The sequence below is a fragment of the Corticium candelabrum genome, chromosome 8, assembly GCF_963422355.1.
Source record: "Corticium candelabrum chromosome 8, ooCorCand1.1, whole genome shotgun sequence".
Taxonomy (NCBI): Eukaryota; Metazoa; Porifera; class Homoscleromorpha; order Homosclerophorida; family Plakinidae; genus Corticium; species Corticium candelabrum.
In genome coordinates this window covers 5069708-5174795 of record NC_085092.1, presented here as the reverse complement: position 1 = coordinate 5174795, position 105088 = coordinate 5069708, and the positions used below count along the sequence as shown (strand labels likewise).

Sequence of the window (105088 nt, the reverse complement as noted above, 5' to 3'; positions counted from 1 at the left end):
TTAGCGAAGCCATTGGAAAGCCTGGCGATCCGTATACGTACTACAAACCGGCGTCCATACAGATAGTGGCGTAAATGCTTTAAGAAATATACTAAGGCGAGCATACGCGTCACGGAATACCGTTTCTCGGATTTAGTCAATTAATGTGCGACTTCCGAACGCAATAACGTGTTCGCCATCCGCACCATCTTGCGACAAGACGCTGCCAATTATGGCGCGCCATGTGTGTCAAAAGTCGTTTCGTCGGCTCATTGATGTCGACGTCGGCTCATTGATGTCGATTCGTCGGCTCATTGATGTCGACGTCTAGGGCGCGCCATGTGTGTCAAAAGTCGTTTCGTCGGCTCATTGATGTCGATTCGTCGGCTCATTGATGTCGTTTCGTCGGCTCATTGACGTCGATTCGTCGGCTCGTTGATGTCGTTTCGTCGGCTCATTGATGTCGATTCGTCGGCTCGTTGATGTCGATTCGTCGGCTGGTTGATGTCGTTTCGTCGGCTGGTTGATGTCGTTTCGTCGGCTCATTGATGTCAGCGGGTGGCCTCAGGGTGCGTGACCATTTCGTCCATTCCATTTTCAACAATTGAATAAATATTGAATTAGAAATTGAAAATAGCCTAGAAGTTGCTTGTAATCTCAATATTCAATTCTATTAAAAATTAAAATTGACTGATTGACAAACTATAATTATCTGCGGATTATAATAAATATTGAAAACATACTTAATTTCTAAACAATTTTCTATTTCAATTCAATGCAATATTGAAATTGCAAGCACGTTAGTTTAATTTTCAATGTTAAATTCAATAATCAATTTAAATTTAATTTAATTTAAAATTTTATTTTTATTTTAAATTTAAATTTTAAAAATTAAATTTTGAATTTTGAATTTGCATGGCCAATTGGTCCATTCCATTTTTAATTTTTGAGACAAATTAAAAATTGAATGTCAAATTAAAAATTGACTGGCGTTGTTTGCTTTTACCTGCGAATTTTCAACACTTGCTGTGTCCACTGTGGACGCGGGCCCGCCACACGCGGGGAAGTCCCTAGAGGCACTAACCTTAGTGGATACAACAGATCAACAATTCACAGGTAAACACTTTGTGTTATGATAAGGTTCTTACAGGCCTGTACAGGCACCTCTACACGTTGTTGTAAACATTGTTGTCTAGAGATGTACGCATTTTAATTAACACGTCGTAGCTTGTTGTATCCACTAGGGGGCCTGTTATAAGAAAGACTTTATACAGCCTCTAGGGACTTCCCCGCGTGTGGCGGGCCCGAGTCCACAGCAAGTGTTGAAAATTCGCAGGTAAGAGCAAACAACGCCAGTCAATTTTTAATTTGACATTCAATTTTTAATTTGTCTCAAAAATTAAAAATGGAATGGACCAATTGGCCATGCAAATTCAAAATTCAAAATTTAATTTTTAAAATTTAAATTTAAAATAAAAATAAAATTTAAAATTACAGTAAATTTAAATTGATTATTGAATTTAACATTGAAAATTAAACTAACGTGCTTGCAATTTCAATATTGCATTGCATTGAAATAGAAATTGGTTAGATATTAAGTATGTTTTCAATATTTATTATAATCCGCAGATAATTATAGTTTGTCAATCAGTCAATTTTAATTTTTAATAGAATTGAATATTGAGATTACAAGCAACTTCTAGGCTATTTTCAATTTCTAATTCAATATTTATTCAATTGTTGAAAATGGGATGGACGAAATGGTCACGCACCCTGAGGCCACCCGCTGACATCAATGAGCCGACGAAACGACATCAACCAGCCGACGAAACGACATCAACCAGCCGACGAAACGACATCAACCAGCCGACGAAAGACGAAACGACATCAACCAGCCGACGAAACGACATGAACTAGCCGACAAATCGACATCAATGAGCCGACGAAACGACTTTTGACACACATGGCGCGCCATAGCCAATGGTGGATTCACTAGCGTCTGTGTCCAGAATAAAGAGTCGGTCAAATTTAGGGTAAGCCAGGATAAGGGCAGACGTGAGCTTCCGCTTGAACGTTCTAAAGGCATTGCCACAGATCTTGTCTCATAAAAATTTGACATTCTTTTCTGTCAAGCGCTATAGTAGCGCGCACAGCTAAGAAAATCTTCTGATAAACTTTCGATAGTAAGTCGTCAACCCATAATGCTACGCAACTGTTCCAAAAAACCGGGACTGGCCAAGTTTTGAGACACTCTACTTTTGTCGGATCTGTTTCGATTCCATCTTGACTGATGACGTGACCTAAATACGAAAGACTGGGTTGTAGTATATGGCACTCGGAAAGCTTGAGCTTTAGTCCAGCCTCCCGAAACCGTTGGAACACTTTCTCTCAGTCATTTCAAGGGTTCTTCGAAAGTGTGGCTAATCGCAATGGTATCATCAAGGTATATAAGGCAGACTGACCAATGTAAGCTAGCCAACGTTGACTCCATCAATCTCTGAACGGTCGCGGGGCCGTTACACAGCACGAAAGGCATGACTTTAGATTCAAATAAACTTAATTTGTCTCGTGGTGAATGCCGTCTTGTGTCGGTCGGCGGGATCTACTTCCATCTGCCAGTACCCACTAGCTAAATCCAAAGTAGAAAGGTATCGTGAGCCCGCGAGTGCATCTAGACTGTCGTTAATGCGCGGGAGTGGGTACGCGTCCTTCTGTGTTACCGTATTCAGTCAACGGTAATCGACGCAAAATTGGGTAGATCCATTCCGTTTACTTGCGAGAACTACCTGTGCAGCCCACGCGCTGTTAGAAGGTTGAATAATGTCGCATTCTAACATTTCCTGTAGGTGTTTTCTCACCTCTTGCTGTCTAAAGCTGGATTTACAATATGCAAACGCATGAGCGTCGCGTCGCGTCACATCGCGTAGTACAAATTCAAATTGCAAACGGTCTACGCGACTCGACGTTCGACGGACGCGACGCTCGCGACACTTCCAAATAGAACCAAGTTCTATTTGAGCGTCGAAACGGAAGCTGTAATCGTTGCTTCGGAAGTAGCACCTTGATTTCGACCAATCACAGCCACCTATAAATGCACGTGTGGCTTCCGTGAGCAATGATTATTGATTTCGGCGCTGCACTCGACGTTGAGCGATCTATACATTGTGTAGGGAGCCGTCCTTGCTTGTGGATGATCAACTGCAAGACCTACCAAGACCTGCGTGCATGGGAGAACGCCTAGAAATTGATTTTGAGCAAGCTGGGGGTTCCGGCAGAGTTCTGCTAGTAGAAAATCGAAGCGCGAGTGGTCAGTTCAATAATTCAGGCTGCGACGTCTACGTCGCGCTGAATCCTATTGTGAATGGTACGACGCGTGTGACGCGATGCGTGCCACTCCCACGCAAGACAACGTGATACGACGCACGCGACGCTACGCTCAAGCGTTTCCATATTGTAAATCCAGCTTATGAATTGGCAAGCGCCGTGGTGGCTGGCGAACGGGAGTCGCGTCGTTTGTTTCTATTCCGTGATATACTCGTAAAGTTCGGCCGATGTCGCTTGGGTTAGTTGAAAAAATATCCCGGTGTCATAGGGAATTTGGCATCCCCGGGAATTTGGTATCCCCGAGCCATATTTACTAGGGAATTTGGTATCCCTTTGGGACATTTTGCATCCCCGAACTGTATATCCTAGAGAATTTGGAATTCCAGGAAATTTGGCATCCCCCGAGTCGCATTTCCTAGGGAATTTGGCATGCCCGAGCGGTATTTTCTAGAGAATTTGACATCTCAAGCCATATTTCCTAGGGAATTTAGCATCCCCGAGCCATATTTCCTAGGGAATTTGGCATCCCCCGAACAGTATTTCCTAGGGAATTTGGCATCTCTCGAGCCGTATTTTTTAGAAAATTTGACATTCCTGCGCCGTACTTATTATGAGAATTTCGCACATCTAAAAATGTGACATTCTAAACTCTATTTTACAGTCTGCGTTTTTGTGCTAAATTTCTAACAAATTGACATGTTACAAATTGAGTGTTTGTTGTCTAATTAAATTTGCGACTGAAAACATCTATTTTAGTTGACTTCGTTAAAGCAATTGACTCTATATCGTCTACTGTAGTCACAGCGTTCTTACAAACAGTTGTCACAGCGCCATTTGTCACTTCGTTGTGGTAGATCATGTTGAAGACAACCAACGTGAAACCAGTCCTCACAATTTTGACACCGCACGGTATCATCGCATTCTTTTGGCATCAAACAGTTGCGGCAAATTTCTATGTAGGTACGGCGAAGTCTAGGAGTGCGTCTAGCAGTCGTTTGGGCGCATTGCGGAAAACCTGTCATTTTCTTCTGATGCAAGCATTTGTACAGATGCTCTCTCATTCGTGGTTGGTCGAATTTCAGGCTTGCTACATCATCTCCTAGAGCTAAATGTAGAGCAAATTTAATAGCAAACACACCACAGTCAACGCCTCCTCGCTGCTGTTGAACATAACATCGTGTGTTCAGAGCTACAATTGATTAGCCGTCCAGGGCTATGCATGGCTATAAATATGCGTTGGGTCGTAATGCATCATGTAGCTAAACGATCAGTCGACTGACGAGCTACCGTGAACTTCCAATGAGTCATAGCGAGGCGACGATATATGGTCATGTGCCAGTGCAACAGAGTCCACTACCTCATGGTGATGTCATTCTAATACCAGACACCATCTAACCTAGATGATGACGCAAAGATCAACAACAGCCTACGCACAGCCGGCAGACGTCACTTCTTCCACCTAGACTTGCTACAGTTCAGACCGTGTAATATGCTTCTCTCGGTTTCTGCAACACTTCTTAGAATGGTAGAACTAATTGAAAATGATGAGAGACAATCCAGACGTAGACACAGCTAGACGGCACTGGATTTATCATGTACGAGAACTTGTGCATGGCATGGGCTAGTCGGTGTTTCGTACTAAAAACAATGACATCACCGAAAGTTCGGAAACTCAGCAGCATAGTGGCACATGATCGTCTAGCATCATCGCACAATTACTTCTTGGAAGTGCACCGGTAGTTCGTCGGCCGACTGATCATTTACCTACATGATGGATAGAGGATACCAAATTCCCCAAGAGATGCCAAGAGGGGTGCCTCAGACCCTCAGAGAATATGGCTCGGGGATACCAAATTCTCTATTAAATACGGCTCGGGGGTGCAACAAACAGGGGATGTCAAATTCCCTATGACACCGGTATTCGCATAATAGGGGCTCTAGTTGATTGCGTTGTTCGCTTGTTAAATGCTCGATGTAAAACAGGTCACATATAGGCCTCTCACTGTCTAATTTCGGGTGAGTTTCTATTTCACAAGAGTTGACTGATGTTCGGTAGTCTCTCTCCTCATCTTGGATGGGAACAAAGTGGCCGACGTGCGTGTTTCTGTAGATGGTCTGAGGGTCAGCCGTATAATTGGCGAGTCGAACGGAAATATTCTTGGCAGCTGCAATAACAAGCGTCCTGGCTACGGTCAACAAATTCCTGGCGAGGCTCTACCATCCCGCAGCACATGTTAGGTCGATGACCGAGTTGTGGTATACTATCGCGGCATGCAGGCACCACAATCTCGTGAAATGCTGGTATGACCGCGGTCTCCCGTCCTGCAACTCGGCAAGGCTGTGGCGTCGAAGCAGCTACCAACAGAGGTACCCGCGCCGGTTCCAAATTACAATCCAGAGTGTGTGTTGAAAATTTGACGTCGAAATCATGTTTGTTGAGAAAGTCAACGCCAATGATAAAATTATGGGTGACGTGTCTGCATACTATGGCACGGCAGGCCTGGATCCAGATGGGGGTTCAGGGGGTTGCAACCCCCTCTATTCCAATAGGCGTGGTTCAATAATTTTATATAATTTTATTAGAAAAGAGAAAATTAGTAATGCTATAAATAACTGCTACCAGGTCAACCCCCTCTTCCAAAAATCCTGGATCCGGGCGTGCACGGTGGTGAAATTTCGTGGTTGCTATAGTCCTATAGAGACGGTAACCGAAAACGATCCAAGAGCAACTACCGCGTGGCCAGTCGCTGATATGATGTTCTACTGCACAGGCTCAAGTTTGCGTCCGAGTTGTTCTTGGAGCGCTAGGCTCATTACCGTTATTGCAGACCCCGTGTCAACTTGCAGTTGCGTCGGGATGTCGTTTATAGCACCCAATACTCGAATTACCGTTGGTGTTTTAGCTGTCCGCGATTCGTCTCTGCTTTCCTTAGCATGCTGCTCGGGCGTCATATTAGAACAAGCGTATTGCTGCCGACAAGTATTCGTACACACTGCCTGCACGTGACCGGGTTGGCTACATTTCCAACAGATCGCTTCACTAAGTCTAGAGCCGCGTCCACTTTGTGCACTAAATCTGTTATTTCCTCTACGGCTAGAGTAACTAGTAGAGTCTGTTTGCCATGCATGCTGCCGTCATGTCGTGAAGAGCACCTATGACTTCTTTCATAGCAGCAATATTGGCCTCCAAGACGACGGTAAGGTTGAGCGAATGACTGGCTGTCCTGAGAGCGTTCGTTTCTGCGGTGGACATTGCAGCGTCTCTGCTGGCGATTTTGAATTCCAGGGCCGCGCGAACAGCGTCGTCAAGGCTTTTAGGATGTGCGAGAACAATATTACGACGGGTATCTTGATCTGCCAGTCCGTCGCGGTTGAGACGGATACGCCAGACGTGCCAAGTTCCGGATGGAATGCACTAACTCAGCTATGGATTGCCTGTGCTGTTGGCGTCGAGCACGAAACTCCGTTCTGTACTTGTTACCTGGCTCTCCGGATTTAAGCTGGTAGCCAACGCCTTCGTTAGCAGCAGGTAGTCGGCACGAGTGACATCATCGAGGCTGTCGTCAACTTCCCGCGCTAATCCACGGAGACGAACGACTAGGAAATTTTGTCGGACATCTGAACTCCAACCATTCAATTCGGCGCATAATTCAAAGTTAATAAAGTAAAACCAGTCGTGGAAACGAGACTCTGTGCCACTGTACAGCTCCTGCATGACGACAGGCCGAATGAGTGGCAGCTCCGCAGTCTGGTCTGGCGGTGAGTGATCGGCAAGATCCTCATTCGTAGGCTCGGCCATTAAGACATTCCTGTCACCAGTGTAACGGTATAATACAGTATGTACGGTACAACCACGAGGTCGTCTAAAAACAACTCCACTCGCTACGCATGCGTATCTCTGCATCAGTAATTAGTACATTGTAATTTCGCTACACAGCGTATAGGCAAGAAGACAACAGAAGGGAATAAGCGACAGTTCTACGTCAGGTTGGACCAACGTCATATAGCGTGCGAACAGAAGAAGGAGTGTTCATTCAAAATAGGAGACAACTAGGACTTCCCCAAGGGAAGATGGAAGAACAAGAACTATGTTATGAACAGGAACCTCTAGAAAATACACAGCAGCAGGAAGGAAGATGTGAAGAAGGCCAGCAACTCTTACCTGAAGACTAACCGAAAGATTCGAATAAACAGATGTAGAAAGTCAAGAAAGAGGAAACGGTACGGTGACAGTCAATCAAACAAGACAAGAGGACAACAGCAATCTAGATATACACGTAGTGATAGACAAGTGAAGGCGCCTACATACTTGAGGGACTATGTGCATTGATAAATGAATGACGTTGCGGAGCGAATAGGTAGTTAGAATTATTGATCGAGTTCGAGGTCGTTGGTCCCTCAAGCTTGTGGCGAGCCACTGGAACACCAAGCTCGCTACATATCTCTAGCGCTTTTGCCAAGTTTCCGGCGCATTCGCCTGACCCAGGCGCCCCGCAGAAAAGTAAGTCGTCTAGGTAGTGAATGCCCGACGTTACACCATTCTTGTACATTATCTATAACAGAGCGTCGGCGACTGCCGAAATTATTTTTGGCACCGAGTGTTAGACAGAATGTGAGAGCAGCATCTAAGCAAACCGCACCTGCCATCTCATACCGAGAAGACTACGATTGTCTGGATGCACTGGAATGATGCGATACGCACTCCGAATGTCTAGTTTTGTCAGCAGCGCTTCGAACCCGCGAGACAAAACTCTTTTTACCCCGTCATCTAAGCGTGCATATGAAAGAGAGCACGGTTGTGGATCTATGCCATCATGACGCTGCTACCTCGTGGCCAAGAAAAGTCCAAAATATTAGTTGCTATTTTCCCGGTTGGTGTGGCTTAGGAATTTTGCCGAAAACATTCAGATTAGTCCTCTTGGCCCTTCTCCTGTTGCCGAAAACATTCAGATTAGTCCTCTTGGCGTCAGGAGAAGGGTCGCCCACGCGACGTCGTGCCCTTTCCCCAAAACTACGAGCAACGGTGTGACGTAGAGACATGTGACATGTACGTCGGTGATTGTGGTTGGCCATTGGACCGGTATTGTGTTTGACCGAGCTAGGGTAGTATAAGAAGCGGTATTGATTCTGATTGAGTTAGATTTGACTGGGTAGCGATAGCGAGTGGAAGTTGATTAAGATTGCGTTTACAATATACGGCACGTTTGACCGATAAAGGCCGTCTACGCGTCCTCTCTCGTAAGGTGCTGCGTCCGTCTTCGGGAACTCTGCAACAAACGGTTTCTTTCTGTTCTTTTGCGGACCACATGTTTCTCTTTGCTGCACGACACTGGTCCCTGCTGTAGTCAGACCCGATTCGAAACCATGATCGAAACCACAGACGACCCAAGCAGCAAACTGGGCGTCCGGGTGGGACAACAACCGTTTTTGCCACTTGTTGACGTTAACAGTTACGGAGATCGTCATGAACCCCGCGCAAACATCCGGACGGCACTGGTCCAAAGCAAGCAAGTCCCCTATATAGCGATACCGAGCGCCAGCCACATTGCACGCTGATAGTGCATTGTCTGGTAAGGATGACTCACCTGCAACAAAAACACATGCAACACAAGAGACCAAGCGACCGACACGGTGACTTCAGCGGACTTACACGTATATTGTTTACCTAGATATATTCGACAACGTCGCGGCTACCAACCCGCATCTTGGCGTCATGCACTGCGTGCCACCACGCATGCTAAAAAACCGCACATCAGTCCAACACAATAACCCAACAGCCAAATCTACTTGGAGCTGCCCGACCAGAGACTGAGAACTCGTGGCAACTCCGTGTTCTATAACAAAAAACTCAATACTGGAACACAAAGAACGAACAACCAAAAAACACAACGATCAGCGTGAGCGTCCGGCTGTTGCCTTGCTGTAGCAGCGTCCAGGAAACGCGTGACCTGCGCACGTTCCTTTTCTCCAACCGACGGGTGGACCTCTCGACACACGCCGACCTTGTGAGACCGCTTGCCACACTGTAAGCAAGCATGGCGGAACGTGCACCTCGGGTAACCCTTGCACTCGATTGGATTGAAGTTTCACCGCCTGCAAATCGCCCGATTTGCAAATCCTGGCCCGAAACCACGAGCATCCGCTTTATATCGAGAGACTCGGCCAGAAGAGGCATCCTTCCGACCAGCTTGCACCATCCGTAAATCTCAACAGACGTAATTAATACTCACACATGACACACTTCTCTTTCTCTCATGATGCGTTCGAATTTGGTAGTTTTATTGGTTGTTGTGTTATTGTTATAGAGTGAGTTGTTGGTAAATGTTGTGTGCTTGTTTGTGTGCATGTCGTGCAGTTTGTTTGCTGTCATTTGTGTACAGTTTTTGATCTTGTCTTGAGTGCAACAATGGAGACAGGCAGACAGACAGATGGATAGATGGTCGGGCGGACACACAGACAGATACACAGACAAACAAGCCAGATAGACGAATAGAAAGACAGACAGACACATAAACAGACAGATGCACAAATTGATGCTTCTACTGACCTCACACATTAGGGGACTGATTTTGTCTAAGCAGTGGACTCGGCCAGGTACCCTTATAGTTTGACCATTTATTAAATTCAACGATTTTTTCACTTTTATGTGATTCAAATTAGATTCTTAATAACTTTTTTCCAGACTCCAGATGGAGCTGATTATGTTTTGGTATACGCGGACTCTAGAGGCCCATAAACCTATAGATTCGACATTTGATCTGTCTTGAAAGCATGCAGACTCTTGTATTACCTAGTTTGTTGTGAGTTAGAATCTCGCTCTCACGACGCCGCAATGCATCTAGCTAGCCTACGAAATGGTGACTGCGATCGACATGCATGCCTCTAGGCCGACAAACAAGTACAGTGTATCTAACTAAAAGTGTGTGGACGGTGTAACTAATGTTTGTTGTCAACTCGATTTTGCAGCGAAAGCGTTACTTTGGACGACATGCCGTTGGAATGAACATGATGACTGTAGTTGCATCTATCTCAATTAACATGTCACATCACGCTGTAAATTTAACGTGTGTGACATTGCAGATGCTCGATCTGCACATGATTGTGCGCGCGCGCGCGCGCGCGCGCGCGTGTGTGTGTGTGTGCGTGTGTGCGTGTGTGTTTGTGTTTATACTTACGTGTGTACACTACCTATATGTCTAGCTAGTGGCCAAGCGTAGTAATAATAGCATGTACCTGTCTATATAGCAACAGCCAGTGTAAGTAAAGCTGCTAGTACAATATCGGTAGAGAAGAAAAAGAGAAAGAGGGCAATCGAAATGGTCTCACACAATGAGAGGAGACTCACAATACGTGATGGCTTACAAACAGTTTGGAGCAGGTCAGTACATGCTGCATTGTCTAGGCTATAGACGTGTACAATATTTCTATATCGCAAATTTATGAATGTTTGCTAATATATAGAGCCATGTGCAGGAAGAACAACAAGTAACAGGAAAGCAGTAGGAACGCTCCATGGTAAGATTGTTGTTGTTGCCATATATGCCAGAATTATTACACAAATTGCTGTTAATTGGTATTAGATAGCAGCTTTGGAGAAGGCAGCTCTATGTGAAAGCAAACATAGAAGAGTTGAGACATAAAATGGTAACGTGCATGCAATGTTATAGAAATTTTCAAACATTTACTGACCAGTGTCATGTATAAGTTAGAATCAGAAGGCTGGTACACTGAAAGTGTTCAGAACCAAAAAGGTAATGCATATTACAATAATTGCAATTAATTAAATACATACTGCATGATGATATAAATTCTCTCTACGTATACGTAGCTGTAAACACAGTCAACAGAATGAAGACATTAGACATTGATTGATGTGTTAGTAAAGGCTTTCTATAGCCATACATAGACGTGTGTGTTGTTAATATTAACAATGAGAAAGCTTGCTATACTATAATACGTAATTGTCTGCTTAAAACACAAATTTTAGAATGTTAATTGTCTTTAAAACAAATGATGATGACTGTCATTGTTCTATTTATATTTTTAAATCTGGTTTACTTAATTAATTAATTTAAGTTGAATTGTTGTTTGCGCATACAGTTTGGCAGCTGTATGTTGAACATTACTTGTAATTTAGGAATAATAAAGAGAATGTACCGACTTATAAAAATATTCATATACAATTAGTTTTTATAAATTACACAGTGTGACCTGTAAAGTTATATATCCAGTAGGTTTTAGCCTTGCAATAGATAATATGTAGAAAATTTAGAAATTGTAATTAATATTAACAAAATAATTATACTACCGTTGATTAATGCTCTTATACACTCTATAGATACGGATACCGTTGTAAATGAAATGAAACAAGACATTGTCTATATCAAACAAACAGTTGTAAAGATCCTTCAGAGATTGGAAGGAATCGGTGAAATCGGGCAATCATATCACCTTGCAACGATATGGCAGTGAAAGTCGGCCATCAAGTCACTGGATTGGTTTCAAGGATGACGATGTAGCAGTCAAAGCAGTGATGGAAAGTCAGAATGAAGCAACAGTTGCAAAATTTGGCTGCATGGTATGTGTCCTTCCACAAAATATTTTTCAACAATTATAATATCTCTAACCAGTGAAACACAGATATGTATATGTTAGGTTGGCAATCTTTGTTGTTTTTATGTTTGTCTGTTTGTCGTAGGTATTTTATTCAATAGAACAAAGTACGTACAGATGGAGGCTAAATCCTCTACAACACAATGTCCTCATCAGTCCAATTAACTACACACGTGCTTGCTCCTTTACTAAAAAAAAAGTAAAGGCCAAATGGCCTTGGAAAAACACAAATTAACTAGCATCATCTAAAAGTCTCTCCACTTTCCTGTAGATGACTCGAGCATTGGCTTTTTGTAGCTGAATGGACATGCGCTCCCTCCAATGTGTCTTGAATGAGGAGGCATTTGTTGTTCCATAGGCATCCGTTGATCTACTTGACAAATGCTGTAGGTACATTTCTGCTTGTTGTCCCCATCGACCAAAATGTTCCAAGACTAGTGGGACTGCTGTCACTGTTTCCTTACCAAGAAGTCGTTCTCTGCTATATTTTTCCGTTTTCTTCTGCTCTCTCCTGGATGCTGCAGCACCTTCCGTAGATGCTGATGCTGAAATTACTTCACTGCTCCAGGGATGTGCTAGCGAAATGTCTAAATCTGTGTTGGACCCTGATCCAACATCGAAAACTGTTATGTCAGGGCGGTTGTCAGATGTAATGTATCGATGACGTGGCTCTCTGTGATGGTGCATTTGTAAGCTGCGCAGACAGTCTGACCATACATTGGCAATACACTCATGGGTCCAGACTGGACCACCGCCCCACTTACATGTTAGGAGATGGTATCCACAACTGTCCAGAAAAGAACCACAGTCACACTGACGAATACAGCCATCGAAGGGCATGGCTAACCCCAATCTCAAGCAAGCCGCCAAACGAAAATCGCGGGAAACTAGTGCGAGCTTATTTGAGGTGGGCATAGCATTCAGCCAGGCTCCAGCGCCCTTGCCTTGAATCGATCTTAGCCTAGCTGCATCTCGCTGGGAGGGGGCCTTCTCGATCATTGCTGACGTCTTTTCTTTAGCGTGTTGCCGTGTCAGCCTCTGTTGTAGTTTAGTTGGAACTTGAATCATTTCAGTAATATCTGTCCCATCACTGCCAGCCTGCATCAGCGAAAATGCTATCGATTCCTCGACACCATTTGAGTTGACTAGAAGATCAAGTGCGGATTTGAGGTCTGGATAACGAATAGGCAGATGAACCAGAGTGTGAACCCAGGACGAAAGAAAAGCAAATCGAGAAGTGCTGAGGCATGGTGACATGCTGAAACCACCAAACCTGACCGGCAGTGTAGCTTGCATCCAGGAAGAGTCAGTGAGGTGACTATATCCCAATAAGTGAGTGAAGGTCTCACGAGAAATCTTATCATGGACCTCGGCAGCTGCCTGAAGTCTGTCAGGGCAAACTAAACGTGCTAAATGGTTCATGCGAGGAACATGGCAGAATCGTAAAAGAAGCATTGCAGTTTGTCTGTCTGTCTGTCTGTCTGTCCGCCTGTCGGTCTGTTCGTCTGTTTGTCTGTCTGTTTGTCTCTGTTCATTTGCTTATTAATTATTTGGCATTTAGATTGTTGTTGTGTCTGTTGCTCAATTTAAGGTCGTTTTAGGATGTGGCAGACAAAAGTTGGCAGAGGATCTTATCAGAAAACAGTGACATTTACTGGTAGCAAAATTGGATGCAGATGATGTTGCCGATCATTTATACCAACGAGAGATAATATCATCTGGTGAGATGGGAAATATTAATAACACTGATGATCTTGGGAAATACAGGACAAGTTTACTGAAATTGATTAGGAAACGTCAGTGGGTTGAAGGAGTATAATTTGCAAAGATATTTTCAGTTAGTGAAGTCAATTGTGAAGTCGGGTGGATGGGTTAAATTGCTTGTTTGTCCATGAATTTAATTTGTAGCATGTTTGTCTATTGGCTTCTTTATCTTTCTTCACAGCCTCTCATGTGCACAAGACGAGCGGAGAGTGATGATATTGTATCTCTTTGCTCTTTTTGTGCAAAGTGGAGGGCTGTGAAAAAGTAGGGCTTGCATATTGTTAGTTGAGCGTTTGCATTTGTAGGGTAGGAAATGGTTGGAAGTCCAGAATATGTTGATGACTCGTTACTACTGTCTGACCTGCACAGTGTGGTTCAGTCAACTGTCGGCAGTAACAACAATTCAAACCGATAGTGGACATGATTAGGGAGATACTTGATTGTTTGAGCGACAAGCATGAGTCTTAGCATGGTTATTGATATCAATTAGTGTTGGAAAATGTTAGATTGACAATGTCTTTGTTGTTACAGAATAGGAAATTTTATAGATTAGTGCAAACACTGTGGCTTGTTTGCAGTCACTGGTAACTGATTTTTATTGTTTTTATAGACAAGTCGATCTCATTTATTTGTATGTTTTAGAATTTGTCGTGCAGATTTGTTATTATGTGTGCATGAGTTAGTCATCAGCGTCATGTCTTCTTATGATGAAAGATAAGCAGACGATATTCACATGGAGAGCAACTGCATGTGGCAGTGCAGCAACAGCAACAGCAAATAAATGGACAGACAAACATACATACAGACGAGTAGACAGACAGAAAGACAGATTGACAAACAAACAGACAGACAGACAGACGGGTGGTGGCTGGACAGACAGGCAAACAGACATGTTTGTAAAAACATATTTACACGATCAACAGAACGAATGGACCTGGTATGTCATTGCAACAGAGACATCATATCATGGACAGTGACAATCGACGAAAATTGTGGGAACTTTGTGTGTCCCTTTCAGTAGTAGGCACCAGCAGCTACAATTGTAATAGTTAAACCTCACCCAATAAATTAAATATATTACGGTATAAAATGCATCTAAAAATAAAATTAGTTGATATCAACTTTTTGCGTTAAGTCACGCGACATGATGACACAGTTACTAAATTTAGCACTCATTGCATTTGTCCACACTTGCGTCTGAGCTTAACGGTCTAGATGGCGAAAAGCCAAAGTTCAAGAGCGATTGACGATGCTCTTCTCGATGCTGTTGTGCAAAAGGACGTAGAAAAGGCCTCCGAAGCAATCGCGAAGAGCGCTGACGTCAATGTTGTAGCAAGAGATTTGGTAAGAATTTGAGTGAGTGATGGGAAATATAGAGCGCAGCGTGTTCGACGTTATAAATCGCAGAATTTGTGATCGAGCCGCGAGTATGTTTGTAGTGAAGACGTCGTGTGTATGTTAAGCTTCTCAACGTAAGAGTCGAGGTGACGTTGCTTTTACCGTCTGACTTTGTACCGACCAGATTATTGAATGAATCGTTTCCTCTATCTCATACGCGCTTGCTTAGCCGACACAAATGACGCTCGCTATATGGTCACGTACACACACACTCCCATGTTATGGACGGTTTACAACTGACTTTACTTTAGACGACTCCATATTTTGTAGGGAAGGTATGGTACTCGATTGGGTGGTTATCCATCTGCTCTTCAAGTAGCGTGTGGTGTGGGATCAACCGATATGGTTGATGTACTTATAAGAAAAGAAGCCGATGTGAAGTATCAAGAGAAGGGGGTGAGAATGCAGTGTAATATGTGAAGTGTGTGTGACTATGTGCAACTTGTTAGTTTATTGTGATTGTCAGATTAGTGTTGAGTTGATAAATTGGTTAGCAATTTGAGTGCAGTTTGTTGTGTTTCAATGATTGATTTAATGAGTAATGTTAATGGCATCTCTGGTGTGCTTACAATGAATAATCAATGAATAGGTTGTCACAGCTGGCAAGTTGGACCAACATTGTGTTGTAAGATATAGACACAGAACAGAGAAGGAACATGCTAGATTGGCATTGTTATCTTACCTTGCACTATTTCATTCCTACTCGTATATATTTATTCAAGTGTGGGCTTGAAAATGAATGAAGGAGAGTGGAAAGTAGAGAAAGGTTTTAACATAGATACTTCTAGTTATTGTGTTTGTTGTGTATATTTCTTTACTAAAATAGATATTGTATGTGCTATTGCTAAAAGTAAGCGACATGTAGCAGGTTGTCACCTCAGATGTAGGCTTGAGGTGAAATTGAGTGTTTGCAAGACTTAAATGCTTCGAGACAAGCAGACACGTCAATGGAGTCCAAATGATATGAATTGTTAAACGTTTGGTGGTGTAATGAGGTTATGATGTATTATGTGGAATTGGGTTTAGTGAGAAGAAATGGTGAATTGGATGTGTTATATTTTATAGTCAGTGTTTCTAGATGTAAATGTATTAGTATTGTATTCACTGCTAACAACATCATGATCTTATGTCTGTTATCTGGGTAGGGGGGATTAACAGCTCTACACTATGCAAGTGATGGTGGTCATGTGTCTATTATGAAGAGATTAGTAGCTGCTGATTGCAACAAACAAGTAAAAAGCAATGTGAGTGTATTAGTATGTGACAGTATTTGTGATTTGATTTTGCCAATTGAGAAATGATGTAAATGAGTGTTACATTAGCAACACTGTGTTGATTAACATAAACTGTTTTGTGGTGTATTGGAATTGGTGTAGTTTTGAGGTTTGGGTAATTGTCACTTTGTTGATGGAGTTGAGTAAAAATAGTTTGAAGAAAAGGCGTGTCAACTGGAAGGACATTGTGTATAGATACAATGAATGATGTGCATACAGTTTGATGCTCATGATTGAAACATCACATGGAGAAACAATGTTCAATGATTAGTCTTGCGGTTTTAGTTAAACTTTTGTGGTAGACTTTAGTTTTCATTCATAAAACTGTGCATGCAACGTCCATGTTTTTGCATATGCAAACATGCAACTTAGATGGTGTCCTGGTGAAATGTTTGGCATGATAGATAATGAAAGCAAAACATCCATTACAAAGCACAGTCCCTTGTCAATTGAAGTGACACTGTTAACCACACATTGATGCCTCTTGAGTCGTTTTTAAATATGTAAGCAACACGTATGTGGCCTGATTTCATTTCATACAAAGAAGCTGTCCACACTGTGTGTCAGACGTTGTCCTAAATCTGTAGTAGCTGCACTCCAGAAAGGTTGCTATTGCTTATACAGTGTAGACACATTGTGCAGTATGTCCAGCTTTCATTGTCAAGTGTGTGAAGATCATAAGTCACAAGAAAAGAAGAGTGCTTTGCAGATGTGTGAATCAATGCGTAGATTCTTATTCTGCAAAACAGTTTAGGGACTGTTATGTCTGGTGTGACAGTGGAGAGTCATGAGGGGAAAGGAGGTGACATAGCAGTGACTTGACTGGATATGTATGTACTCCTGGATATGTATGTACAGTACTGGATGCTTTTTGGTGTCCAAAGTGACCACAGACAGTGTAGAGTGGCAGATATATTTGTAAGATCCTGCAACTGACGTCATCGAAAACAAGATGATGTGTGCATACTGATATGGTCTTTAGTGAACGTCTAACAAACCAAATTTGGTATTTAAATCACACATTATCTGTAAAACAGCAATACACTGACACTTCACCAGACCCTTTCTTGCCTGGAAGTTTGATCTGATGGGAGAGGGTTGGGCTACCTAAGACTATTGATTGATGACGTATTTTTCTAGCCCTGAATTGTGTCTGTTGTATATGTGTGTTTCATGCAGTGCAGTTAGTATTGTACTGATAAATGTTCTTCTAACATTGTGTGTCAACTACAGGATGGATGGACAGCTCTACACGTTGCTGGTAATGTTGATGTTGTTGATTATCTGTTGAGTATTGGTCTCAACCTTGAAGATTGTGATGCGGTTTTACTGTTAACATTACTTTTGCTGACTTGTAGTTATTGTTTCAAATTGTTTAGGCTGGCTACACACCATTTCTCAGGGCATGTCGTTATGGTCGTTTACCTGCAGTTCAACGTCTCATCAAATCAAAGTGCAACAAAGCAGCAACAAGTAATGTAAGTTTGTTTGTATGTAACATATTTTGTGATGACATTCGAACTGTTGTTTGTACTTGGGAGGATTGGCAAGGTCCTGTGATGGTAGGAAGTGTGTGTGTAACATGATTGCACTGCAGATTTGGTTCTCTATGGTGTGCAGTGCTTTTCGCACATGATGTAGCAGGAGAGCACGTGAGAGGGCTGGGAGAGAGAGAGAGAGAGAGAGAGAGAGAGAGAGAGAGAGAGAGAGAGAGTGGTTATTGGGTCTTTGCTATTTTATTTGAGTTCGGAATTAGGCGTGAAGACTTGCTTTGTTATTACTCTAGCAGAGTCTCACAGTCATTACCTCTAACTATCTACTTACAATGATTTGAGAAGCATGCAGTTCATGTAATGCTTGGCGATTGCAAACACGTGTCCTTCGATCAAACACATGTATTGTACGGCAAGCAGTCTGCTTACACTTATAAAGTCTCTGTCTTCATACAAGTGCAGAATTTGATGCAGCAATTCTAAACCAAGATGCGACAAACACAGCTGAACAGAAACTGCACTTGAAGCTTCATTATCGGTCGTGCTATTGTGGAAACTAACGGCCTCCTGCATTTCATATTATGCATTTCTTTATGGCAATCTCTTGACTTTGGCCACTTGTCTGAAGCAACAAAGACTGAAATCACTGAAATGTATGCAAAGAAGTTGCCTTAATTGCAACTAATTCTCCCTCTCGACGTGTTGCAAGGTACCAGTGGGCTTAATCGGGGGACAGCTTCCGGTTATTGAGGCTGATCTATGCTTAGCGCCACCCAACACTGGGCACGCAGGACCTCAGCCTGCCACTGTCGCCTGACTGCACAAAGGACCCGCTGCCGCCTGGCAGCTGACACCATACCTAACAATAGCTTCGTTCCCAGAATACCACTGGTTGTCAATTGACGCCTGTACTCTGACGGCATGCCGCTTGCTCTGCGGCCCCAGTGGGGCTGCCCCCCAAATACCCTCCCAAGCAAGTGTCAGCATGCGTTGGTCCGTTGCGGCACCACGCAAGATAGAGACATGAACCAAATGCAACACAAAACAACTGCCAATTTATTTCTATCTACTATTTTCGCTCACTCATGCGACACACCGCAGACTGCAACACTTGAATATTCGATCTCACATACGTCTTGAAGCACTCAGAGGTCCAACGGCCCATCCTTTGGATCAAATGCTCTGGTAATCCAGGTGCCGCTGCACTAGAAGCTGCTGCAATTCGAAAACTGTGCGAGGTGTATGAGCTCGAATCCATACCCACGTTATCCAGTAAAGATCGCAGTTGAAAAGAAAGTCTGTCTCTCGACAGAAATGCTTCTGACTGGAAGCAGAAGAGCAGTAAGCCAACGTCCATCCACAGGACTGCCAAATACCGTTTAATGGCACGTACAGGGCACACGGGACCCCCGTGGGAGCCAGTACTACATTGCAGCCGTGATGAAAAGGGTCTGACTTGGACATTCGTAAGTGGAGCACTACCATGTCCTCCCTAAACTGAACATCTTTTCCGCGTAGTGTCCGCTTGTTGAAGGACGTGTCGCTTGCTGCTGTAAATTCTGAGACCCGCATGAAACTAAAGAAAGCCGTGATGAATGCTGCTCAATACGTTAACTTATCTCTCCGGCACAGCTGAGGCCATGGGCGCACGGACGTCTTCAAACTCCTTAAGAACTGTCAATGTGATCGGGTGTCGAAGTGGTCTCTTGTGAGAAGTCTTTTGTGATCTCCGTATGCCGCAGAGAACCAACTGCAAACGAGGTGTTGTTTGGAGTGGGTCGATGTACCCTGTCTGGATGTGACTTCTCCACCTGTTCGTGAGACAATGCATCAGCCAATGTATTATTCACGCCGTGAATATGCGAGACTGAGACAGTAAAGTTTCCTCTAGCTGCTATAAAGTAGAGCGAACGTACGAGCTGCATGATGTGTTTGTCTTTAGTGGTCTTTTGCCGCCAAATATCAAGTACCACATGGTTGTCACAGTGGAAAAGCAAACGTTTTTCGGTCCATTTAGACCCCCAGATAGCTGCCGCGATAACAATAGCGTACAGCTCTTTCCACACGATCAAAAACGACTTCTGCTGGTGTTGCTCCAGCCAGTGCCCGCACAGCAACTGTCCGTTCCAGCAGGCCCCAAAACCATGTGATCCTGCCGCGTCAGTAAACAGCTGTATCTCTGGAGACAGCTGCCACAAAGTAGTAAGGAAGTACGACTTCCCTGGCCACGACGGAAGTACGTGTTGCCACCACTCGATGTCTGCGCGAGTGTCCTGTGACAAGTTTACCCGATGACTAAGTGTTCTCGCAGTTGTTGCTAAATCGATTAATCTTGTAATAAATATTCGCCCTGTCGGTAGGACCTTCCCAGCAAACGAGAGCTTGCCGATCAGCGAGGTAACTGGCGTTTTGTGCACTTCTTACGTAAGTACCACTGCTGCAGATCGGCTTCGAGATCTTCCTATTTGGACTGCGGAAGGCATAGTACCTTACTGTGTGAGTCAATCTCTATACCTAAAAAAGTCAAAATTTTTGCTGGTCCTTTCACCTTCTCGGGTGCCCACTCTATACCCAGACGCTGGAGCGTCGCCACGGTGGTGTCTAAGATTTCTTGGCCTTTGTCTCTCGTGGAAGCTAATATGAGAAAATCATCCAGGTAATGAATCCACTCTACTGCATCTGCCATTTGGTTAAACAACCACGGGGACGATCGAAACCAAACGGCAACCTCCTGTGGTAGTAATAGCTGCCCTGCCACGCCCAACAGATGCCAATCGTCTGGATGGACATGACAATGACGAAACGCGTTCTTGAAGTCGATTTTGATCATGTACAGGGATGATTGAAACGTCTCAATCATAGCAATGGCCGTGTCCACGGATGGGTATTTCATGGTAACATCGGATTTGTCGATTGCATCGTTCACACTTTTGCCCATGGGTGCCGACAGATGACAGATAAGTCGTCAAGACCTGTCTTTCTTGGGCACCACACCCAAGCCAGACGAAACGAAATTAGCTAGTGGGGGATGGTCGTGTGGCCCGGAGAGAAAACCTTTATCACACTCTGCTGCCAATGCTGTCGAGACCACGTCTGGATGCTGAAGTGCCGACTGAAGGTTACATGCTGAGTAATGTAGCGTGTCGTCCTTACAATCTATTCTGAACCCTTGCTCTAAGCACTCTAATAACCAGTGGGCACATCTGACTGCAAGCAAGCTCTGAAGCAAGTTGACTGATGTACAACACTGATTAGAAGAGCTTGCACCCTACCATCTCACAAGCTATAAATACATTCACGTAGCTCATTAATTATTGACTCTTACATCTGCAGTTGCAATAACATTGTTTTACTGGGTTTGTATTAGCATTCTCATCACTGATTAACCATTTTTGTCAGACCGGGTGTTTTGATTGAGTGGTTGGAATTGAGTGAAGAATGGACCTCCTTTGCTGAACTAGCGCAACAGTGCCCAGATTGCTTATTTTCCTTGTCCTTTCATTCCCCCACCACCTCACGTGAAAAATACAACTAATCACTGCATTGATCTTGACATCACTCTATAAGACATGTTTAATCCTGATTTCAGACAAGCCAATGTATGTTACCAAAGTTTCGATCAAAGACCATCAAGACTTGACAGAGTTGAAACTTTTACGACACAGTACTACTATCAGCTGCAATAGATCCATGCCCATCTCTGATGTTTGGAGTAGATGAACTCTAATTTACATGAACTGCAGTCTGTTATGTAGAACTGACACAAACAAAGCGATAGGATTCCAGAACATGAATATAGATAAGCAGGGTTGGAGTAATGTGTTTGAATCTGGTCGCCAGTTGGCCACATAGAGGAACGGTTGATTGCCAAACTTTCACTAGTTTCTAGTTCAGACAAGTCATTAATATCACTGTTGAGACCCTTTCCCAGATTATCATGTTTGACATTAAATGAAGACGTAACTAGGAATTTGCAGTAACGTTGGATGAACATTGTAGATAGCAAGTAAACACATCAATCTACAGTATTATGCTTGGGATTCTTTCTATGTAATACTATGAGTATTCTTATTTATCCTAACTTTCAACTAATTGTATAGCTACAACCAAACAAAAATGTGGTTTGTCATCACCTCGACATCCTGTCAATGCATCCAATAAGACATGAGCATTCTTTGGTTGAGTAGATAAGAGCGTTTCTTCTCTTATGACTCAGTGCCACTATTGTTGTTGAGAACAGTGCATCCGGCTACTGCATGTAACCCCACCAGTCGTATGGCTAGCTGTGCTAATCTCTGGAACACAAGTGATAAACTTTTGTTATTGTAGTGCTTCAATAGCGCGTGGCATCATTCAACATCTAGATTTCAGAACTGGACATGCAGAAACTTTTGTCTGAACGGACTTTCGTAGTAGCACTAGGAGATGTACGAGCTCGTGGACGTACCTGGTAGTTCTTCTGATAGAAAGACACTCATGCAGCTTGATGTGGAAAAAGCTGTTTGTTTTGCCACTTCTGACGCCTGCCGTTAGCAAATATCTACATAACAGTTTTCATTTGTCTCAATTCAAGATGGTCAGAGTCTTCGTTTCCTTTGAACAGCGTAGAAAAGGATCTAAATAGGCAGTTGCCGTCACTTTCAACTACGGTTGACTGCAGATTTCGTGTTTCATTCAGGAGAAGCTGCTGCTCAATGGCGTCTCATCGATGATAGAGGTGTTGACTTGGATTTGCTGGTGTAGCATATAACACCGCAATTATTTGAAAAATTAAACACGCCTGCATGTCTTTAGTTGGGTTTGTCTGGAGCTGACAGCAGAGACCAATGAGATTGGTACAGGCAGTAAAGTGTATAAAAATGGTAGTCAACCAGAGAATAGCAACAATTCGCAATAGATTGCTATTTGATTCGTTGTTAGGTAATACGTACGAAGGTGCTAAGTAGACGGCCTACTTTGCAGTGTGCCACTAAATGGTAGACTTAGAAAGTAGCAACATATTGTAACGCAAACTTATCTGCTGAGCAGGTGGTTTGCATCCAAAAGCCGCTGCCACGATAGAATAAAACTACCAAATATTTCTAATTGCCAAATTGGCGACCTCACCGCTTGTTTATTCGCCAACCACCTAGAAGTGGTCGCCATATGGCGACTTGGTGACCAGATTTTTTGAACCCTGACTGATAAGACTTTTAATTAATTAATTTAGAACTCAATTGGTGATACAATCTTTTTTACATAAACTGCACTGATCAAGCCACTCATGCACACACTGGATTCTGTTTATTGTAAAATTGTTGAGTAAACAAAGTATTTCTCATCTGGTGTTGATCCTAGTGGGTTGTTGAAACAAGCAAACTGACTTTCTGAGTACCAACTCATTTATCATTTCTTTTTATTTGTATCAACAACAATATTTTGAATTGACTTATTCAGAAGTTTGTTTATTGTTCAAATGTTAATTGGTTCTAATGCAATGTGTCTGTTGTATATGTTTGCATGTCTGTTGTATATGACAGCAAGCAGTTGCTGCTGTTTGATAATAGTCTGTGTGTTGGTGCAGTATGACTGCATGCCATTTTAGTATCATTGTAAATTTATGGTTTTGACTGTTTTTTATATCTAATGTAAATTGTTTATTGTTTAGGATGGATCAACAGCATTACATCTGATCTGTTCATGGTATGGTGTTACGAATGACCATTTATCAATTGTCAAGCTGTTGACATCATTGAGAGTTGATGTGTCAGCTAAGAACAATGTATGTAGAAACTTGTTGTATTTGGTTTGAAGTATTTTGTGCTAATATGTTTTGGTTGTTCTTTGAGCTCTAATGTAAGATAATAAGAGATATGGCAGATGTGAGCAGTTAGTATTCAGTGTTCTTTCCAGGAATTTTTGGTCAGCTCGCAAAACAACTGATTGTCCAGTGGCGTGTCCACTTTTACCAATGTATTCAGTGTAGTCCAAATTGTCAATCTGGATATCCTGAATAACTTGTACAAGGCCCTAGGAACACACCTAGACCGGTCGTGTTAGAGCTCATTGCCTTGGTGGTTTTTTGTGTGCATTCCGGATTAGGTTCCACCTGACTGATTAAAGAACAGTATTAACCTATAAACAGCTGAAGGTAGAGAGACATCTCACTGGCCGATCTCCATGTGTAGCTAACTGATAATTAATAATTAGTAAATGCTTGAGAAAGCTTGTTCTCACTTAACCCACTCTTGTGGGAGGAGTTAGATGGAAGCTTTGGGGTGTTAAACTGTGAGCAATAAGAGCCAGGTTATTCTGTCTTATGCTGACATTTGTAGATATCGTCCATCTGACTGGAATTGATGGATCATATCAGACTCAAACGTCACTGTCTCAAATTCCAGCCGCATTTTCAATTTCCTGTGCTCTTCAGCCAGCAGTTTGCTGGCTTGGCCGGCTCTGTGTTGAACCCTGTTATTGTATGGTTAAATGTTTATGGGTCAGTGATGAGAACAAGAAGTGAAGACTATGATGATAATATATGAATGTCGTGTGACATTTTATCTCAACTGCTAAAGCAACAAACATGAACTGTTGAGTTGCGATGATTTTAATGAATTACGTTTTGCATTTTCACAGTGTAGTGCATTTTAAAGCCAACAGATAAATCAAATAATAAATTTGCAATCAAAGAATAAATTTGCAATCAAATCGTTTTCATTACTTTCAATCATTTAGCAGGCAAATTGTTCATTTGTCTGTTTTTGCAACCAGAATGTGCTGAGAAAGAGGAAACAGAAAGAAATCAATTAGTGTTAGTGTGTGGAGTGTGAATGGAGGATTAAGTTGCTGTACACTTGTTTGAAGGTGTGTGTTTTGAGAGAACAGTTTGCTAACCTGTTGGGGAAGCATGTAAACAGATGACATTGACCTTGTGGACAATTTCTTGGTTGTATGAAATATTGTCAAGTAGAGAAGTGAAGGAAGATGCTTTGTATTGTGATAAATTTTTCTATTGTCAATTTCTAGTAGTTAGGTGATGGTGTTGATATTTTCTGGTGTTACTGAATGGAAATGGGAGAATATTTATTGAAAGCATACACCGATAATGATCTTGTTTGAAGTGCTGATCATAATGTTGATGTACATTTAGAGTAATTAAATTATTTTTATGGGTCAGTCACATGAATGCATAGGATATGGATATGTGGTGGTTTGAAATGATGAGTGACACAGTTGTGAGCATTGATTTAGTGAATGTGTGATTAGTAATACAACTAGTTTGTTTGTTACTGTGTGAACAACAGATAACGAACGCTGGATTACAGTAACTGTGTTTTAGCATCAAATTTGTAAATAATTTATGTTGTTTAATGAACATGTATGTATATATACATACTAGTAAAGTATGAGGTGTTGCTGTTTATTGCACCAATAACAAACACTGTGCTTTTATTGGACAGGCTGGCAAAACTGCAATTCAAGTAGGAGAAGAAAGGCTGCAGTCAGATCAGGGCAGTCGCAAAGAAACTCGTTCTGCTATCCTTTCCCATTTGAAGGAATTCATCGAGGAAGTGTGATCTGATTGTTCTGTATTGTAAATTTTAATATTAACTATAACTTGTTTATGTGTGATGTTAGAGTGCTGTTGCAGCTGTAAATCCATCACCAGATGTTGTAGAAAGTGCAAACATTGATGTTCAACTTCCCAGTAAGTGAGACAATCGTGTGCATTATGACGATGTCACACAATAGCCAATACTGTATATGTAAACACCTTTTGTCATGTATAATGATTTTTCCTATCCCTTGAAGTAACAGCATACTAATGTTAGAAGAGATGATTATTTTCATTATCACACAAGTTCATCTCATCTAATATTCTTCTAGTAGATTGTCAGTATTTATTTTTATCATATTTGCAACTCACAACAGAGTGATCCAACTGACCAGCAGAAATTTGTATAGTTTTTATTGATTTATTTATGTGATACCTAAATTAATATCTGAATGTTGTATTGGCTTTTCTTTGTACGGAAAGTCAATACTGCATGTGATCATTGTTTACAATACCGTATAAGATGAAACATTGGCGGGAATTTATATTGGCGGTTTGCTAAGAAATTGACGAACAAAGCATATTGGCAGATTTTATTTTGGCAGTCGATATCGTTGCTTGATAACTGATGTACGTCTCACGATAAGTGGTCATGGAGGAGTTTGTGATTGACAGCTGTGTTTGTGGCTAACATTTCCCTAACTTACTTGTCTCCGACTACTGCATAGTGATGAAGAACTGCTTTGTGTTAGTACAATGAACGGGACTCGCGTGAACGTGACAGTTGAGCTTCATCCATAGTCTTTAACTTATGGCCTCATTCATAGGCAGAACAGATGGTAAGGAAGGACTCATCGGTGTGACGTACCACTTGATATGATGGCTGGTCCACGTGGACGGTCACGTCAACATATCCTGGTAGCCAAATTAATTGCGGATTTTATATTGGCAGTCGCTGAAAAATTCACCAATTTGCCAAAATAAATTTCCGCTAATATTTCATTCTAAACTGTAGTTTTCAGCTATTGTGACGTTATAATTTGAGTTGATGCTGTTTCGGTCAGTGAGTAAAGCTTGATATGGTTAAGCAGTTATGAGAGAGTAGCAGGAGTTAATCGTCATCTCATCACTTGCAAGAACTTGATGCCTGGAATTTCCAACACAGTGGCCAGCCCAAATGACCGCCCACTTGGGAATTTTTGGAAATTGTTCTCATTTACAGCGTAGGGGCCGCTAATGAGAATCAAGATGGTAGTGTGGCGCCCAAAGTTGATCAATATTCCGAGTCTGTATTAGTAACATGCCTTACCATACAGTACAGTGCACATACAGGTTTGGCAACTAGACAGCGGTCTTACACTGTGGATTAACAAAGGAACCTCTAAAGAAACACCTGACAAGAAGCTTAGGAGGGCCGTAGAGTCTGGTTGCACTCGTGAAGGAGCACTGTCTCAATTGCCCTCGAACTCCAGAATGTTGCGCTCACTTGAAAATAGGTCATTGACTACTTACCTTGACCTCGAGTTCTGCTTCCCGTTCCTCTCGAGCACTTTCACTGCTGTATCTGTCGACCTGCCTGATAGGAAGGTCGGCGCTCACGAGGAGGCAGAGCCCTGTCGTGGAGCCTCACGCATGCTAAACAGTGGCGTAGCGTCCAGTCCAACCGGTCCGGCCATGGCCGGACCGGTTTTTGAAATATGCACTTTCGCCAGACGCTCAATGGCATCAACTTCCGTTTTAAGGGTATAGCCGATTAAATAAGTAATATATTTCTGCTCATGCAGTACTTTGTGCGTCGGCCTTGCGTTCTCCAGACGTCAGTTGAAGGTACTGTACAGGCTCGGAGACCCAGCCGATGCGAGGCTAAGATGTGTGCAGGTAATGCACGGAGGTCCGAGGCCGCTAAAAAACCCGTTCATCTCAGAGCCGCCGCATCTATAATCAGGAGCAGACCTGTGAGATTAGGAGTCTAGCAAGTTGTCGAAGTAGTTGTCTGTCTTAAAGTTGTCCCGCCCATCTACTAGCGTGCGCTACATTGTCCAGCCCACTAGCGCGCGCTAGGCCGGACCGGTTTTCATTTACTTCCTACGCCCCTGCTAAAGGCTGGTGCTTGGGGAGTCCCGGGCTACCCAGACCGGACTGTGTCCCCACCCCGATATTTCACGTCGAACGGCATAGCCGTCTACGGAGAGTCAAGAGAAGAAAGGGAGTGGGAGGGATGGGAAGAACGTCCACATGCACAAACTGCAAAACGTGCTATGCTACTTCGCATGACTCGCAGGAACACACAAGACTTGCCTACCGTGCACTCCTGCGGCCGATGACTCATGATGCGCGCTGTCAAGGCAGAGTCAACTATGTGTAACTTCGTTAAACATTATTTTTTCAAGTTTAGTAAATATAGAAAGTTTTATTAAAAGTTTAGGTTAGGTAGCTGTAAAGCAAGAATATGCGAAGTGTATATTTGGTAGGCTATAATAAAGATGATTGAGTCTCATTTGCGCCGATACAACGTGTTTTGTGCCAAGTAACGTGACCTAGCTGTTCCAGTAAGTAAGTTCTGTGAAAGCGTGCAAGATATGGCGAAGCCATTAAGGTGCAAGAAGAGTATCTGGACATGCAAGAAGAGTATCTGGACAGCATTGCGTGCCATTAAAAACGAGAAGCCCATCTAGTAAGTGAAGAGGCTCTCAGAAGGCTGATTAACATGAGAAGACAGATGCAAATGTAGACTTACAGCTTGGCGATCGACTTCATGCTGAATCACGTTTTTAGGTAATCATTTTAGCCTCAATTTATTCACCCGTGTCTTAGGACATGTCTAGACATGATCAGATGTCGTCCCCTTGATGGTCGTGCTGCTGTCCTAGTCTGTCTACACAAAAACTAAACTTGATTCATCATTCGGGTGAAGCTAGGAAAGCGTGTTAGCTAATTTAAACTGCATGAACAGAGTGATGTAACCCTGCATGTGCAAGGCTGCCCATAAATCTGGACAGTGCTCCTATAAGCTTATAGAGACTGCAGGATGTTGCAAGATGGGCCTGATAGTATAACATTTAAAGCCATTTTTGAATTTATAAAACATACAGTATTGTATGCTATATGGAATGATGATAGCAGAACTGAGTTTTACACACACACGCTATAGCAAATGGTATTGCAGGGTTGGCACACACCCATGCTGACAGAAGAATACTAACACCTTTGGAACCTTTGAAACATTTTGGATATGACCTTGTTATCATCAGTCTTTCAACAGCCGTGCTCAGGTCTCCAAGCTGTCACTGCTCATATTGATACTACATAAACGATTTTATTTAGAGGAATGAACCAGTCAAGGATTTGAACAATACAGCCCTGTTGTTTCTGTGACATAGCAGACAAGTTGTCAAGAGAGCCAAGCCAAACTTGGCTGCATAATCAGCTGTTTTGGCTCCAGGAGACTCCAACTGGCTTTGAGTACTTCTGGTTACTCGTACGTAATATGATTTGGTTATGTCAGACTGTCAGTCAGTATTGATTCTTATTTGTCAAATAGTAAACAACTAAAACAAAAGATTCAGTGTCTTGTTAGCCACAGTCCAGACTCTGTCTTGCCATCAAACAGTGTGGCTGTACAAGACAGTGAAACCAGGATTTCACTTTGACTTTAGTTCATCAAGGTATGTCTGGCTGGAGTGAAGAATATTAACCAGTTAAACAGCAACTGCAGAAACAACCAGACAGTTTATACTGTTCTGTAAAGTTTGAGGCTTTTCCCACTCATTTATCATATATTTCAAAAGATTTCTTACGTGACTACAATGCTGACAACCTCAATTCAGAAGATAGTGCAGTAGCAGCTTTTATTGGAATAGAATACAGAAGCATGTAGGATATTTGAGAAGCTGGTCTTGTTAATAGTTTGTATGATATCATTAGATCTGCAGAGTCTAAGATGCATTGCTATACATTGTGAGTGACTTCAGGATTTCTAAAAAAGATGTTGTTTCATCAGTTCACGGCATGACCAAATGAGATCTTATGTAATGTATTTAACTAAATAATAACTGAAAGTAATAACAGTTCAAGTGTGGAATGAGTATTGATATAATTCCCCTGGGTAAGGAACTTGCACACAATTGCCTATCCCATCGTTTACTCAGAAGTTGAGTAAGTACAATGTGCAATGCAATGAGTACGTGGTCATTGACTGGAGTGGACAAAATCACTGATTCTGGCAATCCCATTGCAACATCCAGATTAGATCAGGACTTGCATTTTAGGCCTCAGAAGTTGTTGCATCATTATCAGTCCTTCTGTGAGTATCTCGCTATTAAAGTTTCAGGTGGATTGTTTGCTATGTGATGTAGATGTTGTGTGTGTGTGTGTGTGTGTGTGTGTGTGTGTGTGTGTGTGTGTGTGCGTGCGTGCGTGCATGCGTGCGTGCATGTGTGCGTGCGTGCATGCATGCGTGCGTGCATGTGTGCGTGCGTGCATGCATGCGTGCGTGCGTGCATGCGTGCGTGCGTGCCTGTGTGTGTGTGTGTGTGTGTGTGTGTGTGTGTGTGTGTGTGTGTGTGTGTGTGTGTGTGTGTGTGTGTGTGATGGAACCTTAGAGATGCTCAGTTTGGGTGAGGATGTGACTATCCAGTAGCTAAAATCTATGTTTGACGTCATTTTGGCGACTGAATTAGTTTTGGCAGACTGGCATAGTCAACTTCTTTTGCCCCTGCACAAGAAATGAATCCGTACCATCTGCGACAACAACCGTGGTATTGCCCTGTTAAGCATACCTGGTAAGGTGTTTGCCAAAGCTATCCTAAATCGGCACAAACCCAGAGCAGAACAACTTCTCCATGCATGCCAGTGTGGTTTCCGTTGCGGTAGAGGCTGTGCTTGACAAGAGGCACTTGAGCCGATATCAAGTGACGTAGTTTTTGTGTCGTAGCTATTGTGCGTAACATAGGTTCAAGTGTCCTGGCAAGAAAATCAGTTCCAATCGCCAGTAAGCCCTTCATACGCTGTTTATATCTTGCGCATGCGTCAATGTCAATAGACGAAAACTACTACAAAACCAGCTATTTAGGTGTCGATTGACGGGCATGGCAGCAGTGTAAGCTTTAATCAATACAAATTTTGGTGCTCACTGTAAACTGATTGCGCTTGGTTACTCTGAGAGAAAGATGTAGTACGGCAGACACAACATACGGGAATGTGACTTGTGCTTCTGGTCACATGCATAGTGGAAGGAACTCCAATTTTGCTCAAAGTGCGAGAGTGCTTGCAGAATTTTACTGAAACTGCAGTGTAGCAATCTCAGTTTGAGGTTTTAGAAGAAAAATTTTGAGAACTACATCTAAAAGCCTAAAATTTATCTACCAGAGTCACGATCTAACGAAACCTTATACTGCAACGTCTTGATCGTTCCAATTCAGGTTATAGAGAGACAGTCAGCTTTGCCTTTAGTGCAAATTAGAGAGTCTAAGTTCTCACGTTTACTGAGTGTTTGAAAAAGTGCACCCTTTTCAAAGGGATGCAGTGGGCATGTGCGAGCGTGACCCTGCACCTTTAAGGGGTACATGTCTGTTCAGAGGGAAGCAATACAGGAGGAGGAGTGTGTGTGTGTGTGTGTGTGTGTGTGTGTGTGTGCGTGCGCGTGCGCGCACGAGAATATCCATTTATCCATTTTGCTCATTGTGTGTGTGTGTGTGTGTGTGTGTGTGCGCACGCGCACGTGCACGTGCACGCACAAGACAACAGCAACACAGCAATGCTGGGTTTATAATGTACAGCAAGACTTAGACTCATTAAATGTGTTGGTTCAATTTGCTAAAACCTTTATGCTTGCCATTCACTTATTCTAGGCAGAAAGCAGTAGAGCGTGCTACTGAAGTTCAGTTTCAAGTGCAGCTGTGTGTGTGTGTGTGTGTGTGTGTGTGTGTGTGTGTGTGTGTGTGTGTGTGTGTGTGTGTGTGTGTGCACGCACGTGCTCTCAAGTGTGTGTTTGTGCATGTCCAGATAACTGTAATCATTAAGAATAGACGGTTGGAGTTAATTATTGCAAGCGTGTGTTCTACTATCATACTATTCAATGATTATCTTCTTATTTAATTTTAATAATCTGCTCATCAAATGTAATGATATTGTCGTAGCTTCAACTCCTTCTGTTGTTGACCGTTTGGGTCCTGAAGGAAAAGCTCTTTTTGATCAAGCATGCAAAAAAGGCAAAGTGCCAGGCAACACGGTGTTGATTGACAGTATGGGAGAGGAAGATGCTGGAAAGTCATGCCTTGAAGCTTCAATGACAGACAAACCATTTGTTGAAGGTCAGGAGAGTACGAAGGGAGTAAAGGTGAAGATGATGATCTCACAAGCAGTTGGACACGGCACGGACTGGAAGGAATTGAAAAGTGAAGAGGAGAGACAAGCGCATCTCAGCAAGCTGTTTGCAAGAGAATTTGTTGTTCATGACAAGGAACAACAGTCCAGCACAGCAAAGCCAGACGAGCAAGAGCAAAGCCCACAAGCAAGTTCTACAGAATCTGATTTGAAGGCAAACGTGAACGTGCAAGCAAGCGGTTGAAGTCAATGTATGCTGAAGCCGAGACTGATCCAATAGGATACGAGGATTTCAAACTTGCTAAAGAAATGGATCAAAATGTAGATGCGGCTATTTATCTCATGGAGAAGAATAAGGAGGAGATGCGCAAATGTGGAGAAGTGATCAATGTGACAATGATGGACAGAGGAGGTCAAGATCAATTCCTCTCCACACATGCTGCACTTATGGCTGATAACAAGTATCAATGTACAGCTTGTTTTGTGGTTATCGATGGTTCCAAGCCACTAGATGAGAAGGTGACCACATCCAAGTTTCGTCTTGCCGATGGAACTTTTATTGAGAAACCACGAGATGTTGCTACCACAAGAGCCGACGTCATACGCCACTGCTTCGCTGCTCTCTCTGCTGCTTTTCCTGCTGGCAGAAGACGCAATACGTTTTTTGGCAAGGGGCGTGTCAAAAGGGCACCAGCAACGTTCATGTTTGCTTCTAGAAAGGATAAAGCAAAAAGTAAAAGTTTCATGGCAAGACAGGAGCAAATAGTCAAAGAAATCATCGCCGAAGAGAATTTTGGTGATCACATTGTGCCCTTTAGTAAAGAGCCTTATCAGGTGCTGTTCCATGTTGACAACACAAAGTCAGGAACAGGCAATCCCGATCCAACGATTGTCCTCGTCAAGAAAATGATTGTTGAAATGGCTCGTGAATACTGGGATGAAGAAGAGAAGATTCCATTACCATGGGCCATGCTGGATAAGGGTCTGGGTCTGTTGAGAATGAGAAAGCACAAAGTTCTTGATCTACACGACGTGTGTCAATTAGCTGCCAGGGTGTGTGATATCTCATCAGATGAAGAATGCAGACAGGCTCTGCGATATCTTTGCAGCCATGGAAGCATTGCATTCTATCACAATGTTGTCGGGCTCAATAAGAAGGTGCTTCCCAACATTCAGTGGGTTGCTGATGTGTTGGCCATCTTTGTCACAGTTCTGGATCAAGCAAGAATTCCTCCCGAGTTGTGGAACGATCTCAAAAAGCTTCATCAAGAAGGGATCATGTCATGGAATCTTGCCAAGTATCTGATGGATAAAGCAGGAGTAGAAGAAGCAAACTATGTTGTGATCCTTAGTCTTCTGCAGCTGTTTAATATCATTTCAGGGGCATGCTTGGCTGCTCGTTTAATTGCTCCAGATGTCAAAGTCCAACACGGTCAAAACTTTTTTGTTCCCTCTATGGTGATCAAAGAAGTCATCAAGACCCCTTTTGTCTACCAATCAGCATTCTGCTCTTCTACATCTCCTCCATCATTGTTCTTTATTCCCAGAGGTTTCAATGCTTTTCTCAAGCCTCTATTTTACCGTCTTGTGACCCGCATGGTCAGCAAGTACACAAAAAGCCCGCAGCTCAGTAGAAACCAGGTGATACTTCATCTTCACAAGGATGTGGATCTGGAGTTGGTCTACACTGTGAAGGCTGTCATTGTTACCGTCTACTGTCCATCAAGATCGAGTCACAGAAATCTACCTGCAGATGAAGTGCTGCGTCCACTGTGTGATGGTGTGCGAGTGACTCTAATAGAACAACTCACACAAGCGAAGGAACGAGGAATGGTTGGCTTTCAGTTTGAGGTCTGTGTTCATGGTGCTGTTGATGAAGCTCCACTTGACTATGATCCAAACCGACTGGCTTCATTGGATGAATATCCAGAAGATGATATTTTGCTGGACAAAGAGCGTCAAAGCATTGATCCTCCTGCTAAACTTGACTTGTGGTTTGATAATACGTCTACTAGTCATACTGTTGAAGGTACCACATACATCAGTCTAATGATGCAGTTTGGTAGATTGGCTTGTTTTTATTGATTTTTTCACAGTTGCTGCTGCCAGTGTTTATGATCCAGAAGTGATTCTGTCTGCTGTATTACAGCAGGGTCATGATCGTTGGCTCTCTGTTGGTTTAAAGTTGGGATTTACAATGTGCAAAGTCAATGAGAATACAAAGGATTTCTCTCTTGGTGCTGACAAGTTGAAGGCTTTGTTTGAAGCAAAAGCACAAGAAGTAGGACGAGACGAAGCAGCCAAACAACTTCTAGCAGCATGTCATTGTATTCCCCAGCCAATGATTATGGCAGTAAAGGATCAACTGGCAGGTGAGCACCTAAGTTGTAATAATAAGCTTTTTATGAAGTGAGTTTGTAGTGTTTGCACTGTATGTAGTGTACTACAGTGTAGTATTGTAGTGAAATTGAATCAAACTAACTATTTCCTTCACAAGTATTTTTTAGTACTTTTTTAAATCAGAGAATTAATGGAAAGAGCAACTTACATCAAATAGTGCACGTTGGGAATGCTGCCATATTCCTCTGGCTGAAATGTCTGGGCGTGCGTGGTCATCAATAATGGCTGTTTTATGCTGGAAAGTTTCTCCGTGCAAGGGCTGCAACTGAGGGTCAATAGCGACATCATTGCATGTTTCCGTGAGAATGTCCGTCGTGATATCTCTTACTTCATTGTGGGGAAGTGTCGGGAAACCTCCTTTAGGGCACAAAATATCTAGTAATTATCTGAGGTGAATATCCTGTATATTACAATAAAAGAACGAAGAAGACATCCCTCACACATTATTCATGATTATAGTTTCCTTTTATATTTACTGAATATGTTAGTAATATTTTCTTGAACTGCTGAGGTTGCATCTTGTTTGCAAATGCAATAAGAATAAGATATCAACACAGACTCATAGAGAGAAATTTGTTTACTAATTGCCATCGGTTTCTTTATTTTCAGGTGTTGCAGCAGTATGTCATCCAAAATCCGTTTCTGCAGAAATACAGCAGAGGGCTGACTGCAAATTGAGTGGAAGACGTCTTGTTGATGTAGCTGATGAGATTGCTGGTTATTGGAAGGACTTCGCAGCACTGCTTGCTCCAAACAAGTTTACCACATCAACAGTCAGTATAATAGAACAGCAAAGCAGATTTTCATTGTCTGGGCAAGCTCGTCAAATGCTGGATGATTGGACGGATGATCTGGACAGAGAAGCTACATGTCATTTAATTATTGAAACATTCGTGAGAATGCACAAGACAGCTCAAGCGAATTCCTTATTTGGTGCAGACTTGGTAGAATACGTTAAAACGGTCATGCAGTAGACAACGTGTGCCTGCCAAGACATCAAATTGTTTTTTGATTTGAAGCTTGTAGCTACAGATGTTTATACAGTATAGTTACTGCATGCACGTCTTGAATAAAGATATCAAACTCATAATTGAGTTGTGATGACAATAACTGAAATGTGATCATGACAGAACATCAAGACAGACAAGAGTTACCTGTAGGTAGTGATTTCACGTGAATATCCAACTTACTAGAGCAGTAGAGTAAACACAACTAAACTTGTGTAGATCACCAAGAGTGCGTTTGATTGGCCCTCTATTTCCTGTCCTAATAGCCACGACTATGATCTTGTCAACTTGTGATTTGTACAACACACTGGATGGTCTCGAAGTTTTCTAGACAGTCAGCGCTAATGATTGTCTATGCCTTCCACATGCCCTTCCCATCTCCATCCTATGAAAAGTTCTACACTAGATTCTAAGTTGCAAGGGCTGCATGAGTGAGTGAAAACATGCAACCTGTAGAAGCAATAAGAAATATTTGGTTGATTATTAGTGGTACTGTTTGTACCAACAGAGCAAACCCACAAGTCATATCACTACTGGCCCGCACGCTCGAAATCGACGTAAATGGCACGTAAATCGAATTTACGATCATCGTATTGAAACCGTAAATTACGCCGATGCTACTCGTAAATAGACGTATTTATTCGTAAATGGCCACTTGACGTTCATTTACGGTCATTTACATAGCAATTACGGGTTATTTACGTTGCAATTACGGCTCATTGACGATTGTTTTACGTAGGGTTTACCACTCAATTTACTCTAACTTACGTCTATTTACGTTGCGAAAACAGTTTATCTACTGGTCATTGACGTAAAATTTACGTCTACTTACGGCCAAATTACTTTTCAATTACTGCCATATACGTAGCATTTACTACTCAGTCATATATGCATGCGGTAACGCGACAGATTGCTAAACAGATATGAAAAATTTTCGTTTATTGTCTGTCAAAATAATTCTAATTCAGAGAATCTTTTATTGTAAATTCATACAACACAAATTACAAAATCACAAGTTAATTAATTAAATTATTTGGCAATCTTCTTTCTTCCATATAATTTTCTTCTATGAGGAAAAGATCAGTGATACTATGAGCGCGAGTGAGATGCTAATGTCTCGATACATTTAATTCCATGGATGACAGTTTTCTTCCTCTGCTCCCCGGTATAATCATCTCCCCATCAATAATCTGAATGATTTCGACTAAAAAGGAATCTGTATCAAAAAAGATGTCTAATAATTCTAAGTCACCCTATACTAGAGTATCCATTTTTAGAATACCTGTCATTTGGAAGTCTCTAGCTTGAAACCCCAGCACCACCGGACAGCGCGTCTGATGATGCAACGACAGCACCTGTTGTCTTGAAGTTGCTACTGTACCTGCAACTGTCGCTAGCTCTGCATAATCTATTTCATCTGTTACCATGGCAACAAATTGAATTGAGATTAGTGTTAATGAATTGCATTTGTCACGTGCACGAAGAAACCTGTCTAAATAGTTTCACAGGTTGCAGTCGGCGACAGCTGCAGGTTTACCAAATCGACGTCATGACCACCGACTGGCTGGAGCTGTTCGTGAAGAGATGGATCAGAGTGCACGAGCTGCGACGATCTCGAGCTTGTGGCGGAATTCCTTGCTGTAGAAGGGCGAGGCCTTCGTCTAGATATCGAAGCACGAGACGAAATTTATGAAAAAGATGCATACAACAGTGCAAAACAATGTACGCTTACTCTCTGTCATACTCACGCATTTCATTCTCTCCCGCATGTCTCTCATAGCCTGGGCAAGACCTACTCTAGAGTAGACTTGACAACCTGTTTCCACAGACATATGCATATTAGCTAGAGATCACCGATCGCGATCGAAGAGATCATACTGACATCTTCTGAATCGAAGCTTACCTCCTTAGAAGCCTTTAGTAAGTCTCCTCTAGAGCAGGTCTTGCCAAGGCTATCCGCCGCCAATCTAATTTCTGCCTAAAGAAACTATAGCTATTAGTATGCACGATGCAGTTATTTGATCCACGAACATCGATTTTTTGTCAATCATGCACATACCTAACTAGCTAGATAGCTGAAGTTTAGCTTACCCTGTATCGTAAGCGTTCTCTAGTCCCTTTCACCAGCTCAGGCGGTCCATCCATTATTCCTGGCAGAAAGCGTATAATGACAGCTCAACGCATATCAACTCGATCGTATACTGCTTAGACCCTCCCATGGGCGGAGCTGATCGTGATTGACGGCTCTATCAAACTGTTGGTCTCTAGAGCCTTTGTCTACGGCTTACATTTGCACGAACTGAACGGGGGTATCAATCCTAATTAATGAAGATGCATGTTCAAGAGCTTCTCCTAGTGTCAAACGATTGAGAGGAGTGCATGTAATCACGCAGAGCACGTGTCACTAGAACATAGTGATGCTGCATTTTAAATTAAAAGTAATAATGGATGCTCATTGCATTCCCACCTATGCGAGCGAGCACGTACTATACAGCTGCAGAGTAAAATTTTAAAACAACGTCTAGAATACGTCGTTCAATACACTAGCGGTATGTAGTAAAAGATCAGGAAAAGAGAGCTGCCGCTAGATACCGTAGTAACTTGCAGACGCATCGATTCGGGCAGCAGTTACATAGTCAAAGCGGCAAAAAGCAAAACACGACTGTTGCATCTCTAGGTGTGTCTATTACTTCACACATCGATCGCAATGAAATGTCATTCTAGATAACCGCGATCGACACGACTCGATACTCACTCACCTATACAGCTCACAACTGTCGAAAGCTGCCTCAAAACTGATCACTCTCTAGATAATTAATGTGTGGAGTTGCACGAGTCGATCTAACTTTGATCAATATTTCACTCAACTAGATTTAGACGTCCTCTATATAGCTATGGAGCGACAGTCGGCAAGCAAAATAGTTCAATGCAATTTCGGTTACAAAACATATCGGCCGCGGCTAGCGAGATGGCATCGGCCAGGTGCAAGGGTAGATTAGCTACATACTGCTGAATGCACTCGATGGACAGCAAATCAGGTTTGTTCGAAACGACTTCGTACAATTAATAAACCCTTTACTGTCGCAAGTGACTTGTTTTCTTCAAATTTCTTTCGACTGTGTACTTTGCGCGCTTTCTTCAGTCAATAGTGTCTAGCGATGACGTCACATGAAGTGTCACGGTTAGTTACGTAAATCAATAGTCAAGCTAACGGAGAAGCGCCTAGCCAACGGTGTAGACGTGTAAACTACTGTTCCTTCAATTCGCTCGTGGGGTGGCTAGTTAGGAGTGGTGCGCAACGCACAGTAAAACGCGCATGCTTAATCAACAGTAAGTGAGCAATGTTTCCATGGCGATGTTAGCAGTTGTTAACTTTTATTACATCGGCTAATTATTATTAGCAGCTAAGAACAGCATTAACTGTCACAAACAGCTAGTACAAGACGCTATGTAAGTTAAAACGCTGCTTACGCCTAATTCAATCTTGTTGCCATAGCAATAATTGCAGAGTGACGTCACATAACGTGAAGTGTCAATTTTTGGCACCCATCGAGAAAAACAAACAATTATTCAAAATGATCGATTTGTAACAGCTGTCCCCTGGGTGTAGGGGTGGTGGAACGCAGTCACCATAGAAACATCTCCAGAATTGACGTCACATGACGTAAACTATTGTATGTTTACTTTCTTCAAAACTAGCAAAGAAAGATTCGAATTTATCAATTCCTAAACGATTCCCCCGCTGGGTAGGGGTGGTGGCGCACGGACGGACGCACGGACGGACGCACGGACGGACGTAAGCACGGACGGACACTCAGAGTACCCCTTTGAATCATAGAGAAAACTCGCTCGCTTCGCTCGCTTGCAAATAAGTTTGGATAAACGCGGAATTTCTTCTATTAACACGCGAGGATCAAAAACTCCTTATGGATGACGGAAAAGAATTCTGCGTGTGTTCAGTGTGCCGCGGAAGATCGCGTTTAAGTGAACGCACAATCAGAAGACATCTGAAAGAGCACGGAATACACCGCCCTGCAGCTGTAGAGTGCCGACACTCTTCAACGCCAAGCGAGTCCGATCAAGCGTCTGAATTCGAACACGAAAATGATGAGCAAATGGAGGCTTTAGTGTCACCAGAAGAAGACGTGCATGCAGGTGTTCAATTTTCAGGTGAAGTAGATTTAGAGTGCAATTAGCTAATCAAGGTGGAATTTAGAGCATGAATTTTTGCATAATTTGTAAGTATACTAAACAAATGCAACAAGTGTATAGAATCTTATATAAACACTAATATACATAATAGTTTTACTGTTATATTATATATATTTGTTATTAAGACAAATTCAATTAATATGTATTATTAATTAAATATTAATATGCATACAATTTAATTTGCTTTCTAGCCGCAACTTTAGTTCAAATTTAAAATAACGTATTTTTAAAATTATATTAATGATAATAGATTTATTAAATCTTATAAATTTAACGTTATATGTTTTCTCTCAGTAAGAGGGAGGTTACATATTCTAACATATGACTGTTTCAGATGAACATAGTCCTGAACACGGAGAACAACATACACACAAGTTCGACAGCAGCAGCTGCAGCAGTGGCAGCAGCAGCGATGGTGAGTCTGAAAACGGAGACAGCGATAACCAGAGCAATTTGTGTGACTATCTCTACCCCAGCTCCAGTAGAACCATTGTTGAGACAGTACTCTTATTGGGAACTTGGTTTACTCAGTACAGTGGTGTAACAAAGAAAGCGCTAGAATCGTTGCTCTAGCCGATGGCACATATTTTGCCAAAGGAACATCGTCTCCCAACTACATACAAACAGTTCCTAAGGTTAATACGCCCTCAACAGTTAGTCTTTTCACATGTGTCCGAATGGCTGTCGTGCCTACTACGGAGAGTTGACCGACGCCGAGCGATGTCCTGAATGTAATGTAAGACGGTACCGCAGGCAACCTAGATCATGGGCATACAGGCCCAAACGTCGTAGGCTCGATCGTCCCGCAAGAAGAACCTTCAAAGTCTTGCCCTTAATTCCACGACTAAAACAAGTTTTGGAAAGTGATCGAATGGTTGGCTTGCTGACACACCATCACAATGTTACATCCCCAAGCAACGGCTACATAAATGACCTACATCAGACCGACCACTGGAAATCTCTATTTGCCAATGGTGGTATCATGGAAGGAGATCGACGAAATCTTGTTCTAACAATTAGCATTGATGGTGTCGACCCCTTCCGCAAGAGGTCAACGGACTACTCTAGGTGGCCTGTTTATGCTCATACTTTGAATCTGCCTCCAGAGTTACGTTATTCATTTGCCCACTCCTTTTTGACAATTATCATTCCTGGTCCTTCTCTAAAAAACGTGAGTTCTTTTCTAAGGCCCGTAATTGACGAATTTGTCCAACTATTCGATCAAGGAATTGTCCTCAGTGATGGCTCAATAGTACGAGGTGTGACTGACATTCTAGTTATGGATTACGAAGCCCAGTCAAAAGTTTTATGCATGAAGGAGCAAGGCGCTATTCGAGGTTGTCATCTTTGTACTATTCAGGGACAATACGTTCACAATTTACGAAAGGTGGTCTATCTCAACAACCGAGCGTACATTCGTTCTCTCAGTCATCATTTACGAAGCGCCACAGTGTACTTCAATTCCAACCCAGAGGACCTCGACATACCCGAACCACGAAATCACGAAGGCGTCATTGCCCAAGGAAGAGAATGCTTGGCCATACGCCAAAGGATACAGGAAGGAATAATGACAGAGAGAGGTTTAAGAGAATATCAAAAGAAGACTGGAGTCGACGGGCCTACAGCTGTAGCGGCTCTTTCTGGTGTGCGACTTGGTTTGCATGGGAATGTACCAGCAGATTTTATGCACTTACAGCGGAATGTCTCGGTACATTTGTTTCGGTGCCTCACGGGAGATTCTGTCAAAGTCGGGGACCACGTTTAACGAGAAGAACGTGATCACGGGCGCTTTCTTGACTTATGGCCATCAGAAGACGATGGAGAGGACGACGTCCAACCTTTGCCAGGGCCTTGGGAACTGACGCCGGAAGAGGTCAGAATTGCCAATGACCGTGCGATGTCCATTTGTCTATTGATAAGCTTCGGTTTTAAGTCAGGTTCCTGGTTTACCAATTATCACAAGATACACCGCACCAGCGATTGGCCGACACTAGTCACTACCGGAATCTTAAAATTTTGTCTGCGTGGTCTGCTTGGTGAACGTCGACGACTAGTCTTGTTTCGTCTCCTTGATTGTCTGCGTGATATAGCCGCTTCAGTACATACAGCCGTTTCTTTAGACGCCCTTGAATCATTAATTCGTTCGTGAAACATTAGCTGAAGTAGAACTGAACTTTCCAGCTTCTGTGCAAGTTGTCATGTTACATCTTCTTCATCATTCCGTTGTAGCAATACGAAAGTATGGCACTGTATACAGGACATGGATGTTTGGATGTGAAAGATTAATGGGGATGTTAAGTAGGCGTGCCCACAACAAAAGGTTCCCCGAAGCTACAGTCATGGAGACCGTTTCTGTACATAGCACGTGTACATTGCTACGATTGTAGGTACCGCCAGACTCGCCGATATATAATATACACCCATTATATCCAAGGGAGTCATTTCAGTTGTTAGGTTTAGAGTCTGACCAAGAAGCCGAAGACTTTGATCGGCGATATACGCAGTACATGGTACAACGTGTCACAGGACGAGCATCTTGATATCTCTATGGAGAGTCTCGAGTGGACATACTAGGACATGTCGAGTACGGTCACCTGGTAGATTTCTTTCGAGTATACAACAGAGACTACGGGGATCTCGCTACAAGGTATGAAGAAGAAGAAGAAAAACAACAGGCCAACGACTCGTCTTTTCCGACTATGAGAGAATGGATGCCAGAAGACGCTCTCGGTCTCGACGAGAGTCGAATCAGATTACTGCGTCATGGTCCAGATGTTCAATTCAAATCCTTTCGTCGTACAGCAATTCCTGATGTAGATGTCCCTGGCAACATGCTTCATGTCAGACCAGTCGGAGCGCTGGGCGGAAATGAAGTTCCAGCCTCTGAGTCGTCGTGGATTGCTGTTCTCACGAAGAAGAGTCACACTGCGTCTACGTACCAACAGACGATGGACAAGATCCTATTTACGTCTATTTTGCGAGAGTCTTACGACTTGGTGAAGTAGGTTTCTTTCCTGACGAGTCCATTAAAGTGGCGGAAGTCGTTTGGGCCGGGAGAGCTCAGCAAGACACAGAAACTATGTTGTGGAGTATAAACACGAATGATCCAACTAATGTTGATTACACGGAACCATTCGTGCCAATCGATGACATCATCCCCGTAGTAGTAGCTAAAGATCCGAGTAGTAACTACATTTGGGTCCTAAAGTGTAGAATTTTTAGGCACCTTGACGCCATTTTGACGTCAGTGTCTGATTGCTTCCTTCTTTCTCCGTCTACGTTGAACGTAATGTTTCGTTATTAGTGTTCCTCTATCTAGATGGGCTTTGTGGATTTCCTATTCGCTTATTGCTGTTTTAGCTGACATTTTTTTGTCGAAACTTGACATTTGACTTGAATCAGTATCTTTGCGTTGAATTGGGTTTCAATTTGTTTTGTTAGATAGTAAGATGGAAGGTCCCAACACCCTTCCCCAATCAAATTTGGAGCACAGCTCGTTTCCACCTCCACGCGGTGTGCTCTGGATAGTACCAAGTGAAACGAGAATATACATATATATATATATATATATATATATATATATATATATATATATATATATATATATATATTATTTTCTATTTCTTCATATTTTTTATAAAATATATCGATTTCAATTGACATAACAAGATAGTGGCTCACTTCGATCGCCAATAAATAAAAAATTTTTTGATATCACATCTATGTGGGAAAATCTAAGAAGCTATGTTTTGAAACTAAATGTAGTCTATTTAAAATTGTGCTACTATATATATATATATATATATATGTGTGTGTGTGTGTGTGTGTGTGTGTGTGTGTGTGTGTGTGTGTGTGTGTGTGTGTGTGTGTGTGTGTGTGTGTGTGTGTGTCCATAGTCCTATTTATAGTTGTTCATGTAAGTTATAAACACAGCTTTGCTAATTGTCGAAGTATGCAAAAGCGACGTCTTTCTCGCAATAGACTTCAGAATTTCCAGGCTATGTGTTCTCCATGTACCAAATGATTCCACTGCCAATGGATAGAAGACAACTCCAGTTGCGATGACGTTGGCTTCATAGCGATGGTCCTTGATTATTTCCCCAGGTTCAGCAGCAGCTCCCGCATGGAATAACTTGCTATTTCACATAAGCGTCTGCAAAAGAATTCTTGACTGTGACTTAATTGAAAAAGCAGGTTTTCCCTGATTGAAGTCAGGATGATATACGTCTCTTGGACGGTCTCCGCCAGTACGTAGCGGAGCGACGTTGTTTACGACGAACTCCCTGGGTACTATTAGATTTCATTATTATTATTATTATTGTTATTGTTATTATATATGTATATCTTGTTTTCTTGTGACGTTAGCACAGTGACTCACCGCTATCACGTATACACGCGTTACAAAGCAACATGTAATGATATAAACAGCAGGATCTTCTAATATTCTCATACTGATGCCAGCTGCTGATGGCGTATTGCATGATATGTTAATTTAGGTGTAAGCGTTTTCACCACGCAGGCGTCCGGAATGAGGTTGCAAGCTAGAGTGAATATGATTATTCTCACAAATAGCCTAGACAGTCGTCTATTATGACTATGAGGCAAGTACTGGCTCGTAAATCGACGTAAATAGCACGTAAATAAACGTAAAATACGAAGACACGTAATTTACCGTAATTTACGATCTTCGTAATTTACGCCGTAAAGTGCACGCGCAAAACTACACTTCAGACGTAACATACGACCTAGGATCGTAAATTACGAAAGATTTACGTGTCTTCGTATTTTACGTCTATTTACGTGCTATTTAGATACTGTGTAATCACACAGTGCACGTGTCACTACGACCTAGCGATGTTGCGTAAATCAACGTATCTAATATTAAAAGTGTCACGCCTGCAAGGGTCTGGTGAGGTTTAATAAATGTTATACAAAGAGGCAAGATATACTATTACCGCTTCTCATGCCTAGTGGTAGTGGTTGCTGCCATGGCCTTACTATTAAAAACAGCTATCGTGAGGTGAGTCAAAATCTAGTCTCGCGTAGCCAGTCCCCTTCCGCGCGTCGCCCGGAAGTGTACGACGCGGCGGAAAGAGGTCTGGCTACGCGAGACTAGATATACTGGAAATGGTGTGTGCGCGCCGTTGGCAGTGATTTTCACTTAGCGATGCCGGTGGTGACGAGCACACGATAACGTGTTCGGCTAGTAAGTAGACTAGTCCAGTGGGAAACTAGACGATAGGCTGTCCTCTATTCTCAGGAAGTTCAGGTGTGTGTTGTCCATCCTGACATTTTGATATAAGTTAATATATGTTGTGTAGCTTGTTTATTCAACCGGCAATTTTTCAACGGTTCTTGTGACTGACCATCAGCCCAACAGCAAAGACCAACTCGACGATCTTATTGTACAGCTAGACGGGCGCGAATCGTTTGTGGGATGGTCTTCGATCGGATGCTCTCAACTCTATTGCCAAACGATGTCAAACGAACTGTGGATATCTTCACTATCAAGTTCGAAGAAGAAAGTCGCCAACGACGTTGTTGCTTTACTTTGATTTGATACGTAGACGTGCACAACAAAAACAACACGATCGAGCTTGCTTTTCCGGTCGACTGCAGAGACTGTCGATGCTTATAATTGGAGTAGAACGAGGATTTCACTGAACGTGACCACTCCTTTTGTTGACCTTGGACTTGAATCATGGAAGGTATTTACCTCGACTTACATCTTAACAGACGTTATGCTCACACATGACGCTCTTCTCTTTCTCTCATGATGCGTTTGAATTTGGTAGTTTTATTGGTTGCTGTGTTATTGTTATAGAGTGAGTTGTTGGTAAATGTTGTGTACGTGTCGTGTAGTCTGTTTGCTGTTATTTGTGTACAGTTTTTGATTGCTTGTCTTGAGGGCAACAATAGAGACAGGAAGACAGACGGATAGAGAGATGGACGAACAGGCAGACAGACAGATGCCAGTGGCGGATCTAGGGAGAGGTGCACGCCTGTATCTCGTGCAGAGTACACGTCGGGGACTACTAGTACTGTACAGCTTGTGTTCGTGTTTTTTTTCATCGACTCCCGCGTATCATTTGAACTAACGTGCAGGTATGTTTCATGCATGAACTCGAGCTCTAGAACTTTAGCACACCAGTTTGGCACAAAGCACATGAGCTTGTCTTGGACTAGTGGTCTTCGGTAGTCTCACGTAGCCAGAGCCTCCAAAGTGAAAGCGGGTAAGGTCTGGCTAGTTCTACGAACGTTGTACAAACTTTCCACAGGAGGGTCGACCATGTTATTGGAGAGAAGTCATTGGCTAAACTTAAAGATGTACTGGCCTAAACGTCCTCCTAAGCAGAGGGCTGCTGATCAGGAGCTTGTCAGAAATATTTGAAATAGTTATAATCCTAGAGGGCCAGCTGCGAAAATGTTGAACATGGACACGTGACTAACTGATGACGTCCTTACCGAACCTGACAGTCCACGCCTGTCTCTTGTGAGAATCCTGGATCCGCCATTGGATGCATAGACGGACGGGCAGACACACAGCCAGATACACAGACAAACAAGCCAGACGGACGAATAGACACACAAACAGACACACAGACAGACAGATGCACAAATTTGTTTTTATTGATTTCACACATTAGAGGACTGGTTTTGTCTAAGAAGTTACTCTGCCAGTTACTTGTAGTTTGACCATTTATTACATTCAACGATTTTGTTCACTTCTATGTGATTCAAATGAGATTCTTAATAACTTCTTTCCAGACTTCAGATGGAGCTGATTATGTTTTTGTATATGTGGACTATAAAGGCCCGTAAACCTATAGATTCGACATTTGATCTGTCTTGAAAGCATGCAGACTCTTGTATTACCTAGTTTGTTGTGAGCTAGAATCTCGCTGTCCCCACGCCACATGCATCTAGCTAGCTTACAAAAACTGTATACGGTGACCGCAATCGACATGCATGCCTGTAGCCAGACAAACAAGTACAGTGTATCTAACTAAAAGTGCGTGGACGGTGTACCTAATGTTTGTTGTCAACTTGATTTTGCGGCAAAAGCGTGACTTTGGACGACATCCAGTCGGGATGAACATGATGACGGTAGTTGCATCTATCTTAATCAATTAACATGTCACATGACGCTGTAAATTTAATGTGTGTGACACTGCATGATGGTCTGCACATGTGTGTGTGTGTGTGTGTGTGTGTGTGTGTGTGTGTGTGTGTGTGTGTGTGTGTGTGTGTGTGTGTGTGTGTGTGTGTGTGTGTGTGTGTGTGTGTGTGTGTGTGTGTGTTTATACTTACGTGTGTACACTACCTATATGTCTAGCTAGTTGCCAAGTGTAGTAATAATAGCATGTACCTGTCTATATAGCAACAGCCAGTGTAAACAAAGCTGCTAGTACAATATCGGTAGAGAAGAAAAAGAGAAAGAGGGCAACCAAAATGGTCTCACACAATGAGAGGAGACTCACAATACGTGATGGCTTACAAACATCTTGGAGCTGGTCAGTACATGCTGCATTGTCTAGGCTATAGACGTGTACATGCAATATTTCTATATCGCAAATTTATGGATGTTTGCTAATATATAGAGCCATGTGCAGAAAGAACAACAAGTAACAGGAAAGCAGTAGAAACTCTCCATGGTAAGATTGTTGTAGTTGCCATATATGCCAGAATTATTACACAAATTGCTGTTAATTGGTATTAGAAAGCAGCTTTGGAGAAGGCAGCTCTGTGTGAAAGCAAACATAGAAGAGTTAAGACACAAAATGGTAACGTGCATGCAATGTTATAAATATTTTCAAACATTTACTGATCAGTGTTATGTATAGATTAGAATCAGGAGGCTGGTACACTGAAGGTGTTCAGAACCAAAACGGTGATGCATATTACAATAATTGCAATTATTGCAAAAACTATATATACAGTTTCAAGTTGTGAAATAATAATAACAAATACATACTGCATGATGATATAAATTCTATCTACGTATACGTAGCTGTAAACACAGTCAACAGAATGAAGACATTAGACATTGATTGATGTGTTAGTAAAGGCTTTCTATAGCCATACATAGACGTGTATGTTGTTAATATTAACAACGAGAAAGCTTGCTATACTATAATACGTAATTATCTGCTTGAAACACAAATTTTAGAATGTTAATTGTCTTCGAAACAAATAATGATGACTGTCGTTCTATTTTAATTTTTAAATCTGGTTTACTTAATTAATTAATTTAAGTTGAATTGTTGTATACGCATGCAGTTTGGCAGCTGTATGTTGAACATTACTTGTAATTTAGGAATAATAAAGAGAATGCACCGACTTATAAAGATATTCATATACAATTAGTTTTTATAAATTACACAGTGTGACCTGTAAAATTATATATCCAATAGGTTTTAGCCTTGCAATAGATAATATGTAGAATATTTAGATATTGTAATTAGTATTAACAAAATAATTATACTACCGTTGATTATTGCTCTTATACACTCTATAGATACGGATACTGTTGTAAATGAAATGAAAGAAGACATTGTCTATATCAAACAAGCAGTTGCATAGATCCTTCTGAGATTGGAGGGAATCGGTGAAATCGGGCAGTCATCACCTTGCAACAATATGGTAGTGAAAGTCGACTATCAAGTCACTGGATTGGTTTCAAGGATGACGATGTTGCAGTCAAAGCAGTGATGGAAAGTCAGAATGAAGCAACAGTTGCAAAATTTTCAATCTTTTTTTTGTGAACCAATGCACGAGAACAAGCAAGCAAACTTGCCTGCTGCATGGTACGTATCCTTCCACAAAATATTTTTCAACAATTATAATATCTCTAGCCAGTGAAACACAGACAGGTGTCTTAAGTTGCCAATCTTTTTTTTTTTATGTTTGTTTGTTTGTCTGTCTGTCTGTCTGTCTGTCCGTCCGTCCGTCTGTTTGTCTGTCTGTTTGTCTCTGTTCATTTGCTTATTAATTATTTGGCATTTAGATTGTTGTTGTGTTTGTTGCTCAATTTAAGGTCATTTTAGGATGTGGCAGACAAAAGTTGGCTGAGGATCTTATCAGAAACAGTGACATTTACTGGTAGCAAAATTGGATGGAGATGATGTTGCTGATCATTTATACCAACGAGAGATAATATCATTTGGTGAGATGGGAAATATTAATGATACTGACGATCTTGGGAAAAGAGGAGAACTTTACTGAAGTTGATTATGAAACGTTCGTGGTTTGATGGAGTACAATTTGCAAAGATACTTTCAGTTAGTGAAGTCAACCATGAAGTCGGACGAATGTTGCTATGCAATGCAGGTGGTGGTTTAAACTGTTTGTTTGTGCAAGGAATTTTGTAGCACGTTCTTCTAGTGACTTCTTCATCTTTCTTCACACCTCTCATGTTCACAAGACGAACGGAGAGTGATGATATTGTATCTCTTTGCTTTTGTGTGTGAGGTGGAGGGCTGTGAGAAAAGTAGGGCTTGCATATTGTTAGTCGAGTGTTTGCATTTGTAAGGTAGGAAATGGTTGGAAGTCCAGAATCTTTTGATGACTCGTCACTACTGTCTGACCTGCACAGTATGGTTCAGTTGGCTGTCGACTGTTGGCAGTAACAACAATTCAAACCGATAGTGGACATGATTAGGGAGATACTTGATTGTTTGACCGACAAGCGTGAGTCATAGCCTGGTTATTGATATCAAGTAGTGTTGGAAAATAAAGTTAGGTTGACAATGTAGTTGTTGTTATAGAATAAGAAATTTTATAGATTAGTGGAAACACTGTGGCTTGTTTGCAGTCACTCGTAACTGATTTTTATTGTTTTTATAAACAAGTCGATCTCATTTATTTGTATGTTTTAGAATTTGTCGTGCAGATTGGTTATTATGTGTGCATGAGTTAGTCATCAGAGTCATGTCTTCTTATGATGAAAGATAAGCAGACGATATTCACATGGAGAGCAATTGCATGTGGCAGTGCAGCAACAGGAACAGTAAATAAATGGACAGATGAGTAGACAGACAGACAGACGAGTAGACAGACAGACAGACCGGTTGACAAACAAAGACAGACAGGCAAACAGACATGTTTGTAAAACATATTTACATGATCGACAGAACTAATCGACTTGGTATGTCATTGCAACAGAGACATCATATCATGTACAGTGATAATCGACAAAAAATTCGACACTTTGTGTGTCTTTTGCAGTAGTAGGCACCAGCAGCTACAATTGCAACAATTAAACCTCAAACGATAAATTAAATATATTACGGTATAAAATGCATCTAAAAATACAATTAATTGATATCAACTTGTTTACATTGTACAGTTACTAAATTTAGCACTCATGCCATTTGTTTACGCTTGCGTGTTGAGCTAACGGTCTAGATGGCGGAAAGCCAAAGAGGAAGAGCGATTGACGATGAGCTTTTCGATGCAGTTGTTCGAATTGACATATTAAAGGCCTCCAAAGCGATCGCGAAGAGCGCTGACGTCAATGTTATAGCAGATTATGTAAGAATTTGAGTGAGTGATGGGGAAATAGAGAGCGCACCGCGTTTGACGTCCTAGATCGCAAAATTTGTAATTGAGCCGCGAGCATGTTTGTACTGAAGCCGTCGTGTGTATGTTTTGCTTCTCAACGTAAGAGTCGAGGTGACGTTGCTTTTACCGTCTGACTTTGTACCGACCAGATTATTGAATGAATCGTTTCCTCTATCTCATACGCGCTTGCTTAGCCGACACAAATGACGCTCGCTATATGGTCACGTCCTTACTCACTCCCATGTTATGGACGGTTTACAACTGACTTTACTTTAGAGGACTCCATATTTTGTAGGGATGGTATGGTACTGGATTGTATGGTATTCCATCTGCTCTTCAAGTAGCGTGTGGTGTGGGATCAACCGATATGGTTGATCTACTTATAAGAAAAAAAGTCAATGTGAAGTATCAAGAGGACTGGGTGAGAGTGGAGTGTAATATGTGAAGTGTGTGTGACTATGTGCAACTTGTTAGTTTATTGTGATTGTCAGATTTGTGTTGAGTTGATAAATTGGTTAGCAATTTTAGTGCAGTTTGTTGTGTTTCAATGATTGATTTAATGAGTAATGTTAATGGCATCTCTGGTGTGCTTACAATGAATAATCAATGAATAGGTTGTCACAGCTGGCAAGTTGGACCAACATTGTGTTGTAAGATATAGACACAGAACAGAGAAGAAACATGCTAGATTGGCATTGTTATCTTACCTTGCACTATTTCATTCCTACTCGTATATATTTATTCAAGTGTGTGCATGAAAATGAATGAAGGAGAGTGGAAAGTAGAGAAAGGTTTTAACATAGATACTTCTAGTTATTGTGTTTTGTGTGTATATTTCTTTACTAAAATAGATATTGTATGTGCTATTGCTAAAAGTAAGCGACATGTAGCAGGTCGTCACCTCAGATGTAGGCTTGAGGTGAAATTGAGTGTTTGCAAGACTTAAATGCTTCGAGACAAGCAGACACGTCAATGGAGTCCAAATGATATGAATTGTTAAACGTTTGGTGGTGTAATGAGGTTATGATGTATTGTGTGGAATTGGGTTTAGTGAGAAGAAATGGTGAATTGGATGTGTTATATTTTATAGTCAGTGTTTCTAGATGTAAATGTATTAGTATTGTATTCACTGCTAACAACATCATGATCTTATGTCTGTTATGTGGGTAGTATGGATATACAGCTCTACACTATGCAAGTTATGGTGGTCATGTGTCTATTATGAAGAGATTGGTGGCTGCTGGTTGTGATAGACAAGTAAAAAACCATGTGAGTGTATTTGTATGTGACAGTATTTGTGATTTGATTTTGCCAATTGAGAAATGACTTAAATGAGTGTTACATTAGCGACACTGTGTTGATTAAGATAGACTGTTTTGTGGTGTATGGGAATTGGTGTAGTTTTGAGGTTGGGGTAATTGTCACTTTGTTGATGGAGTTGAGTAAAAATAATTTGAAGAAAAGGCGTGTCAACTGGAAGGACATTGTGTATAGATACAATGAATTATGTGCATCCAGTTTGATGCTCATGATTGAAACATCACATGGAGAAACAATGTTCAATGATTAGTCTTGCGCTTTCAGTTAAACTTTTGTGGTAGACTTTAGTTTTCATTCATAAAACTGTGCATGCAATGTCCACGTTTTTGCATATCCAAGCATGCAACTTAGATGGTGTCCTGGTGAAATGTTTGGCATGATAGATAATGAAAGCAAGACATCCATTGCAAATCACAGTTCCTCGTCAATGGAATTGAGTCGTTTTTAAATATGTACGCAACACCTATGTGGCCTGATTTCATTTTAAACAAAGAAGCTGTTCACAGTGTGTCTCAGACATTGTCCTAAATCTGTACTAGCTGCACTCTAGAAAGGTTGCTATTACTTATACAGTGTAGACACATTGTGCAGTATGTCCAGCTTTGATTGTCAAGTGTGTGGAGATCATAATTCACAAGAAAAGAAGAGTGCTTTGCAGATGTGTGAATCAATGCGTAGATTCTTATTCTGCAAAACAGTTTAGGGACTGTTATGTCTGGTGTGACAGTGGAGAGTCATCAGGGGAATGGGTGTCACATAGCAGTGACTGTATGTGTATATATGTACAGTACTGGATGCTTTTTGGTGTCCAAAGTGACCACAGACGGTCTAGAGTGGCAGATATTTGTGGAAGATCCTGCAACTGACGTCATCGAAACAAGATGATGTGTGCATACTGATATGGTGAACGTCTAACAAACCAAATTTGATACTTAAATCACACATTGTCTGTGAAACAGCAATGCAGCGACCCTTTCATGCCTGGAACTATGACCTGATGGGAGAGAGTTTGGCTACGTGAGACTATTGATGACGTATTTTTCTATCCCTGAATTGTGGCTATTGTATATGTGTGTTTCATGCAATGCAGTTAGTATTGTACTGATAAATGTTCTTCTATCATTGTGTGTCAACTACAGTTTGGAGAGACAGCTCTACACGTTGCTAGTAATGTTGAGGTTGTTGATTACCTATTGAGCATTGGTCTCAACATTGAAGATCGTGATGAGGTTTTACTGTTAACATTACTTTTGCTGACTTGTAGTTATTGTTTCAAATTGTTTAGTATGGCTACACACCATTTCTCAGGGCATGTCTTAATGGTCGTTTACCTGTAGTACAACGTCTCATTGAATCAAAGTGCAACAAAGCAGCAACAAGTAATGTAAGTTTGTTTGTATGTAACATATTTTGTGATGACATTGGAACTGTTGTTTGTACATGGGAGGATTGGCAAGTGTCTGTGATGGCATGAAGTGTGAGTTTAACATGATTGCACTGCAGGTTTAGTTTTTCCACAGTGTGCAGTGCTTTTTGCACGTGATATAGCGGGAAAAGCACATGAGAGGGCAGAGAGAGAGTAGTTATGGGGTCTTTGCTGTTTTATTTGAGTTCAGAATTAGACGTGAAGACTTGCTTTGTTATTACCCTAGCAGAGTCTCACAGTCATTAGCTCTAACTATCTACTTACAATGATTTGAGAAGCATGCAGTTCATGTAATGCTTGGCGATTGCAAACTTGTGTCCTTCGATCAAACACATGTATTCTACGGCAAGCAGTCTGCTTACACTTAGAAAGTCTCTGTCTTCATACAATTACAGAATTTGTTGCAGTAATTCTAAACCAAGTCTTGACAAACACAGCTGAACAGGAAGCGCACCTGAAGCTTCATCATCGGTCGTGCTATTGTGGAAACTGACGGCCTCCTGCATTTCATATTATGCATTTCTTAGCGGCAGTCTCTTCACTTTGGCCACTTGTCTGAAGCGACAAAAACTGAAATCACTGAAATGTATGCAAAGGCTTTGCTTTATTTGTGATTCAAGATGGAAGGAAGTCAAAGAATCACTTTTATGTCACTTTGCCGGCAAGAGAGCACACGTGACTGCAAGCAAGCTCTGAAGCAAGTTGACTGATCTACAACACTGATTAGAAGAGCTTGCACCCTACCATCTCACAAGCAATAAATACATTCACTTAGCTCATTAATTATTAACTCTTACACCTGCAATTGCAATAACGTTGTTTTGCTGGGTTTGTATTAGCATTCTCATCACTGATTTACCGTCTCTGTCAGACCAGGGGTTTTGATTTGAGTGGTTGGAATTGAGTGAAGAATGGATCTTCTTTTCTGAACTAGCGCAGCAGTGCCCAGATTGCATATTCTTCTCGCCCTTTTATTCCTCGCCACCTCACGTGCGAAAAGTGGTCTGGCTACGAGGCTAAGGTAGCTTGCGCATTGATTCCAACATCAGTTTTTCCTTCTAACTGTAGGTGTAGGTTGTAATGCAATTAAACACTGCATTGATCTTGACATCACTTATAAGACATGTTTAATCCTTATTTCAGACAAGCCAATTTAGGTTACCAAAGTTTAGACAAAAGACCATCGGACCGACTTGAAAGAGTTGAAACTTTACAGACACAGTACTACTAGCAGCTGCAATAGATCCATGCCCATCTGTGATGTTTGGAGTAGATGAACTCTAATGTACATGAACTGCAGTCTGTTGTGTAGAACCGACACAAACAAAGTGATAGGATTCCAGAACATGAATATAGATAAGCAAGGTTGGAATATTGTGTTTGAATCTGGTCACCAGTTTGGCCACGTAGAGGAACGGTTGGTCAGTAAACTTTCACTAGTTTCTAGGTCAGAGATTCCAGAAGTAAACAAGTTATTAATATCACTGTGTGAGACCTTTCCCAGATTATCATGTTTGACATTAAATTAAGACGTAACTAGGAATTTGCAGTAACGTTGGATGAACATTGTAGATAGCAAGTAAACACATAATCTACAGTATTATACTTGGTGTTCTTTCTATGTAATACTATGAGTATTCATATTTTATCCTAACTTTCAACTAATTGTATAGCTACAACCAAACAAAAATGTGGTTTGTCATCACATTGACATCCTGGCAATCCATCGAATAAGACATGAGCATTCTTTGGTTGAGTAGATAAGAGCATTTCTTGTCTTATGACTCAGTGCCACTATTATTGTTGAGAACAGCACATCCGGCTACTGCATGTAACCCCACCTGTTTTATGGCTAGCTGTGCTAATCTCTGGAACACAAGTGATAAACTTTTGTTATTGTAGTGCTTTAAAGAGACATTTCGGAGATTTGCATTAATGCAACATTTCAGAGATGCGCGCTAACATACATTTGCAGCAGAAAGCAATGGCTGCATGTGCTGATGGAAGTGACAAGAACTGCAACGCAAAGTTACAGTCCAGTTTTTACGACAGGGCCCCTTTCGGTGTGTGGTAAAAACAGCTGTTCGTACGTGGTCTGTCGCACATGAACACAACTAAAAGGATAAAGAGGCGAGCGGTATTGGCGTCCGGATCCAGGGCCGGATCCAGGAATTTTTGAAAGAGGGGGTTGACCTGGTAGCAGTTATTTATAGCATTACTAATTTTCTCTTTTGTAATGAAATTATATGAAATTATTGAACCACGCCAATTGGAAAAGAGGTCGTTACAACCCCCTGAACCCCCATCTGGATCCGGGCCTGGGATTTGTTTCGCCGTCCGGATCTGTTTTGGCATCCACCTCTTCACTGACTGCTGTTGATGTCACGTGATGTTACACGTGATGGCGAGAAAACCCTCTTCAGCGTCACGTTAGAAAAGCGTTGCCCGCTTGATAAGTATGAGTAAGTTGTGCATAAGTGTTTCAGCTACTGAACCAAACAGCACGCTTTGCAAACTGCGATCTACGGTAGATATTCGAGAAGTTGGAGCACCAATCGAAAAAGTGACAAACGTGTCTGATAGAATTTATCATTTAATCAGTTAAAAGCGTACGTAAGCATATCACGTTTTGCAAATGCGTCAAATGTCTCAATTTGATTGTTAGTAACCAACAATCAAAGGTGTATGCTGGGCGCAATTTACTAGCACATGTGGCCGAGATGTTCCTTTAATAGTGCGTGGCATCATTCAACATCTAGATTTCAGAACTGGACATGCAGAAGCTTTTGTCTGAACGGACTTTCCTAGTAGCACTAGGAGACATATGAGCTCCTGGATGTACCTGGTAGTTCTTCTGATAGAAAGACACTCAGGCAGCTTGCTGTGGAAAAAGCTGTTTGTTTTGCTGTTTCCGACGCTCGCCGTTTGCAAAGATCTATGTCATAGTTTTTATTTGTCTCAATTCAAGATGATCAGAGCCTTTGTTTCCTTTGAACAGCGTAGAAAAGGATCTAAATAGGCAGTTGCCGTCACCTTCAACTACGATTGATTGCAGATTTCGTGTTTCATTTGGGAGAAGCTACTGTGCAATGGCGTTTCATCGATGATAGAGCTGTTGACTTGATTTGCTGGCGTAGTGTATGAAAAATAGGAGTGACCTTGATTGTTTGAAAAATTAAATGCTCCTGCAGGTCTTTAATTGGGTTTGTCTGGAGCTGATGGCAGAGACCAATGAGATCGGTACAGGCAGTAAAGTCCATAAAAATGATGGTCAATCAGAGAATAGCAACACCTACCATAGATTGCTAGGAGATACGTTGTTACACGATATGTATGAAGGTGCTAAGTAGACGGCCTACTTTGCAGTACGTGTGCCACTGAATGGTAGACTTAGAAAGTGGCAACGTATTGTAACACAAAACAATCTGCTGAGCAGGTGGTTCGCATCCAAGAGCCGCTGCCACAAAAGACTAAAAAACTACCAAATATTTCTAGTCGCCAACCGCCTAGAAGTGGTTGCATGTGGCGACTTGGCGACCGGATTTTTCTAACCCTGACTGATAAGACTTTTTAGTTTATACAATCTTTTTTACATAAACTGCACTGATCAAGCCACTCATGCGCACGCTGGATTTCTGTTTATTGCAAAATTGTTGAGTAAACAAAGTATTTGGCTTCTTGTGTTAATCCTAGTGGGTTGTTGAAACTAGCAAACTGACTTTTTGAGTACCAACTCATTTATCATTTCTTTTTATTTGTATCAACAACAATATTGTTGAATTGACTTATTCAGAAGTTTGTTTATTGTTCGAATGTTAATTGGTTCTAATGCAATATGTCTGTTGTATATGTTTGCATGTCTGTTGTATATGACAGCAAGCAGTTGCTGCTGTTTGATAATAGTCTGTGTGTTGGTGCAGTATGACTGCATGCCATTTTAGTATCATTGTAAATTTCTGGTTTTGACTGTTTTTGTATCTAATGTAAATTGTTTATTGTTTAGAATGGATCAACAGCATTACATGTCTCTTTATGTCTTGCTCTTACCAATGACCATTTATCAGTTGTGAAGCTGTTAACATCATTGAGAGTTGATGTGTCAGCTAAGAACAATGTATGTAGACACTTGTTGTATTTGGTTCAAAGTATTTCTGCTAATATGTTTTAGTTGTTCTTTGACCTCTAATATAAGATAATAAGAGATATGACAGAATCTGAGCTGTGAGCAGTTAGTATTCAGTGTTCTTCCAGAAAATTTCAGTCAGCTCGCAAAACAACTGATTGTCCAGTGGCGTGTCCACTTTTACCAATGTATTCAGTGTAGTCCAACTTCTCAATCAGGATATTCTGAATATCTTGTGACAAGGCCCTAGGAACACACTTAGACACATCGTGTTCGAGCTCATGGTCTTTGTGGTTTTTTGTGTGCATTCCAGATTAGGTTCCACCTGACTGATTATAGAACAGTATTAACCAATAAACAGCTGAGGATAGAAAGACATCTCACTGCATGACTGATCTGCACGTGTACCTAACTGATAATTAATAATTGGTAAATGCTTGAGAAAGCTCGTTCTTACCTAACCCACTCATGTGTGAGGAGTTAGACGGAAGCTCTGGGGTGTTAAACTGTGAGCAATCAGAGCCAGGTTATTCTGTCTTATGCTGACATTTGTAGATATAGTCCATCTAACTGGAATTGACAGATCATATCAGACTCAAACCTCACTGTCTCAAATTCCAGCCACATTTTCACTTTCTTGTGCCCTTCCAACCGGCAAAGAACAGTGTCAGCTGGCAGTTTGCTGGCTTGGCCGGCTCTGTGTTGAACCCTGTTATTGTATGGTTAAATGTTTGTGAGTCAGTGATGAGAACAAGAAATGAAGACTATGATGATAATATATGAATGTCGTGTGACATTTTATCTCAACTGCTAAAGCAACAAACATGAACTGTTGAGTTGTGATGATTTTAATGAATTACGTTTTTGCTTGTGCACAGTGTAGTGCATTTTAAAGCCAACAGATAAATCAAATAATGAATTTGCAATCAAATCGTTTTCATTACTTTCAACCATTTATCAGGCAAATTGCTCATTTGTCTGTTTTTGCAACCAGAATGTGCTGAGAAAGAGGAAACAGAAAGAAATCAATTAGTGTTAGTGTGTAGAGTGTAAATCCAAAATTAAGTTGCTGTACACTTGTTTGAAGGTGTGAGTTTTGAGAGAACAGATGGCAGTTTGCTAAGCTGTCAGGGAAGCTTGTAAACAGATGGCATTGATCTTGTGGACATTTTCTTGGTTGTATGAAACATTGTCAAGTAGAGAAGAGAATGAAGATGCTTAGTATTGTGATGAACTTTCTATTGTCAATTTCTAGTGGTTAGGTGATGGTGTTGATATTTTCTGGTGTTACTGAATGGAAATGGGAGAATATTTATTGAAAGCATACACTGATAATGATCTTGTTTGAAGTGCTGATCACAATGTTGATCTACATTTAGAGTAATTAAATAATTTTTATGGGTCAGTGACATGACTGCATAGGATATGGATATGTGGTGGTTGGAAATAATGAGTGACAGAGTGGTGAGCATTGATTTAGTGAATGTGTGATTAGTAATACAACTAGTTTGTTTGTTACTGTGTGAACAACAAATAAAGACCGCTGGATTACAGTAACTGTGTATTAGCATTAAATTTATAAATAATTTATGTTGTTTAATGAACATGTATGTATATATACATACTAGTAAGGTATGAGGTGTTGACATTTGTTGCTTCAATAACAAACACTGTGCTTTTATTGGACAGGCTGGCAAAACTGCAATTCAAGTAGGAGAAGAAAGGCAGCAGTCAAATCCATCCAAGCAAACTCATTCTGCTATTCTTTCCCATCTGAAGGAGTGTATTAAGAAAGTGTGATCTGATTGTTGTGTAGTGTAAATTTGTGTATTAACTATAACTTGTTTATGTGTGATGTTAGAGTGCTGTTGCAGCTGTAAATCCATTACCAGATGTTGTAGAAAGTGCAAACATTGATGTTCAACTTCCCAGTAAGTGAGACAATCATGTGCATTATGACGATGTCACACAATTGACAATACTGTATATGTAAAAACCTTTTGTCACATATAATGAATTTTCCAATTCCTTGAAGTAACAGCATGTTCATGTTAGAAGAGGTGATTATTTTTATTATCACACAAGTTCATCTCACCTAATATTCTTGTAGTAGATTGTCAGTATATATTTTCATCATATTTGCAACTCACAACAGAGCCATCCAACTGACCAGCAGAAATTTGTTTAGTTTTTATTGATTGATTTATGTGATGCCTAAATTAATATATGAATGTTGTATTGCCTTTTCTTTGTACGGAAAGTCACACTGCATGTGATCATTGTTTACAATACCGTATAAGATGAAACGTTGGCGGGAATTTATATTCGCGGTTTGCTAAGAAGTTGACGGACAAAGCATATTGGCGAATTTTATTTTGGCAGTCAACATCGTTGTTTGATAACTGATGTACGTCTTACGATAAGTGGTCATGGAGGAGTTTGTGATTTACAGCTGTGTTTGTGGCTCACATTTCCCTAACTTACTGGTCTCCAACTACTGCATAGTGATGAAGAACTGCTGTGTCAGTGCAAAGAACGTGACCCGCGTGAACGTGACAGTCCAGCTTCATCCATAGCCTCATGGCCTCATTCATATGCACAACAGACGGCAAGCAGGGACTCATCGGCGTGACATACCACTCGATATGATGCCTGTTCCACGTGGGCGATGATGTCAACATATCCTGGTGGCCAAATTAATGGCGGATTTTATATTGGCGGTTGCTGAAAAATCTGCCAACATAACTTTGCTGCCAATACTTCATCTTATACGGTAGTTTTTGTCTATTGTGACCTTATAATTTGAGTTGATGCTGTTTCGGTCAGTGAGTAAAGCTTGATATGGTTGACCAGTTACAAGGGAGTATCAGGAGTTAATCCTCATCTCATCACTTGCAGGAACTGGGTAACGGGAATTTCCAAAACAGTGGCCAGCCTAAAGACCGCCCACTGGGCAATTTTTTGAAAATTGTACTTATTTACAGCCCATGGGCCGCTAATGTGAATCAAGATTTGTGGTGTGCAATTCAACGTCGGCGCCCAAAGTTGGTCAATATTCTGAGACTGTATTAGTAACATGCGTTACCATACTATAGTGCACATACAGGTTTGGCAACCAGACAGCATTCTTACACTGTGGATAATCCGATTAACGAAGGAACCTCTAAATAAATATCTGACAAGAAGCTTAGTAGGGCCATAAGGTCTGGTCGCACTCGTAAAGGAGCACTGTCTCGATTGCTCTCATACTCCAGAATGTCGCACTCACTTGAAAATAGATCATTTTTCAAGTTTAGTAAATATAGAAAGTTTTAGTAAAAGCTTAGATTAGGCAGCTGTAAAGCATTAATATGCAAAGTGTATATTAGGTAGGCTATAATGAAGACGATTGAGTCTCGTTTGCCCTGATACCGAGTGTTTTGTGCCAAGTCACATGACCTAGATGTTTGAGTAAGTAAGTTGTAGGAAACCTTGCAAGATATGGCGAAGCCATGAGAGTGCAAGAAAAGTATCTGGACAACATTGCGTGCCATTAAAAAACGAGAAGCGCATGTAATAAGTGAAGATACTCTCAGAAGGCTGATTGACATGAAAAGACAGATGCAAATGTAGACTTACAGCTTGGTGATCGACTTCATGCTGAATCACATTTCTAGGTAATCATTTTAGCCTCAATCTATCACCAGTGTTCTAGTACATGTCTAGACACGATCAGATGTAGTCACCTTGACTGTCGTGCTGCCGTATCTAGTCAGCGTCATTTAGACGTAATCACCTGGTTGCTGTCCTAGTCTGTTTAAACAGAAACTAAACTTGATTCGTCTTTCAAGTGGAGCTAGGAAAGCTTGTTAGCTAATCTAAACTGTGCGAACAGAGTGATGTAACCCAGCAAGTGCAAGGCTTGGGTGTGGCAGCAAGCATGCGCATAAAATCTGGACAGTGCTTCTTTAACTTTATAAAGACTAAGTATATATGCAGGACGAATGCAAGATGCGCCTCACACTTGCCTACTCTGTGGTACTCAAGTCAATCTGCCAATTTCCAGAGTTTCCTACGAACCACCCGAATGCTTATTTGAGAACGGATATTCTTCCATAAAAATCCCATATTCCGTATTGCTGCCCTGGGGCTCTTTTTGGAATTTCCAGGTAGTTATGGAATGCTGGCATACTATTTCAATGTTTTGTTGTGCATTTCTTCAAATCACATTCAACTGTATAGTTGCATATTATAGTGATACTAGGTGGCTTTTAGTTATCTATTGGAATCTAATTGATGCATGTGTGTATGTTATGGCTGTTGTGCATTTACTATTGTAATTAACTGTTGTCATCACTTTTTCGTAGGTGCTATTGATCGTCTGGGTCCATCTGTGAAATCTGATTACGAAAATGCTTTGAAAAAGGGTGAGTTACCAATACTACGAGGAAACATCGATATGTTTGGTGAAGAAGATGCCGGCAAGTCTTCTCTTGGAGATTCTTATTTGGACGAGCCATTTATTGATAAGAGGGAAAGCACGAGAGGAGCACACGTGAAAGTGATGAGAATTGGAGGCGGTTCGAACACGAACTGGAAGGAACTGAAACCAGAAGACAAAGAACAGATCATTGATCAAGTTTTGGTCAGAGGTTATCATGAGTATGTTGAAAAGTGCCACCGAGAAGGGGCAGCAGACAGTAGAGAAGAAGTAACACAAGACGACGAGGGAGATTCTGTCATCGAGCAGACAAGTAAACCAGCCGAACAACATCCGGCGAGTAGTAGCAACACTGTAGCTTTAGCAACAGAGATACAGACAACCGGACGAGAAGGCAGCATCACAGTATTGAAGAAGTCGTTACACGATTTTCTGTTCTCCACAGAGCTAACTGAAGTACAAGCAGCATTTGCAGATCTACTGCGTCGTGACAAGGCTGAATTAGAGAAAAGTAAAATGATGATGTTGATCACATTGTGTGATCGCGGTGGTCAAGAGCGGTTTCTGATGACGCACGCAGCACTGATGGCAGACAGCAGTGACTACAGTGCAACCGCTTACATGATAGTGATGGACGGAACAAAGAGTCTTGCAGATCCCATACCTCAATGTTTGTTTCGACCAAAACAAGGAAGCGAACAATTGGTGATGGAACGGTTTGGTCCTAAGACGAGACGTGAGCTGTTGGCTTACCACATGAATTGCATCAAGATGGCTCATCCATCAGTGTGTGATGGTCCTTTTCTCGGTCAGGACTATGTCAAGCGAGCACCAGTCACATTTGCAGTGTCCACACGACAAGACGAAACAAAGAACATGGATCCAAAATTTTTAGAAGAACAAGAAGAAATACTGCAAGATGTGGTGCAGAAGAACAAGTTTGGTGAGCACATGGTGTTGGCAGAGAAAAATCCGAATAAACTGACTTTTCGTGTTGACAACACACGATCTGGCACCAAGAATCCTGATCCGGTGGTGATGAAGGTGAAGGAGATATTTGTAGCAATGGTACGGTCACTGTGGAGCCAAAGACAGGCTATTCCTTTGCCGTGGGCAGTTCTGGATAAATTGTTGGGTAGGGTGTCTCAACTGGCAGGCAACGAAGGCAAAATACTCGACATCGATGAAGTCTGTGAGTTGGCTCGAAAATTCTGTGATATTGTAACAGTTGGAGAATGTCGATCGGCACTGAAATATTTGTCAAGTTTGAGCACGATTGCATTCTATTCAAATGTAAGTGAATTAGAAAGAAAAGTTTTCACTGATCTACAATGGCTGGTCAATGTCCTCACTGTGTTTGTGACCATCTTTGATAAGAAAAACATTCCTCCATATTTGTGGGAGGATATCAACAAAGTGGAGAACGAAGGATTGATGTCTTGGCATTTGGCTCAGTATTTGCTAGAGAACAAAGGAGTCAACGAGAATCAGTTTGTGGCCATCCTTCAAGTGATGCACCTATTCGACATCATCTGTCCTATGAATACGTCACCCGAGATGCCGAAGTCTGTCTTGGCAGTTGGGCAGTCATTTTTCATTCCCTGCTTGTTGGCACAAATATATGAGAGGCAGATGGTATGGCAGCAGAATGTCGGTTCTACTCGGTTTCCTCCATCTCTCATCTTTCGTCCCGAGAGATTTGATGCGACTCCCGAGCCGATCTACTTTCGCCTGGTGTCTCGTTGTGCCAGTGAATATGCCCATCCTCGTCCCATGCTGAAAAGAAGATATGCTGTCTTCCATGTGAATGATGATCTTGAGCTCGATCTGGAACTGGTTTATCATAAACTGCGTTACATTATTGCTACTGTCTACTGTCCAGATGATGAAATTTGTATGAATGAGCTGAAACAACAATGTAGCATTACTCGTCAGTTTCTTATTCGTCAGCTAAATGAAGTCAAGAAAAGAGGATTGGATGGCATCAAATTTACTGTTTGTGTTAAACCTCCACCAACTGAAGCCGAAGTAGCTGATTTAATAGATGACGATTGTCTGGTGTGCATTGATGAATATCCACAACAAAGAAGTTTGATAAACCGGAAAAATGAGCGTGTGCCACGAAAGCAGTTTCCTACCTTGGATCTCTGGTTTAATGACGCAGAGAAAGTTTCTGGTAAGTGTGATTATTTCGTTATCATTGATTGTTATTATATTGCTGATGTGATGTTACAGATGGTGCAATTGGACGTGATGCAAGACAACAAGATGAGCCACAGACAAGTGAGTAGTTTTGTTGTGTAAGATCTTGTTTGTGTCATTGTTACTTAAATGTGCCCGCTCATGGTTCACCTCGCACGTGCAGACACACCCACGCAAATTTGAAATTGTGCCTTTATGCACTCATTTATTCATTTACCACTTTGATATAACATGCTGTTGAACAGCAAAGTGATTTCTCAATCTTTTCCTTGTTGCACATGACCCAAAAATGGGCGGAGCACAGAGCGCACACTAGCACGATGGCACCTGGACAGACATCTATCATGTATGAAGTTGTAGACTAGCTTAACAGTTTACCAATGCATACATCTGACTTGCAGTTGTTGAATTTTCGTAGAAGAAACACCTCTATCGGTGCATCGTGTGTCGCTACAGGTATAGGCTGTTCCTCAATTCTAGCCAGTTGTTGTAGCTACCATGTAAAGATAGATGCACGATCTGCGTTGCCGGCAGCGTCTGGCACCTCTCCATTGCTTATTTCGCGCTCCAAGTTTCAGATGCCATTACATGATGCTCTGTGCTCCACCCATTTCTGGGTCACGTGCAACTAGAAAACAATCGAGAAAGCGCTTTGTCCGCCGAACAAGCTATCTCAAGATGGTAAATGGTAAATGTGTGGATAAATAATCGAACACACTTGTCGTTAGCCTTCCCGAAATGTCAAGTACAAGGAGCAAAACTGCAGTGGTGGACAAGAACACGATTCGCCTTTCTCTTTATACTAGGAATAAGACTGTATGTCATAGAACGTAATGCACCCTAGTTGTGTTGTGTCATAACGAAGCAGAACAAATTGTGGCACGATTTCAAGTTGTGTCTTAACGAAGTAGAACAAGGGAACATCTTAGGGTGCACCATGTTCTATGACATACATCCTTTATTCCTAGTATAAAGAGAGAAAGGCGAATCGTGTTCTTGTCTGCCACGGCAGTTTCACTCCTTGTACTTGACATTTCGGGAAAGCTAACGACAAGTGTGTTAGATTCTTTATCCACACACTTATCATTTACCATCTTGAGATAGCTTGTTGTTGAACGACAAAGCGCTTTCTCAATCGTTTTCTAAAATAGTTGCACATGACCCAGAAATGGGTGGAGCACAGAGCATCACGTGATGGCATCTGAAACTCGGAGCGTGAAATATGCCATGGAAAGGTGCTGGACGCCGCTGGCACCGCGCCGGCAACACAGATCGTGCATCCATCTTTACATGGGCTAGAATTGAGGAATAGCCTATACCTGTAACGACAAACGATGCGCCAGTAGAGGTGTTTCTTCTACGGAATTCAACAACTGCAAGTCAGATGTATGCGTTGGTACACTGCTAAACTAGTCTACAACTTCATACATGATAGATGTCTGTCCGGATGCCATCGTGCTAGTGCGCGCTCTGTGCTCCACCCATTTTGGGTCATGTACAACAAAGAAAGATCAACAAATCACTTTGTCGTTCAACAGCATGTTATCTCAAACTAGTAAGTGGACAAGTGTGTGCATAACGGCACGATTTCAAGTTTGTGTGGGTGTGGGTGTGCATGCGCGGTGAATCGTGAGCGGGCACCTTTAACACGTGAAACATTGGGTACAACTGGCTGGTCACGTGACATGTGATCTACCGACCTGCTAGGCAACGGCATAACACGTGACCAAATGAAACTTATTTAGTACTCACGTCATAGGATTCTGCTATGATTTAGCTAAGAAATAATTGTGTATATAGTATTAACTATCTCTTCCTAATCATATGCTGATTCGATGTGTGGTTATACAATGTGATCTGTTTGTGTCCAGGCCACTTGCCTGATATGAGACAGTAGGCGTGTTCACACTATGGTTTGCAAACCATGGTGTGTTATGTTTTGATTTGCGTGATACCAGGAAATAAATTAGCATACAGTACAGACCTGTGTTCAGACTGGACTGAGTTTGATTACCTGGTTTGTCAACCTAGCACGCTATTGTGAGCCATTGTTTGAGCGGGATCCTCTACACATGGCATCTGACAACAGAGTTAGAATACTCCCCATGACAAACGACACAACAGTTGTGCTAACACTGTGATAGCGACAAAAACACGTCGTCTGTCATCTTGCACACATGAGATTCTTGCTGTTGACGCCCAGTTTCTAGCAGCATCCACCACAGTAAGACGATGATTTCCACTGCTACTCAGACTGCTACTCTGGTTACTAGGCACTAAACAGCTAGGAATGTTTTGATAGCTCCAAACCAGACTCAAGTAACTGCAAACCGACCTACCAAACCATAGTGTGAACACACCTAGTGAGAGATGCTGTTAAATTGCGAGTAGCTATGTATATAAGTTACAAGTAGCAATTTATCTTGTTCTTTGTGGGATATCTCTTTTGAGCAGTCAAACTTCCTGCTTGTTTTTGGCTTTTTGAAATTGGTACAGTATTGACACTGCTGTGGTTGCTATTGTTTATTGATTATTTTTTCATGTTACGCACATTGGAAAACAAGTATAGTGAGCATAATGTGCAAACTTAAAGAATATTTGCTAGAGGTAATGCTGGTAACCTGTATGTTTTCAATTTTTATTCTAGATGTTGGAAATGGTGATGAACAGCAGGACATCAAAGAACCGCTAAAGAAGAAAAGAAAATTGATTGTAAAGGAAGTATCAGGCGAGTGTGACTATATGTGATATTTGTTGCGTGAGATCTCGTTTGTGTCATTGTTTAGTTAAGAAGTAATTGTGTATACAAATATTTCTTACTTATATGATGTTGATGGGATGTGTGGTTTACAATTAATGTAATGTGTTTATCTGTAGGATACTCACCTGATTTTGAGACAGTGAGACGTGCTGTTGTTAAACATGGCTGTAACCAGTGGTACGAGATTGGCATGGAATTGGGACTAAATGGCAATGAGATCATAGATAAAACTCATGTAATACCTACTTCCACTGGCAAGATGTTGGCTGTCATTGAGGCAAAATGGATGAAAGATGGAAAAGAGAAAACAGCACAGGACTTGTTGAGGGCATGTTATTGCATACCCACACCAATTGGCAAACAAGTCGAAGACGAATTGAAGAAAGGTGAGATTTTATATGAACGTGAACGAGTGGCTTGACTTTGACAAACTTTGCTGTCATTATTTAGAGAGAAAAAGGTAGGCGAGTAGCAACAGGAGGCAATGATGGAAGTGAACACTACTGCAGTAGTATTGTTGATATCACTATGGTATATTGGATATTTATATTTATCAAAAGAAAATGTTGTAAATGTTTCTGTTGCATTTTTTGATGAAATACAATTGATTGTTTGAATGGTGTGTATATGATATCACTGCATGTGTCTGTGTAAATCACTGATTCGAATATGTTTACAACCAGAATTTACTATTGACAGAGGCCACCAGTGAGACAAACATCCGTAATATAGCACAAACCAAACATACTTAAAAACAATATCAAACATAAAGTGCACAAAAAGTTAGACTCTGAAGTTCATCATCAATAACGTTCAACCAACATGGCGTGTCCCTGCAAGTAAGTCATCATACAAAATGAAGTCGTGACTCTCTGTGAAATCTCTGAGATGCTTACGTATCCTCCAGCAGCACAAGCAGCGACGAGTGCTAACTTGCCGTTTTCTTTTCGTAGTCGATGAGCTGCTGTTGTCACCAGACGAACGCCGGTTGCTCCTAACGGATGTCCAATAGACAGAGACCCGCCGCAGAGATTCATCTTTTCAACAGGCAACAACCCCAGCTAAGCCCCAATAAAAGACAACAAATTAATAATATAAAATAATTACAAAATATATTAATTAATTGTAAATAAATATTATTATACTAATTTCATATATAATAAATTAGTTGATATCAACCTTCTTTCAAACAGGTGAGTCTGACAAAACCAGTCGGAGTCCATGGCCTTCATGTTAGCTAAGAGTTGGCCCTAAACAAATATGTTATGTGAAAGTGTGAGTGTGTGACACGTGTGAGAGATCTGTGTGAGTGCTCACTGCAAATGCTTCGTGATATTCGAACACGTCGATGTCGTTCAGCGTTAGCTTTTCTTGTCGAGCAGCTTGGGAATGGCCTATGCTGGGCTGTTGGACATCACGCAGTCGAAATGGAAGTTTGAAGTTGCGTACAATGTGCAGATTACCCGAGTAATAATTGATCTTTGAAATCTTGTGCAACGTACACAAAGTCTCTGCATTAGGATGGGCATCAATTAGCAACTCAAAGTTGTCTAAATGTTTCACAAAAACTTTGAAACTGACACATGAACATGCAGGCAGACGCTGATAGACAGACTGACAGAGAGACAGATAGACAGATTATTCTATTGTTACAGATCCTCTATTTGTACACATCCTAGACTTCTATGATAAACCAGTCCTTCAAAGCGAAATACTTTAAAACATTAGTGGACAGACAGATAGACAGACAGATAGACAAGTATTTTTTCTCATACAGATTCTACTTGTAGATATATATGCTAGGATTTTTTGAAGACAAATCAGTCCATGCAAACAACTGACAGACAGACTGATAGATAGACTGATAGACAGACTGACAGACAGACTAACAGACAGACTGGTAGAAGGACTGATAGACAGACTAATAGGCAGACTGACAGACAGACTGACAGACAGACTGATACACAGACTGATACACAGACAGACTGACAGACAAACTGACAGACAGACAGACTGATAGACAGACTAACAGACAGACTGACAGACAGACTGATAGACAAATTGACAGACAGACAGACTGACAGACAGACTGATAAACAGACAGACAGACAGATAGACTAACAGACAGATAGACTAACAGACAGACTGACAGACAAACTGATAGACTAACAAACAGACTGATAGACAGAGAGACAGACAGACTGATAGACATAGTGACAGACAGACTGACAGACTAACAGACAGACAGACAGACTGACTGACTGATAGACAGGCTGACAGACGGCTGACAGACAGACTAACAGACAGACTGATAGACAGACTGACAGACAGACTGACTGACAGACAGACAAACACATAAACAAATATATAAACAAACAAGACAAACTAATGTACATACATATAAACAAAGAAAATAAAGTTAATTAAACACCATTAAACAAACAACATACAAACAAACAAAGATATACAAACAGAATGCATATACATACAAAGCAGAGATGAATATACGTGTCTGTATGTGTGTACATTAGTTTGTCTTGCTCGTTTGTTTGTGTATTTGTTTTTGGGTTTGTTTGTGTGTTTAGTTGTTTGTCAGTTTATCTGTCTATTAGTTTGTCATTTAGTTTATTTGTCTATCAGTCTGCTTGTTAGATTCTCTGCGTGTCTATGTGTCAGTTTCAGATATTTGCACACACAAACACACACACACACACACACACACACACACACACACACACACACACACACACACACACACACACACACACACACACACGCACGCACGCAAACAAACAAACAAACAAACACAAAAACACACACAAACAAGCAAACAAACACACACACACACCTCAAATAAGCAAGCGGTTTATAACCCAGAGCGAGCGCCTTCTCTTCACTCATAATAAGACACGCTGACGCACCATCAGTCTACCGACAAAACACAAACAATCATCATAACAAATTTGGCACCAAATTTCGTCACCACTACACTGCAGCATGTGCCTAGAAGAAACGATGCATTAGCCGAAGTGACGGTGCCGTGTGGCTTGACAAATGCAGGCTTCAACTTCGACACTTTGTCAATTGTTGACACACGAATGTCATTGTCTCTACTCACATATTTATATTTGCTCTTTCCTAAAAAGTACAACGATTGTAGTGTGTGTGCGTGTGTGTGTGTGTGTGTGTGTGTGTGTGTGTGTGTGTGTGTGTGTGTGTGTGTGTGTGTGTATGTGTGTGTGTGTGTGTGTGTGTGTGTGTGTGTGTGTGTGTGTGTGTGTGTGTGTGTGTGTGTGTGTGTGTGTGTGTGTGTGTGTGTGTGTGTGTGTGTACTGTATAAATGTAGTGGTAAATTGGTGGGAGAGAACAAGAAAATCCTTCCAAAGTGGTTGTGATTAAACTTTTATTTGCAGATGCTGCTGCTGTAGTGAGCACAACAAGAGCAGGCATAGAAGAGGCAGCTCATATTCTTGATAAAGTGACAGAAGAATGGGGACTAAAAATGAGTATCAAGAAAACCAAGCTGTCAGTGGCTGAAGTGAAATCAAAAGATGAGCGGGAGTCGATGCATATAATTATGACCAAAAACGAAGCCATACAAGTTGTTAGCAACTCTAGATACTTGGGCTCAATTATTGAATGTCAAGATCAAGTTAACAGGGATGTAGAAGAAAGGATGGGCAAAGCTTCCAGAGCTTTTGGAATTTACGATCTTCAATCTCTATGGACAGAAACCCGTCTATTGAAAAAAGAGACTATAACTTCCAAGGCTATAATTCTTGGAATATTATTCTACGGCTCAGAGGCTTGGCGCACCAAAAAAGTAACAAAGACGTTTAGAAACATTTCATACGGGTGTTATCCTAGACGTGTCTACAACAATGCAGTGCATGGTACAGCCATGCATATTACTAACTAGATACGTGACCCGTCCTTCATATGGGCAAAATACTGTAGTGTTATGACGGAAGACTCAGTTTGAGCGTGTGTAGACACGTCGTGTGCAATTTTTTTGTTAGAAATCGACACACTCCCTGTGTGGATTCAGTTCAAATGACTGGTGTGGGAGTCTGTCGGAATAAACTGGAATGTGCTAATTAGTTAATATCCCGTTGAAGACAAATGAAGATTTAACCGAGTGTCCCACTCCGAAAAATATGCAGCGACTTTTCCGTTCAGAGATATATATCTGGGCAACAGAAACTTGAAAGTCACGTGCAGTCTCTTACTCACCCATAGGATACATGCAGTAGCTCGACATGCAGGCATGCATGATTTAGCGCACTGTTTGCTCTCTGTTTTCGATATTTCACACTCCAAGTGTAGCGCTCGGTGCAGGAAACGTGTAGGTTGGATTCAGTGCAAACGCAGTCACACGTCTCTTCGGTGAGTCTTCTCGGAGCCATTTCAACAGTCCCATATGTTATCACTTCGAGCTGCTGTTGCAGGTAACAGGCGTATCGAATGTGGCAGGTATCCGGCGAGCATACTCGGAAAAACCGAAGAAAGGAGTATTTCTAAATACCCAGATATCCTACACAAAACTAACTAGCCGTTTTTGACGCCGCCGGTAAGAAACGACACGCTCCATGCAAAGTAAATTTGAGCAAATTTAGCAGTAGAATTTTCTGGAGGAGCAAGACTGCCGATAGAATGATAGATTCGTTCCCGAACTTTGAATCAGGGATTCCAACCCGTGCGAGCTTTAATTTCATCGCATCCAAAGGACGTCATCCGAAAAGCCGAGTTATACGCTCCCGTGTTTGAGAGGAAATGCTGCGCTTCGACCGATTGTTCCGAAAGGAGCTCGACCGATGGGGTGAGCGGTTTGGGTATGGCGGGTAACAAAACTTTTCCGCCACTGCAGCAGATGCCCGGTGGTTCCTTCTTCCATGTCGGTGCTTCGCAATGTTTGCACTCGATGTTCATTTTGCCAATGTCGTTAGGAGTAGGCTTTAGTGTAAGATATCTGATAGAAACGTTTAGCAAACGACGGCAACATGCAAGATAGAGGAGAACCTGTACGCCAAAGGACCGTTTGTGGTATCGCTATAACTACGATTTTCCATAAACATTTATGACGGTCTATGCACTGCCTACATAGACACAGTTCCAAGAAGGAGACGACTTGGTTAGAAAGTCTAAGAATATTTTAGAAGTACGTGATTATCGACGCACGTGCTAAGCGCGTATTGAGAAAGACAGCGGTGCTCATCGTTAGCTCTTTCGTTGACTGGAGAAAAAGTTTTAGTAGTAGCTTTCGCCATCCGTCGACGGGCACTGCGCTGGCGCTGTGAGTCAATTAAGCCGGCGAGTAGCTTCGTTATCTTTTTCCTGTCGCAGTGTTAACTTTCGTCACTTTGCCTTTGACAAAATAGCAGACAGAGAGCGCTTTCTGGGAGGTATTTTGACAGTGTACAGGCGGGTTTGCTGTAATAGCAACTTTTGGTCGCGCTTTAGCCAAAACAGCAAAGCGTTAGTGACGTCACAATATGTGATGCGACAATGAGTAGGCATAGGATGACATCGAGAAGTACAGATGAACGCCAGCAACGCCTAGGTATAGGACACAGACTACAGAAAACGTCACCGGTTGCTATTCCAAAATGAGAAAAGGCCGCTTGCTAAAGGAGAAGCGAGGAAGTGAAGCGATTTGCGAGCGCATAGGGAACAGACTTTTTGTGACGTCAGGATTTTCAAAAAAAAGGTCAACACAAAGCAAAGTACAGGGTACTGGCCACCGCGAAGAGCACCGGTTGCTTTACGAAAGTAGAGAAGGTCATATGCCAAAGGAGGAGATATCGATGATTATTCACGCAGGGTCTGAAATTGAGATTGTATACGGCAGTTTCTCTTTAAACTTTTGTAGTCGTACAACAGACATGCAATCATCTTTCGTTTGTCATAGTGCACTTTAACAAGTTTAGTTTGCAGCCCATCGAGCAATCTAAAAAAGAGCTTCGTGTAGTCTGCCTTGCTGCGCATACATATTCCTTCTTGTAGGTAACGTCTCGTCCGACATGTTGCTGCATCTGTTAACTAATTACTGTGACCGTGCACACGTCATTCGTCGTCCCTCTAGGATCAAGAATATGGATATATGTCGCAAACAATTTTGGCGTGCTTCTAGGACTAAAATTAGGTTTTTTATGACTAAAATTATGTTGTCTCGATGTGAAATTAGATCCTAGAATGGTACGAACATAGCGGTGAACGCTAGCAACAAGACTTTCAAGTTTGACTTTACTGCTATAATTATAAACTTTGTAGATGTCTGTGAGTTGTTTATAGACTCTTTCTTTGTTTGAGATGTTTGCGACCAAGATACGGTTTGTATGCAGTCTTATTTTTTCGCGTACTGGTGTTACTGCTACAAGGTATACCAGTAAGTAGCGTCGGGGGGGAGGGAGGGGGGCGGGGAAGGGCGGGGGGCGGGGAAGGGCGGGGGGCGGGGAAGGGAGAATAGATGGGCTAAATCCTCTCCAATCTTTGTAGGCGTGCATGCATGTCAAAACCTTAACTTAGCAAACTGTCAGATAAAACTTGTTCATCACACTGTCCCTGTAATGGCGGACGTTCAAATTGTAGAAGTAAAAAGGTGTGGCTTTGCAGCGTGGGTCACAGCTTCGAAACTTGAAACCACGTTATACACCGGTGCTTCTTACACTTCATAATTAATTAGACCACTTGCTAAAACGTGGTCTTACATTCGATCTATTTGTCATGTAAACTTAATGTCACCAGCCAATGACTATGCGTACTTAAATAGTGTACAAACATAAATTGCTATCGAATGCTTTCTCTTTAGCAATAATTTTAAGTACGATTAAAAACTTATTTTCAGTTTATGTCATTGTAGTTGTACATATCTTTGGCCTTGCCTGATTGCTTAATTAATTTTAAGATTGCTTCTTGTTATAATAGTAGCCATAGAAACCATTTTCTGTTTGTGAGCCATCTGACCAAAAAGTGATGACTAGTTCTCGTTGACCGTTTACTTCAGGCAAATCCTTGCTTTCTATTACACGATATATGTGTCGATTTGGTCGCCCACAGAAAACGTTCGATTGCCCATTAGCAAACTCAACGTTAAGTTCAATGTAGTCGCGGTCTCTTCGCTCGGGATGAGCTGCTCGCTTGCATTCATCGGATGATTCAAAATTGGTCGATATTGGTTGATCGAGATGAATTGTGCGAAATTTTAAAACGCCAACAGACTCGACAATGAAATGGTACTCACAAACGGTGTTTACGGCATAGCCTTCTTTCCCATATTTGCCGTGCCTGCACAGAAATCAATTGTTCGTTATTCTTTTAGCTAATGAACCCAAACCGTTGACATGTACATTTTAGAACAAATGGAGAAAGACTATAAGCAAACAGACAGACGGACAGACAGACAGACAAACAGACGGACAGACATTGTTTTATTGATTTACACTCTAGAAGATACAACAAGCAAATATTTGACAGACAGGTGCGTGCAGCTGTAGTTTGAAGACTTTAAGAGCTTGTAATTGCTGTGCATAGTTGGACTTTACATACTATATTAGTGATTTGCAGTTGATATCTAATAGTTCAGTGTTTGAAAATATGTGTATTGACAGACAGCAAGGAACACTACAAGTATAGCGCGTAAATATCGCAGACAAACTAAACACTAATTATATGAATGTTAGTTAAGTAAATTGCGTAAAAGATCTACTCGAGATAACGCTTTGAATCATCGTGCTAGAGTGGTTGCAGTAGGCCGGGTCTACAAAAGAGCCACTGGAGTGGAGAACATCCGGGATTACAGTCCATCGCACTAACGGCTTCTTGTATGGAAGCTATTCTGCATGCAAGGATACAAAAATTCCCTGTACTACGAATTTAATCTCGAAAAGCCACAAATTTGTATCGATTAGCTATTGGCAAGATCCGTATGAAATGCAAAGACAATACATTAATTATTAATTAATGGAATACCTAGATTTCAGTGTACGTAGTCACCGACCTGTAGACTAGCTACTATCATATCTTACACTAAAACAAACCCGCCGACACCACACTAAAACACCACTCCATCAAACGACAAATTAGGGAAACACGTGCAAGACAACATTAATTAAGACGACAACGAGAGTGTACAGTAGAAACGTGCAAAGTAAAAATGACATCAAAATTCTAATGCTCACAATTCGGTAGAATCGAGAACTTGCATTGAATCAGAGATAGCAAATGGTTCGCCCAAAGGCGTTCCCTTTTCATAAAAAGTCTTAGTCACAAACCTAGAGTATCAAACGAGTGAGACTTACAACAAACTAAAAGATTCAGCGAGTCATTAAATTGCACGTGCCATACCGTAAATCAGACGTAACCTTTTGTGTTGTTCTCGATACTACATTAAAGCACTGCGCGTAGCTATAGCAGCAACAAAACACATCAATGAAAATGATGTATATAATGTCAGCCGACGATGTATCGCTTACTTTCCCGCCGATACGTTTTCAACGAAGCCTAGACCAGATACCAGGAGAAAGCCGAGAGCGAAGTGATACCACACATTCATGATCAAACACGAACAATTTGTTGCGATTCCTGAAAACGGCAATGATCACACTGACTCCTAGCTGTGAGCTTTATACCGTGAGTCGAAACCAAGAAACTCCCAACAATGACGACACGTAGACACGTTTAGCTCGGTCGTTGCATCAATGGGTGTTTTCACACCACCGTATGCTCGACGTTTGCTGCGCTGCGTAGGCGATATGAGGTACAACAATGTTGACGGATACTCATCTAGACTGAGGTAATTAGGACGCGTGCACGTTGCGTTCCCCGTGAGCATTTTAGATTAAAATATGTGACTGTGTAGTTACCTACCTAACTATACAGTACAAGCTGATTTGGTACTCGCATTTACGGGTTGCGCTATCTAGAGATAATGGAGAATGTCGACTAGCGCCCGGGCATGTTAGTGTATAGTGTATACTGTGCACGATGTCTTCTCATCATCCGTCTCTTGGTCTAGTGCATTTCCTGTCACCGCGTCAGATCGTGCGTGTCACAAGTCGCTGCATCCGCCGACACGGTGCAGTGTCACAGAAGTCATAGGTAGCTACATCACGTTTTACAAGATTGATAGGCGTGGTCATTCGACGCGTCGATGCTGGAAGTGTCTCAGTCTGTAAATTGTGTCTGCAATGTTTTGTATCTTTTGTGGTCGTTGGTCTTTAATTTCCTTAGCTCGTTTGTTGGCGACAACCTTGCAGAGTTTGACGGGCAAGGATGATGAAAATCAAGTGATGGGCGTGGCAGCACTGCGTCGAGAGAGTGCTAGGTACTGTGATCTAGAATTAGAACTAGTCGTCTCGTTATCTATAACTATAGGGAAAGGGACATTTCCCTGACAACTATAGAAGCGACAGATCCAGTTCCGCAGGCCCTGCCCTTCTTGACGTCTTGCCGATTAAATTTGCAACAGTGGCGTCGCTATGCAATGGACCTGGGAAATCCACGGTCTCCCTAACATTAGTAGGTGCGGCCTCTTAGATGACACATGCAGACACAACGTTTCATAAAAGTTAAACCATATCACCTGGCCTCCTCAATTTTGAAGGTCCATGCATGTAGCGACGCCCTTCTTCCCAGAGTCCTAGAGAGGAAGCAATTGAATCGTGCATAGATAGAGAGAGCTACGTAGCTTTGTTTACGCTATTAATAGATAGATAGCATAGAGATATGCGCGGTGGTAACGCTGTACGCGAGCAGATGTACAGTACAATGTATGCAAATTACTGGTAAGGTGGACAGTGAGGCTAGAAATCGACACACTCCCCGTGTAGCGCTCGGTACAGAAAACGTGTAGGTTGGATTCGGTGCAAATGCAATGAGAATTAGCTAGCGGTAGAAGAGCGCGGCTTCAATCGGCTAGCGTAAAGTCTTCGATTGCAGAAAGGGTTGCGGACTCCGAGGGCGACGACCCGTACAAGCGTCTACACGGGGCTGGTGTGGGCGTGTGTTCGAATGAACTGGAAGGTGTAGCGTTCGCGTCATCGAGAAATTTATGCGGGGGTCGGTCCTTCGAGAGAAGGCCAGGTCATGCACTGCAATGACAAATTTGAGTAGTCATGCATGGACCTGCTTCGCTGCAAGCGCAGAGGTTTGGTATAGAAATCAGCTTAGTAGCATAAACGGTTGATACCAATACCCACTCTTACAGAAGAATTGAACTCAAACTTAACCTTACATACCAATGCTACCGTGTTGGTAATATAAGAGAGCTGTGTGTGTGTGTGTGTGTGTGTGTGTGTGTGTGTGTGTGTGTGTGTGTGTGTGTGTGTGTGTGTGTGTGTGTGTGTGTGTGTGTTCCTACTTGGGTCGTATCATTGCCAACAGTATCCACATGTTTTTGCTTGCCTTTGGTTTTGTTTGTGGCATTGATGTGCGCCTGACTGACTGGCGCATTGCGTGTACCTCTTCATGACCACCCATAACCTTCGATTGCTGTGCAGATCGCTCTGCTGCTCGACATATATCAATACAGACGGACAGGCTCAGGTCCTTTCGTTCCAGCAAGGACTTGCGTAAGGACTCCTTTGTGATTCCACAGACAATTTGGTCCCGGATCATATCCTCTGACATTGCCTGGAAATTGCAGGTCTTGACAAGAGTGCGAAGGGCTAGTAAGTACTGCTCAAAAGTCTCTCCTTGTCCTTGCGTCCTGGTTCTGAAAACAAACCGCTCATACGTAACATTCATTGTGCCAATGAAATGTTGCTCCATTTTTGACAAGACCGCGGCCAGGCCGCGTCTGTCTGCTTCGTTATTGAAACATAATGCGTTATACACCTCCACACCAGCCTCCCCCAGGCACATGATGAACGTCGCTAGTTGGTATTCGTCAGATTGTTCGTATATCCGGGACACCGTGGCATAAGCATCCCACATTTGGCGCCAAGTACGCCAGTTGTGCGCTCCGTCGCCCTCGACGCATAAAGGCCTGGGCGTTGTCAACACTCCTTGCATCAGTACCGTGCTTATCTGATTGGGCGCTGTTCGGGATGCGGCATCTCTGTCAGACTCCTCGTCACGCTTGGGTTGCTTCTCAAGCCCTTTGACGTTTCCTTCAGCCATGGGAACAACCCACTCCTGTCACCATGTATCAGGATGCCGATGGGGATGTACACTGTACACTGTGGTAGTCTGCTACTGGCTGTGCCCGCGTAACGTAGTATTAATATCAACTCCCTTACAGCTGCCCCCTGGGTGTAGGGGTGGTGCAACGCAGTCACATAAGTAAGCATAGTCGCCATAGAAACATCTCCAGTAATGACGTCACATGACGTAAACTATTGTATGTTTACTTTCTTCAAAACTAGCAAAGAACGATTCCAATTTATCAATTCCTAAACGATTCCCCCGCGGGGTAGGGGTGGTGGCGCACGGACGGACGCACGTACGGACGCACGGACGGACGCACGTACGGACGCACGGACGCACGGACGCACGGACGGACGCACGGACGGACGTACGTACGGACGGACACTCAGAGTACCCCTTTGAATCATTAGACAAAACTAGCGCCCTTCGCTCTCTCGCAAATAAGTTTGGATAAACGCGGAAATTCTTCTATTGACACGTGAGGATCAAAAACGCGTTATGGATGACGGAAAAGAATTCTGCGTGTGTTCAGTGTGCCGCGGAAGATCGCGTTTAAGTGAACGCACAATCAGAAGACATCTGAAAGAGCACGGAATACACCGCCCTGCAGCTGTAGAGTGCCGACACTCTTCAACGCCAAGCGAGTCCGATCAAGCGTCTGAATTCGAACACGAAAATGATGAGCAAATGGAGGCTCTAGTGTCACCAGAAGAAGACGTGCATGCAGGTGTTCAATTTTCAGGTGAAGTAGATTTAGAGTACAATTAGCTAATCAAGGTGGAATTTAGAGCATGAATTTTTGCATAATTTGTAAGTATACTAAACAAATGCAACAAGTGTATAGAATCCTATCTATACAGTAATATACATAATAGTTTTACTGTTCTATTATATATATTTGTTATTAAGACAAATTCAATTAATATGTATTATTAATTAAATATTAATATGCATACATTTTAATTTGTTTTCTAGCCGCAAATTTAGTCCAAATTTAAAATAACGTATTTTTAAAATTATATTAATGACAATAGATTTATTAAATCTTATAAATTTAACGTTATATGTTTTCTCTCAGGAGGTTACATATTCTAACATATGACTGTTTCAGATGAACATAGTCCCGAACACGGAGAACGACATACACACAAGGTCGACAGCAGCAGCTACAGCAGTAGCAGCAGCAGCGATGGTGAGTCTGAAAACGGAGACAGCGATAACCAGAGCAATTTGTGTGACTATCTCTACCCCGGCTCTAGTAGAACCATTGTTGAGACAGTACTCTTAGTGGGAACTTGGTTTACTCAGTACAGTGGTGTAACAAAGAAAGCGCTAGAATCGTTGCTCTAGCCGATGGCACATATTTTGCCAACGGAACATCGTCTCCCAACTACATACAAACAGTTCCTAAGGTTACTATACGCCCTCAACAGTTACAGTCTTTTCACATATGTCCGAATGGCTGTCGTGCCTACTACGGAGAGTTGACTGACGTCGAGCGATGTCCTGAATGTAATACAAGACGGTACCGCAGGCAACCTAGATCATGGGCATACAGGCCCAAACGTCGTAGGCTCGATCGTCCCCCAAGAAGAACCTTCAAAGACTTGCCTTAATTCCACGACTAAAACAAGTTTTGGAAAGTGATCGAATGGTTGGCTTGCTGACACACCATCACAATGTTACATCCGCAAGCAACGGCTACATGAATGACCTACGTCAGACCGACCACTGGAAATCTCTATTTGCCAATGGTGGTATCATGAAAGGAGATCGACGAAACCTTGTTCTAGCAATTAGCATTGATGGTGTCAACCCCTTCCGCAAGAGGTCAACGGACTACTCTATGTGGCCTGTTTATGCTCATATTTTGAATCTGCCTTCAGAGTTACGTTATTCATTTGCCCACTCCTTTTTGACAATTATCATTCCTGGTCCTTCTCTAAAAAACGTAAGTTCTTTTCTTGAGGCCTGTAATTGACGAATTTGTTCAACTATTCGATCAAGGGATTGTCCTCAGTGATGGCTCAATAGTACGAGCTGTGACAAACATTCTAGTTATGGATTACGAAGCCCAGTCAAAAGTTTTATGCATGAAGGGGCAAGGCGCTATTCGAGGTTGTCATCTTTGTACTATTTAGGGACAATACGTTCACAATTTACGAAAGATGGTCTATCTCAACAACCGAGCGTACATTCGTTCTCTCAGTCATCATTTACGAAGCGCCACAGTGTACTTCAATTCCAATTTGTAACTTTGATATTGTTATTGACAGTTTGACGTGTACACTTTGTCACGTGTATGATTACTGTATTTGATAAGTTCACGTTTTCAGTTGATATTAAAGTTTCAGTTGACATGTTCGACTTTACTTTGACATCTCGTGTTCTACCCGTTATATAAGCCATGTTCACACACACGCACGCACAGACTGAAACATGCACTGTCACCATACAGTACACACACACACACACACGCACGCGCAATGACACGTACGCACACAACCCGTCGGCATTTTTCTCTGAGAGATTCGCGAACGCTCTCTTCGATTCCTACGCTTTACGCACAGGACGAGGCAGCAAGGTGCTGTCGACCGTGGAGATGTCGTAGCTATAGCACAAGCTGAGAGGAAAGCCGCCGCTTTGGGCCGTTGGATGTCGAATGATGACGTCAGAAGGCTGACAAGTTGTTTATGGTGTTGTGAAGAAAGGTCAGGTTTTGTAGTTATTTTGGGTTTTCTGATGTTTGTGTGCTAATTGAGATTAAATAGTAAAAAACAATAATAATATATTACTAGTAATGCGTGAATCTCCGTCGAGCGTCGCTTCATACGAAAGCTACGAAGCAATACTCATTGGGAGTAGCTTCGATCAGGAGTGGAGCAAATCTAGCTTTCTCCCAACCAGTCTCGTGTAGGTACGCAGAGTGTATCCAAACACCGCAGCTGCCGACTGCTCTTTCTAGCGACCGGAGACAGGATAGAAGCCGGTTCTAATTTTTCCAAAGCTATAGTTATAAATTCTGTATGTCTTTGTGTATCGCTTTAATTAGTTAGCTACGGTATCAGTAGTTGGCAACGCGCGTTAGCAAGAAAGTCCCGTACGTAACGCGCGCACTATGCTTCACGTTTGTGCATACTACGGCAGCAAGATTGGATGCTTGTAGATTTTCAGGTAGCGCTACTTGAAATACAACGTTTCTGTTGTTTCTGATTAAAAATTGACGTCTTTCTAGCTAGGTGTTCTCTCATGTCGAACAGTGCGTAGTGATTGGCTGCCCAGCCATTATCCCTCGTTGCCGCGTGCGACACAATAATGCGGCGTGATTGGTCACTCGCTTACATACCATACATTCCTGAAGCGTTACACCCATATATGGTCATTTTTGGCGTACATAGTTAGCCAGCCAGCCACAGAGATTTGGGCCAATACAACCTCGTTAGTATAGTGCTCCTCGCAAGTCACGTGACTTCCTCAAAGTCCCGTTCCTTTGACTCGTAGCTTTCAACTAATTGCCTATTTTAATTAATTATTAGCAGACTGGCTGTTTGTGGAAAGTAGCGGATGGAGACTATCTTACACTATTGAAAACCGGTTTGGTTGTGGCTGCATTTGTCAAACTAGTTTTATAGTTTCGGTAACTTTACACACATTTGTCACATTATTGTTGTATTCACTCTATACATTTGGTTTAGTATAGATGTATTACACAGTGTATAGACACTCACATTTTGCAATCTTGTACGAACTCACTTAGGCTCATAAACGTCGAGGATCTAAAAGTTCTGCAGTCAAAACATATTTTATTGCAACTTTGTTTGGTAGTCATGTTACTCATGTTTGTATTGAAAATTTGTTTCTAATTCAGTCAAGTGTTTTGTTAGTATCTGTTGTTTGTTGGTCTAGATGGTCGTATTTGCCCACTAGTTTTAATATGTGGGAATGGGAAGAGGAAATCATTCCTAACCATACCAACTCTTGTTTAGCGGTTCTACTTGTGCAGGTGTGGGTGCATGGTCCATCCTGACATTTTGATATAAGTTAATATATGTTGTGTAGCGTGTTGATTGAACCGGCAATTTTTCAACGGTTCTTGGACTGTCCATCAGCCCAACAGTAAAGACCAACCTGGAGATCTTATTGTACAGGTAGACGGCAAATTGTTTGTGGGCCGGACAGTCTTCTCAACTCTATTGCCAAACGATGTCAAACGAACTCTGGATATTTTCACTATCAAGTTTGAAGAAGAAAGTTGCCAACGACGTTGTTGTTTTACTTTGATTCGATACGTAGACGTGCACAGCAAAAGCAACACGAGCTTGCTCTTCCAACTGCAGAGACTGTCGGTGCTTATTGGAATAGAACGCGGATTTCTCTGAACGTGACCACTCGATCCACTTGTTGACCTTGGGCTTGAATCATGGAAGGTAATTATCTTGACTAAATCTTAACAGACATAATGCTCACACATTACACTCTTGTCTTTCTTTTGTGATGCAATCGAACTTGCATGGTAGTCTTAATTGGTTGATGTGTTATTGTTACAGAGTGAGTTGTTAGTATAAATGTTGGTAAATGTTTGTGCTTGTCATGTAGTCTATTTGCTGTTGTTTGTCGTACAGTTTGTGATTGCTTGTCTTGAGGGCAACAATAGAGACAGGCAGACATACAGATGCAAGGATAGACACACAGACAAAGGGATATAGATCGAAAAGCAGGCAGACAAGCAGATGCGTATAGACAGACATGCAGATACACAGACAGGTAGACAGACAAACAAGCCAGACGGACGAATAGACAGACAGACAGATGCACAAATTGATGTTTTTATAGACTTCACACATTAGAGGACTGGTTTTGTCTCAGCAGTGTTACTCAGCCAGTTACTTGTAGTTTGACCATTTATTATATTCAACGATTTTGTTTACTTCCGTGTGATTCAATATGAGATTCTTTGTTCTTTCCAGACTCCAGATGGAGCTGATTATGTTTTGGTAACCAACCCTCCCACTGGATATCCACTGTTGTATGGAGACTGTGCAGAGTGATCTCTATTGACAACAACTACATCGATCTCACTCACATTGATCTCTCTACCGTAAATAAGAAATTATGTGATGAACAAAATCAAGTGAAACTGACAGTCTGGCAGCGTCGTTCACCTGACGATAAGATGTGAAACGTTGAGATGCCACCGAGTAATATAAGAAATTGTGCATGGCCTTATCATCTAGAACAGTACGTGTCTCATATGCAAGACGAATGGAGAATTTGGATTGACACTAATGAGAATAAAAGTGAGTTGGACATTGGATACTCTGTATGTGATGTCAATTTAGGTCGATTTGGAATTGGACTTGTGAAGGCATATTGATAGTCTCTTTCTCCATTATCCTCTAAACTGTGCTTCACTTGATCCACTTTCTACATCTCTCGATCTCTTGGCCAGCTGGTTCAAATAATTGTCTGCCTTTTCTCCCCAACAATCAAAATGTTCAAAAATCAATGGAATGAAGGTAGCTTTGCATGACCCTGGATGCTGTTGATTTCAATATTTATTTTTTCTTCTCTTTTTTTGCAGCTACAAATCTGTTCTCTCTTGATGCTCTTACCACTGTGTCGCTACTAAATGGTTGTGCCAGAGAAAAATCGAGTTTGACATTGGCATCTATTCCTGAATTATGTCTGGTCTGTCTTCACTGTCTACATATTAATTCTTAATTCTTTTTTGTCTGTCTGTCTGTCTGTCTGTCTGTCTGTCTGTCTGTCTGTCTGCTTATCTGTCTGTCAAATGGTATTTATTTCAAACACACATATATAAAACAATTTTAGCAAGGTAACTATGAGACGAGAGTTCATAACCACAAACAGGTCACCATGCAATCAGTAAAACTATAAAGCTAATGAGAACAACCTGATTTGTATATAGCCTAGTATATAAGGCTCTTCTATGTGCAAGTTTACTGAGTGAACTCTTGCATTTCAGTGCTATAAGATGACAGATAAACCTTGTCTTCAAACTATTTTGAAGTCTTGCATGGTCATACTATTTGCCTTCTTTATCCATTGATAACTCGGACAATTTTTGAAAAAATGTCTTTCTTTACATCAACCAAAATACTTGAATACAAGTGGAAGCAATATAGAGGCAATTCCAATGACATTGATTTTCTTACTGTATTTATTAGATTTTGCTGTTTTCTCTCTGTTGCCTATTTGTCTCTGTTTATCTGCTTACATTTGTATGTTTCTTATCTGTTGCTCAGTTATGGTCGTTTTAGGATGTGGGAGACAGAAGCTGACAGAGGATCTTATTAGGAAACAGTGGCGTAGACTTGTAGAAAAATTGGATGCAGATGATGTCGTTGATCATTTATATGAACAAAAGATAATATCCTATAATGAGATGGAGAAAGTTAATGACACCGAAGATATTTCCAAAAAGAGGAAAACTTTACTGAAGTTTATTGTAAAACGTCCGTGGGTCGACGAGTACAATTTGCGACGATACTTTCAGGTAGTGAAGCCAACCAAGAACTTGGACGAATGTTGCTATGCAATGCAGGTGGGTGGGTTATAAGTTTGTGTGACTTGTTTGTGCAAGGTTCCTTGCAGCAGTTTTGTGTAATGGTTTTGCTGTCTTACTGTACAACTCCTCATATGCACAGTAAGGGCAGAGAGTGATGATATTGTATATATCTCTTTGCCATTTGTGTGTGCACTGGAGTGCTGTGTATCGAGGGCTGTGAAAAAGTTAGGGATTTCGTTGCTATTGAACATTAATTTGCATTTGTAGGGTCTGAACTGGTTGGAAATCCAGACTCTGTCGATGACTCTTCACTTCCCTCTGACTTACACAGTTTTGTTCAGTCGACCGTGTAGGGTCAGCTGGAACAGAAATTCAAATCGATATTGGACATGATGAAGGAGGTAGCCGATTGTTTGACTGACAAGTGTGATGCTAAGGTTTTCCATGTGGGGTTATTGATATCAACCAGTAGTAAAGAATGTTAATTGCCAATGTATTTGTTGTTATAGAATAGGAAATTTTATAGATTAGTGCACACTGTGGCTTGTTTGCAGTCACTCGTAACTGATTTTTATTGTTTTTATAGACAATTCGATCTCATTTATTTGTATTTTAGAATTTGTCGTGCAGATTGATTATTATGTGTGCATGAGTTAGTCATCAGAGTCATGTCTTCTAATGATGAAACATAGGCAGACGATATTCACATGGAGAGCAACCGCATGTGGCAGTGCTGCAACAGCAACAGTAAATAAATGGACAGACAAAAATACATACAGACGAATAGACAGACAGACAGGTGGTGGTTGAACAGACAGGCAAACAGACATGTTTGTAAAACCATATTTACACGATTGACAGAACTAATCGACCTGATATGACGTCATTGCAACAGACACATCATATCATGTACAGTGCAATCGACGAATATTGCTGAAACTTTGTGTGTCCTTTGCAGTAGTAGGTACCAGCAGCTACAATTGCAACAATTAAACCTCATACGATAAATTAAATAAATTACGGTATAAAATGCATCTAAAAATAAATTAGTTGATATCAACTTTTTTACATTATAAAGTCACGCGACCTGATGTAACTACATCTAGCACTCATTCCATTTGTCTACGCTTGCGTGTTGAGTTATCGGTCTAGATGGCGGAAAGCCAAAGTTCAAGAGCGATTGACGATGAGCTTTTCGATGCTGTTGTGGAAAATAACGTAGTAAAGGCCTCCGAAGCGATAGCGAAGAGCGCTGACGTCAATGTTATAACAAGAAATGAATTTGGGGTAAGAATTTGAGTGAGTGATGGGGAAAAAGAGAGCGCAGCGCGTTCGTCGTCCTAGATCGCAAAATTTGTGATGGAGTCGCGAGCATGTTTGTAGTGAAAACGTCGTTTGTATGTAATGCTTGTCAACGTAAGAGTCGAGGTGACGTTGCTTTTACCGTCTGACTTTGTACCGACCAGATTATTGAATGAATCGTTTCCTCTATCTCATACGCGCTTGCTTAGCCGACACAAATGACGCTCGCTATATGGTCACGTCCACACACACTCCCATGTTATGGACGGTTTACAACTGACTTTACTTTAGAGGACTCCATATTTTGTAGGGATGGTATGGTACTGGATTGCATGGTTTTCCATCTGCTCTTCAAGTAGCGTGTGGTGTGGGATCAATCCAGCTGTTTGATTTACTTATAAGAAAAGAAGCCAATGTGAAGTATCAAGAGGAGAGGGTTAGAGTGCAGTGTAATATGTGAAGTGTGTGTGACTATGTGCAACTTGTTAGTTTATTGTGATTGTCAGATTTGTGTTGAGTTGATAAATTGGTTAGAAATTTGAGTGCAGTTTGTTGTGTTTCAATGATTGATTTAATGAGTAATGTTAATGGCATCTCTGGTGTGCTTACAATGAATAATCAATGAATAGGTTGTCACAGCTGGCAAGTTGGACCAACATTGTGTTGTAAGATATAGACACAGAACAGAGAAGAAACATGCTAGATTGGCATTGTTATCTTACCTTGCACTATTTCATTCCTACTCGTATATATTTATTCAAGTGTGGGCATGAAAATGAATGAAGGAGAGTGGAAAGTAGAGAAAGGTTTTAACATAGATACTTCTAGTTATTGTGTTTTGTGTGTATATTTATTTAGTAAAATAGATATTGTATGTGCTATTGCTAAAAGTAAGCAACATGTAGCAGGTCGTCACCTCAGATGTAGGCTTGAGGTGAAATTGAGTGTTTGCAAGACTTAAATGCTTAGAGACAAGCAGACGCATCAATGGAGTCCAAATGATATGAATTGTTAAACGTTTGGTGGTGTAATGAGGTTATGATGTATTGTGTGTAATTGGGTTTAGTGAGAAGAAATGGTGAATTGGATGTGTTATATTTTATAGTCAGTGTTTCTAGATGTAAATGTATTAGTATTGTATTCACTGCTAACAACATCATGATCTTATGTCTGTTATCTGGGTAGTATGGATATACAGCTCTACACTATGCAAGTGATGGTGGTCATGTGTCTATTATGAAGAGATTAATATCTTGTGGTTGCAACAAACAAGTAAAAGCCAAGGTGAGTGTATTTGTATGTGACAGTATTTGTGATTTGATTTTGCCAATTGAGAAATGATGTAAATGAGTGTTACATTAGCAACACTGTGTTGATTAAGATAGACTGTTTTGTGGTGTATGAGAATTGGTGTAGTTTTGAGGTTGGGGTAATTGTCACTTTGTTGATGGAGTTGAGTAAAAATAATTTGAAGAAAAGGCGTGTCAACTGGAAGGACATTGTGTATAGATACAATGAATTATGTGCATCCAGTTTGATGCTCATGATTGAAACATCACACGGAGAAACAATGTTCAATGATTAGTCTTGCGCTATTAGTTAAACTTTTGTGGTAGACTTTAGTTTTTATTCATAAAACTGTGCATGCAACGTCCACGTTTTTGCATATGCAAGCATGCAACTTAGATGGTGTCCTGGTGAAATGTTTGGCATGATAGATAATGAAAGCAAAACATCCATGACAAAGCACAGTCCCTTGTCAATGGAAGTGACACTGTTAACCACACATTGATGCCTCTTGAGTCGTTTTTAAATATGTAAGCAACACCTATGTGGCCTGATTTCATTTTATACAAAGAAGCTGTCCACAGTGTGTGTCAGACGTTGTCCTAAATCTGTACTAGCTGCAGTCCAGAAAGGTTGCTATTGCTTATACAGTGTAGACACATTGTGCAGTATGTCCAGCTTTGATTGTCAAGTGTGTGGAGATCATAAGTCACAAGAAAAGAAGAGTGCTTTGCAGATGTGTGAATCAATGCGTAGATTCTTATTCTGCAAAACAGTTTAGGGACTGTTATGTCTGGTGTGACAGTGGAGAGTCATGAGGGGAAAGGAGGTGACATAGCAGTGACTTGACTGGATATGTATGTACTCCTGGATATGTATGTACAGTACTGGATGCTTTTTGGTGTCCAAAGTGATCACAGACAGTCTAGAGTGGCAGATATATTTGTAAGATCCTGCAACTAACGTCATCGAAAACAAGATGATGTGTGCATACGGATATGGTCTTTAGTGAACGTCTAACAAACCAAATTTGGTATTTAAATCACACATTATCTGTGAAAGAGCAACACACCGACACTTCACCAGACCCTTTCTTGCCTGGAACTTTGACCTGATGGGAGAGGGTTTGGCTAAGCGAGACTATTGATGACTATTTTTCCAGCCTTAAATTGTGTCTGTTGTATATGTGTGTTTGATGCAGTGCAGTTAGTATTGTACTGATAAATGTTCTTCTAACATTGTGTGTCAACTACAGATTGGATGTACAGCTTTACACGTTGCTGGTAATGTTGATGTTGTTGATTATCTGTTGATCATTGGCCTCAACATTGAAGATCGTGATAAGGTTTTACTGTTAATTAACATTGCTGACTTGTAGTTATTGTTTCAAATTGTTTAGGATGGCTACACACCATTTCTCTGTGCATGTCGTTATGGTCGTTTACCTGTAGTACAACGTCTCATTGAATCAAAGTGCAACAAAGCAGCAACAAGTAATGTAAGTTTGTTTGTATGTAACATATTTTGTGATGACATTCAAACTGTTGTTTGTACATGGGAGGATTGACAAGTGTCTGTGATGGTAGGAAGTGTGTGTGTAACATGATTGCACTGCAGATTTGGTTCTCCATGGTGTGCAGTGCTTTTTTGCACGTGATGTGGCGGGAGAGCACGTGAGAGAGCTGGGAGAGAGTGGTTATTGGGTCTTTGCTATTTTATGAGTTCGGAATTAGGCGTGAAGACTTGCTTTGTTATTACCCTAGCAGAGTCTCACAGTCATTGTCTCTAACTCTCTACTTACAATGATTTGAGAAGCATGCAGTTCATGTAATGCTTGGCGATTGCAAACACGTGTCCTTCGATCATACATATGTATTCTACGGCCAGCAGTCTGCTAACACTTGGAAAGTCTCTGTCTTCATACAAGTGCAGAATTTGATGCAGCAATTCTAAACTAAGATGCGACAAACACAGCTGAACAGAAATTGCACTTGAAGCTTCATCATCAGTCGTGCTATTGTGGAAACTGACGGCCTCCTGCATTTCATATTATGCATTTCGTTATGGCAATCTCTTGACTTTGGCCACTTGTCTGAAGCAACAAAGACTGAAATCACTGAAATGTATGTAAAGACGTTGCCTTAATTGCAATTAATTCTCCTCGACGTGTTGCAAGGCACCAGTGGGGTTAATTGGGGGGGGGGGACAGCTTCCGGTTATCGAAGCTGATCTATGCTTAGCGCCACCCAACGCTGGGCATGCAGGATTGCAGCCTGCCACTGTTGCCTGACAGCACGAAGGACCCGCTGCCGCCCGGCAGCTGCCACCATACCTAACAATAGCCTCGTTCCCAGAAATACCACTGGTTGTCAATGGTACGCCCGTACCCTGGCGGCATGCCTCTTGCTCTGCGGTCCCAGTGAGGCTGCCCCCCAAACATCCTCCCAAGCAAGTGTCAGCATGCGTTGGTTTGTTGCGGCACCACGCAAGATAGAAACATGAACCAAATGCAACACAAAACAACTGCCAATTTATTTCTATCTACTATTTTTGCTCACTCATGCGACACACCGCAGACCGCAACACTTGAATATTCGATCTCACATACGTCTTGAAGCACTCAGAGGTCCAACGGCCCATCCTTTGGATCAAATGCTCCGGTAATCCAGCTGCCGCTGCACTAGAAGCTGCTCCAATTAAAAAACTGTGGGAGGTGTATGAGCTCGAATCCATACCCACGTTATTCAGTAAAGATCGCAGTTGAAAAGAAAGTCTGTCTCTGGACAGAAATGCTTCTGACTGGAAGCAGAAGAGCAGTAAGCCAACGTCCATCCACCGGACTGCCAAATACTGTTTGAGAGCACGTACAGGGCACACGGGACCCCCTGTGGGAGCCAGTACTACATTGCAGCCGTGATGAAAAGGGTCTGACTTGGACATTCGTAAGTGGAGCACTACCATGTCCTCCTTAAACTGAACTTTTTTTCCTCGTAGTGTCTGCTCGTTGAAGGACGTGTCGCTTGATGCTGTAAATTGTGAGACCCGCATGAAACCGAAGAAAGCTGTTGTGAATGCTGGCCAATACATTAACTTATCTCTGCGGCACAGCTGAGGCCATAGGTGCAGGGACGTCTTCAAACTCCTAAGAACTGGCAACGTGATCGGGCGTCGAAGTGGTCTATTGTGGGAAGTCTTTTGTGATCTCTGTATGCTGCGGAGAACGAACTGCAAACGAGGTGTCGTTTGGAGCGGGTCGACGTACTCTTCCTGGATGTGAAAGTGACGCACTGCCGATAAATACATCCTGATAGTCTTCGCTCCAACTGCCCTTGCGCTGAACGATGCGAATCTTGAAAGTGTGGTCTGTGAAGCCGGCATGGGAGAAATCCCCAGCTTTTGGCAAAAGTTGTTAAATTGTCTCATACCGTAGCGTAATCTGCCCGCGTTGATGGGGCTATTGCTGCACGTTGAAACTGCCAAATGTTGTAGTCCAGAGCGATTGCCAATTGGGTGGTAGCGGTGTTGGTTCCGAATCTGCCAGTGGAGCTAGGGCCTTGAACTTCTCCACCTGTCCACGAGACAATGCATCAGCCAATGTATTATTCACGTCGTGAATATGCGAGACTGAGACAGTAACGTTTCCTCTAGCTGCTATAAAGTACAGTGAACGTACGAGCTGCATGAGGTGTTTGTCTTTATGGTCTTTTTCCGCCAAATATCAACTACCGCATGGTTGTCACAGTGGAAAGCAAACGTTTTGCGGTCCATTTAGACCCCCAGGTAGCTGCCTCGATAACAATAGCGTACAGCTCTTTCCACGCGATCAAAAACGACTTCTGCTGGTGTTGCTCCAGCCAGCGCCCGCACAGTCACTGTCTGTTCCAGCAGGCCCCAAAACCATGTGACCCTGCCGCGTCAGTAATCAGCTGCATCTCTGGAGACAGCTACCACGAAGTAGTAAGGAAGTACGACTTCCCTGGCCACGGCAGAAGTACGTGTTGCCACCACTGGATGTGAGCGCGAGTGTCCTGTGACAAGTTTACCCGATGACTAAATGTTTTCACAGTTGTTGCTAAATCGATTAATCTTGTAATAAATATTTGCCCTGCCGGTAGGACCTTCCCAGCAAACGAGAGTACTTGCCGATCAGTGAAAGTAACTGGCATTTTGTGCACTTCTTACGTAAGTACCACTGCTGCAGCTCGGCTTCGAGATCTTCCCGTTTGGACTGCAGAAGGCGTAGTACCTTATTGTGTGAGTCAATCTTTATACCTAAAAAAGTCAAAATTTTTGCTGGTCCTTGCACCTTCTCGGGTGCCCACTCTATACCCAGATGCTGGAGCGTCACCAGGGTGGTGTCTAATATTTTTTTTACCCTTCTTACTCGTGGAAGCTAATATCAGAAAATCATCCAGGTAATGAATGACGTGTCGGATACCGAACTTGACATGCAGAATCCACTCTACTGCATCTGCCATTTGGTTAAACAACCACGAGGACGACCGCAAACCAAACGGCAACCTCCTGTGGTAGTAATAGCTGCCCCGCCACGCGTAACCCAACAGATGCCAATCGTCTGGATGGACACGACAATGACGAAACACGTTCTTGAAGTCAATTTTGATCATGTACGGGGATGATAGAAACGTCTCAATCATAGCAATGGTCGTGTCCACTGATGGGTATTTCATGGTAACACTGGATTTGTCGATTGCATCGTTCACACTTTTGCCCATGGGTGCCGACAGATGACAGATAAGTCGCCAAGACCCGTCCTTCTTGGGCACCACACCCAAGCCAGACGAAATGAAATTAGCTAGTGGGGTATTGTCGTGTGGCCCGGAGAGAAAACCTTTATCACACTGTGCTGCCAATGCTGCCGAGACCACGTCTGGATGCTGAATTGCCGACTGAAGGTTACGTGCTGAGTAATGTAGCGTGTCGTCCTTACAACCTATTCTAAACCCTTGCTCTAAGTTCTCTAATAACGAGTCAACCCACCGTGCATTGGGGTGAGATCGCAACAGAAAACGAAACTCTGACATTAATTCTAAAATTACTGTCCTTAATTACTGAGGCGCCCCCGTCGCATTTACTGCCTTTTTGACTCACACACAAGGGCTGCGTGTTGTTCGCCACAGCAGCTACACGTGTGGGCAAACTTGCATGCTTCTTTGACATTGTTGCACGTTCCACTGTTGTAATCTCTGCACACGCTGCGCACGTTGGTGTTTGCGAGGGCGACAACGCGCTCCCTTGCTGGTAAGTTGTCCCGATTGATTGGAATTACCGTCGCCCATTGACCGAAAGTACTGTCTTTTCTTGGGGCACTGGGAAGCTAGGTGCTTGGAATCCCGACACTTGAAGCATACCATTCTAGCCTGGTTAGTGAAACAGATGGACCATAATGACACGTCTACCTCGTCCCAGCGTCGAGCCGGCTTACGAGAGGCTGCTTTACGGAACGCCCTGTCACATTGTAGCCATGCCACCGTAGTAAATCGACTAGCTACTTGCGCAATTAGTAACTGGTAACCAAATAACTCTGACGCTCGACTTGGATTACCTACTGTCAGCGTGTTTGCAAACAGAGACCATGCTGTAAGCCACGAAGTAATGTCCGTCACCAAGCGGCGTTGCTGTTTTTGTGCTACGCTCAGACCTGCAGGGCCAACCTCTAATGCGACTTGGGACTGGTCGGCCATTGCACTGGCTGCGTATAGAATTGAACTTGGGCATTCGGCCAACAACGCGTCAAAGTCAACGAACTCACTTTGAAGGATCTGCCTCACCCATTTTTCCGAAACAGGATAGACGCTATGCAGAGTGTGAGACTGATCACGATGCATACCTGTCTGTGTGTGCCGAGGAGTTGGTCGTTTGACATCCTCTTTATCTTCCGAGATCTCCGGCGTACTTGCTTCTCCTCGTGCCAGCCTTCTGCATTTCGACTTTGAAAAAGTCTGCTGCTGGTTTTGTGAAATTTGCTCTGCCAGAACTCGCTGGGTCTGTACCTGCACCCCATCTACATCTACCTGCGACTTTTCCGCCTGCACCATCTTCGTCACCAGTTCCGAGAGAAACTGCTGCTGCTCCGCGGAAAACAGAGGTGACGTTGCCGACTGCTTTAACTCCTTCTGCACGCGTTTTCTCTTTCTTCCAACCCTGGTATTTGGCTCGTGGGAACCAGCGGATGCTATCGGCAACTCAGTTTTGGAAGTCGATTGTGTACCTTCATCCACATCTGTTCGTGTCTCATTCCAATGGTTCCATAATCTCACTGCTTTTTCATCTTTCGTGCCAGTAAGTACCAGGTTAAGGCTGTTCAACTCCAGCTCCAGCGTTTCCCTTGATAAAGTCAAGTACTCTTGGAGCGACCGACCTGAGCGAGAAGTCGCTGTGCAGCTTTTTCGCGGCATAATAGAAATAGACAACTACTGCACTGTTCGCGTCAACTATCGGTCACTAACTTGCCAACAAACACATCACTATGTACGTCATACTTTCCCATACACTCTCCTTCATACTACAGTCATCGTCGCATTAACGTCTAGTTAGCTCTGCTAAATAGTCCATTCAAGAGGGAAGGAAGTCCAAGAATCACTTTTATGTCACTTTGCTGCCAAGAGGGCACATCTGACTGCAAGCAAGCTGTGAAGCAAGTTGCCTGATCTACAACACTGATTAGAAGAGCTTGCACCCTACCATCTCACAAGCTATAAATACATTTACTTAGCTCATTAATTATTAACTCTTACATCTGCAATTGCAATAACGTTGTTTTGCTGGGTTTGTATTAGCATTCTCATCACTGATTATTCTTTATTGTTAGACCAGGTGTTTTGGTTTGAGTGGTTGGAATTGAGTGAAGAATGGACCTCCTTTTCTGAACTAGCGCAGCAGTGCCCAGATTGCTTATTTTTCTCGTCCTTTCATTTCCCTGCCATCTGACGGGAATATACAATTAGACACTGCATTGATCTTGACATCACTTATAAGACATGTTTAACCCTGATTTCAGACAAGCCAATGTATGTTACCAAAGTTCAGACCAAAGACCATCGGACCGACTTGACAGAGTTGAAACTTGTACGGACACAGTACTACAGCAGCTGCAATAGATCCATGCCCATCTCTGATGTTTGGAGTAGATGAACTCTAATTTACATGAACTGCAGTCTGTTGTGTAGAACTGACAGAAACAAAGCGATAGGATTCCAGAACATGAATATAGATAAGCAGGGTTCGAATAATGTGTTTGAATCTGGTCGCCAGTTTGGCCATGTAGAGGAACGGTTGGTTGCCAAACTTTCACTAGTTTCTAGTTCAGAGATTCCAGAAGTAAACAAGTCATTAATATCACTGTTGAGACCTTTCCCAGATTATCATGTTTGACATTAAATTAAGACGTAACTAGGAATTTGCAGTAACGTTGGATGAACATTGTAGATAGCAAGTAAACACATCAATGTACAGTATTATGCTTGGGATTCTTTCTATGTAATACTATGAGTATTCATATTTATCCTAACTTTCAACTAATTGTATAGCTACAAGCAAACAAAAATGTGGTTTGTCATCACATCGACATCGTGGCAATCCATCCCATAATGACATGAGCATTCTTTGGTTGAGTAGATAAGAGCGTTTCTTCTCTTCTGACTCAGTGCCACTATTGTTGTTGAGAACAGTACATCCGGCTACTGCATGTAACCCCACCTGTCTTATGGCTAGCTGTGCTAATCTCTGGAACACAAGTGATAAATTTTTGTTATTGTAGTGCTTCAATAGCGCGTGGCATCATTCAACATCTAGATTTTAGAACTGGACATGCAGAAACTTTTTGTCTGAACAGACTTTCTTAGTAGCACTAGGAGACGTACGAGCTCCTGAACGTATTTGGTAGTTCTTCTTATAGAAAGACAATCAGGCAGCTTGCTGTGGAAAAAGCTGTTTGTTTTGCATTTCCGACGTTCGCCATTTGCAAAGACCTACATAATAGTTTTCATTTGTCTCAATTCAAGATGGTCAGATTTTTTGTTCCTTTAAACAGCGTAGAAAAGAATCTAAATAGGCGGTTGTCGTCACCTTCAACTACGATTGACTGCAGATTTCGTGTTTCATTTGGGAGAAGCTGCTGCGTAATGACGTCTCATCGATGATAGAGCTGTTGACTTGGATTTGCTGGTGTAGCGTATGAAGAACAGGAGTAACCGCGATTGTTTAAAGAATTAAACATGCCTTCAGGTCTTTAGGTGGGTTTGTCTGGAGCTGATGACAGAGACCAGTGAGATCAGTACAGGCAGTGAAGTCCATAAAAATGTTGATCAACCAGAGAATAGCAACAACTTGCAATAGATTGCTAGGTGATACGTTGTTACGTGATATGTACAAAGGTGCTAAGTAAACGGCCTACTTTGCAGTGTGCCACTAAATGGTAAACTTAGAAAATGGCAACATATTGTAATGCAAAACATATCTGCTGAGCAGGTGGTTCGCATCCAAGAGCCGAAAGACTGAAATTTACCAAACATTTCTAGTCGCCAAATTAGCGACTTGGCGACCGGATTTTTTGAACCCTGACTGATAAGACTTTTTAATTAATTAATGTAGAACTCAATTGGTGATAGAATCTTTTTTACATAAACTGCACTGATCAAGCCACTCATGCACAAGCTGGATTTCTGTTTATTGCAAAATTGTTGAGTAAACAAAGTATTTCATTTCTTGTGTTGATCCTAGTGGGTTGTTGAAACTAGCAAACTGACGTTCTGAGTACCAACTCATTTACCATTTTTTATTATTGTCAACAACCATATTGTTGAATTGACTTATTCAGAAGTTTGTTTGCTGGTGAAATGTTACTTTTTTCTAATGCAATTGTGTCTATGTTGTATATTTTGCATTCATTGTAGTTAGTATTGTACTGATAAATGTTTTTCTAACATTGTGTGTCAACTACAGGAAGGAGAGACAGCTCTACACGTTACTGGTAATGTTGAGGTTTTTGATTATATAGTGGGCATTGGTCTCAACGTTGAAGCTCGTAATAAGGTTTTACTGTTAACATTACTTTTGCTGACTTGTAGTTATTGTTTCAAATTGTTTAGTATGGCTACACACCATTTCTCAGGGCATGTCGTTATGGTCGTTTATCTGTAGTACAACGTCTTATTCGATCAAAGTGCAACAAAGCAGCAACAACTAATGTAAGTTTGTTTGTATGTAACATATTTTGTGATGACATTTTGAACTGTTGTTTGTACATGGGAGGATTGGCAAGTGTCTGTGATGGTAGGAAGTATGTGTGTAACATGATTGCACTGCAGGTTTGGTTCTCCACAGTGTGCAGTGCTTTTTTGCACGTGAGGTGGCAGGGGAGCACGTGAGGGCTGGGAGAGAGAGTGGTTATTGAGTGTTTGCTATTTTATTTGAAGTCGAAATTAGGCGTAAAGACTTGCTTTGTTATTAACGTAGCAGAGTCTCACAGTCATTAGCTCTAACTATCTACTTACAATGATTTGAGAAGCATGCAGTTCATGCAATGCTTGGCAATTGCAAACATGTGTCCTTTGATCAAACACATGTATTGTACGGCAAGCTGTCTGCTTACACTTATAAAGTCTCTGTCTTCATACAAGTGCAGAATTTGATGCAGCAATTCTAAACCAAGATGCGACAAAGACAGCTGAACAGAAACTGCACTTGAAGCTTTGTCATCGGTCGTGCTATTGTGGAAACTGACGGCCTCTTGCATTTTATATTATGCATTTCTTTACGGCAACCTCTTGACTTTGGCCACTTGTCTGAAGCGACAAAGACTGAAATCACTGAAATGTATGCAAAGAATTTTGCCTTAATTGCAATTCAAGAGGGAAGGAAGTCAAAGAATCACTTTTATGTCACTTTGCTGCCAAGAGGGCACATCTGACTGCAAGCAAGCTCTGAAGCAAGTTGCCTGATCTACAACACTGATTAGAAGAGCTTGCACCCTACCATCTCACAAGCTATAAATACATTTACTTAGCTCATTAATTATTAACTCTTACATGTGCAATTGCAATAACGTTGTTTTGCTGGGTTTGTATTAGCATTCTCATCACTGATTATCCTTCATTGTTAGACCAGATGTTTTGATTTAAGTGGTTGGAATTGAGTGAAGAATGGACCTCCTTTTCTGAACTAGCGCAGCAGTGCCCAGATTGCTTATTTTTCTCGTCCTTTCATTTCCCTGCCACATGACGGGAATATACAATTAGACACTGCATTGATCTTGACATCACTTATAAGACATGTTTAATCCTGATTTCAGACAAGCCAATTTAGGTTACCAAAGTTCAGATCAAAGATCATTGGACCGACTTGACAGAGTTGAAACTTGTACGGACACAGTACTACAGCAGCTGCAATAGATCCATGCCCATCTCTGATGTTTGGAGTAGATGAACTCAAATGTACGTGAACTGCAGTCTGTTGTGTAGAACTGACAGAAACAAAGCGATAGGATTCCAGAACATGAATATAGATAAGCAGGGTTCGAATAATGTGTTTGAATCTGGTCGCCAGTTTGGCCATGTAGAGGAACAGTTGGTTGCCAAACTTTCACTCGTTTCTAGTTCAGAGATTCCAGAAGTAAACAAGTCATTAATATCACTGTTGAGACCTTTTTCCAGATTATCATGTTTGACATTAAATTAAGACGTAACTAGGAATTTGCAGTAGCGTTGGATGAACATTGTAGATAGCAAGTAAACACATCAATGTACAGTATTATGCATGGGATTCTATGTAATACTATGAGTATTCATATTTTATCCTAACTTTCAACTAATTGTATAGCTACAAGCAAACAAAAATGTGGTTTGTCATCACATCGACATCGTGGCAATCCGTCCCATAATGACATGAGCATTGTTTGGTTGAGTAGATAAGAGCATTTCTTCTCTTCTGACTCAGTGCCACTATTGTTGTTGAGAACAGTACATCCGGCTACTGCATGTAACCCCTCCTGTCGTATGGCTAGCTGTGCTAATCTCTGGAACACAAGTGATAAACTTTTGTTAGCACTTCAACAATAGCGCGCGCATCATTTAACATCTAGATTTCAGAACTGTACATGCGGATACTTTTGTCTGAACAGACTTTCTTAGCAGCACTAGGAGACGTACGAGCTCCTGAATGTACTTGGTAGTTCTTCTGATAGAAAGACACTCATGCAGCTTGCTGTGGAAAAAGCTGTTTGTTTTGCCATTTCCGATGCTCGGCGTTTGCAAAAGATCTACGTAATAGTTTTTATTTTTCTTAATTCAAGATGGTCAGAGTCTTTGTTTCCTTTTTGAACAGCGTAGAAAAGAATCTAAATAGGCAGTTGCCTTCCTTTTCAACTACGATTGACTGCAGATTTCGTGTTTCATTCGGGAGAAGCTGCTGCGCAATGGCGTCTCATCGATTATAGTGCTGTTGAGGATTTGCTGGTGCAGCGTATGAAGAATAAGAGTAACTGCGATTGTTTGAAAAATTAAACGCATCTAATAGACCTAAATTAAATGCAAGAATAGCAACAAGTCACAATAGATTGCTAGGTGATACGTTGTTACGTGATATGTACGAAGGTGCTAAGTTAGACGGCCTACTTCGCAGTGTGCCACTAAATGGAAACTTAGAAAGTGGTAACATATTGTAACGCAAAACCTATCTGCTGAGCAGGTGGTTCGCATCCAAGAGCCGCTGCCACAAAGACTAAAAACTACCAAATATTTCTAGTCGCCAAATTGTTGACCACATTGCTGGTTTAGTCACCAACCACCTAGAAGTTGTCGTCATATGGTGTCTTGGTGACTGGATTTTTTGAACCCTGACTGATAAGACTCTTTAATTAATTAATGTAGAACTCAATTGGTGATACAATCATTTTTACATAAACTGACTGATCAAGCCACTCATGCACACACACTGGATTTCTGTTTATTGTAAAATTGTGGAGTAAACAAAGTATTTTTCATCTGGTGTTGATCCTAGTGGGTTGTTTAAACTATCAAACTGACTTTCTGAATACCAACTCATTTATCATTTCTTTTTATTTGTATCAACAACAATATTTTTGAATTGACTTATTCAGAAGTTTGTTTATTGTTCAAATGTTAATTGGTTCTAATGCAATGTGTCTGTTGTATATGTTTGCATGTCTGTTGTATATGACAGCAAGCAGTTGCTGCTGTATGATAATAGTCTGTGTGTTGGTGCAGTATGACTGCATGCGGTTTTAGTAGTATTGTAAATTTTGGTTTTGTCTGTTTTTGTATCTCATGTAAATTGTTTATTGTTTAGAATGGATCAACAGCATTACATCTGATCTGTTCAGAGTATGGTCTTAAGAATGACCATTTATCAATTGTCAAGCTGTTGACATCATTGAGAGTTGATGTGTCAGCTAAGAACAATGTATGTAGACACTTGTTGTATTTGGTTTAAAGTATTTTGTGCTAATATGTTTTAGTTGTTCTTTGAGCTCTAATGTAAGATAATAAGAGATATGGCAGATGTGAGCAGTTAGTATTCAGTGTTCTTTCCATGAATTTTTGGTCAGCTCGCAAAACAACTGATTGTCCAGTGGCGTGTCCACTTTTACCAATGTATTGAGTGTAGTCCAACTTCTCAATCAGGATATCCTGAATAACTTGTACAAGGCCCTAGGAACACGTCTAGACAGATCGTGTTAGAGCTCATTGCCTTGGTGGTTTTTTGTGTGCATTCCAGATTAGGTTCCACCTGACTGATTAAAGAACAGTATTAACCAATAAACAGCTGAAGGTAGAGAGACATCTCGCTGACTGATCTCCATGTGTAGCTAACTGATAATTAATAATTGGTAAATGCTTGAGAAAGCTTGTTTTCACTTAACCCACTCTTGTGGGAGGAGTTAGATGGAAGCTTTGGGGTGTTAAACTGTGAGCAATAAGAGCCAGATTATTCTTTCTTATGCTGACATTTGTAGATATCGTCCATCTGACTGGAATTGATGGATCATATCAGACTCAAACGCCACTGTCTCAAATTCCAGCCACATTTTCAATTTGCTGTGCTCTTCAGCCAGCAGTTTGCTGGCTTGGCCGGCTCTGTGTTGAACTCTGTTATTGTATGGTTAAATGTTTATGGGTCAGTGATGAGAACAAGAAATGAAGACTATGATGATAATATATGAATGTCGTGTGACATTTTATCTCAACTGCTAAAGCAACAAACATGAACTGTTGAGTTGCGATGATTTCAATGAATTACGTTTTGCATTTGCACAGTGTAGTGCATTTTAAAGCCAACAGATAAATCAAATAATAAATTTGCAATCAAATCGTTTTCATTACTTTCAATCATTTAGCAGGCAAATTGTTCATTTGTCTGTTTTTGCAACCAGAATGTGCTGAGAAAGAGGAAACAGAAAGAAATCAATTAGTGTTAGTGTGTGGAGTGTGAATGGAGGATTAAGTTGCTGTACACTTGTTTGAAGGTGTGTGTTTGAGAGAACAGATGGCAGTTTGCTAAGCTGTCGGGGAAGCTTGTAAACAGATGACATTGACGTTGTGGACAATTCCTTGGTTGTATACAATATTGTCAAGTAGAGAAGTGAAGGAAGATGCTTTGTATTGTGATGAACTTTCTATTGTCAATTTCTAGTGGTTAGGTGATGGTGTTGATATTTTCTGGTGTCACTGTATGGAAATGGGAGAATATTTATTGAAAGCATACACTGATAATGATCTTGTTTGAAGTGCTGATCATAATGTTGATGTACATTTAGAGTAATTAAATAATTTTTATGGGTCAGTCACATGACTGCATAGGATATGGATATGTGGTGGTTTGAAATGATGAGTGACAGAGTGGTGAGCATTGATTTAGTGAATGTGTGATTAGTAATACAACTAGTTTGTTTGTTACTGTATGAACAACAGATAACGAACGCTGGATTACAGTAACTGTGTTTTAGCATTAAATTTGTAAATAATTTATGTTGTTTAATGAACATGTATGTATATATACATACTAGTAAGGTATGAGGTGTTGCTGTTTATTGCACCAATAACAAACACTGTGCTTTTATTGGACAGGCTGGCAAAACTGTAATTCAAGTAGTAGAAGAAAACCTGAAGTCAGGTTGGGGCATTCGCGAAGAAATTCGTTCTGCTATTTTTTCCCATCTGAAGGAATTCATCGAGGAAGTGTGATCTGATTGTTGTGTAGTGTAAATTTTGTGTATTAACTATAACTTGTTTATGTGTGATGTTAGAGTGCTGTTGCAGCTGTAAATCCATCACCAGATGTTGTAGAAAGTGCAAACATTGATGTTCAACTTCTCAGTAAGTGAGACAATCGTGTGCATTATGACGATGTCACACAATAGCCAATACTGTATATGTAAACACCTTTTGTCATGTATAATGATTTTTCCTATCCCTTGAAGTAACAGCGTACTAATGTTAGAAGAGGTGATTATTTTCATTATCACACAAGTTCATCTCACCTAATATTCTTCTAGTAGATTGTCAGTATTTATTTTTATTATATTTGCAACTGCCAACAGAGCATTCAACTGACCAACAGAAATTTGTTTAGTTTTTATTGATTTATTTATGTGATACCTAAATTAATATCTGAATGTTGTATTGGCTTTTCTTTGTATGGAAAGTCAATACTGCATGTGATCATTGTTTACAATACCGTATAAGATGAAACATTGGCAGGAATATATATTGGCGGTTTGCTAAGAAATTGATGGACAAAGCATATTGGCAGATTTTATTTTGGCAGTCGACATCGTTGTTTGATAACTGATGTACGTCTCACGATAAGTGGTCATGGAGGAGTTTGTGATTGACAGCTGTGTTCGTGGCTAACATTTCCCTAACTTACTTGTCTCCGACTACTGCATAGTGACGAAGAACTGCTTTGTGTTAGTACAATGAACGGGACTCGCGTGAACGTGACAGTTCAGCTTCATCCATAGTCTTATGGCCTCATTCGTAGGCAGAACAGATGGCAAGCAAGGACTCATCGGTGTGACGTACCACTTGATATGATGCCTGGTCCACGTGGACGGTCACGTCAACATATCCTGGTAGCCAAATTAATGGCGGATTTTATATTGGCAGTCGCTGAAAAATTCACCAATTTGCCGAAATAAATTCCCGCTAATATTTCATTCTAAACTGTAGTTTTCAGCTATGGTGACGTTATAACTTGAGTTGATGCTGTTTCGGTCAGTGAGTAAAGCTTGATATGGTTAAGCAGTTATGAGTGAGTAGCAGGAGTTAATCGTCATCTCATCACTTGGAAGAACTTGATGCCTGGAATTTCCAACACAGTGGCCAGCCCAAATGACCGCCCACTGGGCAATTTTTGGAATTGTTCTCATTCACAGCGTAGGGGCCGCTAATGAGAATCAAGATGGTAGAGTGGCGGCCAAAGTTGATCAATATAATATTCCGAGTCTGTATTAGTAACATGCCTTACCATACTATAGTGCACATACAGGTTTGGCAACTAGACAGCGGTCTTACACTGTGGATTAACAAAGGAACCTATAAAGAAGCACCTGACAAGAAGCTTAGGAGGGCCGTAAAGTCTGGTTGCACTCGTGAAGGAGCACTGTCTCAATTGCCCTCGAACTCCAGAATGTCGTGCTCACTTGAAAATAGGTCATTGACTACTTACCTTGACCTCGAGTTCTGCTCCCCGTTCCTCTCGAGCACTTTCACTGCTGTACCTGTCGACCTGCCTGAGAGGAAGGTCGGCGCTGACGAGGGGGCGGAGCCCTGTCATGGAGCCTCACGCGCGCTAAAGGCTGGTGCTTGGAGAGTCCCGGGCTACCCAGACCGGACTCTTTCCCCACCCCGATATTTGACGTAGAACGGCATAGCCGTCTATGGAGAGTCAAGAGAAGAAAGGGAGTGGGAGGGATGGGAAGAACGTCCACACGTGCAAACTGCAAAACGTGCTATGCTACTTCGCATGACCGGGAAAGAAACCTTGCACCACTACTGACTGCAAATGACTCGTGGGAAGAAACCTCATGCCACTAACGTCTGCGCATGACATGCGGAAACACACAAGACTTGCCTATCGTGCACTCCTGCAGCCGATGACTCATCGCACGCGCTGTCAAGGCGGAGTCAACTATGTGTAACTCCGTTAAACATTATTTTTTCAAGTTTAGTAAATATAGAAAGTTTTGTTAAAAGTTTAGATTAGGTAGCTGTAAAGCAAGAATATGCGAAGTGTATATTTGGTAGGCTATAATAAAGACAATTAAGTCTCGTTTATATGGCATGTTTGCACCAAGTCACGTGACCTGGATGTTCAAGTAAGTAAGTTCAAGGAAACCGTGCAAGGTATGGCGAAGCCATGAGGGTGCAAGAAGAGTATCTGGACGACGTTGTGTGCCATTAAAACCGAGAAACGCATCTAATAAGTGAAGATACTGACTCTCAGCTGATTGACATGAAAGACAGATGCAAATTTAGACTTACAGCTTTGTGATCGACTTCATGCTGAATCACTTTTCTACGTAATCAGGTTAGCCTCAATCTATTCACCAGTGTCTTAGGACATGTCTAGACATGATCAGATGTTGTGATGGGCCTCACACTTGCTTACTCTGTGGTACTCAAGTCAGTCTACCAATTTCCAGAGTTTCCTACGAACCGCCTGGACGCTTATAATTATTGAGAATGGATATTCTTCCATAAAAATCCCATTTTCTGTATTGCTGTCCTGGGCACTGTTTCGGAAATTTCCTGTAGTTATGGAATGCTGGCATACTATTTCAATGTTTGTTGTGCATTTTTTCAAATCACATTCAACTGTATAGTTGCATATTTTAGTGATACTAGGTGGCTAGTTGTTATCTATTAGAATCTAATTGATATTCATGTTTGTATGTTATGGCTGTTGTGCATTTACTATTGTAATTAACTGTTGTCATCACTTTTTCATAGGTGCTATTGATCGTCTGGGTCCATCTGTGAAATCTGATTACGAAAATGCTTTGAAAAAGGGGGAGTTACCAATACTACGAGGAAACATTGATATGTTTGGTGAAGAAGATGCCGGCAAGTCTTCTCTTGGAGATTCATATTTGGACGAGCCGTTTATTGATAAGAGGGAAAGCACGAGAGGAGCACATGTGAAAGTGATGAGAATTGGAGGCGGTTCGAACACGGACTGGAAGGAACTGAAACCAGAAGACAAAGAACAGATCATTGATCAAGTTTTGGTCAGAGGCTATCATGAGTATGTTGAAAAGCGCCGAGAAGGGGCAGCAGACTGTAGAGAAGAAGTAACACAAGACGACGAGGGAGATTCTGTCATCGAGCAGACAAGTCAACCAGCCGAACAACAGCAGGCGAGTAGTAGCAACACTGTAGCTTTAGCAACAGAGAGAAAGACAACCAGACGAGAAGGCAGCATCACAGTATTGAAGAAGTCGCTACACGATTTTCTGTTCTCCACAGAACTAACCGGGGTGCAAGCAGCATTTGCAGATCTACTGCGTCGTGACAAGGCTGAATTAGAGAAAAGTAAAATGATGATGTTGATCACATTGTGTGATCGCGGCGGTCAAGAGCGGTTTCTGATGACGCACGCAGCACTGATGGCAGACAGCAGTGACTACAGTGCAACCGCTTACATGATAGTGATGGACGGAACAAAGAGTCTTGCAGATCCCATACCTCAATGTTTGTTTCGCCCAAAACAAGGAAGCGAACAGTTGGTGTTGGAACGGTTTGGTCCTAAGACGAGACGTGAGCTGTTGGCTTACCACATGAATTGCATCAAGATGGCTCATCCATCAATGAGTGATGGTCCTTTTCTCGGTCAGGACTATGTCAAGCGAGCACCAGTCACATTTGCAGTGTCCACTCGAGAAGACGAAACAAAGAACATGGATCCAAAATTTTTAGAGATACAAGAAGAAATACTGCAAGATGTGGTGCAGAAGAACAAGTTTGGTGATCACATGGTGTTGGCAGAGAAAAATCCGAATAAACTGACTTTTCGTGTTGACAACACACGATCTGGCACCAAGAATCGTGATCCGGTGGTGATGAAGGTGAAGGAGATATTTGTAGCAATGGTACAGTCACTGTGGAGTCAACGACAGGCTATTCCTTTGCCGTGGGCAGTTCTGGATAAATTGTTGGGCAGAGTGTCTCAACTGGCAGGCAACGAAGGCAAAATACTCGACATCGATGAAGTGTGCGAGTTGGCTCGAAAATTCTGTGATATTTTAACAGTTGGAGAATGTCGATCGGCACTGAAATATTTGTCGAGTTTGAGCACGATTGCATTCTATTCAAATGTAAGTGAGTTAGAAAGAAAGGTTTTCACTGATCTACAGTGGCTGGTCAATGTCCTCACTGTGTTTGTGACCATCTTTGATAAGAAAAACATTCCTCCATATTTGTGGGACGATATTGACAAAGTGGAGAACGAAGGATTGATGTCTTGGCGTTTGGCTCAGTATTTGCTAGAGAACGAAGGGGTCAACGAGAATCAGTTTGTGGCCATCCTTCAAGTGATGCACCTATTCGACATCATCTGTCCCATGAATATGTCACCCGAGATGCCGAAGTCTGTCTTGGCAGTTGGGCAGTCATTTTTCATTCCCTGCTTGTTGGCACAAATATATGAG

At 41.7% G+C, this 105088-nt stretch overlaps 10 protein-coding genes and 2 long non-coding RNA genes across 12 annotated transcripts in view; 9 read left to right on the top strand and 3 right to left on the bottom strand.

The window, feature by feature from the left end:
* The first annotated feature begins 11014 nt into the window (after nt 1–11014).
* Nucleotides 11015–14413, top strand: LOC134183513 (uncharacterized). The gene is made up of 3 exons (XR_009970521.1): nt 11015–11881; nt 13518–13637; nt 13986–14413. It is a non-coding gene; the product is annotated as an uncharacterized LOC134183513 (long non-coding RNA).
* Nucleotides 12034–12888, bottom strand: LOC134183566 (uncharacterized). The gene has a single exon (XM_062651148.1). The coding sequence runs from the start codon at nt 12829–12831 to the stop codon at nt 12148–12150; it is 684 nt and encodes a 227-aa protein (XP_062507132.1). The 5' UTR covers nt 12832–12888; the 3' UTR covers nt 12034–12147.
* Nucleotides 14414–14876: 463 nt separating the features above from the next.
* LOC134183357 (ankyrin-1-like) lies at nt 14877–31947 on the top strand. Its single transcript, XM_062650860.1, has 9 exons — nt 14877–15024; nt 15349–15474; nt 16224–16322; nt 17586–17675; nt 17732–17830; nt 23493–23606; nt 25285–25395; nt 25463–25532; nt 31517–31947. Exons 1-9 carry the CDS (start codon nt 14896–14898, stop codon nt 31945–31947), a joined length of 1269 nt encoding a protein of 422 aa, XP_062506844.1. The 5' UTR covers nt 14877–14895.
* A 5-nt stretch (nt 31948–31952) lies between these two features.
* Nucleotides 31953–35330, top strand: LOC134183356 (uncharacterized). Its single transcript, XM_062650859.1, has 3 exons — nt 31953–33732; nt 33800–34075; nt 34713–35330. The coding sequence occupies exons 1-3, from the start codon at nt 31953–31955 to the stop codon at nt 35075–35077; spliced, it is 2421 nt and encodes an 806-aa protein (XP_062506843.1). The 3' UTR covers nt 35078–35330.
* Nucleotides 35331–46366: 11036 nt separating this feature from the next.
* Nucleotides 46367–46978, top strand: LOC134183799 (uncharacterized). The gene is made up of 3 exons (XR_009970584.1): nt 46367–46429; nt 46704–46836; nt 46924–46978. It is a non-coding gene; the product is annotated as an uncharacterized LOC134183799 (long non-coding RNA).
* A 2751-nt stretch (nt 46979–49729) lies between these two features.
* LOC134182912 (uncharacterized) lies at nt 49730–66754 on the top strand. Its single transcript, XM_062650354.1, has 14 exons — nt 49730–49855; nt 50181–50306; nt 51056–51154; nt 52345–52434; nt 52491–52564; nt 53944–54052; nt 56635–56745; nt 58444–58548; nt 58616–58685; nt 61101–63350; nt 63410–63457; nt 66024–66104; nt 66254–66523; nt 66588–66754. The coding sequence occupies exons 1-14, from the start codon at nt 49730–49732 to the stop codon at nt 66599–66601; spliced, it is 3573 nt and encodes a 1190-aa protein (XP_062506338.1). The 3' UTR covers nt 66602–66754.
* A 186-nt stretch (nt 66755–66940) lies between these two features.
* Nucleotides 66941–71066, bottom strand: LOC134182911 (trifunctional enzyme subunit beta, mitochondrial-like). The gene is given in 9 exon segments (XM_062650353.1): nt 66941–66970; nt 67034–67200; nt 67312–67387; nt 67455–67504; nt 67507–67541; nt 67601–67648; nt 68986–69065; nt 69127–69275; nt 70832–71066. Coding segments are annotated over 9 exon segments (870 nt in total).
* A 1960-nt stretch (nt 71067–73026) lies between these two features.
* Nucleotides 73027–74882, bottom strand: LOC134183827 (uncharacterized). Its single transcript, XM_062651395.1, has 4 exons — nt 74609–74882; nt 74481–74540; nt 74315–74407; nt 73027–73421 (listed from the first exon to the last, which is right to left on the bottom strand). The coding sequence occupies exons 1-4, from the start codon at nt 74686–74688 to the stop codon at nt 73037–73039; spliced, it is 618 nt and encodes a 205-aa protein (XP_062507379.1). The 5' UTR covers nt 74689–74882; the 3' UTR covers nt 73027–73036.
* Nucleotides 74883–84963: 10081 nt separating this feature from the next.
* On the top strand, nt 84964–89512 carry LOC134182910 (ankyrin repeat domain-containing protein 2-like). The gene is made up of 6 exons (XM_062650352.1): nt 84964–85098; nt 85424–85549; nt 86299–86397; nt 87656–87745; nt 87800–87873; nt 89395–89512. Exons 1-6 carry the CDS (start codon nt 84964–84966, stop codon nt 89510–89512), a joined length of 642 nt encoding a protein of 213 aa, XP_062506336.1.
* Nucleotides 89513–93401: 3889 nt separating this feature from the next.
* On the top strand, nt 93402–98914 carry LOC134182909 (ankyrin-3-like). Its single transcript, XM_062650350.1, has 7 exons — nt 93402–93431; nt 95316–95318; nt 95365–95454; nt 95511–95584; nt 96882–97032; nt 98728–98841; nt 98897–98914. Exons 1-7 carry the CDS (start codon nt 93402–93404, stop codon nt 98912–98914), a joined length of 480 nt encoding a protein of 159 aa, XP_062506334.1.
* Nucleotides 98915–100241: 1327 nt separating this feature from the next.
* Nucleotides 100242–104202, top strand: LOC134182908 (uncharacterized). Its single transcript, XM_062650349.1, has 5 exons — nt 100242–100280; nt 100506–100616; nt 100685–100754; nt 103392–104141; nt 104192–104202. The coding sequence occupies exons 1-5, from the start codon at nt 100242–100244 to the stop codon at nt 104200–104202; spliced, it is 981 nt and encodes a 326-aa protein (XP_062506333.1).
* The window catches only part of LOC134183247 (uncharacterized), a 2205-nt gene continuing 1311 nt past the window's right edge, over nt 104195–105088 (top strand). Inside the window, exon 1 of the mRNA XM_062650738.1 lies at nt 104195–105088. This exon is cut by the window's right edge and continues 550 nt beyond it. Coding sequence (XP_062506722.1) covers nt 104219–105088 — 870 coding nt within the window. The 5' untranslated portion in view covers nt 104195–104218.

What these genes read in the sequence shown, in the direction of transcription:
- LOC134183566 (XM_062651148.1), bottom strand. Translation starts at nt 12,831, where the DNA reads ATGCCCACCTCAAATAAGCTCGCACTAGTTTCCCGCGATTTTCGTTTG.
- LOC134183357 (XM_062650860.1), top strand. Translation starts at nt 14,896, where the DNA reads ATGGCGAAAAGCCAAAGTTCAAGAGCGATTGACGATGCTCTTCTCGAT. An exon ending in ATGTGTCAGCTAAGAACAAT is followed by an intron (nt 23,607 to 25,284) that starts GTATGTAGAAAC and finishes TTTATTGGACAG; the next exon opens with GCTGGCAAAACTGCAATTCA. An exon ending in TGAAGGAATTCATCGAGGAA is followed by an intron (nt 25,396 to 25,462) that starts GTGTGATCTGAT and finishes GTGTGATGTTAG; the next exon opens with AGTGCTGTTGCAGCTGTAAA.
- LOC134183356 (XM_062650859.1), top strand. Translation starts at nt 31,953, where the DNA reads ATGTATGCTGAAGCCGAGACTGATCCAATAGGATACGAGGATTTCAAA. An exon ending in TACTAGTCATACTGTTGAAG is followed by an intron (nt 33,733 to 33,799) that starts GTACCACATACA and finishes ATTTTTTCACAG; the next exon opens with TTGCTGCTGCCAGTGTTTAT. An exon ending in AGTAAAGGATCAACTGGCAG is followed by an intron (nt 34,076 to 34,712) that starts GTGAGCACCTAA and finishes CTTTATTTTCAG; the next exon opens with GTGTTGCAGCAGTATGTCAT.
- LOC134182912 (XM_062650354.1), top strand. Translation starts at nt 49,730, where the DNA reads ATGGCGGAAAGCCAAAGAGGAAGAGCGATTGACGATGAGCTTTTCGAT. An exon ending in CAACGTCTCATTGAATCAAA is followed by an intron (nt 52,565 to 53,943) that starts GTGCAACAAAGC and finishes TCTGTTGTGTAG; the next exon opens with AACCGACACAAACAAAGTGA. An exon ending in ATGTGTCAGCTAAGAACAAT is followed by an intron (nt 56,746 to 58,443) that starts GTATGTAGACAC and finishes TTTATTGGACAG; the next exon opens with GCTGGCAAAACTGCAATTCA.
- LOC134183827 (XM_062651395.1), bottom strand. Translation starts at nt 74,688, where the DNA reads ATGAATGTGTGGTATCACTTCGCTCTCGGCTTTCTCCTGGTATCTGGT. An exon ending in GAAAACGTATCGGCGGGAAA is followed by an intron (nt 74,541 to 74,608) that starts GTAAGCGATACA and finishes TTGCTGCTATAG; the next exon opens with CTACGCGCAGTGCTTTAATG. An exon ending in AAGGTTACGTCTGATTTACG is followed by an intron (nt 74,408 to 74,480) that starts GTATGGCACGTG and finishes TTGATACTCTAG; the next exon opens with GTTTGTGACTAAGACTTTTT.
- LOC134182910 (XM_062650352.1), top strand. Translation starts at nt 84,964, where the DNA reads ATGGCGGAAAGCCAAAGTTCAAGAGCGATTGACGATGAGCTTTTCGAT. An exon ending in TAACAAGAAATGAATTTGGG is followed by an intron (nt 85,099 to 85,423) that starts GTAAGAATTTGA and finishes CATATTTTGTAG; the next exon opens with GGATGGTATGGTACTGGATT. An exon ending in CAACGTCTCATTGAATCAAA is followed by an intron (nt 87,874 to 89,394) that starts GTGCAACAAAGC and finishes TTTTCCTCGTAG; the next exon opens with TGTCTGCTCGTTGAAGGACG.
- LOC134182909 (XM_062650350.1), top strand. Translation starts at nt 93,402, where the DNA reads ATGTTTAACCCTGATTTCAGACAAGCCAAT. An exon ending in ACGTTGAAGCTCGTAATAAG is followed by an intron (nt 95,455 to 95,510) that starts GTTTTACTGTTA and finishes CAAATTGTTTAG; the next exon opens with TATGGCTACACACCATTTCT. An exon ending in CAACGTCTTATTCGATCAAA is followed by an intron (nt 95,585 to 96,881) that starts GTGCAACAAAGC and finishes TCTGTTGTGTAG; the next exon opens with AACTGACAGAAACAAAGCGA.
- LOC134182908 (XM_062650349.1), top strand. Translation starts at nt 100,242, where the DNA reads ATGGATATGTGGTGGTTTGAAATGATGAGTGACAGAGTG. An exon ending in TGAAGGAATTCATCGAGGAA is followed by an intron (nt 100,617 to 100,684) that starts GTGTGATCTGAT and finishes GTGTGATGTTAG; the next exon opens with AGTGCTGTTGCAGCTGTAAA. An exon ending in CATTGATGTTCAACTTCTCA is followed by an intron (nt 100,755 to 103,391) that starts GTAAGTGAGACA and finishes ACTTTTTCATAG; the next exon opens with GTGCTATTGATCGTCTGGGT.